Raw genomic sequence first — 126,064 nt, forward strand, 5'->3', positions numbered from 1 at the left:
CTATTAAAGATTAGATTAGATTTTATTAATAAAGAAAAAAAAATTAAATAGTATTGAACATTTTATGAAAAATTTTTTCGAACAAAAATAAAACACAAAAATTAACCATCTTTGAGCAGGCCATAAAAAATTGATTCGCGGGCCATATGCGACCCGCGAGCCGCGGGTCGTCGATCCCTGCCTTACACAATAACATTAATCTGTCGGAAAAAAAATCTATAATCTATAATTTTTAATTCAAAAACACCAAAAATGACTTAAAAATCCCTAAAATGCCCTAAAAAATGAGAAAAATGACCTTAAAATCAAAAATTGTCAGAAATGCAAAAAAATTTCAAAATAAAATATCTTATTCTAATTTAAAAATACCTAAAACATATTTGTAACAAAACGAGCATCGCAGAGAAAACTTCAGAAAAAAAATGCTAAATGTATCGAAATCCCAGCCTTAATCATAACATACTAGTTCGATCCAACCACTAAGACAATAAAACCTGTTACTCACAAGTATTGATACACTAGATAATATTAAAAAAATTAATAGATTGAGTTCGTAAAAGCTCTATCATTTAAATTTTTACCAATTGTGTTAAATTTTTAAATTATTTTATTTATTTATTTATTTACTATATACCAATTTTCTAATTTTGAATTAATAATTATATGACATATATTAGAAACTTAAAAAAAAAAATCGTACCTATGTTCTAATTTATAGGTAACTGACAGTCTTAAGTCTGCAGTCTACATATAAAGGAGAAGCGAATTTTTTTTTTTGTATGGAACCAACAAAAGTAGTATTTGTAAAATCTTGGGACCCGACTAGTGTACTATCTATTTAATTAAATATTTCCAATGGGGGCAGCATGGCCCTAAGTGACAACACCATTACATTTTTGGAATAACGTAGACGTTATTACACCACAAATTTATAACAGTAAATTCTCGTAAGACGCATGCTCAAATATATAAGCATACCTACCTACTATTTAACTACTGACGTTTTGACCTACAGATTTTCGTTGTCACGAGATGGATGTACGCTAATTTACATTATGTTGTTAACGATATTGAATAATTCATTTTTGTGCGTTTTCTACGAGGTATAGTATTTCGTGTTGGAAAAATTATCTGTTTATACTGCACACTTGTATAATTTTTGCTGCGATTAAAAAAATGTATGTAAATGCACTCATTTAATATTATGAGTATATCTGTACCGTTTCATATTTATATACACATACTCACTTCATACATACAAGTCAATATGTATATCAATATATAAATTTACCGTAACTATGAAAATTATTAATACTGTTTTTTCATTCAACAAATTTTTGCGTTCATGATGGGTCAAAAAATTACGAACGTGAAGTTACACACTGTATCTATTGCAATGAAATATTTTGAGAATAATATACTATCGTATAAAAATATGAATACTCGTGTGTACCTGTATTACGAATGTAATTGGTCGTAATTTCTCTAAACAATCGATATAATGCGGTGTACAGTGTTACATAACGACAACGTTAACGAGAAGCGCAATCAGCTGCCGCAATGGCGGCGAATACATTATAAAATTCAATATCATGTAATATAACAAAGCAAAATAAAGCCATCATAACAATATATGTTTGTAAAGTATGTTACTTAACAGTTATCCAATACGGTGTAAAGCACTTTGTAATCTTTAATCTATCATAATTTGAATGATTTCAACGTACGCGATGTTAATATAGTTTATTATTTTGCAATATTACACGGTATTCAGATCAACAACCGGATTTGATTACATAGGAGTGAGAAAAGACGTATGCAACTTCAAACAATAAAAACATTTAAACAATAAGTGTATTGCGTACATACTCGTATGTTGGAAATGGTCACTAATGAAAAAAGGTATACGACCATAAGAGTATTCATTATTATTACGTTAAGTGTACACCCATATTAATACATAATTTTATTAATAATTTCATATTTATGCAATTTGTGAATTTATACGAATAATATAATTTTTTAATTTAATAGCAGTTAGCCCACCGTAGTATTTATCGAATCATATTTTTCAGGGCGATGCCCGTTTCCACCAATACTCGTTTCCACCAAAAGTGTATCATTCCCTTTTCCACCAATATCCGTTTCCATCAAATGAGATATTGACCACGTTTATACCAAATAAATTGTATACTACGCTTAAATTAAAAGCTATAGCACAGAAATAACTTTATTTAACATATACTATTAATTCAATAAATGTAAAGGCATTATATAATATATACAATATAGGTTGGAAAATGTTAAATTTTATTTAAAAAAATGGTCAGATATAAAAAGATGAAAAAATATGAATTAAATAAAAAATTATGATATACGATACCTTAGTTATGTAAATTGTAACTATATATATAATTAGTTGATATTTGTTAACTGATCCAATAAAAAATTTAAAGTTATTTATTACTAGTGTTTTATTTCCACTGTTACTTTCGATAACTTTAGCCATCGTAGAATTATAAATTTTTAAAATTTATGTTTTATTTTAACACACACGCAGTTGTAATGCACTATTTAAACTATGTCATCTGTTCACTTGATATTATAATGGTTAATGGACATAAAAGTACATGCATAAGTACGATAACGGTTTAACATACAATTAAATACAATAAATATACAATATACATTGACTATATTGTGTGTATATTTATATATATTTTACATCAATCCGAAAAACCCACGAAAAGTATAGATATTTTATCTTATTTGGTGGAAACGGATATTGGTGGAAAAGGGAAAGATACACTTTTGGTGGAAACGAGTATTGGTAAAAAGGGAAAGGTTTACTTTTGGTGGAAACGTGTTACGCCCATTTGTCATTATTTGTACAATTTATATGATATGAATATAGATATATCCGGAATTTTTGATTAAATAAAATATTACGTTAAATCAATTTAAATATTAAAATATTTAAATCAATTCTTGTACAGTTCCTTAGCATTTATAAATTTAGGTACATTAATTGATAATTGGTTGAATAATTTAGTTGAAGCTGCTGAGAGCCTAAAAGGCTTTTAAAGTAAAATTAAAAAAAAAAAAATTAATAATTTTTAAAAACCGCATTCTTAATATTATCAAAATTGTAGTTATCTACTGAATATATTTTAATTTAAAGTTTCATCAATATTATAACAACCACGGAAATAATTACATGCGTGCGTGAACACTCGCAAGTATTAATAATCATTTTTGTAGAAAAAAACTTGTTTATTTGTGATGAGATATAACTTAGTGTGATACGGTTAATAACTTATTTCCGGAAAAATCTAAAAAAAAATAAAATATAGAATTAATAATGAACAACATGCAAATATCTATAAGAAACAATCAAGTTCAAACGAACCGACTTAAAAAATAACAGCATTTTATTGTGAATTGTATGACCTATGGGTTGAAATGTGTGAACTGTAAAAATAATAAATGTAAAAAGCAGTCATATGCAAACTATTTATGCTAAATAGTTATACATAGTGGCGTAGTTACGGGAAGGGGGTAAAAGGGTTTCCACCCCTCTAGATTTCTTTTTAATGATATTTAATTATTATTTATTAATAATTAATTTATTAAATAACAAATAATTTATATATTATAATAAAATGATATTTTCATTAAGTATATATTGAAAATTGAGTAACAAAATAATTTTCATTAAATACGAGAAATAATAATAATACCATTTTAAATGTAATAGTATTATATAGGACCTTGTATTAAGATATACTAAGAATATTATGAATAGACTTTTAAATATCCCCTCTAGAAAAAAATTGTATCTACGTCAATGATTATATCTATAAATATTTATATTGTTGCACGTTGAGTAATAATCGAATGATGCACATCATTACAATTGTATTGCGTATAATTACATGATAGATTGGAATAATTGTTCCAATTTAATCACGACGTAAATAACAAATTTAATTTACGTATGGCGTCGGCCAAGTTGATTAGCTACTGTTTTAATATTGAAAATAAGATCGCTATTTTCAATGGTTAGGTAGGTATATATAATTTTTCGAAACTTAAATTATACATCTAATGGGTAAAGTGAAAAACATCGTATAATATTCTAATATTATTTATGAAAATCAACAATCAACAGTGTACATTTTTAGTGTTAAATGTAAGTTTGAACTATAAACGTATGGTACAAGCACAAGACACTAAACGTGATTTTTATGATTCAGAATCGTTAACATGATTGATGCTTTACGCATTAGAACTGCGTGCAATAACAGTGACCTATTATGTCAATATGGATAGTGCAAGCGCGTGCAATAATATATTAAACCGTTAAGTTCTAGAAATATGCACTTCTAAAATATAGAAGTTATATTTATATTTAAGTTATGTTTATATTTATTTAATTCGTGTGCGTTTATATGTAATATGCTTGCCTACAATTTTGAGTACACCGATTATCTCATAGGATGTTCTGTATTCAATGAAATAGAAATACCGAAAACACGGCCGTGCACCGTTACACGTATAAATCGTGTGCTAGTATGTGTATACACAAAGTGTCCAATAGTCGTTCTCGCGCAGGTTCACCCGAGATTTTCAATAATGTGTTCTTTATGTCGAAAACGTCAATCCCGAAACTGTCTACACTCACGGCTATTCAATTACACATATTATAAACGTCCGGTGACACGGTCGGCGATACGTATAAATGTTCATATCCTCGAAACCGGGCGTGACAAATCGGTTATTGAAGCATCCCATTGTCACGCATATTGAACTTTCTTCGTGTGTCTCGAACTGCTGAGCAAATAAACCGATCGGAAAACGAACCATTAAATCTCATTGACATACTCATTATCACGTTACGCCGCGGAGGTGGAGGAGCTAAAGCTTTTGTCATGAATTAGTCAGAACCCCTCGGATGGATAGATATTGGTAGAAAAAAAAAAAACAAAAATTAAATACATAAAAAATAACGAAATGAAAAATACACGCGCGTTTTTTCTCATACTCGATAGTCTTAATGGTTGAGTGCCGTCGGTGGAAATGTTACTGGCAATGAGTTTTAACTTCGTATGATTACGTTTTCAAAACTCGATTGCCATTGCACGTTTATTCTATCCTGAAGTAACGTACTCCTATGTGCCAACTGTACATAATATGTTGGCACACTTATAAATTTGCAAATGCAAACAATTATCGTGGCTTTCAATCTTAGTAAACGGCCTATAAAAGATTTGTTCTTGACCGTTCATTAAATCTTATTAAACCGATGTGGTGATAAACTCTCCTGAGTCTACTTCAGAACTAACCTGAAGGGTTTATAAACTCTTCCAAGTTCTTAATAGCCGATTTTCTATATTATGATTATTTTGTAATCAATAAATAATACTTATATAAATTATATACAAACCAAAAAAATATTATAAAGACCCCTTGAGTCTTATATTCTGACTGAAACGAGGAATATATTGATTTTGTCCTATGTTTCTTTTTGTGTATCTGTGTATCCATACACGATTTCGACCAGATGGATGCCCGATAATCAGCTAATAAGAAGTATAAGATATGAAATATTGTCTCGTTGGAATTTACGAAAAACGAACAATAAATTATAAAAACTACATAATTTACGACACCGGTTTTTGAAAAAATTTAATTTTTGTTTTCATTGTATCTTTGAAAATTATAATTGTAGACACTCTGGGTGGCGATTAGAGATAAAAAAATTTCCTAAAGTAATATAAATGGTTTACCAACTGATTACCAACTGCAGATTAAAATTATAATTAAAAAAAACAAAATACACGTGAGCTTTTCGACACTTTATCTTTAACTCACCTATCAACTACAACTAACCTTACCTACTTGATGTCCACCCCGATATGATTATTTTACGTTATCTTGACCGTCTGGTCCATATTTTCTATATAGTTGACCCTTCTATTTCCATACTTGTCTTGTCCAATTAATTCACAGATTTTTTTGGAACTGATCAAAAATAAATTACTTGTTTGGGTTATACGAGTAGATTCATTTATGCTTAAAAATTAATTTTTGTCTGTATGACTCTTATGCCTACCTAAACCATTCATTCGATGGCGATAAAACTTTAGGGAATGGTTAAACACATACTCGCGAAGGTTTCTGAGTTACCCAGTAAAACTATATTTTAATCTAGTAAACGGCACAGCAAGGTGTAACGGGTTAACCCATTATTTCTGGTGACTTATATTTAAAAAGGCACATCTTCTACAGCGAGTTACATTCAAAAGTAGTTGAACGCTCATAGTTTTCTTACCGGGCAACGTCGGTGTTCAACTAAATTTAATAAAATCAGCTTTTAACATTTTCACGTTTAGCTCAAACAAAGGGTTTTTAATTACTTTCTACAAGTGTTCATGCAGAATTCCATATTTTTCCGAACATTTTTTTGGTTGTCCACACAAAATAACATAACATAGTGGTTTTATGCAACGAGCACGAACGTGGCACGGTCATTTATCATTTGTAGTATTGTTTCCGTGAGAATATTTTTGAAGTGGAGCGATGTTGTAAATAAAATGAATATATTTTTATACGTGCATTAATTATGGTATTTTCTAAGACCGGGAGTGGAATATAACAGTTATTTTTAAACGAATGTTGAACGATTTCAGTCGTAACAACCGCGCGGATTTAATGCATGACAAGCGAACACACACACGTTTTGCTTTTAAAATAAATGTTTATAGATTTATACACGTCATACTGGTATAATGTGTTGTATACTGTATGATGCACAGAACGGAGGCGGCGCAGGTCATAATCGAAACACATAGGACCCGATTTGGTAAATACCTACTGAATAATATACCTACGTGTGTGATTTGCGGCAATGTCTATCGATATTATACGGAGTGACAGCATTTATACGCATTAGACTTATGTACGTGTCTCGCGTATCCTTGCGTATAATTTTAAATAGTCATTGTATCGAAAATAATGATAATAATAATAAAAATAACGATACGCAATGTCCGGGTGGTTCTTGAAACTCACGGTGTGCTCACGGGGTTTAAGAGGAAAAAACGGTGGCGTTGATGGTCACGCAAACTTCTGATGTACGTTTACGTATACACACACACACACACACGTAATGCGTGCACTCCTGGGAACCCGTTCGTCGTCCGCCGATAGTGAATCATGTCGTCCTGTTGGAAGCCGCCGCAGCCGCCCTCGGGTTTGAATATTATCATGATATTTATATTTGTACGCGTGTACATGTGTGTACTTGTGTTTTCGTGTGAGTGTGTGTGTGTGTGTGTGTGTGCGTGCGCTATACCTCAGTTACCGCGGTATCCTGTCTGGGTGAATTAACGAACCTATATCGACTTTGTGCGCAGCAGACGTTTTTTTTTTACCACCACCGACGACGATTATTAATAATATTTTATGTAACGACGTTTGAACATGGTGTACAGCCGGCGTGCATGTGAGGTCTGACCCGCCGATATTGTGTGTACATTATAATAATTCAGTATACAATCGTATGTGTATATATATATAAGTACACCAAACACGTTTTTGAGACGTTATAAAATATATGTTTCTATACACAAATATTATAATATTCAGTGCTGCTACTAGTGCTGCCAAGCAATGCCGCACACGCTTCGCCGCTTGGTTACACGAAACAATGTTTCGATATCGAATATTCAATACATCGTCGTCCGCAGGAATAAATCTCTTATGTGAAATATTACCAAATTGAGGTTTTGATATCACTAAATTCAGAAAAAAAGTAATCTTTAATATTAATAAAACTCCTATGCGCTCTTTCTTCCATGTTCAGTGAAATATAAATTAAATAATCTTCCTTGTGTAGGGCTGATCATAAACGTTTCTGGAATACCTCCAATGTGAATACTTAAGTTCTTATGTGTATAATGTTTTAGAAAAATATATAAATACCTCCTATGTGAATAAAAATATGATTGGCAATCACATTGGAGGTATTGTCGTTTGTGTATAAGTTAGTGTCGTATGGAGATGGATAAATAACTATTTTGTCTCTACTGAAAATTAGCGTTTTTTTCACATAGGAGACATATTCCCAAGGACGATGATATAGACATGTAATAATAATATATCGGAACTTCTACATGTATCTACATACGAAGGAGAAAATAAAAAATAAATGCAATAAAAATAACGTGTCCGAATTCGTACGAACGCGACCTATTGTCAAGGGTGGACTGAGAGTACTTCGGCCCGGATGGAGAAGATTTGAGAGCTCACATTTTTTTTTGTATGATTAAAAAATTTGCAGCTCACTCATCATAGACTAAAATCTTCTAAAAGGGTGTTTAGCACCGCCAATATATTCTAGAAATAAGTAATACTTATCATAATTCACAATATTATATTATATCGTTTATAATACTTAAAATCTTTTATGACTATATTAAGATATTACTGAGACAACAATTTATCAGGTACTTATTTTTCAGATAACTAATGATATAGTCATCATTGTGCATTTGTGCTGTTTCGACCTACTATTATATAATAAAAGTCTTGATTATATTATGTACTTATTATTATTTTATAAGTAAATTTTTATTTGGATGAATTTGTTTCTGTTTATTTTAATATTTGTTTTAAAGATTTGGCAGAGTATTTGAGATTTATGATGAATGTGAGTATCAAAGCCCTCCCACAGGTTACTGATAAGTTAATTTTGGAGGGACTTGAGCACCCCCAGAGTACTAAGTGGATTTCCGCCTCTGTCGCTTATGATTGGCCAAGCCCGGATTATGATAATTTGAGGCCCGGGGCCAAATAATTTTAGGGGCCCATAACCACAATCAAAATATTGATGATCCACAGATAAATATATTTTAGAAACAAAAAAAAAATTTATTCTAATTTATAAATTTATTTCTTGCTTTTTTTAATACAAAAAAATAAAAATGTTGTTTATATAAATAATTTTTTCTTTCTTTTTGGGAAGCAAACCCTTTAATTATATCATCGGTATTAATTACATTTAAAATATTACTCTCTGAACACAAAACCATAAAACTATATACTATTTTATACTTTTTTTTTATACGAACTAAAAAAGAGTTAAAAAACGAAAAACCTACTATCCACCAGGGGCCTACTATTGTTTGATATTCGTTATGAGCCCTGGACCATGGCCCTCTCTGCCCTCTCCTTAATCCGGGCTTGTGATTGGCAAATTCAACAGCCTCTACGTACATTTATAACAATCCTAGATTGCTTGATTTAGTCTTTTTTTACGTTAAATATAATTGCAGCACAAAAATTCATCAAATACATTATTACCACAAAATAGTGTATTCCTTATTATCGCATAAATAGTTTATAATTATAGAGTATAATAGTTAATAAATAAATTAATGAAATATCAAATGCTCATTATTTAAATTTAAGTTTATAAATTCAACATTTGATGCATAATGGTGGATGATTCTTTTAAATAGTTAACGACTTACAACACATCTATTTCATCCAACAGCTCTTTTTTTACTGACATTAAAAGCAAAGACTACAAATTTTCCTGATTTTAATTTGATCTTAATCTAGTTATAATGAGTTTTAGCTTACTAAATGTACGTTCATAGATAACTTCTGTAACTAATAAAGTTAAAAAAAATGCATACGTTTCGCATAGTGTAGTATAAGCAGACATATGTAAATTTAAATTAAATATCAAACTTGGACACAATGCGAGCAATTTTTCTTTTCGTGGTTACTGTAAATTGCATTACCTGAAACCATAAACAACAATACTCGTATTATTGATCATGATTAAATAAACATTGTAAATAAAACGAATATTTACACTATCAATCTTACAAGGAAACATATTTTTTATAGATCCCATCAGCTTCTTTGTTTTCTAATTCGGTGCCCATGTCAATTTTCTCTTCGGTTTTGGACTCTGAGTATATTAATTTTGTTCTTTTCTCTACTGGATTAGATATGTTTGGGTAGACTTTAGAAAAATGTTGAAATTCTAGTTTTAATTGATCAAGATCCTATACTTGTTATAGATTATTAGGTATATTAGCAAAATGTAGATATATCTACGATATTACAAGTAATTAATAATATTATGTAGAAAAATTCGTGCCCCAGGATTGTGTATTATTATGTTATTATCCATTATTGTTAATTTAGTAACTATAGCATAGTTTAATATAAAATTATAATATAATATATTTTTATTTAAAGTGCACTATGACGAAGGGGCCTCTCACGACAGAGGCCCCGATGGATTTCTCCCACTGTCCACCTGGGCCAGTCCGCCACTGCCTATTGCGCGATAATTGCAGACGATGGTCGCGAATACGTTGCAGCGGATGTATATTTTCAAAACGGTGTAATATTCTGCATACGTTCCGTAAACCACTATGATAATCGTAAATGATCATTCTGAGGGTTCTATCACTGGGTGGCCTCCCTCCACTGTTATTCACGGTTTGAAAATTATTTTATATCATATCATTATCATATTGTGCTTGTAGCGTAGATAGTTCATTTTCTAAAAAAAAAAAAGAAAAAATGATCAATCAATTGCACGATTATGTTTGTTAAAATAAATATACATCTTTCAGTGAAATACCAACAATAATTGCCTGGGCGTGTGAGTCACGTGTTGAGTTTTGCACGGTATTTTTTTAAATTTATAAGTAGTGAAACGCATAAAAAGTGTACGTTGAAAAACGATTCCGAATTTAACTTAATGCTTAAGCGATAAATGAATAAAAATATGTTTACGATAACGTATACGTTTGATCGAACCACGTGTGTTGTTTAGTCTCTACTCAAAAAAACTATACATTGTGAAATTTTTGCTTTAATTTACTATTTGAAAAAATTATACCAAAAAATGTTCGCTCATAGATTCTAAAAGCAATAATAACAATAATATTTTCTCAGTATTTTTTATGTATCTAAATAGGTTACTTCTGCAGACTGTTCATAAAATGAAGAAGTTCGTTGGTTATAATAAATATATATATACCTATCACATAAGTTATGAGTACATATTTAAACATAGCACACACGGACGAGTCAGATTTATGTGTTTTGATAATTATTAGTTTTTCGCACGATCCAATTCTTACGATTGCAATAGTATAGATACATGTATTTTTGTTACACACCTACAAGCGTGTATACTGAGAAAATGAAAAACCATAGTGTTATAATTGTGTGTTCTATTCCCATAAACATATTAAATGACCAGTATTTTATCACTACACATGTTTCCCTATCCCTCATCACAAGTTTCGAAACTAAATTGTGTTGGAAATCATGCATACATACAAATTATAATCATTCCTTTGAAATATTTCATGCACAACGACTGAGTTACATAGAAAACCGAGTTATTTACCTTTACACTATGTACAATAAGCATCTTCATTTGTAGCATAATTGTAACCTGCAGCAGGGACGTACAATCATTTGTGGTATTGAATACCTTGTGGGTGAATACTTTATGGCAAGGCATCCACATACAAACTTTTTTTACGTGTCGTAACTTTCATAACTTAATCACCACCGACCAGACCTAGTAAGAGATATACGTGGTGTATGAATAAATGTATGTTTATGTATAAACGTACTAGGTACGTCGAGCAAAATCATTGAGCACTAAATTTGTGTGCAATGTGTACTCTTAGAACTATGAAAAATGGTAGACAATACTAAATAGAGAGGTACATATTTTTGATACAAAATAAATAATCGATCTATAAAATATGGTAATAATATTTTAGTATATAAATAAATAAATAAATACATTTTTAATTTCCTAATTTTGATTTAAATTAAATTTTTTATTATTTTATTTAAAATATTTTATTATTGTATGGTGAAATAACTGAAACAATAAACCAAAAGAGAATAAATCATAAAAATATTAAATAAAAATATATGTACGCATGTGTATACAGTTGTATAATTATCCATTTTTGTTAAACGATCTGTTATTTAGAATTACTTATAGTATCATATATATTCCTATATATATAATATCTAACAATTTATTAATGATTTTTGTTTATAGTTATAGCTATATAGCTAATCATATGGTTTTTCTTTGATCGAATAAACACAATTAATTTTTCCGTCAATTTAAAACATATCGTTTTCTATAATATTTGCACACTTATAAATGGAATTCACACAGTGAATACCGTTTGCAAAATCTTATATGCATTTCCCATTAATATTTTTAACCGTAAATGTTAAACGGAGACTTACTGAGATTTATAAAAAGCTAAATTACTATTAAACATTGTAAGATGTAAATGATTGATGTACGTGTTTTATAAAAATATTGAATGCTGTAGTATTTATTAGAAGTTCGTTTTGATAAGCTGAACTCATCACGATTTCCTTAATATTTGGGCAATTGTATACTCTGCTAGAATACGAGTTACATAAAAAAGTAATGAAAAATTCCAATTTAAATTCCACCAGTTTTATTTTCTCACCTGTAATAGATATATGGAAATTCCACCAGTCGTATTTTATTACCTGGCACTTACATTAAATACCCTGATATCCGTTGAAATGACATACGTCGAAATTGACAAATTTAAATCGAACTACAAAGCTTGTAAGTTCTTTCACAATCATTCAAAAAATTAATTTTATAAAAGATACCCCAATTTTCATATTATTTCTAATGTTCTTATCGAATTTCAAACCTAAACTTATATCAAACGTAATGGCATTTCTCAAATAAATAAACTGAACAATTCAAAATCAAAAAATATAAAATGCTATAAATAGAAACTCCAATGGATTAATATTAGACTTAGAGTATTTATTAATTGTGTCCCGTCATTATAGTTAGTATATTATGACATAACATAATTATATATTATATTATTATTATAATGATTATTTATTATGATTTAAATATTTATGTAAACGATTATTAATTATTATTATGAAAATAATTAATTTTTTTAATAATAATATACCTATTATAATTGTATACTGCTACCTACTTGATTTTCTTCATTGGTGGAGTATACATGTACTCAATGTTACCTGATTTTTTTCCTGTTTGAGTTTACGGTAGAAAAAATTACTTCTGGCGGAGTTCTCATACACCCCAATATTTATCTGTGAGATGAGCTGGTTTACCTTTCAATGATAAGCACATTTTAATAAAAATCATTATTTTAACTACTAGACTTTACATAGTTGCACTAATAGTTTTACCATAAACACCACCAAAATATAGTAATTTTTTAAATTTGTTAAAAATGACGGTATGTAAAACATATAATAACTATTTAATTGATATTAATTATTATATTAATTAGGCCGACTAAATTAAAATTACGTGTTAAATTTCAAAACAAAAATTAAAAAATTATAAATTTTTAATGATCAAAAATTTTTGAATGAGGGTTTTTATATTGCAGTCCCACCAAGACAAACATATTAAACATTTAAAACATGAATTTGTGTAAAATGTTTGTTTGATATAAATGTATGTTCATCTTTATAGTAATATGCTAGTTTATAATTCTTTAGAAAAAATTAGACCTGCCCATTCAAGCAATAACATAAATAAATATAAACATTAGCGTATATATTTGTTTATTTGGTAAAACGTTATTAAAAAGTCGTTATTTTAATTACAGTAGCTAATATCATTATATTATATGAACTAAATATTTATTTAAGAACAATATATTGTACATAGGTATCACGATAAATTATTCAATTTATATGTGAATGCTTTTTCGTTTTAGTTTCTAAGATTTTTACTCCGGTTATTATTTTTGCTTTACGCGAGTTGTTAATTAACTCTTATAAAAGATTTGTATGTAATTGATGTCGGGAACACTGATTATTTGTGGTAAAACTCTCAGTGCAAACCGGTTGAATGTACACGTCATGCATTGAAACCAAATGTGTATTACACGGCTTTGAAAACAATATATAAATGTTATACATAAAGAAAATGTACCCGTACGTACTAAAAAATAAAAGGTTAAATTATTATCGTCCTAAAAACTCGTTAAGCCCAATTGCCGTTTTGTATTCTCAAACAGCTTTCTAAACATCGAAAAGTGATTACCGGCTCATTGTTTTCAAATACAGCATAATAATATAATAATATAATTTTACTTCCGAAACCCACAACGGGTTGAACATTGTACCTACTATACACTTTTCTCTTTACAATAATATTCACTGATTTTAAAATTGTTTTTTTTTTTTTTTTCATTAAGCTCAATAGTATATGTGATGAACATGAGCGCAACTAGAGCCCAAATATTGGGGGTGCTGAAATTACCGAAATTAAAATAAAATTGTATTTAACTGCAATTATCATAGATTATATTGATCTCAAGAAAAAATATAGGAGTGCCAAAAACCCTATTGCGCCCCTCTAGTTGCGCATATGGTGATGTACTGGATAATAATTTAAACTATATTTATATGTTAACTCATATAAGTTGATACTTATAAATATGTTTAATTAATCAAGTAATTGACATAAGTATAATTTAAAAGAACATACGTAATATATTAAATTAAAAAAAAAAAAACATTAAACCCATATAAGTAAAATTTAAATTAATTGATAAATACTTGGAATCGAAAATGAAATCAATAAAACAGAAATTTATGATAAACCAAAGAAATACAATTTTAGGTTATTTAAATAAACAAAGAAACATTACAAATATAGTGTTCATAAAAATCGATAGTAACTTTGAAGATATCAGTACACTTAATATTATATTTTATCATCTTAGTTGGTCCACCACGCAAGTTGATTTATTATACCATAGAGCAATCATAGTTATTTTGCAATCTTAATTGATACATATTGTAATATTATAAAAATAAATGTAGACTATACAAAATATAAAGTGAATTTTTATTAAAGATAGGTAGATAAATATCAAACCTTGATTTTTTTACGATTTATTGCATTGTTGTTAATTTGTATCCAACATAGGGTAGTGTAAAGTTGTAAATGATTTTTAAAAGAAATTAAAAAGTAATAAATAGTCCAAGAAAATCTAAATTTTCTTATTAAAATATTAGGCATGGTAAAACATGTAAAACCTCAAAAATTAAGTACATTATCATAATATTTATGAATATAGAATAACCACAATTAAAAGGCAGTGCATTTAACGTATTATTACTGAAATAGAATTAGCCTTCTCGTTGAAAAAGTTGCGCTGCATAACAACTGATTAGTGCTTCAGAATCTAATCCAATTATTTAGTTTTCGTTGCTAGTCTTGAATAGTATTACTGTATACGCTCGGTGTGTTGCAAGAGTAGTTTATACGTATTGTATTGTATATAAACAATTTTCCCTTCACTCTTTTATGCGATCGAAAATGACTATGTTTTGTTGAACACGCGAGGGAAAACGTATTACTCACGTTATATTAATTGTAATTTGACTCACGAGGCATAGAATTCAATGATGAAAGTCCGTAATCAGTCGGATGGTAGTTATAGCCGCGGAAAATACACGAAGGTCAGGGCGATTTCTATCCGTGACACGCACTCAACGATCTCATAATAAAATATTGGTTAATTTCATTAATTGAAACTTATGCGTAGTTCAATTTTTTGAATATGTGTTAACGTATTCATCTAAATAATTATTTACGACTTTACATCGTAAATGAAATATTGATTATCCTATAGTATGCATTATCAATGTAAAATAGCACAGAAAAAGGTTTTTTATTAACATTTATTATTATTAGCACGATTAATCAGTTGAACAGAGCGATTTATGTACTTCTATGAGACAATTGAAAGTAATTTAGTGATTCACGAACGTTTATCGATTACAGATTATTTATACTCAAAATTGTTCTACGCATATACTACACTATTTTTTAAGTCCAAGCAAATGCATGAATTATTTGTAAAACTTGTAAATTGTATACAAGTTATAACTTAATATATGTATTTTTTCTTAGTAACAGAAATTGAAAATCTCGAAAGTAATTATTTTCATTTTCTGAGGTAAGTAAGTAATTTAGGTAAAGTACTACAAATGAATCTAAATATGGATATTTCTAAAAATATCCATTTGTTCAGAATAATTTATATTTTGTTGCTACTATTATTTGATATTAGTGACCTATAAAAATTTAGAATTTTGTAAGTGATAAAATAATCAAATTTCTGTATTTAATTAGGGGCCATTATCCATTCTGTCTTAAATTAGAAAAGGGGTTAAATAAGAAAGGGTTCACTTATTCCCCACTATGGTATGAATAGTCAAATTAATTTTTTAATTAATTAAAATATTTTTAATATCATACATTATATAATTATTACAGAAATATATAAAAAATAATGTACTTTTTTTCAGATATTTTCAAAAAATTTTGCAGAAATCGGTTTGTCGCGTTTCATTGAAACATTAAATAATCAATCGCAAAAAAAAAAAAAAAATAATAATAATATATTCATATTTTAAATACTAGACGATACCGAGTTTGAAATTTGATATTGGTTGGAGTTTTTTTATTATTTTTTCTACGTTTTTTACCAACTATTGGAAAAACTGATGAGGAATTAAATAAGTTATAAATTCAGTAAAATAATGTCCCTTACCAGCTTACATAATTTTTCGGAAATCTCCTGATGATCATAACAATAATTTTGATCAAAATTGTGTAGACAGATAAAAAAAAACACATATACATGAAGGCAAAACCAATCCTCGTTTCACTCAGAATCTAAAAACCAGAAAGAAGAAGGGATGGTTTACTAGTGACTTTTTCGCTAGTGTTTATATTAAAACTAGAATAATTTTGATAACAAAATTAATGAACAATTGGTGAAATGACTATCTTAATATTAATTACTTTATCGTTTTATAAATATCTGTTATAATTACCTTAGTTTTTATTTTTTTCAACTAATTATTTAGATACTGCAGGCAATTATTGTAATTTAGGATGTCGCCGAAATGTCCAAGAGCCCACGAGTGCTGGTTATTGTGGTAGATTTTGAGTTCTGATTCAATAACTAAACATAATATTATGAATTATGACATACATTTAGGGTAAGCTAATACGTTAATTTTCGTACAAGATTATTCATTATTTCACCTCTACGCATCTTATTGGCCAAAACAATTTTCTAAATAGTATATTGATTTGTCCTCTTTTTATGAATGAATTCCAATTACTTTTTTAATTATCAATATAAATTCATAAGTTTCTGGACTTGAAGTATTATTTTATTTCTAAGTACATTTTATTTATGATAATTTTATTAAGTTATATAGGTAATTGTTTATTGATAAACCAAATTTCAAATTTTTGTGTATCATATATAAATCAGTGCTTATTCTAAGGATTTTTACCTACTGCCTAAACACTCTGAAAAGTTTGTTTTATGAAATTTATTTGGATTATAATACTTACCCCCTCCCCCCCACATAAATTGTATATTGATATTTTAGAATTTTGACCATTGTGTGGTAAAATACTAAAAAAAAGTACGGATCTTTTTCATTATATGTATACCACTATTTAAATTTAAATGTTATAGATTCATAAATCATCGAAGTAGCAAAGTTTATAAACGTACATAATTATTAACTATTAGATACTAGGTTGGGTTTAGAAATTACACAAATTTCAAACACTCAGTAGAAATGCAATCATTCTATAAGGAAAATCATATTTTTGTAAGGTGCCCATATTCATAAAGTCAACTGAGTATAAATAAGATCACTATGGTTGTATGTTTTTTATTTATATATTGATACTTAAATTTGGTTACATGAGTTAATAGAAAATGTAATTCCAAACCAAAATAAAAACTTTAGTTTATTTCTTTAACTATAAATCGAACGTATAAATGGTTGTTGGGTGGTACATGTATATTATACATATGATTGAATTAGTTTTAGAAATATTTTCGATTTTCAGTGTACATAATAGCAACCACCAAGATGGTAAATGGATATATTGAACTGAATACACTTAACAATCAAACCTAATGCATCTGTAATTGTACGTTGTAAATGGTGGTAAATAATATACCTACGCGCGTATGATTACGATTACCGAGTTAAAACGTTCGGTTTACATAAAATATTGATGTGTACTGAAAATACGTACGATAAGCGTACGAATTATCATGTAGGAAGTGTATAGGATTGTATCGTATATTATTATAATGGACACGTGTATATCTTATCAAATTCGACGGGGACGACGGAAAAATAAAACGAAAAAGTTTATAACCCGACATATGCTCGGCAAAAAAAAAATTAATTAAAAATCCATAAAAAATGTATGTACGTAACCGGAAAACGCGATCGGTTGGCGTGCGCCTACCCGATACGTCCGATTGAGGTGTATACCGTTCGTGTGTGGATACTTGGCGCGTCGTGCGTACGCATGCAACACGCTGGACGTTGGACCGTGTACGCGGTAATTGGTATAGGTACACGTATAGCAACGGACGTTGTTGTGTACACGACTTTGGGCCGGTTCGAAAGCGCGCGCTCGCCCGGGTCGGCGGCGGAGGGTTTCCCGAAAGGGCGCGCCGGCGGTTTTTGGAGCGCGCGCGTCCTGCGGGGGGCGGTCGGTCGTGCGGAAGTGGCGGCGAAGTGGCCGCGCGCGTCGGTGGGCAGTCCGTGCGCGCGCGCCGCCGCCGACAACGTCTCTCGGGACCGGGAGGAGTGGCCGATGGGCGGTCGGCGGCCGATTAGCCCGGGCCGGAAGGAGGAGGACACCGGCGGGAGACGCCCGGGCGGCGAGTCCGTTCGCGCGTACCCGTCTCCCGCGGCCGGCCGACCGTACCCGTTCCGATCGGTACACGCACGCGCACTCGTTCCGGCCCGTCTGCCGCAGCCGCCGCCGCCGCCGCGCACTCCCCTTCTTCACGCCGCTGCGTCGCTCTCCGTCCGCGGTGCTCCGCGTGCCCGCGGCCGGTAGTCTATGTTTGACGAGCGGACGCGTTCGGTCGACCACGACCGAGTTCATCACGTCCACTTGCAACAAATCACATTCTTACCACGTCTCCCGGGAACGGCGTTCACAGCAGCACCAGCCACCGCCCGACCACCGTACGGTTCGATCTCGTCCTCGCGTGTCCTCCGCGCCGGGTCTCACACACGTGTCCTCCGCACCGCCCACGTACGGTGACCATCGCGACGTCGGTCCTTTTCTTTTATCCTTTTTTTGAAAATTGTTTTCGCCTCCCGTTCTCGCGATTCCAACAGCAGTCGAGTTCCTGACGCCAACGTGCTCGCGCGCGTCATGCTGCACTGCGACCGTCGATCGATCGGTCCACGCGGAAAACCCAAGTAGCCGTCGTCGTAAGCCACGTAAGTGTCAACAAGAAATCACATAACCCATAACGGTCTACGCCTACGATTCGCATTTTTTTCCCATTACCAACGCAAACGCTTGTCGTATAATCTGCTGCGTCCGAACACGAGCTTTTGATATCGGTACATTCCGAACATCGATTCAAATGCATCGTGGAAATGAAATAGTTTTTTTCCGTTCGCCGAAAGGCTACGATGTTTCCAATTTGTGAGTACATGTAATTTCTGATTTTACGAGTGGTCATGGGGGGTGGGGGTTAAGAAGAACTGGAATTCATTCATCAGCTAGAACAATGTTTCCCAAAATATTTCTCTGTCAGACCCCTTAGAGATAATAAAAATGATCGCGGACCCCTTAGTACAAGTAAAAATTAAAAAACAATAATAAATAATAATATTTTGTATATTTTAAATTTACGTTCGCGGACCCCCTCCGGTATATGTGCGGACCACAGTTTGGGAAATGCTGAGCTAAAATCGGGGATCGATTAGGCGGAATGATCACGTTGTCGTGATGCAACAACCACGATAGGCCAAGGAACTGTTCTAGACGTTTCTTTCGGATTCTTTCTTTAAATTTAATTATAGCTTCATTGTTCAAATTCTGATTAAACGTTTGAACAGTGTAAACAGATTTTTAATTAAAAAAATTCTTTAATATCAGCATTTTTTATCGACATAGTATTCGCATTTTGAACGAACTTTTATGTGTTACAGTGGTGTTACGGATTTGCATTGTGACGATTGTTGTTTGGTTTCTATCTCATAACCATAGACTTATGTTTCAGTTATTATATATTTAATAATCTCTGGATCATTCAGCGCTTATTATACTAAACTTTAACAAATTTCAAGTCAATGACCTTTTTTGATGTTGAGTTGACGATTTTGAAACCACTTTAGCACAGACTCCTCAAATGTATAAATTTTTTGTGAAAATATCTTGCAATAATTGACAGGAAGCGTTATACACACTAAAACGTTTTCTTATCGTTATTTGTTGATCTCATCGAATAATTTCAAGAGCTTTTGACACCATTTCAACATTTCTTCAAATGAAGGGTCGACCAGCATAGGATTCATCGCTAGTTACTTCACAACCCTCTTAAAAACCATTTATGCCATTCATATGTTTTAGATATGATCATTATTACCTCTTAAATTACCTTTTTAATTAAAAGTTTCAGTCATTAAACTTTCCGAGTCTCTTGGTTTATTCAATGTGGTAAAAACAACAGACACGAAAATAGTATAAGACTTTAACGAATTGACATTAGTTACTAAAATAAAATATTAACCCGCAACTTGAATAACGTATTGAGTATTATCACAATTTTTTTTCAATAATTTTTTTTACTATAGGTACCTTGTTTACTTTTGTAAAACCATGTTTAATGTTTTTTTGTTTAGGTAGTGTTTTACTATCGTGCAGTTTCTATGAGTTTGCGTCAATTATTAATAATTATGTTGTGCTAGACTACACGCCATGTTGTTACAATATATTTTTACTCGCTCGTACTCCGGTTAAGTATCGATAATATAGAAACAATTATTTCATTTCTCAAACGAAAATCGGAACCAATTTTATGAATAGAGTGAAAATAAGTTTTTGTTAATCGTTATTACATTATCACGAGTTAATATCGCTATTAATCGCAAACGTTCAATAAATTACCTGAAAATCGCCACGGTAAGCGGCGGCGATTCTTTTCAGCCTGACAAAATATAAAGGAGAATAACGTTATTTTTTTTACAAATCGAGCATATCGTTTGTACGTGTCTTTTCCTAAAACCTCAATATACATTTATGTGGTTGTGTACAGTTTTACATTCAATTTAAGTGGGCTTTCTTTCAGTGCACCGTTTATTCGTTAATAACAGAAATACAATGGAAATATAAAAACATCTTATCATTGTGTAGGACTGACACTAAATCATTTATATCTTTCATTGTCAGATTTTTATCTTTAACATTGTAATTGTAGACGTAAACGGTTTTGTCTTTAATTTTCATCATTTTATTTAATTAAATAAAACGATATTGAGTTTTATATTTTGCAGTTGATGTAGAATGCAATCAAATCAGGCATGCGCGTATATTAAATGTAGATAAATAGATTCACATTGTCTTTGAAAACTTCTCAGTTATAAATACAAAATAATATTTAGGACAAATAGTATAATTTTAACAATTGAATGAGTATATTTTGCATGCTTAATACTTATTATTATTGGCATAGATGCTTTATTGCTAAAATATAGTGCGTATAACTAATGTTTGACGTGTAAGATGGTAACTTTATTCACATGGTTTGTTGTATACAATCAATTATGATTGTAGCTACATAATATTATATTTCATACATATATTAATATATTATAATTTAAATTTGAGATGTTGTACTTATTATTTATACTATAATACTACATGGACGGATAGATTGATTTTCTTTTGGGGTGCTAAAACATTTACTTACATTTTAGTTTTTACATAATTTATTGAATAAAATAAATACATACCTTTATATATCTAATATTATTTGCCAGACGGGTAAATATTCAAGTTAAATATTCAATTTACTTCCCTCGTAAATTATAACGAGATTAGTTCGTTTACAAAAGCATAAGAATAAAGATGCTGTGGTATAATATTAAGTAAATTCCTACATTGGTTATTGGTACATACTATAGCAAAAAGGTATTTATTTATACACATTATAATCAAACTTAAGGATAATACAGTGTTATAGATACTATAAACATTTGCCAAATATTCGAGTGAGTGATATTATCGCTTTTGAAGTTGTCACCAATTTCATTTAAATAATTGGTACATATAATTTTATTTATAATTATATGAAATGTAGAATAAATTCGTTTTATCGGGACGTATTGAATGTGATATTCCATACTTATTCATTGCGAAAATGTTGTTCTGAAACGTACTAGAAATATAACAGTGCAGTGTGAGATACCACAATATATTAATACATGAGTAGGTACTTTAAAATAAATTAAATTGTTCAAAAACTATTACAATGTTTTTGTTAACTTTCTAGAAAAATGGTATTCATTACGAATATATGTTTTACACTATACTATTTGTACCAGACATCATTCACATTTTTGGATTTTGGCTAAATATAAAATTTATCTATATATATATATATATTTATATTTTTTTATAAATTAGTCAACATGTGTCTTTTAAATAGATAGAAAACAAACAAATGAGTGTCTCACTAGGATTTAAAACTATAGTATCTATCTTCTTATACATCAATTAACTTATTCAAATAATGTATTTTTATTTTAGAAAAAATATGGTGAACACTGAATAAATCCACATGGAAGCCTTTATCCTTACTTATATAAATATATTTTATTGAAATAAAAATAGTATAGACAGAAGTTTTGTAATTTATACTGTATTTTCTTGTAGTAAAAATAAAGTTAAATCAAATATTGAATTGAGCAAATAAATAATGATACTCGTTTTGTAAAAGAAATACAAGAATTAAGCTTTTTCAAGTTTTCATTAATTTAATTAAAATATAACCTAATCTTAAAAACGTATTTTATATATAAGTACATATTTTACTTTTGATTTTTATAAAATGGCTTTTTTTTCTAAGCTTTAACTTTTAATAAGGATTTAAAAGATTACAAATTAGATTTTCTAAAAAAAAATTAATCGTGTTTGAGTATTTAAAAATTATATTAACTTAAAAAAATATTCGATCAGGCACAATAACATACTAGAACCAATAATTCCCAAATTAGTGAACATCACTAAAAATAAAAAATTTCCATAGTAAATCTTCAAACCAAATCCACTAAAAAGATTCTTAACTTATTGATTGGTTCAATTACATTTATTATAGTTGTTTTATTTTTTAAAACTATGTAAATCTCGTATAAGTAATAGAATTTTTACACCTTTTTAACTTAAAATCCTTTCTTACTCCAATTTTAAAAATTGTATGATTTTAATTTCCTATAAATGGTTTACATTTTATTTTATTTAATACAATTTTAAAAGAAATTAGATAAAATTAAATAAAAAGTGGAAATAAACACTGGATTTGGATATAATCTTTGATTTTATATTATCTGAAGATATTCAAAAAATGATTCTGATTTAAGGGTTGATGAAAATAATAATAATATTAAAAATGATAATAAATGATCAAAAACTATAAATAAACATATATATATATATATATATAGTTATAAAATAATGTTTTTAAATAATATAAGATCATAAATTACTTATCGTTTTTATATATTTAATAAGGTGTATTTACCTACTAACAATATTACAAATATTAAAAAGTCTAAAAAAAGTTTATCTGTTATAAGAAATTATTTCAACAAAAATGTTTGATTCAATATTTGATTATAACTAACCTCAAGCACTGCAGAAAATAATATTTGGAAATATAATTGATCATATTAATTGCACGTTCCTAGTTTGGGGATATCCGAGTGCGTCCCAAAAAGTAATTTTTTTAATGCTGTAAGCATGTATACACAAAGGTATCGCCCGAGTGCGTCCCAAAAATAATTAATTTTTTTTTTGACCGCCCGAATGCGTCCCAGTTAATTTAAAATTACCATGGTTACCACGAAGAGTTGAACTGGCTTACACCTCAAAAATATTTTTTTTATTTATTCAATATTTATGTTAAAATTATACTATCTCGTTTATTTAACATACACCAAATAATGGTGAGTGTCTTAGTATTTTTTTTATAGTCATATAAATTACATTGTTATTTTTTATGTTGTGGTTGATATTTAAAAGCCATAGATTTTAAAAAATCTATCCTTGAAATTTGGTTGTTCTAAAATGTATTAATATTTTCTTCGATGAATGCAATTTTGTTATTAATTGTTCCTTTTTTCTTCGTAGTTTTTTTTTGTGGCTGCTTTGATTGCAATTTTAGTGTAAATTTGAATTTTTTTTTAATATTTCTAAAAATGTATAAATATCTGGATGTTGACAAAATAAACGAATTAAACTTGGAATGGAAACTCTCACAGGCGTTTGTTGTCCTTTCAGAACTACTTGTCATTTCTGCCCACATAGAAATTTGAAATTTTACTTCAGAAACAATATAATTTTCTGTCGAATAATTCATAAAATCATGAAGTTTTTCATGTTGAGGCATTATAAACATAAAGTGTTCAACAAAACATTTCTCAACATCATCTTAACGAAATTTCCGTTACAAAAAAAAAAAAAAAAATTGATGTCTTGGAGTTCATTGTAACGAAAACTAATGCAATTGAGTTTTTCAGTTAAAGTAGTTAATAAAACCTCCGACGCACTCGGGCTATACCATGAAAACTGCAAATAAAATCGCGGACGGACACTGAGGAAACCAGGAGGGATTTAAATACTATCACGTTTTATCATTGAATTTTGGTTAAAATTAAATGATTTCTTAACTTACATATACATACAGCGTTTGGTTATTGAATTGACTAATGATAAAATACTTTCTTAAGGTAAATCGTTTGTAATTATTTAATTTCAGAGAAAATATTTATCATCTGACTGATATAATACCAAGATAGTCTTCAGTGCAACGAAATTCTGTGTACTTCCAAAACGTTCTCGAGCAGTGAACTAATAACAAAAAATATTCTTCAAAATGGCCAACTCCACATCAGTAACTAAGTGCACAGATTTCTCCGTGTCCAGTCTTTGTCGAGATATGAAAACATCGCCTCCTGATCCAGCAATCGTTATCGGCGGTACCGGCAACAATATGAAATTGACCCTGCCTCTTGCCGCTTGCGCACCATTTTCATCCAATGGACCAATTGGTAAATAACATATTATTATTATCTAGTTCAATGGAGTCATATTTAATTATTCGATTTTGTATAAAATTATGAAATTCAAATGCAAATGCCTTTAAAAACTACCATATCGAATCATACATACAAAAATATTTAAGGTCTTATAAATAGTCTTAAAAGTTCAACTGATTAAATATAAATATTGTATACATAGTTTTGATATTATTAAAATGCAAAGTTTGGTGACTATAATATCTAAATATATATATATATATATATAGATTTTGAGAAACTAAATTAATTTGGATTATTCAAAAATTTAAAATTTCAAAACTGTATTTGTGCCAATATAAATTGTTGTTGGTTTGCAAACGCAAACATATAAATAAATTAATATGCACATATACTAAAAAGTATTTTCAAGATATTTTAGAACTTTTAATATTACATTTAAGGTAAAAATGGCGCATAAAAATAAATACTAAATTAGGTATGTATTAAATATAATAAAGTAAATTAATTTAATTAAATATAGTCATAAATTATGATAAAAAATATGTTTCTACCAATAATAAATATACAATTTTTTACAAATTATTATAAATGCAAAAATAATTATCATTTATTATTTATTAGTTAATTTTCATCAGTTATAAATAATAATCATTTGCACTATGTGAAGTTTAGATATGAAATATTTAAATTTAAAGATACCTAAGACTATTTATTTAAACATATAAATAATTAATATTATTGAAATTTACTTTAAAATCTAATTGTAAAAACTATACGAATTATTATTAAACGACTATAAATCAATATAATAATTTATTAATTTATAAACTGCCGAAAGCTTATAGCATAACAAGTATAAAAATAGTAATATAGTATAAATTAACAACAATAAAGTTAGAGTGATACTGAATTCATAGTTATAATTTGCATAAAGAATTCAAACTGTTGACGGTATTCTTAAACGTTTGTTTACTTATAAATTCAGTAGGAAAAATAAATAAATTTTATGAGTTTTTATAACAGAGCCAGAAATTACGTGATGTTTAATGTAGATTTAATAAAAAATAAACATTGATAGCAATGATATGTTATTCTATAAAGAAGATGAATCTAAACTGGTTTTTCTCGAAACTCCATTCGGTTAAAGTGACTATTACTACTCGATGCGATCCATTATAAATTATTGCTCCATAATAAAGCATGGCATTTAATTTTATTGAGAAAGTTTTAGTAAATATTTAAAAAAAACACATGTATTAAAAAATGAGTAATTATAAGAGTTTTATAGTGAAAAATAAAAGATTCATATACGCACTATATTATAAGAACTGTATACATAATTTTAAAATTCATAATAAAATACAGATATTAAATAATCGTGGAATACATTAAATTATCGCCGTCGAGCGTTTTTTAAGAATAACATCTAACTGTATTTGGATAATATTGGTGTCTATTTCATCTAAACCAAATAGACGTTAACGAATAGGTAGTTATCAAAAACTTAGTTTACACATAAGTTACACAAAATCCAAAATAGAAGAGTTGATATCTATTAAAAAAAAAAATAAATAAATAAATATATTAAATTGTAAATTTTAATTACAATTAAAATCTTGCAGTACTTTCGTACAACCGGTCTTGTAACTTTATCGTCGTTTACGTTATATAATATAATTATGGTACTCGGAAGTATTATTTGCGTGTTGGAACGTAAGTACATCAGGATTGATTCATGATACTTAAAAATCTGGATTTTTTTACTGCCCATCGCTAAAGTGTGTTTATTCAGCGTATCCATAGGCGCCACTGTCTGACAGTGCAGTTTTTTCTCGTTAGATGACTAAAGATATTACGGCTGCATGAAACATTGAATTGTACTTCGAACACTTGACCGTTAATGTAAGAAGAAACACAACGTTTTCAGAACATGTTATCTTGAAACATTATATGTTATTTATACCTACAGTTACATACGGTATATTTATATATATCAAAAATCATCTGTTATAATCTATTGAGACATAACGACAAGTTCAATACACGTGAGAAAACAGATATCGAAATCGATTAACCCCTTCAAAATGCCAAGATCCGTAAGATGGATGTAACATTTTAGTCACGAAAACTCTCGACAAAGTCGTGAGTATCTATTGAACCTTAACAACAGAGAGTGTGCTCTGAATTCACAATTATTAATTGCATCGAATCGTTCTCGTACGAGTTACATATTATCTACACGATCTGATTGCTTTTGCGCATACCATGGTTTCTCTGTTATCGGAACATGATTGTTCTTAATCCTTTGATCGAAGAAAAAGAAAAGTTATTTTTCCTCTCAATGTCCATATCACGCGCGGTGATCCGTGGAATTCATTACGCTTCCAGGCGTGCCAATTTTCCAACGTCCCTATACGCTGATTTATTTTTTTCACACATGCAGCATAATATGTACACGTTTGTGCAGTGCAACAATACTTGATGTTTGAAAACGGTCTGGAAGTCGCTCTCGAAATCCATTTAAAACTTTTAAATGCATTATACCGTAGTCGGGATGTGCGTTCCGTGGCGATTCAATCGGACACCGTGTACATTATATACCTATTTCGTTTTATCTCCCTCGTATACAGTACACACTCCGAACACGTACACACGCACTCGCGCATGCCACGGTTTATATAATATATTGACGTTGGATTTCAAGGCGTTTGGTGTGGAACATGCTCATGAAACTCGGCTAATATCTGTGCGAGCCGATCGATTTGGCGTGGTTAACGCAGACCATAAACATAATAAATATACATATGGATACGACCGCGCAGACCAATTGTATATATATATATATATATATGAGTTGGCGGCGAATGAACGTGTTTGTAGCGGTGGTGGCGAGGAGGACTAACATGCGCGACAGTGTCGGATTAAGACATTTTGTATTCAGGGGCAAAAATCATTTTCTGTCTTTCGTGTACCAAAACAAGGATTAACATAAACATTTTCGAATCCATCTATATAAATCCTCGTCTTCCTCGACGAAACAATACACTAAAAAAATTTTTGTTGCATTAGAGTTTATCCACCAAATTGCGATGAACTATTTAAATTCGTATTTTTCGTTTAAAAATACTGTTGATTTTAATGAAAATATGTTTCTTCCGTGGTTTATTTGTACAACCAACTACCAAAGTTTAAATAGGAAAAAAAAAACATAAGTTTATCATAAGACCATTTAGAAACCTCACGTTTTAAAATCCTATAACTTATGAATATAAAAACGAAATTAATTATTATTTAAAAAAAAAAAAAAAACAACGGAGAAAATAAAAATTGAGTTAATGTACTTACCTACTCAATTTTCTTGAATACGAAAAGTTATATTTTCGCGACGAAGATCTTTGCATTGTTAAGTAATGCCTTACTTTTAAACAACAATGGGATAAGTGTATCTTATTCGTAGGTTTACCGACGAACGGCGGTACGACATTCGATAAGATACTGATTTACCGTACGCGCCTTGGCTACGCGCTTCATTCCGCATAAACGTATTACAATATTCCGGACTTACCGGCGTAATATCTTCTCCAATCGAATAATTGTTTCTAACGCTGCGTATTAAATGGATACGCGAATGTCTGGTTCAATTTTATCATTGTTTATCAATGTTTCTTTCTCTCTTTCCCACTCGGTCGTTCTCCGTTCCTTCTGCTTGTCCGCGACTCACACACACACACACGTTTGATTTAATATATCATGTTATAATGGTGTATTGACGTTATTGTACGTACACGTATTGTAAAAAAAAAAAAAAAAACACTCCGCGGGCAAGGTCGATCCGCGATCGGCGGTGGTGTCCGTGCGTTTATACGTTACACTCCATCGGTGGGGTGACCCCCCCCATCACCACCTCCCCGCGCACCGTCCGACGCGGTCGAAGGAGTACAACGCATACCTGTTGTTGTTGCGACGACGACGGTGTCAATGAAATTTGTAGGCGACAACTGGTCTTGTCGGATAATGGTACAACAGCCCCTTTGTGTCCGCACACACCACATTATCGTACAGAGAGTGTTTACCATTTAATTTATTACCGTGTAACGTACAATCCAGTTAATGTTTGTTTCGACGCCGTCGTCGGTCCGTCGCGGATACGAACTCGCAGCAACCGCCGCCGCATTATAATATCGGCCGCGTGATTTGAATAGTTTTAAAAGAGTACATCGAAACCGACTCAATTAAATTATACGATTTTTAAATTGACCCATCAACACGTCTGCCCGCGCCGGTTCTTACGCGTACGTGTTGTATCGTGAACCGTACACCGTACATATATATATATATATAGGTACGTGGTTGCTTCGGCGGCGGCGACAAGAGGACGCGACAAGTCCATGTTAATACCTACGTAAAACATTTATCAAAAACAAAAACGTGGAAATTTGTTGTAGTTTATTTTGTTATTTACACTTTTTTTTCTTTAAACTCGAGATGACGATAATAATAATATAATGGGGCTTTAATCCCGTCTGCGTATTGTACGCGCATATATACACTCACGTGTGTGTGTGTGTGTGTACGAGTGAGCCGAATATTTAAATTTATATAATCGACGGACACGAGCGCCCGTGTACATGCATTTCGTTTTTCGCGGTTGATACCCGTTCGTGTCCGACCGATGGTTAGGTTATTATTATAGTATTCCTATCGTGTCCGGAGGCGCGGCCTGTGTTGACTTCACGCGTCTACCGATCACCGTTAAAAAACGATGTATCGCCGCCGTCTCGTATGGTGATTTACGTTCGGTTTCTATGCCTTATACACGCTTAAATAGTCTAATAAATACGTATGTGATATTTGCGCTTTTGTGATTCACGCACGTATGGATTTCAAGTACGTACGTATCGTGTTTAATGTTTTCAATAAGTCGATTATTACGTGCGCTGTGACGTGAGGTGATCGGGCGACAATGTCAAATCGATTTTATGCGTATTTAAAAAATAAATGTACGTTTTGATAGAAAAATATTACGTGACTTGTTATATATATATATATGTATATATTTTTTTTCCTATTATTTTTACGGAAAGTGTTTAATACGTTTTGTGTAACCGATGACATTTTCGTGAAACGTTGGTATCGTCCCCTACAACGATTGACATTATTAATCGACCACCAGACGTTGTTAGCATGTATGCCGTGATAATACTGATAAGTTTTTTTTATTATATGTTAAAATTTATTTTATCATTTTGACGATAATCCACAGATCCGCTGATATAAAAAAAAAAAAAAAAATGATTTCATTTCAACAGCGATTCGACATTTTCTTTCTTACACGTAGAGTGTATGTACATTTTTTTATCTGTGTAGAATTAATGTTGTACAAATTACATTTATTTTATTCACACTTATAACTCAATGGAATAATTTTCTCATTTCGATCATTATAATTATATTACGTTATCCTTACTAGTGAAGTAGTGAAAACGAAATTGTTTTTTTTCAACCACAATGATGTATGTTTATAATTCTTGTGTCATTATTTTATTTATAATTTACTCAGTTGAAAAATAAAATGTTGAAAATATTTTATGAATAGTTTTTCGTAATGAACGACGAACTGATTTTAAATGTTTAATTTTATACATAGTACTAAACTTATTGTTTGTTTACTTAATAGATTCCCATCTATGGGCAACGTATTTTACACACATCTGAGTTAGTATATTCTACATAATTACATAGATGATTACTATACATATGTATATATTATTATTATTAAAAAATTGTATATTATATTATGCGATGAGTTCAAATGGTTTTGATACTTATATACGTAATAATTATTATTGTATAGAAATATTATAGAAATAAAAAGGGTAATAATAGGGTAAATTGATAAATATTTCATATATAAGCTGTTAATTTGCTGTTATTTGCTTAATAAAGTGCATTGTGCAAACGCGTGTTATTAATAGATTTCTTACATATTGTGCTAAATTTATTTATCTTGAATAATTGTATTCTCTTAAAATGAATAAAAAATATTTGATATTAGGTATAAGTATGCTTGTAATTTTATAGTTCAGTTTTGCCACGAAAGTAATAGAATCGTAACTAATTTTTCATTAACTAGGTTTTATGGTTCAACTTCACTTTAGGATCATACAATTCTATAGTTAATTTAAAATGTAAGAAATTTTTGGGGGGAAATTTGGGATCACCTCAGAAAAAAAAAAGGTTACGGTTTAGCGATGTTATCAATGAATAAAAATTACTTAATAACAACTGAAGAAATTATTGATGACTGGCAAAAAAAATATGTTTATCTTTTTTATTATAAATAACTCTTAATTTGTATTTATAATTATAGTAGAATAATATAGTTATTAATTCATACCTTAAATGTATTTTATAATATATAAAATCACTTATTTTTTTAGAAAAATGTTAAACTCCTTCCCCCCTCCCCGAATAAAACATAAAAATATATGCCACTGACTATAATGAATCTCTATTTTAGATTAATATTTATAAAGGTAGGCACATCAATTTATTGGTATCCTAAATATATAAAACAACAAGAGTTTTATTTTATTTTAGAATAAATATTAAATACTAGTCGTATTCCGACACCGTCAGTGAAAGAAAAATTATTGTTTTTATTCGCGGTGCCGAACATACAGTAATTTAAAAAATACGACGCTACAGCATCAAAAAAAAAAATTCTTTCCCGTTGACGGTGGACTATATATACATATACTATTAAGTTTTTGAATGATTTTATTTAAGACATTATACAGAATTGTTAGAAAAATTTTTACTTTGACCGAATCATTCTGAAATTGATATATTAACAATTTATTAGCAATGTCTAACGATAATTTGACGTTATAATATACTCGTGAGACACCTCTCGCGTACGCGTTGAAATAAGGCTGTACCCCTTCAGTGATGTAATAAGTATTAAAATCGAATACCGACCATTCCCGTATACGTAAACACCAATTATGCAATGCTATACGGACAAACCTATCGGACTCATCGTATACGTTCTAAGTATTATTGTCGTAAAATTCTTTTATTTGGGTACAAGTATCGGGAGGGCATATTGGATAATACTTAATAAGATCTCCGATGTTTTGCGGATATCCTAGTTGTTGTTATGTTGTATTGCTTCCGCTTTTCAACCTTTGCTGTTTTTTTTACGGTAAATTATTTACGGTAGAAGCGTACCCAGGAATTTTTTATGGGAGGGGTCCAATATTTTTTATTTTATCTGTTCTCTAACTATAATTATAGTTTAACTCAATACCAACAAATTACTGTTAATATACTATAGTATGGTTTATACATTATAGGTATGTTATATAATCTATAAAATTTGTATATTGAATGATGGGGAAATTAAAAATACTATATACTATTGTTATACAATTTACTATTAAACCGTCGAGTATGTAGAAATTTCAATGTAGGGGGGTCCGGACCCAAACCCACCCTTTAGGTGCGCTCTTGTTACTGTATATTGATATACATCTGCATTATCTGTAGCCAGAGCAACAATAATTGCAATGCAAGCTTCTTCCGTTTTTCAGGAAAATTTGGATGTACAATTACTATATGGCACAGGCTACGATAGATTTAGTTGATGGTATTTGTTTTTATCTTTAACCTAAAAGTGAAGAATTTATTAAACAATTGTCATTCATGATTGATCATATATTTCTAACTATGACTGACCATGTATGTCATTCATAAGAGTGACAATCATAAAAACTGATATTCATAACTGACCGTGTATGGGCCCCATAACGTTCCGTTCAACTTTAAAACATCAATAACCTCGCTACTACGATTTCTCGATAGTCAATTGTATAATATTTTTTTTTTTTTTGTGGTATCACAATATGAAATAGAAGTTAAACAGATTTATTTGTAATTTAAATATTTTACTCATATACCTAACTCAATTTTACTTCCTTATCCCATCAAACACCTGCAGAAAATGCTTATTTTTTCCAAATTCACAACACATAATTATTATTATTTAAAACAATATAAACAATAATACACGTTTTTGTGAGACACAGTCATGTATATATAGCACATGTTGAAACAATAAAATTAATAAGTTTATTGTGTTTAAAAAAATACAAAATATTAAACATTATTAATAAAATACATAATATACGCTATTGGGATCTGAAGTTCTGCAACAAGAGGAGGTACAATCGAGTGCGACTTGATGAAGACGATGAGTCGCTCGCGATTGCACCTCCTCTCGTTGCAGAACTTCAGATCCCGCCCAGTAACGGTCATCATGTATTTCCAATCCATATTGTGAATGTCGGCTATCGCGCGGTCATTGTACGGGCACAAGATCAGCTGGCCCGCGATCGAGTCCCGTTCGACGTGGTGCAATATTACGGCGGAGCACAGACACGCCGCGAGCGCCATGCCACCAGCCAAGTCCTTGTAATCATTTATCTTCTTCACCTTCTCCCGGTAACAGCGCTTCTCTTCGTCGTTCTGCCTGGACCACTATTTCCGTATCACCCGTCCTGTTAGGCCCGATCCCTTTGACCACGGGCATCACTATAAATTTAGTTGAGTACGGTATCTCAGCGCCCGTCAACATTCCGCGGGCACAGGTCACGCGGTGGCTATACAGAAAGAAATAGTTCACGTGAAAAATTATTTACGCGACGAAACCGTTCGGAATGTATGCGAAAACCCATTTTTCGATTCCAAACAATACGAGTGCCTATGTATAGTGTTTAATACAGTAGCCTAGTTGTATCGTAAGAAAAAATCTCACCCGAAACTCGGTCGTTCAAGGTGGTGCTTTTGCTATTCCGACATTGGGTATCGTCTCCTGAATGCCGTTCGATGATCTCGGAGATTGTTCAACAATCTGAATTGCATGGTCAAAGGCATATTGTGTATGTATATATAGGCATATATGTCTGTTTAAGCACCTCCCGGGGTTGGGCCTATCACTTTTTAACTTCTAAACCATCCAGGGCGTCACCTAAATGCGTACGAAAAATTCATTCAAATCGGTCTGGCCGTTCTCGAGTTTTAGTGAGACTAACGAACAGCAATTTGTTTTTTAGTTAATAATAACAAATATTACCTACATTAATATTGACACCGTGATGTGAATGTTCTACACTATCATTTATAAAACGTGCCACAGTAAAATGTTCCCTTTTTTTTTTTTTAATTTCTTACATGCTAAAAGATATGATTGCTCAACATTTTCAGCTGATGAAATACCAACTATAAAATTAGCAAAATAACACCCATTAATATCGGTGGTTTCGTCAACCGAGAATCAGAATATTCTCCAAACAATTTTCTATTAGGTATCCGATATCTTCTGAATGCAACATGGTTCCAAATAATTCCTACATAAGGTACTCTCATCGGAGATGTGTCGGCCAGAGTACTTTTCCAAAAAATCTCGAAATAATGGTACTTGTAATTTATTCCAAATATTAATACTGGCTACAACTGAACTTCTGCAAAATTCTTCATTCAAAGAATCAACTTTGGGTTTACTTTCAACAAAAAATACTTGTTTTTTCAAAAATTTCCGAACATTTTAAAGAGTTTTTATGTAAAGCTGTTTCTACGTGTTTTGTTAATTATGATTCGGCACAAGGTATTGGTATTGGTATGTTACATACCAGGCAAAAAAAAAAAAAAATTTCGTCCGTTGTAAAAATATCGTTGACTTGATTTTTAGTAGAAATTTGTAAGTTGCTTATTTTTTTTTTTTTTGCATATTATAAATATAATATTTTTTATTAATAATAACTAATAGGTATGAATAGAATCATATAAATATTAATAACTGTTTATTAAAAACACAGATTTCACTAGGTACACGTCTACACGTAGACTGCAGCGGTGGTAAACGGTTAACTGAAACATTAAGACATAATCATTGCATCAGTAGGTACTTTGTATATAATAATCGGTGCGGCGTCATATCTTGTCTAATCTATTGTTTTTAATATTGGTATGTCGTGACTATGTGAGTATTTTAATATATCAGTATATAAATATATTTATTTATTACAAACAGTTTACTATAGAAATTTATCAGAAATTATCGATGACTATAAATTAAAACCAAGTTCAAAACTCAAAAAAAAAAAAAAAAAATGTCTATAATCCGGATATAGCGGAAATATGTTAAAATATTCTGAAATATTATTTTAAGTCGAAATATGCCCATATATTGTAATATATTTGATGTGTCCCATACATCTTTTTTATCTACAGTTTATCGTCAGAATAATCAAATACAGGTACTTGTTTTGTAATTTCGTGCAGATAATGAAAGGGATATATTTTAATGTTTACTAAAACTAACGTCAATAGATAAATCTCGTTTATTATGTTTATAACTGATAAATTATATCTGATTCAATGAACAAAAACTCGAAATTACGTCGAATTGAAATTATAGAGTATACAAAATGTACATAATACTGATTACTGACCAGTGATTAGTGTGAAAGCTACATAAAGCAATTCTTTTCACAGATTACCTGTTGGGTATTTGTTTGATTGGACTTAATGTCCGATTTTTCTGATTTTCATGGTTCTTATAAAATTACACGCATGTATATTATTACAAATTTCAAATTTTAATAATAAACGTTTTTAACAAATGACATAATGGAACCGGTTTTATTTTTATTTTTTAACATTTATAAAATAAATTTAACACACATGACATCACACTTGTATATTTAATATATTGTTTTGATTACTTATAATACAATGATTTACGTTTTTAATAATAAATATGCTTGAAGATTATTTAATAAATATTATCTTCCTCCAATTTAATTTGAAACCCTGGATACTATATTATAGTAAGACACGTATATGTTAGCATTCGAAATGAAGATACTTTCTACTTATTGGATAATATCATTGATATTGATAATAATTGAAACGGTAACACAAATATATATATTACCTATATGCTTGTATCTACTTAAGTAGTACCTATATTAAAATGTTATATACAATATTATATAAAATTATATTAATATGTATCAAAGTGACTCAGTTCATTTTTTCGGTTATGATGATCTACAGTCATTAATTTTATCTATCCACATTTAAATATTTTTATAATAAAAAATAAACATTTGATAAAATATTATATTTTTATGTTTTTACAGCCGGTGAATAAATTTAATTGTGTTCGAAACGCTATAATTTTTGGTGCAGTTAAAAAGGTACGATTGGAATAATTAATTTATGGCCCAATCGTCGGTGGGTACGGTTTTATTTATTTATTTTTTTAACCATCGTCGGTTGGTCCCAATTTCCAACCCCGTTTCCACGTTTTTAAAATGTACATTTATGAATACGTTGATTATATGTATGGTATATTCCGTGCACAAATTAAAACTTATTTCGTTCAAACAACCCGCATTCGTGCTACATGCAATGTGTGATATGATACACAATGTTTTGTATCATGCAATATTCACATTTATTATTTATTATCTTACGGTAGTATACATGTTTTATGTAACCCTCGAGAAACATGCTCACAATATGTAAGTAGGTAGTGCTTTTATTTTACTAAAATATTCAGGTGGAAATTCTATTAAAATTAAATGATATGCACGAATGAAATTTTGTGACTATCTGAGGTCACAGTTTTCATCGCGAGTTGGCAACTAAAATATTTAGGCTATTGATTTTTCCAGGTTAGTAACTTTAAATGTTATTGAATTGAAATTTTTAAAATAACAAAAAGACTGAATATTGATAGCTGAATAACGTTTCACAATAAGTTATTCAAAAAATATTATCTAATGTTTTAATGTTATTAAAATTTTTAAAAATCAATCTTTTAAGTAAATATTGTCAATTTGTTAATTGATTATTCGTAATATACTTAATTATGACTATAAACATTTAAAATGCTTAAATAATGCTATTGTAAATTAATACCAACACACGTAATACGATAAGGTAATATACGAGTACAAAAGAATAAATATCAAGTAAACCAATTGTTGGAATATTTTATTGTGTGGATAGGTTCTAAAAGTTCTTTGGACATTTATAATTAAATTGCGATATAAATTTTTAAATATTTAAGTTTAAAATAATAATAATATAATAAAAAAATAAAAGTTGTGTTTCATTCCTATTTCATATTGTATTATTCAATGTACTGATACTACCTGTATAACTTTAAATGTAGAGTTATTATAACATTAACATTAGCTCGAAATGGTAATACACTTAAATATCTCGAGTCGAATGCTTGTAATCTGAATAGTTTAATACGCCAACAATTTAAATCAAAGGACTTGAACTTAACTACTTAGATTCAAAATCTTGAGGTTTTAAGCTCAAAGAATCTGCATATTGTTCATACATATTTTATATATCTAGAGTGAAATTATTTATCTATAGGTTTTAAATTGTAAATTACTTATACAATTTGACGGATCTTATAGCATTAACCAGCAATTTATATTTGTCACATGCATTTGTAACATATTTGTTGATTTACACAGCTTTATTAATTTGAAAAGCGTACGACATACATCCATCCCGCAGTACAACTGTATGTCAATAGCACTATAAATAGCAATATTTTCAAATGCATATACAATAAATAACTGTTGTACAATAAGGAATATTATATAGTTGCTATTACTGCATTCTCAAAATAATATAGTTATATTTTATTCTATTGACCTCGGTACACGCATTAGAGTTATTACCATCGTTCCTCTTACAATTGAATTCGGTTTATTCCAATTAAGGGTATATGCTCATAAAACTCGATTATTCAAAATATAATATCATAAGGCTGCGTGAAGTTCATCAATATGATTATAACACAGGGTGTCTTGACAAAAACTTCCCGCTGAGTGTGAAATCATTGACTTCCTACTTGGATTTCGTGCGGATGAAAACCCCGCGGAGCGATGTTTAGCCCCGAGCTGACATGTATTCGACGATACACTTGTACTCATTTCCTGGGTTTGATTTATTGTGGTTTTTATTGTTTCCGTTTAATTTTTCTTCAACGACTGTTTCAAATTAGCGGTTAAATGTTTGGACGTGGCCATTAAAAAATGTAACCATTGATAGTTGAGGATGAAGCAAAATCCAAGGGATAAGACAAGTTCTGAAATAAACATAAACTATAAAGAAATTCAGATAGCGGAACTAATTGCTTTGAATAAAATATTTCAAGTAATAATTATGAGTAGAAGATTTAAATAAAACTATAGTACTAACGATAAAAAAAAAAATTAAGAGTATTGTATTGTTTAAATTTATGAAGTAATGAAGGCTTAATGCAACATAAATGACCGAAAAAAAAAGAGATGATATAAAATAATTGATATTTTATTAATTATTATATTTCTTTCATTGAATATAGTACGTAGTAATTTCAATATATTTTACTTTGTTATAATTATTAAAATGTAGAATAAAGGTAGTAATTGAAATCATATAATGGAATAAAATTGTATTACTCGTATAGTTATTCGTTTAGTGTATCAATTTTCATTATTATTTAGACTACTTTAAAATCAATGAAAAATTAATCTGAAAATTCTAAATCCTATATCTCGCAATAAATGGAAATTCAGTTAATATTTTATATTAAATTATTGTAACTCTAGCGTTTCGTGTAACAATAAAATCGCATGTAGGTATATTAAACACACATAGGTAAAAATATTTACTCGAAACTTTTAAGGATCAAATTTTTGTTATTGATCACAAATACAAAAAAAAAAAAAAAATATAAAATAATGAAACATTCCATTATGTATATTTATATCCAAATAATGAATATTAATTTTAGTAGTGTTTACAAATAACTTTACTTTCATTTTATATTTCAAAATCATATTTCCAATAGTTACACAAAATAAATTAGGTATTGAATAAATTATTCTATCATAAACTTTTATGTATTAATTAAAAATTATATTTTGGAACATTTAAACTTTAAAATGTGAAGAATTTAAAAAATCCAAATATAACTCATTTTTTTATATGTTAGAAAATCGTTTTATCAAACTTTATTTCTCTATAGCAGAAGTATTCAACCTTTTTTTAAGGTGGGCCAAATTTAAGATACACTTTGTCATCGAGGACCAATTTTTTTTAAAGGGACAGAAAGGTAATAAAATCGAAGAATAGATTTATTTAGATTTTGAAAAATATATGTATATATATTTTTATTTTTAATTTTTTTTGTTTTTATAATTCAAAATTAGTTTTATCGAGATACATGATAGTTGCTCATTTGAAGATGTCTGTTCACATTATTAAGTGGAGCTAAAAATTGAAATTATTTCACGTGCACATTTTTTTCAGATTCGGAATAATATTGACAAAATATGAGTAAACTTGGGGGGCCAATTTGAAAAGCTGACGGGTCGGAACCGGTCCTCGTTCCTTAGGTTGGAGACCTCTGCTCTGTAGTATACCAAAACTGTATTATTTATAATGAAAATACGAGTATAAAAGGAACTGTTTAGTTTGATATCTAAAATAGCTAATGACGTATTTCAATCGTAAAACCGTAGTATAGCATAACGTAATACAGTCATAATTATTGTATGTATGAATACATTGACTCGTTTAAATGTGTATAAATAAAAAATCGGGTTTTTTATTCGTACCGTTATGCAAACGTGTTAACGGTTATTGATTATTGATTCACTTTAAATCTATAATCGGGTACTCTAAAACGAAATATCGTTATAAATTATATGTAAACACAATTGTAACACGATAGTTTTCACGCGTAGGTACGAGCGAAAAATGTACACGCGCATGACTATAATGTATAATATGATACTCGACGCATGGTCGTCTTAGTTGGTTGAATTAGTCCCTCTGTACATGAATTACGAATACAGGTCATTCAACACCGACAATGGTTATTACGTATTTCGCATATAATTTTACGTGCTGGTGTACACGACGAAAATCGAGTGATAAAATGTGAAGAAATAAAAAAAAAAAACCTTTAATTTTCCGTACACTCGTACGTGTTAAGAAATCACCGTAATTTCAGAATCCGTATTGTATTTTCCGTTCCATAATTCGTCAACCCTTTCGACAAAGTGGACCATTTGAGATCGTATAATGTGGTCCTCGGACGCATTTTTAACGAATCAAAAATAACGAATATAATGACGGTAATAGTAAATATGTATTCGCTAGATATATATATATATACCTCCAAGAACGGTGTAGCTGAATCTCAACACATTATTACTATTATTATTATCATTATTCAAGTGTATTATTAAAGGTACATTATTATTGTGGAAATAGCGTTGACGAATAGTATAATAATATTTACAGCTGCAGTACAATATAATATAATACGGTAGTCACACACGTCTTTATAGGTACAGTAACTATATGGTTTATTACAATCATTTATATTACTTTATATTATATATTCCATTATGTGTCACGCAGATAAGAAATTTACGTGAAAATTATCGTGAAATATCGCAAAAACGAACGCATAATAATGATATTGTACGATTCTAGGATCCGCGTGTTTATCCCATTGTGTTTTCCGTCGTCTTATTATTATGTATCGCGCGTACTTGAATTCGTGTTGATGTATAACACGGGAGAGAGAGAACAAAAACGATTATTGCGATGACACACACACACACACACACACACACCTATTGGACAAATATTTCTACGTACAAAACGTGTGTATCTATATGTATATGTAGTATTATGGCGTGCACATTTGTTACCCACGGGGGCCATCATCATATTACGATAAATACCAAATCGAATTGCGCGCGAATGATATCTATTCCGCTACAATTTTCTACCCACACCTCCCTAGGACGTTTTCAATAGAACAGAAATACATACACCTGCACGGTCGCTTATGGAGAGAGGAGAAAAAAAAACCCGCTCGTATCTGTTTCGTATATGGAAAATCGATAATTGCGCGCGGCGATGGATACGACGACCGCTGCGTGGAGTGTATATACACGTATTATACGTATGCGGTTGCCATTTCCTGTGTAATGGGCGAATCCGCGTTTGACGTTCCGTGTATTAAACAATAATAATAATAGTATATTTATATGTATAAATATCCACGTCGATTGGTCACCGGTCGGCGACTAGGACATTTTCAGAGGAGAAGAATAAAAAAAATCAAAAAAAAAAAAATCATAAACACGCCGCTAAGGTAATATACAAGAGAGTAGCACATAATAGTATTAAAATATATATACGATTGTACGCACATTATATTCGACACTGCTTACTACGTACGTCATATATATATATATTTACAACTAAATGTATTATGGTATTCGATCGCTCATCATATTTTGTGTGCATGTGAAAAATGCGAGGCGTTTCTAACAAGCAGTGGGCTGAGTAAACACGGACGCTGCGGAAGACGGACGAAAATTAACTAGATGTTTACGAAAAAAAAAGTACTCAGAAAAATATATGTAAAGACGTGAATACTAGAGAATGGAGAATTCGGAAAAATAGAGGACTAAAAGTGCAAAAAAGTGTAAAATTGTGCAAGACATCACCGTGAACCACTCATATGGGCAGGACACGCATGGCGTATGGAAGGATCTCTGTTGAGAACATTGCTAGAAAATACTCCACGAGGAAAAAGACCGCTGGGACGCTCGAGATTACGATGGGAAGACAGGGTAAGAGAAGATGTGGAAAAAGTGAGACCAGGAGAAGACTGGAAAACAATATTATTAAATAAGGAAAACTGGAGGCAATTAAGTTGGATGATAAAAGTCTTGAAGACCAAATATCACCGAGAAGAAAAAGAAGTGGACTGAATAAAACAACAAAAAGATCATAAAAATATGAATACGGGACTGTACGATAATAATAGGAGGCGAAAAAAACGTCTGAAGTACTACAACGGTTTATGATATTCATATAATGAAACATACGAAATGTATTAACTACCGGATTATCGGACTACAGTATATTATATTTGTACCTTCTTTTTTTTCAAAGGGCAAATGTGGCATCACTTCCTCCAGGTGCAGGGTTTTGGTTAAGGTTGATTTTTAGTTGGGTGTTGTGAGACACTTTGTGTTGAGTACATGAAGGGGTGTTTTCCGATAATAATGGATTTATAATGCATATCGAATTATTATTATCGTCACGTAAAATTGCAATAACACACACACACACACATGAACGCGTAAGTAGGCATAGGTACCACGCGTCACTGCCCCGCCATCGATACCGGTATATTCACAGCCGTGTAATGTTCTGTGTATACCGGTTACGCGGTATATGGTGATGCTGCTGCGATTATTATTATTATTATTATTATATGCGACAACTCTCCTCGTCTGCGTATTAGCCGCGTAGTCCGCGTTTAAATCTCGAACGAGACGTTCGCTCCGGCAGGGCTCATCGTGCAGGTCGATACACTGCAGTGTTATGTACGACGACGGTTTACCTAATACGGGGTCGTATACGTGTAGGGACGCGGCCACGATGTGATGAAAATCGTACAGTAGTTTGCATCGACTTCACTCTGTTATAACTATAATATTTATAGACGCGTGTGCTGAACAACACAATAATAGTATCAACATAAAACATGAGTTCGTAAAGCATGTGTGATATTTCATTTAATTGTTCGTGCACGTATAACTCGCGAGTACTATTTGACTAGGTATCGTAATATTTCGTCCGTGGTTAAAACAATCGTTGCCGGTTCGGAATTACAATAAGACTTTTTTCATCGTATTTGCATTAATCGGAAACGGAATTTAGGTAAACATACAGTATTTTTTAAAATTTAATCTATTTATTTTTATCATTCGATAAAACAAATAATTTATTCGATTACATTTTATCCACGTGAATCCATGTTAATATTTTAAGTGGTAACAAAATTCTTGCAACGTCCGTGCTGTAATCATTGCGTATTGGTAAATGTTGGCGCCGCAAAATACTTTTACATATCCATTGTAAATATATAATTTAAAAAATATAAAATTTATAAAATAATCTAAAATAAATTCATGTCGATCAGTAGATAAAGTAATATCAACATTTTTTAACATATGAATATTTTACATTTGCTCCTTTTATGCATTTTTATTTTTTCAAGTGATCTTACATATAATGTTTTGAGGAAATTGCTTCCAAAAGTGTTTAATACTTTTTGATGGCTCTAATCCTAAAATTAACTTGATCCAAATCTGATGATATTTTCTGAAGCATATAAAAATTTATTTTTCGCATTATTGTATGACTATTTAATTTTAAACCGTAAACACTGTTTAGTTTTGTGTTTCACAAATGTAATATTAAAACATTTATATGTCTACGAATTTCAGTGAGTTTTATTTTATATATCTTACAATTTTATCCCCGAAGATCTGATACTCTAGTCATGATTAACTTGAGGTATAGTTAAATTGTAAATAACTTGAAGGATTTCTCTCTAATTAAAACTGCTATCGTTAAATAAATATTAACAATATTTACAATCCTGAAAAGTATACGATTTAGCCTGTATCTAATCTGTAAGACCGAACAAAACGATACGAGTTCCGAACACTGTCGATGACCGTGTCTGGACTGTACAAAAGTACACTGATGAATTGATTACGTTTTTTTAAATCGTATAGCAACATTTTTAAACGCTGTTAGTTAATTTTGCGGTATTAAAGACAAATCGAAAACATACAAAGCGCGCGTTTAGCGGTTACAATATAAACGACGATGTAAAGGTCGTGTAGTTTTATATGTTTGAAATCGAATACTGTAATGTAAAACATTGTGTACACGAATAAAAAAGTTGAGTAGTTTTCTGATCGGAGGTGGGGGGGGAGGAAAAAAAAGTTGTCCAGATAGAGGCCATTGTATTTTTTTTTCTATTATACAATACCGCCAATCGGGGAAGCACATCGCCCCGGCGACAGAGGCAAATAAAGGATCGAATGACATTTATAATTACGTGCACACGCGATCAAAAACGTATGCGCACACTGCACCTATACGTATCAGAGGTGTGTGTGTGTGTGTGTGTGTGTGTGTGTGTGTGTGTGTGCGTGCGTGCGCGCGTACAAGGGGTGTACTAACCTAACCACGGTCGTACTTCCGCCCGGGGCGACATTTCCTATTTTTTTTATTTTCAATTTTTTCCATCACAAAAAAATGCATAGCGGTCGGACGATAAAAGATATTTCGCTGTCAATTTTTTTTTTTTTTTATCAGTAGTTTGTTAATTTTTTTTTTCTCTCCGTGCAGCGACCACAGCCACCGGTAGACCGCAGTCGTCCGCGTCGCCGTCGTCGTCTCCATCACCGGCCACTCTACGTGAATTGTACGCCATGGCGGCCAGCCAACAGCACCAACAGCACTCGCGGCTGCTCGAGCTGTCCAACAGGTACCGCGGGTATCCAGATATCGCTCATCACGTTTTCAATCAACAAGGAGCCGTCACCAAGCTGCTGGGTAAGAATACATTTCGCACGACGCGGTATTTCACGTGACATAATAAACGTGCATCGCTGACACCATCGTCCTTCGGGTGCGACGATAAGCCACATAGCAGGACTTGACTTGGAAAAATTAAAGAAGGGGGACTCGGTTTACTTTGAAAAATAATACTGTCCCCAAGACTTGTGAAGTGTTACAATTATAACGTAATAATAGTTGGGGGGCACTAACATTTCTGAATATTAGTTAGGGTACTCCGTCCCCCTGCGTTCTCCCTCAAGTCAAGCACTTATTGCCCATAAGCCATCCTCCGCGCGCGACATTTTCCGATGTTATGAAATCAATAATAGTTCGATACGATTCCGATCGGTACGTCTAAAAACATGTTTAGTTTCAGAGCTGTAACATGGGTGAGGTAAGCGAGGCAATTGATTTGGGTGCCTGAAGCTGGGGGGTGCAAAAATATTAAATAATTAACTTATTTTAAAAAATATTATTTCTTGTTTTGCTAGAAACCTAAATCCATTTTTTCAGATTTTTCCGAATCGTATTATACGTATTAAAATCTGTGAGTGTGACAACCCTACAACCTAGGGGGCGTATTGCTTCAGTTTTGCCTCGGGATAAAAAAATGGCTCGGTACGGCTCTGTTTGGTTTATGTTATATTATAATTTATACAACTGTCGCATGTATTCGCCTTTATCGGTTGCGAATTGCGATGTACGTACTTGAATAACCGACATCAAATATTTTATCTTTCTCGTGGTCTTTTTTTTTTTTTAAACATCTGTTGAATAGGTTTTTATACCATTTCAAATTCACATTTACTTGGAAATGTATTTCTAATATATAATCTATTCGAAAGTCAATTCCTAACGTTTTGTTAGACATTAAAAGTACGATATTATTTTTTTAGCACATACATTTAGCTGTTTTTAAGATATGCATGTTACATTCGCTTATTATAATTGCGTATAAATATATTTTTCTCTGCGTTAAATTAATTTTTTAAAACTCTAATGGAAAAATTATACATTCTCTGTCATAAAAATAAATCTGTAAACATGTAATAGAGTTTTGCCCTCACCTTATCCGTTAATTAATTTATACATGAATATTGAATAATATAATTTAATATTGTTAATTATTCCAATAATTATTTATTTTCTAAAACTGAATTCAATTAATTTAAAATTTAAGTGGAAAATTATTGATGTCAATAGTATACATTTTACTATATGCTTATTTATTTCATTATCTGATATAATTTGCACGAAGATACATTACGATGTTTATCATCAAAACATCGATTAGTTTAAAATTTTTAAGATCATTGTTTTATTCGAGTAAGTAGTACGTGTTGTGTAAATATTTCAATATACGTTTTTTCTATAATAATATTTTTAAATTTGGCTTTCAAATATTGAAAGTAGTTACTATAGTAAATTATTTCACATACTGCATAAGGGACGTTCATATAGAAATAATATGAAATAACTTGTACGCTCTTACTTGTTGTATAATTGAAATTTTATATTAAACTAATGAAGGATACAGTACATTTATCATGATATATTATTATACAAAAATAGTAATTTATTTTATTCGAGTGATTAACAAAAAAAAAAAAAAAAATATATGTGTATATTTACTTTTTAATAAATATACCATAATCTTTTTTTTTTTCTACATAGTATTTAATATTATCTATTACATGTTTAATGTTACACATTTTATGTATTATCAGTTTGGCTAAGTCATGTAATCTTATACCCATGTTGTAGAAAAATACGATTATTAAAACTATAGTATTCTTGATCTTAGATCTAATTATTATTTTTAATTGTTTTTAAATTAAATACCACTTATCAATATAGTAAGAAGTGTATGCAATGAAGTAGCTGGTCGTAGTATTAAATTATATATTAAAGTTATATTTTAGAACGACCGCCACATTCACATGCACAAAAATATAGACTTTTTATTTTCACAAACAATCAATTATTGTTTGATAGAATTATCAAGATATTTTTAGTTTTAAAATTGATAATTTAAGTTCATACGAAATAACATTTTGGTTTTAAAAAATTAGTTCTGTGATAATTATTTAGATAATATGCATACGATAATACAACATTAACGCAATTCTGTTAAGTCGAAGTCTCGAAATAAACTAAAATTATTGCACGGTAGCGGAGAATCATATTTTTTTATTTATTTTTTCTAAGAAATACTGTTTTGTCATTTTTTTATTCTTAATGTTCCGATTTCATAAAGTATTTCCATTTATCTTAATATTTCGACAAGTAGGCGACCAGTTACGGCGTATTATTGAATTTAGTATGTAGGCATACTGAAAATATGCTAATATTCACATACACGGTAGAGCTCAATTATTATTCGCCGAGTATTCGTAACATGATATTACGTCGAGATTCTTTATTGCCGGTATACTACTATTTGTTACGCTGTTGGGCGCACACGTCCGTGAACGGTACAGCCATATCAGGGTACAAAAGAAGCGAATAACAGAACGTGAGAAGTGTATAACACAAGATTTAATTATTTCGTGAAATCGAATTATTTTATTTTATTTTTTTTTTTTTTTTTGTTTAATTCGGAACGACCTGGTATTTTTTCCATAGTGACGCGGAGACGACTATAACTGTCGATAATTAATTAATTGAACGCACAAAAAAATGAAAAATAGCTAAAAATTATACCTATTAATAATAATAATCAATAATTTGTACACCCATGACCACATCTATTGTAGTTTCATTTTGTACATTTCATTTGATCATGCCCATTTATTCTTTTTATACGTCTTCAGTGGGCTTTAGTAATTATTCGTGAATGGATACGACTCATACGACTTGTTCGGTATTTAATGTCGTGCTGTTTTGCATAATGAATACACATGACAGTGATACCTTACAGTGTTTAATTTCTGAAGGGGATGTAACGAGCTTGTTAAAACAAAAATTAGTTACGTTTATACTTATGATGTACATCCATACATTGAGAGCTGAACGGTGAGGGACAAAAGTATTTTTTTATAAAAAAAATGAGTTTAACAATCAAATCATTAACGATTATAATTTCCCGGAAATTCATACATTTGTTTTTAAACAATGTTGTGTAGGAAAACGATAATATTTATTTTTTCGTTCCCGTCTCATAATAAACCTACTTGTTTAGATATATATTAAATAACGCGCTATGATATGAAGTAATATTAATTTTTTTTTCATACGTAAATTTTAACTTTCATTTAAACAAAAATATTGAAATTATTTCTATTTGTTCGTAACTTACTGTTCATTCTTCATAAACACATAATTTAAAATAAAATAGTGTCATCATATTATAAAACAAAATATTTTTTATTGTAAATTATCATTACGATAATTTTATAGTAATTGTTTATGTTTATTTCGCAATTTTTCCTCGAGATTATTCGTCAATTTCTTCCTTAAACACTTAATTTTTCAATTGTATAAATAACAATTGGTGCAGCGTAGTGTTTAATAATTAGATACAAGTACAAAACATTTAGGTTTTTTTCATATGTCAATTATTATACCGCAATCACCCATTTACCTGGACGCGAACGGTTAAACAAGCTCGATAAGATGTCGAAGCCTATGATTATAGTAATTTGCGAGGGTAAAATTATAATTACGACAATTGGCAAAAACCAATTGGCTCGCAGTTATCAAATTGTGTGTGTGTGTGTGTGTGTGTGTGTGTATTATAGGCGCAAAGCCAAAATGTCGCACAACATTTATACTATTATTTTTTTTATATAAACTCGTGTTTTTGATGACATTGTATAGGTACGAGTGTGTTTAATTAGCCGTTGACACGAATTCGAATTAACAAGAGTTTTTGAGTTTCATCAGACTTCTCGGGGACCGGCTGCGTTCGTCTACGAACATGAAAAAAAAAATGATAATAATAAAAATAATGTATCAGAAGTCATTCGGAACAGATTATATATGTACAGGAAGTGCAGGTGGACGTCGGCCGTTGATTTTTTTTTTTTTTTTTACTATTAAACTCCAAACGACCTCTACGAAATTAAAAAAAAAAAACTTTACTCGATACTGTACATTACGCATCCATTGCGAATAAACTTATAATAATAACATATTATTCTTTTACGTTTAATTTTTTTCTATATGAAATAATTTAATGACCGCATACGGGACCCTGTACGCATAGTATTTATAGTGTAGCACATTGTTTTACTTCGGTTCTTTTTTTTCTTTATATATATATAATGGACACAATACACGTGCGTATGTAACTCGATGTATTTTTTCAAATGCAATACAAATATTGTATTATGTAAATTTCATGTCCACTTTGAGTTTGATGATACCATCTGTCGGTGTTCTCGTATTAAACGTTGCAAGCCGGAACTATGTATAAAAGAAAATAATCTTTTAAAAAAAAAAAAAAAAAAAAATACAACTTTATTCTTACAATATAATCACTCTGTTTAAACTGACAAACAAGAATTCTTGAATTATTTCAAGACGGTTGTTATTACAGGGAATTAAAATAATTACTAATTGTTGCCTAATTGTTTTAAGGCAGTATTTAAAAAAAATTATTTTAGGTCTACCGGACGATAATAAAACGGTATTCGCTTTTTATAACCTTCTTCTTTCCCTGTCATTTTAAACCGGACGTGCGTACCTATATTTATATGAACTCATGAACAACTTTAATATAACATAAAAAACACTGCTTAAATCACGAAAATTTTTAAATTTATTTAAAATTGATTATTGCTTGTAATAATAATTATTTAGTTTAAAAACACATGTGAAATTACTCTATAGTAATTTTTTACGGGTTTTCCTTTTTAACAAACTGAATAATTTTTGTAAAATATTTTGATTTTTTTTTTCATACTCAATAGAACAAACCATTCATTTTATAAATAATTTTATGTTCATATAGTTTTATAAAATTATGATCACATGAAACGCCTCAACAAACTGAAGTTGGTAGGAAGCACATTATGTTTCATATATATCTGAATATGTTCTTTGTTTTCATTCCCACACACTTTTTTAATATAAATATATATATATATATATACACATAAGTAATAATTATAAATATGATATGAGATATAAAAAAAAAATCTTATCGAACTAATTTAAAACGAAATAAATTTGCTTTACTTGAAATCTAGAAGTTATTAAATTATTTACACGTACCCATTTATATATTATTCATAACAATTACTCACGCTGAATTATCGATATGTAGGTATTTACCCGTGAATTTGTTTAGACATTTAAATATCTGTATTAAAAATTATTTATATGTTATTATTTAAAACTCAAGTTATCCCTTTATTTTATTATTAATTTTTATTATTATTAATAATATTATTTATTATTGTGCTGTTATGAATATTTCTAACATTTTTAGTTTCTAGAGTTCAATTAATAAAATATTTATTATTTTAACAGATTTTTATAGGTAAATACATACAGTAAATGAAAGGACTTAATAAAAAAAACCCTATCATAAAAAATGTAAATTTAAATGTATACCTAAATGAGTTCTAAATGTTCACAGAATCTAAAATATGCACGCACATTTTATGCAAATTAGTGTACTAAAACTTATCGATTTCTTGATAAAAGCATGTCGTATTTTTTTAATGGAATCAAAGCAAAGCCATTCAACATAAAACAGAATATTTCCATATGAATAATAGTTTAATTATTAAATAAAATTCGTAATTTTTGGAAACTATATTTTAACTTATTTACAACAATTTGTTTTTATGTTCATAGTTGTAATAGTAATATTTCAATAAATCAGTTTTTACTTAATTTTAAAACAAATACATTTTTTATATTCAATCCATTAACTTCCTTAATTTATCAAAATAATATTTTCGCGTAGAAATGGTTTTAAAACAATTATCAAAATTATAATTTATGTAATTAAATTTTTCAATGGTAATAGCAAAATTCGTATTAAAAAATAAGTAAACGAATTTGTGAATCTGTTGACGCTTTTCTTACCGTTAATATCTATTACTACTAATGATAAGTTTTATTTCCAATATATTTTATTTTAAAACTTTTATTTTTAATACATTATTAAATATTTCTTCTATGTAACTGGATCAATTTAAACTTTTTTTTCACCGTAAATGCCTTCAATTAGTGCTTATTTATAACAATTCATATCCTGCAAAAAATTGTAATGATATTTTTCTTCTAAAATATGCATTTTTCTAGAAATATAATATTACATCATTTTAAGGCCTATAAAATGTATTTTACTATATTTTTTTATCAACTACCTAGTATAGTTAACGGGCAGACTAAAAACTTTTTTCACCATCGATACCGAAGTATAGTATATTTGTGTGTATTATTTGTCTTCTATAAATCACTCTTGACGTATCCTTATAATATAAGACGTGTATATATATATATACTGTCCAGCGATTTGACTAACAAACGATATTTGTTTTCCCCGGAAATATACGTTACACCATGTTTCATTCAATGGTCAACCTCTAATGAGACACTTGGTCATTATACTACACAAACATAAACATAAATATATAAAAAAAGAAACCGTTATTATATAGAACCAGATGCTTCTATTGTCGTGATGACCGTACCTATTGAGTATTGACTGTCTGCCGCTTATTAAGTTTCATAATATTTAAATAGTACTTCTGCGGTATATTTAAGTGTATTACGAAACAATATAATGTCGTTATGTATACATATGTATACGCGGCGATTGGACCATCCCTTCCAGGTGTATGTTGATTTTTGAATGGACAAGTAGTTGTTCGAAGAATAATAAAAAATAAATTGTTCTCCGGTAATACGATATCGGGTGACGTTGTAATCCATTATTTATGATTTTTTTTTTTTATTTCATAAGACAAAAGACTGTAACACGTAACATGTGAAACCTGTTCACGTGCACTGGAAAGCCACCACCGATGAGCTACAGTTTGGTGAAACTGTCAAAAGCTAGTTCGATAGCTACATACCTCGTTGTATTGAATGTTATTAAACGTGTAATTAACCTTCAACTCTATGTACTATAATGTACTATAATCATTATTGTTCATTATGCGTGATTCTAGTTGTATACTTTACGTCAATATCGTGATCTAAACTTCGCAAATGCGAACGTTTAAAACAAATTTAAAAATGTATTTTCAATCATTGAGAAATATAATGTTGGCCAAATTACATTGATCGATACGAAAACAATTATAAAATAGCTATAGATTTTACATTTTATTTTCAACAACTGAAGTACAAATTGTGTTGATCATATATGAACTATATATCATAGTATGAATACATTCAATTAAAAAAAAAGAAAAAATGTGTTGATTCCATTTTATTCTACGTTCGCTTATATTTTTGAAGTATACACAATATATTATAGGTATCAACATGAAAATAAAACAGATTCATGAGACAACTGAACCTTCATTGTCGTTAAACAGGTCGGATAGTAGTTCGACATCGAGTTCAACATGGACACAAAAAACAGGCAACCGTCAGACATCGAGCAAAAAAACAAGTTTCGTTTTGGAAGGCAGCTTAATTTCCTCTGAGATTGCAAAAGAGCAAATCATATACCACAATCACAAATTAGTTAACAACCATCGGCTATTATTACCGAAAAACCGACGAGAACCCGAAATTAAAACAGTAAACGTTTCAAAAGTCAATGATGTGAAAGACCATGGAGATATCATCGATGATAACATAAATGGCAAATTATATTTATTAGACAAGCTGTTCGAATCCGAGGGATTTCAAAGGAAACAATTGAATGTACAAGGTGACGAATCAAAACATTTTTATCGTGATGAAATAACAGACGAAAGTCTTTCGTTAGGCTCGATAGCCGATTATGCGTGCAAGACAAAAGTTATACATAAAAATCCAGATTTTACATGTGACGATAACACTGAATCGTCTTGGATGTTGAGGACCAACAAGATCGTAAACAGTAATCAGAGTGCACGAAAAATAATTCGGGTCGTAAAACCAACAAATAAACGTGTCAAGAAACGAACTGCAGCGAAAAAATTGAACAATCCCAAACCAGAATGGAACAGCAATATCTCAAATGAAAATAAATTCACAATGGTTTTGCCGATTATAAACACTAAAAATGTAATCAGAGATGTGTATGCAATGAATAAAAATACGCCAGAAGTGAAGATAAAAAATAACGTAAAACGGAATCACGTTGCTTCTTCTCTAATAAATCGAAAAAAAAACGGCGAAGAAATCGAGCGAACAAATAAAATAATATCCAATAACATAATAAATGTCCGATCAACCATTCCAAAAATGAAAAGGTAATCGATTATACAAAACTGTGAACGAATAATAACGTATACTCTCATAATATATATTTAATTTTATAATTGATTCAATGAATATTGATAATTTTAACCTATAGAAAAACAAAATTCTGGTTTTATAAATCGTTAGTATAACATAACTGACCTATACGTACGATATACCGCAGAAACACATTTTAAGAAGCTTTAAGTATAAACTGACAAATTTTATTCGTGTTCAATTTCAACTCGATTATGTTATACTACATGCATTGTGCATTTCTTTTCTTTTTTTTTTTGTTATCCTAATGTTTGAATTTGTTATGAGTAATATTTTTGATGCACACAAAGAACAATATAAATATTATAACTTTTGTGTACATCGATAATTTGAATTATGTTTTTATGTTTTTGTTTCTCTAGGACCAACTTATCATGAATTAATCTTAACTACTTTTACGTAAATATTTTTTTACATTTTTTCTTTGAAAATTATCAAAAGTGATTGCAATTTTAACCACTTAAATACCATTCATATATAATATATTATTATATTATAAATTATATATATACATATATTTCATATATATAGAATTTCTACTAACCAAAGTAGTACAATTCCAACGTATAATCGTATATTCTATATTTATTTTACGTTGCCCCTCTAAAATATAAACACGCTAATGCAATTATGGAATGAGATATATAAAAGTGCGTTTATGTGTAGGTAATATTATTATTACCCTCTTCGAAAGCGTGTTTGGAGCTCACTAGTTTTTGAACTTACTGGGGGTGAGTGTGCACGCATGCGTGCGTAAATCATTAAAGTTTTCCGTTTCGCTTTTTCTCGTCCAGACAAGGCCATTCATTTGCGACGATGGTAATCAATGATAGGTTTGGGTAAAGTGGCTCCAGTAAAGTTTAGGAAAAGCCAACCAAATATTGGCCTTATCACGCGCATGTGCGTGCAGTGCATGATTCGCAAGACTATATCGCATGTCCATAAATTGTTTTATCGTGTCATTTTTTTAGATTCCCAATAAAGCAAGTCTTCTATTGGTTCTATGGTTTTTATTTTTTTTTTTTCGTTCGTTGAGTTGAATTTTTCGAGTGGTAAATCAGCACGAAAATGTGACTGCGATAATTATTTAATAAGAAATTTGACACAGACGGTTTCTAATATTGATTTATTTGGTGAAAATTTTACGATTACCGATTTTCTTGGTAGTTTTTCCGATATAAATGAAGGAGAAATTAAAAAAAAAAAAAACTGGAAAATCATATTAAGATACGTTCTATATTTTTTGATAAAATGATAATAGAGTACATAAAATTTAGCTGGAATAGGTTAAATTATTCAAATCAAACTAGGATTACAAATGTAATTACACGTCAATCAAAATGTAGACTAAGGAATATTACCAATAGCCTAGTCGGTACATATATAATAACATACGACATAGACGTATACTCACAAATATTGTGCGCATACGCCCAACGAATTGTTTTTAATTTTCGTACCGGACGTCATCTTCATGGTAACACAATATATCACATTATTTCACAAGTCACGAGGTAAGAAATATATGTACTACTCTCTGCGTACCAGCTAATAACTCGTATAATATTATTATGATGTAATATGACGGTGAAACAATTAAAGTATTCCAACGCGCGTGTCTAATGTTTTGTGAAACAAATAAAACTGCGATGTCGAGTTGGTACGCAAGGCTCTGGTTTCGACAACGATTGCATAACGAGTGAAAAACACGGGCTCGAATATCGAGATGGAAGTAGTGTGGCGACGGTTTAAGGCGTGAAACATTATAACTATTGGTGGACCCTGCAAACGAGCTTTCGAGGATTATGAAAATAATTATTACGATTCCTGGCGAAAACCGAAAAACGTAGCCACTGCAGGATCATCAAGTGCCTTACTTTACATAAGACGTGCATAAGAATCAGATGACTGACTACGTATGCGTATTTGACTAACGACTAAGAATTCATCAATTCGAAATTATAACGGTATAAAAATGATAGAAATCTGTAAACATTGACGAATGATACCACGGTTAGGTATGCGATACGCAGACAGCTATCCTAGTAATTATAAAAATCTGTGAAACTTTGACCAACTGCACTTTTTATGGGTACACGCAGTGGCGTGGTGAAAGGATTTTTGAGAGGCCAATGGCCTCTTCATTCTTGTCGATAGATGGATGGGTGGTTCATGCGAGATCTGTAACACAAACATTGTACAATGTACGTGCAACGTACATAAACTGTAATAATAAATGCCAATCATTCAGGTACATTAAAATCGGATGTACGATACTCGATCCAATGATTCTTTGAATGTTTAGAACCTCCTCCCTCTTAACGCTGTTCCTGGTGGTGGTTACCTCGAATGTTGTTTGCCCTCATAGGTGTAGAAAGTTCACCACGCCACTGGGTGCACGCGTTGCACAATGGCGTACTGATTGTGCCGGCACCTGTGTACGTAAATACATACGCGGTTTGATATATTTTCAAATACGCGCGGGCACACCACGGCCACACACCGTAGGCGGGACGCGGCCGAACGGGTTAAAACAGTCGGTGACCGCAAAGCAACACGGTCGTAAAACAACACGAAAACCCGGTCGCCATGGATACGCCGTCCACGAGCACGGCAATAACAATGTAATACAAACGCGCGCGCGTGCATTCACGTACATGTTATATTATTCTAATACGTACGACCCCCTAGTGTACACCCACACCGTTCGGACGGTCGCGCACGCAGACTTGCACAAGAGCGGTCGCGCTCGCACATCCCCTCCGCGCGTCACGTTCGCATGCTTTCCTGCATGGCTGCCCACCCCCCCCCCCCCCCACCCCCACCCCCCCCCCCGGGCACCGAAGGCCACTGGTTATTATATCCTTTTGAATTATAAATACTTTGAACGGTAGCCGCCGCCGCGTTTACCCGCAATTATCCCCTCCGCATTCGCCGGCCAAACGTCCCGAGCGCGCGTACACGTCACGTATTCCTGTACCGTACGCGCCCGTTCGGCCCGGTGCTGCTGGAACGGTTTCATCGCGACCAGGAAGGACTGGAAATCCCTACTCGGTCGGTTCGATATGAAAATCATTAGTACCTAGCCTGCGATTGAAACGTATTGCACTGTTATTACTGTTGGTAAGTTTAAAAATGTCTCCGTGTACCCGACCCTGTGGTTCGCCTAAATTTTCATTCGTAAATCAGGAACACGGTTCATATCTTTATGATTTCGTGTAAATATGGTAAAATATAATGTTCTAATATCGGCTATCGTGACAGCGTTTGTTGCGCAGTGTAATCGGAGGCCCTAAGGAACTGCTAAGTATATTCACGCGGACGTAGTCGTCGAATACGTACAGCATATATCATGTACACGAAACGCTCGTTAGCTCCCACGTTGAACATTACAAGTTTTTTTCCCTCTCGTTTCGCTTGTCTTCGTCTCACGGAAATTGTACATTCAGCGAGTGATCAGGTGCACGTCATCGAATAAACGGGAAGGCAGAAAAAAAAAAGTCCGTTTACCGAATTATAAATCGGAATTCTATACTTCATCATGTTCATGCGGAACACCGCGTGGGTATTATTACCTATTATTACCCTTTCGGCAAACGATGCCGAATTTTAAAAGCTCATTGAGGAATTTGATGCTGAAAACAGTCAAGCACAGCGCAAGCACATATATAAATATAAACAAAAATTAAATTGGTTTTTTATCAAATTTCTTACGTAAAATGAGTACATATTTGTACCTACATCGCATGTTTTAATAACCATGTATATTATTCATTGTCTACTATAAAGAGCGATTAAACGTTCAACGTTTGTGTTTTCTCTAAATTTAAAGTAAATTTCAGTGTTGGATTAAATTTTATTCATTTTTTTTTTTTTTTTTTGACGTGCTTTGATTTCATGTAGAACAACCTTAATTTGTCGTAGTACCGATTTTTAACTATACGATTATGACTGGCATACAGTACAGACATTGTTTCATGGAACATCTATGGCTTCGTGTACATTTGTGTAATGTAAATGTAAAATGATGCGCACGCATCGACGCCAAGCAGTCAGTTAAACTGTTAATAAAAAAATTTTAAATTTAAAAAAATGATAACAACTAATTAAACTAATAAACTCGTTAACTCCTTTAAAAAACAAAGGACCAAGGAGTATATGATTTTAAAAAATATCTCTTGATCAGTTTCCATACAACGTATTTTGCTTACAATTAATAATAATAAATGTACATTTTTTTCCACATATTTGCTCAATATTATTATTGTACATTTTTAAATAATTATCCTTGAATATAATATATTCAATCATTATAATATTATGATAAATATTTTTGTATTTTCATTGAATAAAAATTATTTCCCTCGTTTAATATTTGTAAAATAATTTCAACTTGATTTTTTCATGATTGTTATCGAATGACCAGACATCTACGCATCTAACCTGCAGACAGTTCTAAGTTTAAAGCTAAACTATGTGTTCGTATAATGCATTTTAGATGTAGAAAATTAAGACAAGCGAAGGTTTAGGACAATGGTGGCCGACCCGAAAGAGTTGGGAGAAAAGCGAAAGAGAAGAAGAAGGTGTCCGTATAACGATAAAATTTCAATTTTTGATTCGGAATGTTTCACATATACTTACTCGTATACGTAGATGGTCAACGATAACGTTATCATAACTATAGTATGTGTTTCGTTTACATAACACTATGTAATTGTATTATCAAATAAATAATTTAATATATTCGTAATCGAAGTTCTATTGGAAATGAGTACGGAAACCATTTTTAAATAACAAGTACCCACTATTGGAGGAATAGAACGTACACCTTTGTTGTTTCGAACATATATTTCGATTAAATGCTTTTTATAATGAACTATCCGTTGTTGGAATACCCATGAGAGGAAATTGATCTGTACCTATTTTTTTATATTTATGTTCTATGACAAATTATTTTGAGATTGTCATATGAATGAATAATATACGTATACATTTATGAACAAAAACCATAACGTACTCGTATGATATTTTGCCGGATAACTGGGCAATTTTTAACCGTCAGTTATCATTTTTTCATAGGAACCTTAAGACCACCTGGGCTGATCGGTGGAAGTAAGCCCAAGGTAGCTACGCCGGCGGTGGTGTCGAAAATCGAATTCTACAAACGCGAAAATCCAACAATATTCGCTTGGGAGATACGCGAAAAGCTCATATCCGAAGGTAAATATAATATAAATTTTCATAGCAACTAGTATTGAGTTTATTATTTAATTTCTTCGCTAACCGAAACATTTTTATAGTTATATTCATAATCGACAATTTCATCCATGTTTTATGAAACAAACGCATAGCGAACAATTAAGCATTTCTGATAAGCGTAACTTAAACAGTAATTGATTATCGTTAAGAATTTAAGATTAATTTCAATCTTTGGGAACATATATAGTGCTTTATTCATTATAGATAAATTTATCCAGTTCATTTGGTAAAGGTTAGGGAATGGAAGCCATAAAAACTATCAGTATAATATCCATTTACTAACCTTACATTTCGTGACCGTGATTCCGTGAGAATTACGAAGATTAAAATTTGATACCTATTCTTGTTGTATTATTTTTTAATTGATGATGTATTGTTATTACCTATCAACATTTCCAGTCACGTTAAAGACATGGAGTTTGAAATACATAAATATTTATATGGGTTTATTTACATGAACGTCATACAAATTGTTAGTATTTACGGCTTTCTTTAACCGAGTTAAACTCGGACACGAAAATATTGTCGTTCTTCTATTACAATTACACCTCCGAACCGAACAAGTAAAAAGAAGAGCACACGTCTGAAAATAAACCATCCTATTGTTAATAATCTAATGGTGTCCCTATTCACTTACTTAATTTGAACCTTTTGTTGATAACATTGTTAGCTCGCACAATATATGTATAACTACCGATGCGGTTAATACGTTTCATAAGACCAATGGTTACAAAATACAATCATTGAAACTTAGCTGCAAGTACTTATTTCAATAATTATATAACCATTGATTAAATAGTTGACGTTGGATCATCTTTATACACACATTTCATGCGTAACTGGTTTGTGTTCGAATAACCAATAATACAACTTGAAATGTTAGGGCATGCGCGAGCATGTAAAATCGTTTATATTTACTGGTTTCTGGGTAGGCAATTTAAAACGGTTGAATCCATAATTCATCATAATCGATAATTCTGCATTATGTAAAACACATTCTGATCGCACGTCGTCTGATAGTTAAAAAATCAAATTACTAAAGAACTTCAAATGAAAACAGTTTTACTCGCGCTTAAACGAGATTATCGAAGTGTTTTAAATGTATTGAATCTAAAGCGGTGGTATTCCAATAAATGACGCAAATCAAAACAGACATGTACCGTAGGGAACATAAGAAATTTATTAAAAATATCAGTACGATGATTCGTATTTTCGAGAACAATTTGCATTCGGCGGACCGCAATGTCAGTTTTCGTTCGATAATATTGTAGATGTTTAGGCGTACTACGTGACTAGTCAAGTCTACGTTTATCCAACGTTCACATTGTTTCGTAACGAATCATTGAAACACATTATCGCTTTTAAAAACTACTTCACACAGACGCAGGTTCGTAATTAAATTGGTCATGGGGATCATTGGTGTTCGGCGTGTGTAGCAAGTACGTTACAATGTACGCCTTCGACGGTAATTCGACGTGGGCTTGAAGGCGCATTTCAATGTCCTTTTCATCGTAATATTTTCTTTTACACATCGACATATCGTGTACTCGGCAACAGTAATGTGGAACTGTGTGTGTCATTTACACACAGAACACTTGTGTAGTGGTCGTTCAACATTTATATTGTATTATTATTATTGTTGTTGTTATTATTATTATTATTATTACTACTACTATTATTGTCGTCATCATTATCGCAGTCGTCAAATCGATCGACGACAACAAATATAACAACGGGTAACGAATTTATCTTTTCCATTTTACCAATTATATGACGGCATAAAAGGATTATATTTTTCGTGTGAACCGAACAGAATGAAAATTATTATATTGTGCCGTGCCGTGTGTCAGTCACGTCAGCGAACAAGCTACTTCTTGGGCGCTGCCAGTTGGAAAACGTTCACTTGAACGGACTTGAATCGTCAAAATGCTCTCTCTCTCTCTCTCTCTCTCCGTCTCCGTCTCTCTGGCTATGTCTCACTCGTACTCATTCTGTCCGTTTCTTAACGACCGGGGCATTACGAAAATTTAATATTACATAGTATAATATATATATATATATATATAATAACGTTTACATAAAAACTTGATGTCCCACAGCTCGCAATGAGCGATAGTGGAAGAGGGGAAGTGGAGGAAAATTCAATCGATTTGGCTACCGTCAATGACATCTTTTATCTCTTTCTCTCCGGACAAGTCAATTTCCGCACGACGACCGGTCGTTTGTTTGTCACACACAACTCGGTATTATAGTTTAGTAGTATGTGTGAATTTACAATTATATGCTATTGATCATAAAACCGAAGAAATACGGTAATCTTGTTTGGCAAAAAACACCGCTCTCATTCTTCACGTATGTTCCGAAAAGTTTTTAGCCAATGATATTTTAAAGCAAAATTGATGTAAGATATATACTGACATATTTTGTATAAGAAATTTGTTCGATTTCAATCATTATTCGACATGTATTTATTTAAATCTCAAACATCATATTCAAATAATATAAAATATTAACATTTACATTTAAAGTTGTTAATAATTGAATTAACAGTAAAATGGTAATTGATAATGCTAATAGTAATATTATACAGAAATATTTTACATTTATGTTTTTTCAACTTTTTTTTTCTGTAAATAATTTTTATTAATTCAAAAAGTTAATACGAGGTATAGTTAGAATTATAACTCGTTACTTAAGGTTGCCGTAGTAAAATGAATAATTTATGCTTAACCACATTTCAAATATTTTTAAATTTTAATTAATTTTTTATGTAAATTATAGAAATTTATGAATTTGAAAAGCAAACACTTCTTTAATTTAATATATGATTCAAAAAAATAGAAAAACAATAATTTTATTCAAATTCGATTTAATGTTTTATTGTTTAAAAATATTTTTTTAAAAACTAACTATTCAACAATACACTTTTATGTTTAGGCAGTACCTATAGTACTGTCATTCGATTTTTTTTCACGCCTTTTCTGTCAATACAAATCTATGTTTTAGTTGAATAAACTTACGTTTTCAAGTGATACGTTTTTTATTCAAAATCAGGTAAAATTATTATTTTATATAGTTTATAAGATTATTATTTTTTATATATATATACTACCGTCGCAATTTAACTTGAATCGTTTGAAAAACAAGAAATTCTACTCTACTAATTAATGGGGATAAATAAATAATTGTTGTTTCTTGTTGGACATACCTATATCCAAATATATAAACGATCAAATATGCTAATTAAATGTTTATTTTTTTTCTTAAATATGATATTATTACCCGTCGAATGTTTCTCTCGGAATTGGATAAACCGTTAGTGAACGTAACGCATAAAATCTAAAAAAAAAGGACAAAAAGGTATTATTCGATTTCAATAAATATAATCATTTGTAACTCTTATATTCATTGATCGTTACCGTTTGGTAACACTTTATATAATCAGAATATCGTATGAAATCGTTTAGGTCGTGTGTGGGCTCGATGCGGTGGCACATGTCAACCTAAACAATAGAACTGCGTTCCGTCGTATACACCTGCAATGAGCCCGATAGAAGGGCAGACGAATATAGACAGTTGTTAAAGCAGAATAGATACTCAAGTTGCACGACTGTCGGTTCCAAACATCCAAGTTCAAGTGTTCTTTTGTGAGACCGTTTGAAACATATATACACACACACACACACACACACACACACACATATATGCACGCACTGCAGTGTACTTATAATTGTCTGAACTTAATTTCGTATATTTAAAAAAAAAAACAGAAAAACAGTAAAAATATATTACAAAGTATCCAAAAATTTATATTAATGTCTTAAAAAAATTAATACTGTCAAATTTCAAGAGACGGATATTTATTGGTAAACAATGCTGAATATTTAATTTTAAAAACAATAAATTGAAATACTAATCAAAGCGATTTGATCAATAACGGTAATTTAATTAATTTCATTTCAAATGTGTTGAGTTTAAATAGAAAAATAAAATGTATACAATGATTTATATACGAATAATATACATAAAATTGTATAAAATTGCAAGTACAATTATTATATGTACATGATTTATTCGTTAATAGTTTTGTACCGACTGCTTTATGGTTATAACCTTTATTACCTAAGTTATGACCTTAATAAAAATAATAATAAATCAATAAATAAACAAGTGATCAAAATTTTTTTTATAATTTTAAATGTTCAAAACGAAACAATAAATTCAACTAATATAGTTTTATACAAATTAACACAATTTTTTTCTAATCTAACCGTATGTACCTGCTTCTCTCCTATTTTGAACTGGTTGAACAAAAAATGGTTTTGGTGAATTGAGATCAAAGCCATCCCAACGCTCGACAAACAAGTTTGTCGGCAAAATAAAAGAATATTTCTTTGAACAGTATTGTTCAAACATATTCCGAGTACAGAAACGCCGGCAGCGTTCGAAAGCCGGATTGGCGGCCGTGTGTCGACCGAAAAACTTTGATAAACGAACACTAGAACCCCTGTCTTTTCGAGACGTTGACGTGTTCGTGTAAATCGAACAACTCAAGTTTTCGAAAATCGAATTATCTTTCATTCCTTCGAAAACGTGAAATACATAATAACGACCTGTGTGTGTGTTCGCAGGAGTGTGCACCAACGGCACGGCACCATCGGTGAGCAGCATCAACCGGATATTGCGGAACAGGGCGGCCGAGAGGGCTGCAGCCGAGTTCGCCCGGGCCGCCGGTTATGGGCTGTACCAGGTGTCACACCCGTACGCGTCCTTCCCATGGCCACCGCATCCGCACGGGCTGTGGCCGGGCGTGACGGCCGCGGATGGATCGACCACCGCCGCCGCGTCGTCCGCGGCCGGACTTCCGCACCACGGGCCGGCCGGCGCGTCCAACAAGAACGCGACGCTGCAAATGATCGCCGCCCATCAACCATGCGGCGTCATGTCGCCTAGGGATCTGATGCCCAGGCTCTTAGGTGAGTGCATTAACGTTACGATATCGGTTGGTTAGGTACGTATTATGTTGATTACGCGCGGTGTTCCAGTCGAACGTACACACGAACGTTATCCTCCTTTGTCTTTTTTTTTTTTTTTTCGTTTTTCACCTAAAATAGAGGCTACGACACCGATTCGGAGTTCCGACGCCGGTAGCTACGCGCCGTTTTACGCTCGCGAGATCGTTACGAATTATTTCGCGGAAAGGAGCTCGCGCGTTAATAATACTCGGATTTTCGTTTTAACATTTGCGCACGCTATTATATCGGGTTTGCACGTGCGTCCGTGACGGGTCGTTGAGCGCACGGAACAACGCGGTAATTTTCGGTGAAAAGAAAAGGAAAAAAAAAATGTTTAAAAAAGTAACGTTTCACGGGTAGTAGTCACCACCGCTCGGTCGTCCGCGCAACTGGAATCCGTAGCGCACGCGAGGCACATCTCACTGCACAAGACTGCGGCAAATCGTGCGTGTAGAACGTGTCGACGAGTGGTTCTTTGGACGCGGATCGCGCGACCGGTTATCGACAAATCCATCGACTACGTTCGAGATCGCCTTTGAAAAACCACGTTTTTGTCTCCCCGAGTTGACGTTTCGGCCATTATCAATGGCAGTATGACCGCGCGCCAACTTGTAAATATCCATGAGATTCAATCCGTTTAGTTTTGCACTGTCGCACCATACTGTATGGGCGGTAAAAATTGTTCACAGACACTAGCGCGATTGTTTTTTTCTTCAGATAAAATTGATACATTTTTACAAGAGACATGCGGACATGCTCGAATTAAATGTAAAGCCTTTACGCGTACGGTTTACTCTTGCGGGTCTTGGATTATATCAGTGCGAAGGACAAATGTCAGATTTGTGCAAACACTCGATGCAAATACACTACCCTAGTTTGTCGTACACTCGTAAATAGTAACATAACGATTTTTTGGATGGCTAAAATAAAAATACGGTAGCCGACTTTTAATTCGAGGTATTGAGCGCGACGAAATCGTTTTATGAATAATGAAATCTGAATACACCGGGTATGTTTGAATAACTTTACAGAAAAAAAAAAAACAATATTAATTAAATGCATGAATGATCAAGAAAGAATCGTTCGCCGTCTAGAAGACCATCTGGATTTTAAACCAGTTTTCGACTCAACATAATTCAAACTATTTAAATCTTTTTCTCTCCATAAAATAAATCCTCGGCCGATTTGAAATTAAAACCACGCGATTTTAAAAACCGTAATTCCATTAAAAACGAATTAGCCCACAAATTTATTACGTATTTAAACATGCATAATTCAACCAAACTGGTTTCGAATTCAGAACCGTATTCAATTTACTATGAGCACCTCCATATAGTCATTCATCGTGACAACAAATTATTATCTATTCATTAGAATCACGTTAAATTAACATATGCGTAAACACGGGATGGTTTTTTTGTAAAAAAAATAAAAATACTAATTACCCAGCACCTACCTATTTCAGATTGGTTATTTGTTTTATTATACGTAGTAATATTTTATACACTCAAAATTCTACGTGTAGTCTTGAATATTTTAAGTACGTTATTAAATCAAAGATTTTTTCAAATTTTATTACATTATATTAATTAGCTTCCGTTGCATAACCGTATATGTTTTCTAAACGGGCATAATTACCCGTCAAACATGTTCTATTATTTACTGCTAAATGTTAAAACACCGTGGCATTTGTAGTCATCGTAATACTATTCGAAACCAAATATTTTTTAGACGTAAACTCTGGTTCTGGTTCCGCTGGATTTCCGTTGTACTACATCTAAATCAAATTTAATTTTTATAAAGCATATGTCGCGTTTCGAATGCACCGGGAAACCTTTATTACACTACTAGCCGTGCATTCAAATCTCACGTAACACCATATCAATCTTCGTAAAATATTTAGACTACGAAAAATGACCAGCACGAGTTATCGAACGCATTGGCGTATTCGTGGTTTGTTTAATTTTCCCCGAACAAAACGGGAACGTTTATCACGCATATTATGTTGAACAACGAATGCCCGCTAAACATTATTATTCGTGAACTAACCCACGGACGACCGTCGGATTTGACGTTTTAACATATTATTGTTGTTGTTAGATTGACTCTTTCGCGTTATCGCCGCCTTGAACGTTATGCTATTATATTGTACGTTAAACGTTTGAAGCATACGTAACAACAGTACGTCGGAATGATACTATACCTCAGTAATTTGATCGTCGTACGCGTTACGGTATGCTGTATTGTAATACATCGTGTTGGAAACGGTTGTATTATAATTTCCCAAAGTACACATGCCGTATGGGGCAGCACATGATCAATTAATTAAGCGTATAAAACGCAAATAAAACAAGTACGTCGTACGCGCATCGATCGCGTGTGCAGCGATCAACTGTGAACGTACCGTTGTACACAATTATACACAATAGCGATAGGTATTCATTATAATCGTATAATAATACATTATAATACATACCTACCACTATTTCGCTGTTGAACATATTTTCTCACGGGCGATTAATTGTCATCATTACAGCAGATTCTAGATAATCCGACACACATGGGACCGCGGCACTGCCGGACCATCGAAAAAACTAAACACTTAAATAAAATACCGTTAAAAATTAAAATTAATTGATTTTCATTACACGTTTATTAAATTATTCGTATATAAATTTATTGAATGTATTTCCATACATATTAATTTTATACGCATATGGCAGTGGTTCTCAACCGGGATGACATGGACCCTGGGTAGGGGGGGGGACACGAAATCTCCACGGGAAGAATAAAAAAATATAATTTATTTTAATGAGATTATATTTTATGCCCAAATTGTCATGTAAATAGTATACCCTTAAGTTTAGATCTTTATATTATTTATATTTACTCTTAATATCCGAAAAACACGTGCAGTATATTGATTTGCGAAATCGCTGCATTATCGATTATTTTATCGACTTAACCGGGGTCGTTAGTCAGTTATTCTGCTGTTGCTATGTAGTATTATAGCTTTACAACTCTAGAAGACAATATACCATTCGGGTTATCCACCATCAACTCTTGATTTTCTTAACTTTGTAAAAACCACCAGGATCAAATTTCTCATTAGTATTTATACAAATGTATATATACTATTATTTTTTTTATTTTTATTTGCAGATTTGAACTTTAAAGTATCAATGTTTATCGAACCCTGCAACTCAAATAAATTGTAGGTGTATTTATTATTTTTCTGCGTACTGAATTTTTTTTTTTTTTTTTTGTTATTTCAAGAATAATTCCAAAATATATAGTTAAGATTGTTTATTATTTTGATGTTAGGACGACGCGGTGTTTGATATTCTAGTGGCTAAAGGCGACATAAACGAAAAAAAGATGAGAATCACTGCCATATGGGTTTGAAATAATTGTTGATCGTTTTTTTTTCCTATATAATAATAATATTGGTTAATATTCATATTCTCAAGACACTAGAGTATTTTCCTTGTTCTTGCTCATGCCTTCATTTCATTAATGCTTTCCAAAACTTGTACGGATTTCACATAATTTCAACGATACCGTACGTTTTCGCACGCGGCGGCGACCCTGTTTTAATTTATGATTTGTTTTTCCTGCGCCTTTCTACCCGCAGAACGGAAAACTTCATCGTACTCTTAATATTGATATTACACCTACTAAATCGTGTACTGCAGTATATTATTGAGCGTAATGCTTACGTGCGCATCATGTGTATTGCAATCGATTGGGCACGAAACGTGTAAATAAATAATATTTATTATTACGCATACGAGTATACACATCGATAAACGGCCGTGTGCGGAAAACACATAAATGAACGTATATTACGCTGAATGACCATTACTTATTTGCTCTTATGTATTATAACGCGATCGGTTCGTTCACACGCGCATTTATAATAATAATAATACGTAGGTACATCGGGTTTTGTATTATGCTACGTGTACGCTGTGTACACGTTAAACGCGTATAAATAATAATATTTCTTAGCCATTGCTTCCACGATATTCTCTTATTATCGATACGATTTGCATTCGCGTTTCCAATTACGCGTGCGCGCACACATACATGCCCAATCCACCGATTATTATAATACTGTGAGCAGGTTCGCGTCTGTAAAATTACATTAATACGGTACACGTCGTCTGCGTAGCCACCGCGTTAATGTGCGTGCCGCAAGCATCTCATCGTGTATAAGTAGACGTATCATGTTTATGATACTCATATGCATACGCTGTTTAAATACACTTTTACTAACTACACATACGTATTAGATGAATTTGAATTGAAAAAAAAAATAAATAAAAAATGTCCACGAGTATAAAAATATTACCACGGTTATTATTGAAGACCGGATATAATTGCGTTTAAAACTATCCTAGAGTTACGCTGTAAAAATGCCGAAATCGCCATGAAAATGTATCGAAATCGCAATGAAATATACATTAAAATTACATAGTAAAATCATATCAAATATATAATCATTAATTACTTACTTAAATAATATTACGGACATTAATATAATATTTATAAAATATATCATTTTTCCGAATTAAAATTTGTAATTACCTATGTACATCTCTGAATTGTGTTCTTGAAAATTGTACCGTCTGTTACTTAAAATATGTTTATATAGTAAAAAAGTACGTTCAACGACGACATTTGTTAAAAATAATTTAAAAAATTTGGTGTTATATCTAAATAATAATTTTATTTTCCTGTCATAATCTCAGAATAAGTCTTAGTAGTTTTATATCCTTCATTTATTTCTAAGACATATTTTAATTTATTTTTATATAGTTTTTCCATTGGGACCGGGAATATTTTTAGAAATATTTTCCATTTCACTAAATATGTTTAAACTATTAAGTAATTGACTATTTGATTCTTCTAAACTTGTGAATTTTGTGAATAACTCAGATAAATATAATTTTAAAAATCCTAAACTACATTTAACTACATGTAAAAATGTACGTCGTAATTATATTTTTTTTTGTAAAATCAGTTTGGAAATAATAATTTCTATATTTTAGCGCGTTAAGTATACAAAAATTGCAATAATTGCAAGAAATTGCATTATTAAATTAAATAGGAGGACTGTAATTAATTAATTTCTTATACATATTTGATCCGATTTGATTTACCGGGTATCAATAAAAAATTGCAATATCAATTAAATCAGTAAGTTTAAACTCGGAGTATAACTTTATCGGTCCGGTTAGAATGTCCAAGCGTATAGTTTAATTCGGATTTATCGTTAAGCGCCGATGGACGATAGAGTCATTATAGCAAATAGGATTTTATTACTACAATTATTTTTTAATACAATATATTTACTGATATTTATATGATTATAAAATACCAAACTACTATAATGTATATGTTTCGCAAAAATATAAATAATAATCATCTCGTATTCGTATTAAGTCACCGTAATGGTTAAAAATAAAAAATGTAATAAAGTGAATTAAATATTTTCTCTTAAATTTATCCACCATTTATTCCATGTAAAGTTTACAGTCCGTAATGGTGAATATCTTTGTTTAAGGAGGAAATATGTATAAAAAAAAAAATTGTATCGAAAAAATGATGAGCAGTTAGCGAAATTCTACGTTTGGTTTTTAACCATATATCTGAATATTACCATATCGCGGGAAAAACGCAATTATTATCAGATTGATATGCGATCGGCGAGGTTAAAAACGCTGTAATAGTCTATGAATGATTTAACATGCACACCGCGTTTTACCGTTCTCCAAAAAAAGGACAAGGTAAAACGGGAAAAAAAGAACTTTATAAATTACAGTAAAACATATGATGAATCGATAAAATGTCATTTGGCGTATATAACGTATATAACGACGCGCGTTGTAGACCGTGATATTTTTTTATCGCCTCGATGGTGCTAACGAGTTGGTTGTGTGTGATTTCAGGCGACGGAGCCGGCGGCGTGGACGGCTGCAAAGACGACTTGGAAAGCGTAGGCAGTGGCAGCGGGTCTGAGCAACCGAAGTTTAGGCGCAACCGGACCACGTTCAGCCCAGACCAACTGGATGAGTTGGAAAAGGAGTTCGACAAGAGCCACTATCCGTGCGTGAGCACTCGCGAACGGCTGGCCGCCAAAACCAGTTTGTCTGAAGCAAGAGTCCAAGTAAGTCATAAACCTTGATGTACACCAAAGTTAGCTAAAAAAAACCACGTAACACCTTTGAAAACCACGAAAAAACCGCTATGATTACGCTCATCGATCACATCTCGTACTTGCGTGCGCGATAACTAAACTTCCGAAACGATTTCCACAATTTCGCAGCGATATCGATACTGCGGTTGCGGAACCAATCTGTTGGGTTATCGGGTTTTCGAAAATCTGCGCCCGTACGGTTGGGCCGCGGGAACGGCCTCGAGATTTCCATCCGAGAACGAATGGCCCCCGCAGAAAAATCGTGTTTTTGGACGGAAATGATCTTATTAATCTATTTCGCCCGATTCGTTTTGAAAACGTGTCTCGGGAAACGTTGAACGATTTCACCAACGCCGTATTGCCGCGTCGAACGGAGCTTGTAGCGACAAAAATTATATTATTTACGCGTACACATAACGCGTGCAGAGTGGACTTTTGTACATAAACATTACTTGTGAACGCATTTGCAGGTGTGGTTCTCGAACCGGAGGGCAAAGTGGCGGCGGCACCAACGCATGAACAAATCGCGTCGGTCGGGCGTGGCGGCCGCGTCAACCGTGTCGGGCGGCAGCAGCGGTTCGGCGGCGGGTACGCCCACGCCACCGGTCCCGGGGTCTACCGGTGGTGCGTCCACGGGGGGAACGGACGGTGGCGCGGGCGTACCGCCTTGCCCGGTCGCGGTGGCCAGGTGTCTGCTGGGCGGTGGCGAGAACAGCGCTTTCCGATCGCTGATGCCGCAGCAGCAGCACCACCACCTCCAACGACAGGTCGAGCACCAGCAACAGCAGCAGCAGCAGCAGGGATATGCGGCGTCCGATACGTCCGAAGAGATAAACGTGACGACGGACGACGAAGGCGACGACTGCGGTGGCGGCGGTGGCGGTAGTGGTGACGCGGACAGGGACGAACAGGCCACCGCCGGACACGTGGTCGACGATCCGATGGACGACGTGGACGGGTCGGACGAATCGTCGTCATACAACAACAACAACAACAACAACAATAACAACAATAACAACAACAACGAAAACGACAGTGGCAGCGGAAAAACAGTGGGCTCGGCGTCGCGCCGCGCCCCGTCGCCGGCCACACATTTCGCCGCCGACCGACCGCCGTTCTTCGGACATCACCTGCAACTACCAGCCGACCCGAAGCGGCCCGTCGACCATGTCCAGCAGCAGCATCACCACCAGCACCACAACAACGTGCTGTCCACGATAGCCTCGTGGCGCGAAATGGCCGCTTTCACAGCTTTGCATCACCGGGCCCTGGAACAGGGAGCGATCAAAGCAGCGGCAGCGGCCGCGGCCGCCGCGACCCAGCCGTTGCAACTGACCAAGTACGACAAGGACCGAGCGTAGGTCGCCGTGACACAGGTGCTACGCTCACGGGCGTGGTCGAGAGGAGAACGAGAAACGTTTTCGTATTGTAATTTTTTTTTTTTTTTTATCTTCTTTTTTATCAAACAGGATTATCAACAGGTGGTAGAAAAACGTAATGTTATTTATGTGTATGTACATTTATATGTTGTAGCCTTTTCAGATAATCTTTCGAGTACGTTTCGGAAATATTTTACGCGTGTATATATAAAAATGATTGTACATATTATGCACCAGTCGGAGAAACGGTCCTAAATTATTACCCTTAAGGAGCAATTAGATACTATGCCCATACGCCCATCGCGATCTACTATCGTTCAATACGAGTTTTTATACCTTTTGTAGTTTCGCGTCTTAAAACGATCAATGTTAATTTTCCTTGCGAATGCCTCAAAACGGTAAAATAATAGAATCGTTGCAACACGAAAAGGAGAAATTCCAAAAAAAAAAAAAAAAAAGCGTAAATAAATAGCGAAAGTCAGCCGATGGGATCGTTCCCCGTACAATTTATATATCTGCTCCTGGTTACTTGTGACTGAGTACACCGTAGTACAATTTTGGGAACGCGATGGGCACACATGTACTCGGCTCAGACCTGAATCGGAGGATAAGGGTAGTCGTTCTAAGTATGGGATTTTAGGGTGCGACGATTCGATAGCGTCTCCGTTATCATGACGCGTTTGTACCGTTTAAAATTTAGTGTCCAAGTATTTTATTCGAGTAAACAGAATGTCAGAAAGGCTGCTGTTCACGTTTGTTGAGTTAGCCACATCCATCCAAGTGATTGATCTTAGTATAAGCGAATATTCATCTGCGAAACGATTATTCGACTGCAGTATCACGTGAACGCGCATGTGTAGTCGTCGCAGCTATAATACCATACAAATAAGACGTAGGTACTTAACTTTACGGTTTTGTTTTTCGTACAAAAATCTGTGTTTAGCATTGTTTGTATTATAAGAACTTTGAATCGAAAAGTGCGATCGACGTACATGCGCTACACACACAACTAGCATTCAATTGCAGTGATTGTTAGCAGCCACGATTTTTTTTCTCTCTCCCCCTCTCTGTCTCTTTCTCTGAGGAGGGTAAGTGTTTTCCTATATAGTATGTAAGGAGATATTTTATACATCACATTCATGATCCATATGTTATTAGAAGAAGTGAAAAAAATAAAATTTATTCATTAAAAATTATTGTTTTTGGAACCTCTTCCGGGTGCATTCCGGGCAAGTACTTGCGCATTATTTTTATTGTTTTTCGACTAAAGGTATAATTTTTTTTTTTTTTTATCGCGCTAAAACACCTATTATTATTAATATGATTATTACTATCCTAATCGAATAATTCTTATGTATATAATATTATATAATAAGTGTAGTTTTAGTACGTGTAATTATAAATATTAAATTGTTTTTGATTGGTCGGTTTAATGATCAGTAATACGTAGAGTAATAATTTTACCTATGTAATAAAAACGCATGCAGTTCATGTTTTAGGACATACATGTAAATAAATGTAAAATAATATAACAATAAAAATTTTCGAGTCTAACGGTGGTCGTCTTTTTTATTTACATACGTTATTTTTTATCGTTTAAATATCATAGGAGTACACTTAAGTTTCGATTAAACAACTATTATTATTATTATTAAATAATATTCGTAAATATATCTGTAAGCGTGCATTTTTTCATTTTATATTTTTAATCTCATGAATGGCTTGTGGATTTTCCAGACGAGTATCTGAAACGAAAGTGATTTCGAAAATCGACGTCCATTGACACGAATGTTACTCGTTAATAACCCACACGTATTATATACATGAATATAGTATTTTAACAGATCGATGTCGTTGGTCGGCGCGATCATCAACCTCGTGGTTTTATACGTATATCAAAGGACCCACCGTACGCGGTCGATATCATTTTCGCGGTTGCCCATCCTTCCATACAAGCCATCATAACGTTTTTCGGTTGATCCTGTTCACTTGCACGTGTGAATAAATGCACCGACTTTTTTATTTTTCCCCTAATATAATTATAGTATTTTTTTTTTAAACAAATGTTTACTCGACATTTTATGTATTTAAATAATATTTTTATGTAGGTATAATTTATGTGTCGACACATTACACAGTTGGTGGCCGTGCCGAAAGCGGCCGATTTCCAGGTGAGAATGCAAACTTCATCAGATAAAATTTCTGTGGGGGTGTTAAAACGTTTTTTTAAATCGTACATATCCGTTATGTAAAATGCACCCTCCACCCCACTAAACAATTTGAAATATATAACATGCAAAACAAAATTAGAAAATTTAAAACAAATATGATTTCTGTTCAATAATCAACTACGTGATTAACCTTTAATTTGAAAGCTCTTTCGGTCAATTTACCGTGAATGGTTGATAAAATGTAATCGGTACAATTTTCCGGTACATAATGCATATACGTGTAATAATATAAAACAATTACGTACAGTGTAGAAAACGTGATGTTACCACACTCGCACACATAAATCGAGAACGATTCAAATTCATTAAGAACGAATGGGTACATCGAACCATTTCGCTAGACCGTCGAGGGCGTTAGTCTTAAAACCATGAACGATAAAGCCGATCATTGTCGTTCCCGCGAAGTCCTTTTCGGGGGTCGTTTTTGAGTGAGTTCGGGTGGAAAATGCAAACCGTCTCGTATTTCTCGAATAATTGACCGCACGCATATAAAACGATTATTTTAATCGAAACATCGCATTCAGTCAAAAAATGATTTCCGTGTACACCGTGTGCATAACATTGTGTCAGCGTTGTGTTGTTAATATTCTTAGGATATTCTTTATGAGTTTCAAATAATGTTGTAAACGTTTAGCGTGTAAGGGATAAGGGAAAAAAACTAAGTAAACAGTTGTAGAAAGTAAAAGACGAGCAACACTGTTGACTTGAACAAATTATATTGTAATACGTATATTTATATTATATTATATTATAATTATTATTATTATTATTATTATTATTATATAGGTAGTTTCGTTCGCTTGTGTAATTATTTTCATAGAGTTATTATTTTTTAAATATTTTATAATGATTTATCTGTGATATAGCCTAATTATTTAATTTTTTTTCAATTTTTTTTTTAAATTTACATAATCTCGTATTTATAAACTATTACTGAATTTATACACTTTTTAGCATTATTTAAAGCGTGTAAAATTGTATTTATTAATTGCACAATAAATTATTTCGAACAACTATACAGTTATTGCATTTTATTCAATATTTAAATATTAAACGTCTTTGAAAACGTGAACATTACACCGAAATCCTCGTTAATATCAACGGGTGCATTGCACGTCGTATGTACAGCGCCAAGTGTATAAGTGTTTACAATACGAAATAATATTATTGTTCCTGAGTGCCACAGAGAGTATATATTATAATTTTGTATGTACATTTTACTCGAATACTCAAATAACTCTCACATATGATAAACTCTTAAAAGCACGTGAATCAAGATTCAAATAAAAAAATGTACAAAAAATTGAAACAAAAATAAAAATTAAATTGTTTTGTAGTAAATACCTATAGAACAATAATACAATAATAAAGCATCATTGAGTATTATAACATTAGTTTAATAACTGTTAAATATTAATCACAAATTAAAAAAATAAATAAATCAAATTAAAGCTCTAATATTATCGTATAATAAAATACGTGCAAAAATGTAAGACCAGCTTCGAGTTGAAAAACGAACTGTGTAAAATATTATTGTGGCTTCGAGTGGACAACTTGTTGGAATCATAACTTCATGGAAGTACATTAATATAATGTTAATGTTAAAAGCGTTTTTCGCCTTCTAATATATTTTAATTATAGTAGCAAACAATAAGTTAGGTGTTCCCTGAAGGAATTTAAGATATAGACAAAATCAAGAATCGTCGGCCAAGTGGTCTGAGTACACTATTAGGAGGGTGCCGTGTTTTTACCACATACGATTTATTCAATGGAATCGCACACTCCTGTCGAGGACGATACGTGTATAGTGTCGGATAAAGAGCCGATACCGCCCTGGAGCAAATCATTTTTGCCCCCTCCCCACCCCAAAAATAAGGTATTAATGGGATCAAAATGAAAAAATTCTTGGTTTCAATTTATAGATTAAAATAATTAAATACTACTATAAAATATACCTAATATAATTAATAATATAATTAATACAATATAATTAATCTACTTGCACTAAAAAGTATAAATATATATTTAATATCACAAAATAGTTTTCCAAAGAATTATTTTAAATAAATGGAAAACAGTCAAAAAATACTATTATATTATTAATAAATTGGTTCAAAAATATACATATAATAATTAAAGTGATTTTTAATATTAACATTAGTTAAAAAAAAAAAAAGTTAATATTATTTATTTTTCTTTAAATATATTTTTTCTAGGTTTAATAGTTGCAAATTTTTTATCAGCTCTTCCCACTTCCTTCCTTCAACCAAATCAGATTCTATGCATAAAATGGATAAATTGGTAATTTTCCTTGTGACTATCTAAAATAATTTTTTACACGTTTTAAAACAGAAAACAACTTCTTGCCACTTGCATTTGAAGAAGGTAAGTGCAAATAATTCTGAAAAAATTTCGATATTAGAAAACGATGCCTATGAAGACGATATTTTCAGTATTCTCAGTAGTGATGTAAAAGTATTTTTGACTTCCAACGGAAAATTTTGAAAAATAGTTTTGAACCGTACCAACTCTTCTACAAAGTCGGTTTCTATGTATAAATTGTACAATTCAACAATTAAGAAACTACAACTAATTTCGATGAAAATCAAATCGGAGTCATAGAAAATTCTATAAAAGACAATCAGAAGCTTTGTTGAAGTTGTTCTGTAAATATTAGACGCAATATATCCGGGGTCGATTTGGTTTTGTAGACTTTTTACCGGACTCGGTGAATCAATAAGGAACTTGGAGCGGACTTCGTGATTTATAATCTCAATAGCCATTAGGATCACGCGCGCGGCCCACCCACGCAACATGTTCGTAAATATACGACAACGTTATTCGTGTGTACCCGACGTGTCCGCCCTAAAAATCCTACCGAAATCCGTTGCCTGATGCTGTGTTGTCGCCTTTAAGTAATATTATTATTGTGTAGATACCGATGTGACATTTTGTTTTCAAACAGACCAACTGCTATTGGATAATATGGATAATACTTTGTTTATCTAGACGGCGGTGTTTTCGCGACGTACTTCCACTGTCTGTCTATGACAAGGACCGTCGTACTACTCCGCGTGTATCATAAACAACATTGAAAACATTTTTTCTTATTCACATAATCCTCGTCTGCATCGTGTTCACGTACGACCCGGGTCTGTTTGTACGTACAACGAAACCTTAGCCAGATCATATACATTGCGTTCTGGATGACATTTTGCGATGACTTTTTATGCGTTTTCAACAACCTATAATTCATAATAGCAATTGGGAGAACTGCATCAGGGCTTACGAGGAACATGTTAATATTGCAAACGTTAGACAAGTCAATTTCAAAACGGTAATCTGTTGTTGACGAACTCTTTCAAAACCCTTCGCGTACACCGCACCGTGCGTCGCGCGCCACGTGTACGAGATAAACGGGGAAAATCGGATCGCTGCAAAGGTTGTCGGACCGACTAAGGCCGGCCGCGGTGTCCTGAACGTGCATGCCGATATATGTCAGCCGTCGACAACCGGCGTATCGCGTTCCGAATCCGGACCGCGAAACGACGGATAACCCATTGGCGCAATTTCAGTTTTTAACTTGGAGGGGCTTAACATGTTTAAATGAAAAAAACCCCGGGGGGCTCTGCCCTGTACCCCCCTCCCATTCACTACCGATATAGCGATATCATATTTTTCTCACCCACTTACCTATATTTAATATATTATAATGCATTTATTAATAAAACTAAAAATATTTGTATGAAAAAAACAACAAAATTTAGGTAAATAAATTTAATATAGTACATTTTTTTATTAAGTATATTATTATAATTGGAACCTTTGGTTAGAAATTGCAAATTTATTTAATATTTTTTCGTTAGACAATTCATTCGATAAATCTCTTTCTATATAAATTAATGACAAATCTGTAAATCTATCTTGATTCATAGATGTTCGAAGCCAATTTTTAATCTTTTTCATTGCTGAAAATAATCTTTCACGTGTTGCAGAGCTAATGGGAATTGTTAAAGATAATGATAACAGTTTATATAAATTATGATAAAGCTCTGCATCCATGATTGATTTGATATTTTCGAAAGTAAAACTGGGGTTTCTACGGGTCACACAGTTTTTTACCACAAGCATTTCTGATTGAAGTGTATTTACATCCACATTTAATAGGTCCTAAAAATTATATCATAAAAATTGATTGATCTCGTTTTCTGTATTATGTAGATTAGATAACTAATGAAGGATTTAATACTTTAATTTAAACATAAATTTTTGGAGGGGCTAATTTTAATATTGGAGGGACTAAGCCCCTCAAAGTCCTCCCCAAATTGCGCCTATGGGATGACCGGACCGTCAACACGTCTTACTCGAACGCATATCGTTTCGTGTTTACGTAATGGTTTTCGGGATGACGAAAAAAAAATAAATGTGTCATTCGACTTCGGGATCACTCGAGTATCGCGAAAAAACGATTATTTTCCTCCGGAACTCGTTTCGTCACTATTCCGACGGAAATCGCTTGCCTGTGTGCACGTTGCACGCGCCGCGACGTTCGCGCGTACCCGTTCGTATTTTTCGTGCTGACGCGGAAACCCGTACCTGATTTTCGGAACGATCAACTGTCGGCCGGACGGAAAAGGAGACGGGGGGGGGGGGAAATCGAAAAACGTCTCCCCCCCCACCCACACGATGGGTGCGTGCTACAGGTGCGCGCGCGAAGAGATCGTCCCGACGCGACGCGTTACAATAATTCATATTTATATAATTAATGTTTCCCGTTTCGGGGGAGGAGGGGTGTGTGTGTGTGTGTGTGTGTGTGTGCGCGCGGAGGTGAAATAATTGTACTTTTAGTGCCGTGCGTACGCGGGTGGCGCGGGTGAGGCGTCCGAGGCGGAAAACAGCGAGACGAAACGGACGATTGATGTCGGACGGATGACTCGTCACTACGGAGCGGCGACGGACGCCGTCGCGCCGAAAACCGCGTTTGTTTCCGAGGTTTCGTTGTTCCCCGCTGCGATCGAAAACGAAACGCTGATCGTTCTCGCACCTTGCGGCCGCGGCTAAACGGGCGCACAATGCCACCTACTACCTGTTTTACCCTCGATTTCACAGGTGCACGGTAATTCGCTCTTTCCGACACCGTGTTCCACCGGCTGCGCAGTTCGGTGGAACGCGTCGCGCCCCCTAGCCGCCACTGCGCTCTGCAACACCGCGCGTCCACCAACTGTACACCGTATCGAACCACCGTACGGCCAGCACTTATTTTCATTATTATCCGTCTTATTGTATTGATTTTAACGATCGCCACATTATTTACTTAGCATAATGGTAGCAGGGGAAAATTATATCGAACGATTTACGGCCCTTTGTGGGACTCCGTTGGAATGTTCAAGCACTTATAGACATTGAACCTAATCGCGAGATTAGTAACGGCAGTAGAAGTATAATATGACAATGGTTATTATTGTTTGTTAAAGTCCGTTAAAAAATTTAATTTTGTGTATAAGGAGGTCGCATTCAAATACACTAAGCCGAGTTCGTGGTAACGCTGAACATCGTGGAATCGTATTTTCGCGTTTGTTAAACATTACAAAATTAAAGACGAGTTGTAAAAAATATGTGTTACCACCGCGGTCATACGTATCGGAGAAAACAATGATGATCGTGAGACCTTGTTGCAATAACCTTGTAGGCGGTGTTTTGACAAATTGATTAATGGAATCCCAAAACTGTTGTACGATTTTCGGTGAGAATATCGAGGCGATCGTTGCTATGTGATAATGTATAGTTTAAAAATTGCAAAAAAAAAAAAAAATACACATAAATCGACCGCTTTTATGATGTCCGGAGGGAAAAGTGAAAATAAATTGTTAATCAAGCGTTCTTTTTCTCGTCATTATTTTTCGGGGCAAAAAATCCAAAAGTTGCACGTCCAGATATTGATGACCGATCGGGAATAACTGCTGATCAATCATATAAATACCAATAACGGAGGAATGGAAACTGCAACACGTTTCCGTAAAATCGGAAGCAATTTTTGTCGTTATTTAAATTCGTTAACCGTTACGATTGAAAACAGTAGCAAATCTAGGGAGAGATCAGACGATATAGTACACATACAGTAGAACTTGAACTATCCGTGTATACGCATTTACATACGTACAATGTTTTGTTGATAATCGAGATGCGATGGATTTATGTAAACGACTTTTTCATGCTCAACTTATCAGTTTAGTTTGGTTGTCTACCGCGTACACATCTTCATGCGTACTACGAGTGTCGAATATCTACCATGACTAATGTACGTGTACGTTATGTTCTTCCGACGGAACAATAAATGGATTTCATGAATGTATCTACGATGACGCTGTTGATTGGCTAGCAACCGATGTAAACGATCAAGGATATTATTGAATATTATTAAAATAATTTACAATATTCGAACTTTCACGTGTCCGAACTACGTACGATCCCAATTAGTTTGGATAATCAAGGTTCTACTGTATATACCTAAATATAAATATTATATATACTGGAACATCTCGACGTCCTGCTAAATACCTCACGTAATTTTGGCTTATTCTTTTTTTAATCGGTTATCATATTTCAATAATCAGCTGCGTGCATTTTCGGATAATTGCACTTATTTTTCTATGTTTGTTTTACGTGCACGTTTTTTCCATTGCATTATTTCCTTCGAAAAATGAAAACCCCTAAAATAATACTCGTTACTGTTTAATATTATTATTTTACATTCATGATTTTTGAGTGGATGAGCGCGCTCGCGTTTCACATTATCTATCCGCTTGCGCGAATCCCATAATAACTGTGCGCGCCCGGTGAGTGCGTGCATAGTAGGCGGTAGTCACAAACGATTTTCGTACATTAAACATTACATCATAATATACCACTGCATAATAATCATTATAATAATAATAATAATAATAACAATAATAATAACACGATTGTCGTTATTATGACGTACCTACTACCGTTGCGGAGGTCGAAATGCTTAACGGGGCCAACGAATGTGAAAATATATTATAATATGGTATTCGTTCGATGTATGTACACGTTTTACCTGATGTACACGTGTTGTACATCTCGCGTGTTACGTGTGTCCACTGATGTTTATTTGTTGTCCGGCGGCGGAATACTGTTCAGCGACTTGAACGCGCTGCATCATCATTGTGGAGCGCGGATTTTTATACGATTATATATTTTTTCTCTGTCGTGTTTTTTTTTTTTTTTCATTTTTGTCACTCATCTTTACGAATCTCGTCGTAATAGCTTAAACGATAACAGACTTTTTTTGCTGCATAAGTAATGATTGTTGTATATTTGTGCATATTTCAGATGTTTCGTGCATTAATTCATAATTTATCTAAGGGAAATTTTTTTTTTTTTTTTTAAAAAAAAAAGGTGTAAAACAATTTTTCTAGAGAATTTATAAATCCATTTTTCGGACGAGTCCGTACCAGCTCTGAGTGTATCACCTTGCCATTAATTATGTGGCCGTATTGCGTCCCATTAACGAAAACGAATTGAGGTTCCCACTAAAACTCACTGAATTTTTGCGCCAATTATTTAGATAACTTAAGCTTCTCCCGGATTTGTGGTCTGATATGTTGAGTATAAAAAATTGCACCACGAACTGCTGCGAATATTTCCATGCAAAATTTAATGCTGAGTTCACGGCTGCTCATCTTTGCATTTTCAATTTTATGGAGATTTTGAAGCTGATACAATCTGTTGGGTGTATAAATCTCAGTAGAATACTTGGAAAAAAAAACTAAAAATCAGCGAAATATTATTAAAGTTATTTAGAAATATATTGATCAATTTATACAATGAAAAATCATTCGAGAGGAGTGTTTAAAAAATGTTTCTTTCAAGTTCAAATCACAAGTTTTATAGTATAGTGTTTTATAGCTTGATAAATTGAATTTTTTTTTTTTTAGATTTATTCCATTTATTTATTATATTCGTCAACAATATTTTTAATCGTACCTACAGAGAATTTTCTCTCGCTGTAACCAGTAGCCCCTAACCTGTAAATAGGAAGCAAAATGTTGTTGATTGGGAGTCAATATCTCCATACCACAGGTGAAAGAAGGGAGGTGAAACGAAAAAACGGAAGTCGATACAGATACATTGCATTTTTCAGGCACAATATACCAATTAAAATAAAGATAAATGTAATCGACTTCGATTATTATGTATCGTTTATGACATTATAAGAAACTTTTCAATAATTGCGATGAAATATAAGAAAACATTCATTCTATTCAGGGATCGAGGAAAAAAACATTTAAAACAGAATTACATGAACCATCAAGTAAAAACAAAAGTTTGAAAATAATACAACAAATAAATCCAGTACTATTGGGTGAAAACATTCAGCTTAATGACACTTACCAAGACCCGATCATATTTTAAGCTCTACCAAACATTTTAATATATAGACGTCACGGTAGAAAAACTGAAAATGTATAATATGATTATTCATTTTAAAAATAAATATAATACTTAATACTATAATACTATAATACTTAAAAAAAATATTATTCATTAAACGATTTAATTTGTTTTAAATTACTTTAATACCAAATAAATTAATAAAATAATAATTATCATTGAATAAATTTTTTTTTGCACATTTGTAGTGCATTTCGTCAATTTAGACTACATTTTTATAGCGTATTTTGATTTTTAAAATCCGTACTCTAATTATCATATAGTTGTGTTATTAGTTAGCGCAGAATTTCTCAACTTGGAAGTTGTGACTCCTAGGGAGATCAAGAACCTTTAGATGAAGGGTCGCACTCGTCAGAGTCAATGAAATGCTGATGTAGAAAAACAAACTTTTGTTTACATAAAAAATGAAAAAATAATACATAACCATAATGAAAATAATGAAAAAGTTGGTTTATAGTATAAATATACTATTATATTATGTAACTGGTAGAACAGATAAGAGCTTAAATTAGTTTTTATTATAAGGAAGGGAGGGGGAATGAGGTTACTGATTATATTTTTTACCTATTTTGTGGGTCGCGGCCAGTGTTGGCCTGGCCAAGGCAGCTAGGCAGCAATCGCTGCCTGGGCCCCCGCTCTTTTTTTTTTTATATGTATATTTAAATGTAACGAAACGTTTGGATATAATAATTACGAGGAACACGTAGTCGTTAAGTATTTTAACTTTTAATTTTTAAATTTATAGTTAGAATAAGTAAATCGTACTTCTTATTATCTTAGTCAGGTTTTATAATTGCGCTGTAGTTCGATAAATATAAATTATAATTATTATGGATGAATGATCTTGATATTAAATAGTATTAAAAAACGATTACTTCCAAATAAAAATATATTAAAGGATGTAAATGGTAAGATCCAAAAATATACGAATACATCAAAAAGTTTGAAGAATATGCTATGGATATCTTGATAACTGTAACAAAGTGATCTGATGTTAATAGAGATACTGTATTACTTAAATAGAAACAATTTGCCTCTTATTATTTTAATATTATTCCAAAAAAACATGGCATAATGAACGATAATGATGGTGAAGGTTATATTATAGATGAAGTAGTGACATCTGATTCAGAAGATGAACTTGATTCGATAAATTGTAACACCTGTTGGAAATGTATAGCATGTGCTTTTAAAATTATTACCCAACTATGTTGTCATAATGGTATATACAATAATTTGAATTAGGTTTTTAAATACATAATGTTATTGACATCAACTCAATTCACTTGTGAAAGAGTATTTTCTAAGCTTAAAGTAATAAAAACAAAATTAAGATCGTCACTTGATCAGCAAAATTTAGAACCACTAATGCTTATGGCTATAGAAAAAGATATTACTTTAAATGTAAATAAAATAAAACTAATAGATGACATAGAAAAATCGTCAAAAGAAACGACAAGACTTTTCATATGATATAATATATATTATTAAATGTATTTATTTTACGCATGCATAATTTTTTTTTTTTTTTATAAAAGTTGAATACTTAACGGTAAATTTAAATTAAGAGAATTTTTAACTTTATTCTTTTTTATTTAAAATAACAAATATAGAATCTATATGTATTACATTTTAATGACCATTTTACATATTTTAGATATATTTAATTTCAATATACGAGTAATAAATGAATGTTGTAGTATGGGGGTTAGTCCAGGTTAATCCTGCCTGGGCCCTTTAGAGCCAGGCCGACACGGGTCGCGGCGTTAAGAAGGTTGATAATCACTGGGTAAGCGGTAATAAGTGCAGCGCCGACGCGGTTTGAGCTTTAGACCTTAAGAAATCGAATGCAACTGTCGGTATATTTCGTGTTTTATTTTTATCATCTTGTGACCGAGACTTTTTCAAAATCGTACTCGCCAACGAAAATCTCACGTTTTATTATACGCGCGTGTGCAATATTACCGATGCAATATCCGAATCGGATTTGACGAAATCGAGAATAATTATTTTTATTATTATTGTTAATACTATTATTATATTTTCGTAGAAAACATATTTACAAAATGAATGCGAACAACGTACGGTTAGTGGCGCACGGGGAAAACGGGATGATAATAAAACAATTATCGATAGGGCGAAACATCCCGTTATTCGATCTGGTTGTTGGGCGATGTAGGTCTGGTTCACGAATCATCCAGACAGCGGCAGATTTTCACGTTCTACTCATTGATATACGAGAACATAAAAATATTCGTTAAAATAACGTATTTCTATCGCATGATTGAAATCGATAAAATTATAAGCTTTTCACTTTACACAGTCGCGTAATACAGTAACGGAATCAAATAAAAAATTGTAATAGATTAGTACCGTGTTATGTTAACATGCCGTGCTACAGTATATTCTAGTCATATTCTAACCATATTCGCTTATACATTTTGAATTAGTATTCCGTGTGCCTGAATATACGTAAAAATCCGTCTATTGTAACGGATAGATTTCGTACGACAGTTGCATGAGCGCGTACCGCATATATATTTCTATTTATTCATAGATTGTCGTACATAGATGTATACGAAATAATAATAATAATAATAATAATAATCATCTCGCCAAACCGAAATGGTGTCTTATTATATTGTACACCTCGTGTGAATGACTTGTATTCAAAACATTTTATGGACACGTATGTTATTATAATTTAATACGACAAAACAAACAAATCCCGTTAAATATATCCGTCCGGATTCTACTAAAAACTATTTTCAGTTGGGCGTATTCTATAATATTATAGTCGGTGCCTAACAAAGTCTTGAATTATCACGACGCTCATGCACGCGTAGTTATTATTGAAAAAAACTACTCGTACGGGCAAATTAATAATGTATTTACCCATCGTATGCCGTGTTTTTTGAACACTTCCGTTTCATTCCGTTCAGTGAGATAATTGAATAACCAGTTGATATATATATATATATATATATATATATTAATTATAATTCATGGAATACTAAACTATTTATGAGTGTGTGTTTATTAAAACTAGGTAAACGTCTTTCAACGGAAGTACATAATTATTTCTTAGCAAATTTTCCAATTTGATCAACGTGATCGCGATATTATTACATTGGCGCATAATAACATTTTTAAATTAATACATTTTTACTTAATACTTTGTCTACCTAGCCGTTTAGTCCATAAATTATATGATTGAGTACGAGTAAGACCATTCATTTTGGATGAATTGGGTTCGTCTAATTAATTTTGCACTGTTACAATTGTATATAATGTATTAATACAAGTGTGCACAATGACTTTCATTCGAATATTAATTGTTTCAAACATATTGATACCAAACAGCAATTACACGTGTCATAATATAAAGTATACCAACGACAACATTGATATTGAATATTATAATTTTACCAGTATATGGGTTTAATATTTGAAAAAAAAAGTATCGTAAACGGTATAAATTATTATACTTAAGCTACCAATGTAACTGTTATTATAACCAACTAATGATCTATTAAATAGCCCGAACGCTCGCAGAAATTAATCCAATGGGAGGGGGGCAAGCAAATTTTAAGTAAATATAAGTCATTGGAAGATTTACCACTGCATCTTTTATCTACCGAAAAAAAAAAATTTAATTTTGATATCGAGATGAAAAATATCAAGGGATCCTATTGCCCTCTTACAGGCACCCCTGAGTATATATTGTATTTTATAATATTATCTTTGATCACTAACCGAATTTATGACTCTTATCGTGTGTTTAAAGTACTGAATATATCCATGCTAGTCGCTAATTTATTTTAGTCATTTAAAACTGCATGTGGAAATTTCCTGATGATTCTTCAAAAATATATAAATACATAAATTTAGTTTAGGCCTAAGCGATATTTTCATTCTTTCTCAGTTTTTCTTGTATTGCACTTTAACGTTCACGATGTTAAGAAAAACTCGAGAAATTTATTTAAATTGTTTAATTTATAAAACTAATTAATTATAATCCTAAAAATAATCAACGGTAATCGAAAAAATCAAATAATGCAAAAAATAGACGATTTAAAAAAAATTAACCAAATAATATGCTTCCGGAATATGCGAGTATGTGAACATAATATAGTATAAGCACAATAAAAACATAATATAGAATACCTAGCGTACACCTATACCTATAATGTATAAACGCTGGACCTAATAAAAATGTGAAATAATTATTGTTATTATTTTGACGAATTTATTTTTCTAACTTTATTCATCCCTATTACGTTCAAATTATCAGCTTACATCTTATGTCGTCTCTGATTCCTGTTTCGATTTCTTAAAATACATTTTGTAAATCATTTAAATTATTTTTAAATGTCATTTAATCAAATTAAAAAACTTATGAAATGTTAAAAAAGTGAACAATTTATTGTTACGTTTATATAATATACAATTATTCTGATTTAATTTTTAATTTGACGATACAATCGTCTTCTTCGTGCGATTCGTCTTAAGTGTATACTAGAGGGTTTTCGGTAACTATTACATTTTATATTATTTCCACTTACAGTTGAAATATATAGTCATTCTTTACAGCCATTATGATATAGAATACCCAAAAGGTTAGAACACAGACTTTTGAAACGGATTTGTTTATCCTTTGAAAGCATTCGACACCCAAAAACACGGAGGTATTTTTTTTTTCGTTATTGAAGTGCAGAGTGAACCATGAGTGTATAATATTATGTACGTGTGAATTGATCAGAAATTATTATTTTTTCAAAACCCGCATAAATATGTGTTGGTACAACAATTATTATAATGTCGTTACATCTAATAACATTAATTGTATGGTATTAAAAAACGTGTAATATAGAAATTATCGTGTCCGCATACTTCCGGTCTTCGATTTTTCACTGATTATATTACATCTTAACACGTAAAGGCTTATTTAACTCCGTTCCGTATTATAATGGGCCATTCGTTTTGCGATGTATATAATTATCGTTGCATGATAATGTGCAAATATTCTATTTTTTTCTCACTTCCTTTACATCGACGACGACGACGACGATGGTTTAACATATTCAAACAACGATAACAGTAACAATAACAATTACAATAATAATAATAATAATAATAATAATAATAATAATAATAATAATAGGTATCGCATTATGCGGTCATTTTATTTAATATAATATTATACATTTATATTATATATATATTGTTACTAAATCATTAGTTTCTAGTACGATTCGTAATATCAATATTTTTCACTTCGATACAAATCGTAAACAATGTCCTTATAATAAAATATTGTGCCGGCCGTCCACATCCGTCGATTAAAAACCAAGATAATCTTAATATATATATATATAATATAGTTTTAAAAATCATGTGTCATGGTCGTACCGAACATATTTCCAACAGGTTGTTAAAAAAAAAGTTCCGCGATCGTAAAAGGGATTTAGAATATTTTAATCGAAAACGGATTACCACAGAACTTGAAGATTTCTATATTGTAATACCTAGTGATAATATATCGTATTAAATGATACTAATCTGTTGACTAATTATCGAAAAAATAATCACTTTATTAAACAAGTCAACATAAAGTATAATAAAAGAAAACGATCCTCGCACGATGCGTTGACTATTCGTATTCTAATGCTTTTGTTATACACTAATACTATTGACCGTATATAAAATCAGCGTTGGCAACATAATACATATAAAACAACACTAATAACTTGTAGTGAAAATTATTTTCGAAACTTGCGGTTGTGAAGCAATGTGATTATACTCGTATTGTATCGTTTAATTAAACCAGTTTGAAACAAGTGCTGGAAAGAACGATTATGTTTAATTGACTTTTGCTTTAAAATATACGTTTGATTTTAATATAATAAATCATTCGGAATCCAATGTAGATAATATACTTGTTCCTATTCTGCTATGATCAGAAAAAAATTCTCAAAAATAAAAAAAATACTAATTTCCGAAATTCGAACATAGGCACTGTGCTGTTATACGATATGATATAGTTCACACGTTTTAATGTAGATCGTATTTTCCATAATATTACAATGTTGAGTATGATAATAAAAAAATAAAAAATATTTTTAATACGACTGTTCAATTCGGATTTACAACCTATCACTTGCTATAGATCTTACGAAGAAAACAATTGTTGATGCACAATATAGTGCATACGTCATAACATGTTATAAGTGTTTTGAAGAAAAAAAAAACGATTATATCATGATTTTCAATTGGTTTTATTTATTACAATATTAATCATTTGAAATAATTAATCAAATGTCAATTAATTGATTAAATCGGTTATTATATAATGCGTCTAAACAATGATCGTCGTACATAATAGATTTAATAATATAATAACTAATTATTGAAGTTCGTCGGAAAACAAAGTATACCTATAACATAATGTGGTATGACATAACAGTTTTTATTTGATTTTGGGAAATGTATTTAGTCTTCCAGTCCATTAAATCGCTGCACCAGCAGAATACATCATTCTAATTGTACAATAAGTGCGTTATTTCGTTTGATCCGCAAGAACTAGAGAAAATTTAAAACTGAACCGGTATTTACTTATTTATTTATTTATGAAATAAATTAATTTTCAATAGTAACATATAGTATTGTAGCGTATAACATATAATGGACATTAGTTCAGTAATAACATATTATTTAAAACATAGCTATAGTACAAGTGGAATTCACAAAAAATAAAATGTAACGATAATTTAACTGAATTAACAGCGAACAGTTGAAGTGTTTATACAAATAAAATACAGTAGGTATAATGACTTATACTAATGTAGCTTTAAATATAATATATAAGAAAGAAGAAAAAAAAAATTAAATAGAAGTATATTTTAAATAACTTTTACACTAAATGTTAACTTAAAATCATATATATTGCAAAAAAAAAACCAATCTAATTTTACTGAATTATTAATGGACATGAGTGAATTTACTGGGGAGAGGAAGAAGAACAATTAGTACGTATATTTTTTAATTTATAATGGTAAATACTGCAAATATAACAAAGTTTTGTAGGGGAAGTAATTCAACGTTAATCCAATGTTATTCTACTACAGTTTAAATGCTATGCTTATTAACTATAAATTTATTAACTTATTAAATAATTATTAACTCAGATTTTGAATTGTAAAAAATCAGTTGTATATATATATATATAAATCCAACTAAAATCAAACTTGATAATATAGTCTGATCATTATGTATCATAAGTAATTGCATCAATGATTTGTATATAAAAAAAATAATATCTAAAAAAAATAAATATTTTTTTAATTAAAGATAATCAATCAGGGGCGGATCCAAACCAATATAATGGAGGGGGGCAATTTTTAACGGACACACATGATATAGATATTTATAAAGATAAAATTAAAAACATTAATTTTGATATAGGTTATTTATTTAAATAAAAAAAAGTCTCAAAAAAAACATTATATAGTAATAATAATAATATTTTTTTTTATTTATACCAATATGTGTCATAACAATAGGGTTTATAATTACAAATTTGTTGATTATGGAGGTACCGAATGATTTTTACGTTGGTCGTTATCAGTTATCACGTTTCAGAAACACCAACAATCACAAAACTTGGATACGAATATTTAACATCATGATAGTAGTATATAACTGTGATATCAGTATATCACCAAATAATAAATATAAGTGATAACATAGTACCAGCATAAGTTAGGTATAATAAAAATAGCTTAAGATTTCTCTATTTACCCTTGAAGTAATTACGTCAAAAACTTAAGTCTGCTACGGTGAACGAAGGGGGGCGATCGCCCCATTCACCCCCCTCTGGATCTGCCCCTGTAATCAATTATCTTTCAATAGTATTGTTCATACTTAAATTATATATAATATTTTATAAATTAAGGTCCATTTTAGGATTTAAAAAATATAAATCGACGTTAAATACGAGAGTAGAACGAAAATGTATATTTATATATATATGAAAAAATTCAACGGATCCATTTAAACTTTTAGGTCTATACTCCATTAACATTATAGGTACGTCAAGTGTACCAAAGGTGATCATATATTTTTCTAGTCAAAACGAGGTATGAAAAAAAAAATTGATTAAAAGCAAATTTGTTTATTAGATAATTATTAATAAAATAATATACTATTGGCTTTATATCAATTGCGCCAAAAATCGCAGGTAAAGAAAGAAAAATTATGTGATGGAAAAAAGGTTTACATCTATTGCGTTGATCGATATTCGAGTTAATACATTTTTCGATTACCTCATTGATACATAATTGATTAAACATTGATGAAAATGCAACTTTTCCTCAGTATCCCTTGGTCATTGTGTAACATATCAGGCGAAAGAACAACAAATGCCTATGAAGCATTTCACTTAGCGTATGGAAAATATTTTTATTCACCCCATTCAAATATTTTTGTTTGTTCATAAAGTTTTAAAAATAATATAACACAACAATCATAATTCGTGTTCTCTTAGTTATCATAAAAGTACAAAACTTTAAATTTATGACAAAAAAAATAAATAAAAAATAGACATAACAAATTTAATAACCAATTAGACCTAAGAACTTTTCAAAATTTTTAGGATTAGTATAAATATATATAATAAGTATGTAGAATGATAAGTTTGATTTTAATTTTAATTTTTGTTTTTAGCCTTATTATTTTTACTTGTACTGTATAGTTGTTATACCGGCGCAATAGATGTATACTATATAGGTAGTGTCCAAATTTGACGTAATTGACGAATATTGATACTATTATGGTTATGAGAGACAAAAATATTAAATTTTATTAAAAACTACTTTTTTTTATAAAAAAGAAAAAACGTCGTAAAGAAAACGGTCTATGATTACTGCAATACCGAAATAATGAACCATGAAAGATCATTTTTTGTTAGCGCTGATCTTGCGGTATTAAAACATATTAGGTTAATACATCCATATTGATACATCGTTCTCCACAATAGGTTTTTTTATATTTTATTAGTGTAGTTATTTTCCGTTAAACGTTATCCATGCAGTAATACAGTATATACACATTCATGCACACATAATAGTTAAATATAATACTCGTAGAAACAATAACTCATCAACAGATTAAAATTGATTATCGCTATTTTTACTATTTTCTGAAAACGGAACATTTTAGTGTCCCAAAAATGGGGACAACGGGACGTATGGTCATCTTAAGCATACCAAACACGCGGTCCACAGTTAATATTTTGTAACCTACAACTAAAATTGAATAAAATTAAGTTAATTAAATCGATAGTTTTGTAAGATTATTTTTAATTTATTTGTTATTTAAAGTATAGATTATACATCTGTGAAACAAACGAATATTGAGAATTAAATCATAAAGGTAGTACGTTATTTCGGATAAGGTATTTGTGGCAAACATAAAAATGAAATTATGAATGAAAACAAAATAAAGCATTTTGAATTCGACATAGCAGCGGTATTACACGCATAACGCGTGCACCTGAACCTCGGTGTATACAACTTTATCACATGTGTATCGTAACTTACACACGGGCAATCAACGTGAATAAAGCGTTGACGAAAATTTAATAGCGCTCACACACACGCGCGCGTGCTCGCGTAGACACGATGTTTGCACCGCACGTGTTTTTTTTATTCATTATTTATTTTTTTTATTTTTTTTTTTACTATTTTTCTCATTAATGGGTGGACAATTTTTAAATCGTTATCCTCGCGCGACCGTAATCAATGTTACACAGGTATCATATCGTATTATGCGTTCACCGTGTTACTGGTGCACAAGTCGAAATATTACTTATACGATATTGTACGTATAATGTGTACACCTCCACCGGACGGGCGTGATAATAATAATAATAATTATATATAAATAAATCACTAATTACCGGGCGCGTTCTCGCGGTGTAATTATTTTTCACCGTGGCAAGGTTGAACTCGTCCGTGTGTGCCTGCAGCGCGTGTCGTTTTCGGTGCGCGTATGTGATCTAATAACGCCGATCCGTTTTATCCGTATGTGTTAAATAGGTTACGAAATGTATATTTTATTGTACGACGAACATTACACACATCGTATTCGTACGACGGACTATTATCGCGACCGACCGGAGTACAGTAGTCACCTTGCACGATGATGCGCGTGGCTATAATGCGTGCGCGATGAAAAGAAAACGAATGTCAAATCACCCTGTATACTAATTATTATTACACCTACAAATTCGGATTACGTTTGGGCCCAGCGGTAAACCGTTTTTAATCATTTTCGCGTGAATACCGCGATAGCGTACAATGTCCAAGAACGCAGTCCGTCTCCGCAACGTGTACGTGTCTCTGCAACCTCGAACGCACGATCAACGTGCAAATACATAAAACCGGCTGTTGGTCCACTGGTGATCTGGATCCGGCGACGGATCGACCGACGTGAGATGTGTAATAATGGACGCGACGTACTCGCCGTTGCATCTTTAGCCGATTTAGGGAAAAGATTTTACGCTCGTGTTTCGCTTTTCATCAACTCAATTTATCTTCTTATTTTTTTCCAACACGAAATCGAACGAAACCCGATTTCGTTTGTACTTCTTATTCCATACACATCTGTACACTTGGTTAAAAATATTTATAACGCTATCGGTAAACGTATTCAATAATGATATGGTATTTCATAGTTCTGAACTACAAATAGTTATTAGTTATACTTGCAAAACTCATATTCAGTGTTCAAATTAGAAGAATAAAAATAAGTTTACGTTTTTAAAAAGAAGACTTGAGGTCATGCACAATTAGTATTTTTGAAAAAATAGTTGGGTTACTCATTCCTCCTGCCACTCTTCACCCCCCTCCCTGATTTTAGCTCAGCGGTCATAAGTTAAAACAATATTCATAATTATATATATAACGATAAATTAAGTATGCAGACTTATTAAAGTGTTATATTATAAATTACCGGCAATATGAATAATTTATGTATTATGCGTAATTTCCAGGCATCATGAATAATGCCGTCTGGTTTTAGGCAATGTGAACACTACAAATACAAAACTTTATTTCAGATATTATCCAGACACTACAGAATACATAGGCGTTTATAATATCTATTATACAAATGGTTATAAAATCGCGATGAAAAATTTGTTTATGAAATGAACATTGTATGTGACTTGTGCATACATGTTCACACTTAAATGCCGATAAATGGAGAAAATTATTATTATTAATCGTAGATTCCGTGTATTTATCCGATAAGTTTTATTATATGCTCAATTTTTATACCTTTTTTCTGCTCACTTTTTGGTATATCTATGGTGTCTACCACATTTCAGTGTCGAAAATACGTGACACGTATACGTTTTTGAGAATTATTTTCATATATTTATTATATTCAGTTTGATTTATTAGCATGCCGATGAAATAAAATACTGTCAATTCATATAGCTTCTTAAAATTCAAAATAATAACATAAATATGGCTCTTTGTGAATACTTTTGTTACACTAAATGAAGTATGCTTAAAAAAAATTCCGACAGATGCAGGCATTGATACGAATGGGGCTATGGGGGATTAACACCCTCCCCTTAAACATTAGACAGAACCATATCGGACGTAGATACTTAAAATATATAAAAAATAAGATGTACGAAAGACTTCGTACAAATCGACATGCGCAACGAATTATGGCAGTAACTCACTTCACTAGCCCCCCCCCCCCCTTTCATTTTTAGATCCGTACCTGAATGAATGTATATTAAAATATTAACAATAAAATAAATTTGAGGTTTATAATACTTATAACATTGGTTACGTGTGCTTAATAAATGCTAGTAGGTAGTACAAACAATTGGATATGTTTTGCGTATGAGTGCCAAATAATTTAAAAATGAAATCAATTCAATTGATTTGGCAAAAATACTTGGTTGTAACTTGCATTGAAAAATGCTTATAAGATATATATATATATATATAGACTTTAAGTATCATATTATTTATGTATTGTTTTAAAAATTACTCAAATACGGGACATATCGCGTCGATGCTCATTGAGCCAAGACGTGGGACAAATCGAATAAAAACAGGACTTAAGAATGTGAATATGTAAATTTACTGGTTTGATTTTAGACCTTTTTTATATGATCTAGATATTTTGCATAATGACGAATGATCCATATTGTCCGTAACATATACATATAGGACATGAAAACAATTTACATTTTTACTGTTTTATTTTATTTCTATACTCGACGTAGTGGTTTATGTAGTGAAATCATAAGAGTACGGGAAACTTTTAAGCCATTTTTTTATACAGCACAAAATATGAGTGTGCTGTAATGAACTGTTATTCTGTTATCCTGTTATTCTGCAATGCGTTGCTGAAGGCAATACAGGTACTCAATATTAGCGTATTATGATTTCTAGTTATTATATTATTATTTTTATTTTATTTTTATTCTGTAAGATAATTGAACCGGAAAAGTAGTTACATCCATGCATGTAGTGTGTTTTGATCGAAAAAGACGTTCCGAACGATCATATAATATTCATCTCGTTGTGTGCGTATCAATTAATAAAATTAAATGTCTCTCCGAGAGTTAAAAATAAAACAAATATACTACACAAGAGATTGTTTTCTCAATCCGCGCAATTTCCAAACATACATTTATGAATAGGCGGTACTTACATCACCTATACGTACCATGGTATATAATTATAATGTACAGGTGCGTTTCCGCTGGGGAATTGAAAACTGTCCATCACGAAGAATTTGCAGGATGTGTCCCGGAAATAGAGGTATCGTTGCATGTATAAATTGCATTGAAATAATAATAATAATATGTGTACCTTTTTTTCTTCTATTTTTTGGACAGAATATTACTTTGTGATAGGTGCCTAACTACATGTATACATACATAGGTATATAAAATAGTTTTATACAACGAATCGCATACAGAAATAACAGTCGTTTTACAAAGACTTCACACGTCGCGCACGCGTTCGTTTGTTCTTGTTTATATCCAATATCACAATCGTATTAATTAATAAGTGCTCGTCGACGACCTATACGATCGAAACACGAATGCTGTGCACGGGAAACTTCATTGGCCAAACAGTGAATATTGAAAATGTAAAATATTAAAAGTTCAAAAATAGAATAACCGGAAACAATTTGAAAAACGACATAACGACGCTATTATAGCGCGATTACTAAATTGCACTATTAAGTAACACTAAATTTCGGTGAGAAATGCAAAACTACGATAGTTAATATGTATTTCTTTCAGGAGGCTTTAAAAACGGTCAGTTTTAAACTTCTTAGCATTTGATTTGAATACGTGAAACCGATAAAATTTCAAATTAAGCTCGTAAGACGCTCCGCGGAAAGCTTCGTACGGTGGCTTCTCTCATCAATTTTTCGTTGTTTCCTCCTCCCCAAAAAAAAAAAAAAAATGTTTTTTTTTCGTCATTTCGTAAGCGATTATTTTAACCAACGAAATAATTGTAAAAAGTTAAAATAATTAAATAATTGCATAAATCTCTCCGAAAAAAAAATTAATAAAAAAAAAAGCGAAAAAAATTAAAAAAAAAAACGGTTGCGCTCCCGGCTTTCGCTTGTGAACGTGTGCTGCAGTCGGAACCGGTGTGCGAACAATAACAATACGCTCGAATGCAACGGTTGCTCGAACGGTCGATGATAACGCACTGCGTACACGAATCGAGACGTATCGCCCGTACGTGACTTCTACGCGAAACTGTTCATTGCCCGGCTCCATAAGCGGTTCGACATTTTTCATTCGATGGTTCAAGCATAGTTAATACCACCCATCCATCTACCAAGATGTCATATTAGGTTCAACAATTTACCTAATTTCTATCAAATCACCAATTTTAAATTACCTACCGCTGTCAGTTGCCAAGACCGAGTACCCATCTATTAAAATGACACCCACCCCAAACTTTTTGGCGGTTCAGTGAACCACAAAATTCATGATTGCTTTTTCACGTTTGAAAAACGTGTAATTCCGACATTTTTTATTCCGATGGACGACGCAATACATTTTCTATCGTCGTACGGTTTTCGAACAACGCCGACTGTTTTTCATTCCAACGCCGAAATCGATCACACTCTTCATTCGGTTTTCCTACGGACGCACTTCTAGTTTCCGGAATTACGCGCATTATGGTTCCTGTTTCGTGCACCACCGTGGCGTCGGTCGCACACCATCGATGTACTTTGTTCCGTACACCGTTCAACAGTGGTGCCCGACTCGCGAAGGTATTCAATTTGGCCCGTTATAATTTTTTTTTTTTTTTTTAATGAAATAAAATATTAAAAACAAGTGAAATTATTATAAAATACGATTTTTTTTTCAATTTATTAATTTCATTTTTGAGCATTTTCAAATAAAAATTTCACGATATAATCCATGGACTTATTAAATAGCGTACTTATCAAATTAATGTGTACCCCTACAGAGCGTGTACCTCAACCTGTAATCTTTTCAGTAGTCAATAAAATATTTGAAAACAAATTCAACTTACATGTATATTGTATACCTACTACGTGTAACAAAATAACATTATTATATTAATATTATTCGGTGGACCGCTCTAGGATAATCGTAGTGTGTGGGCCCACCTTATGACACGTGCATTTGCCCGCGTCCGATCGCTCATCAACACGTGCCAGTACGTATTCGACGCTCGCGAAACCCGGTTATCGTCGTTGTGGCGTACCGGTTGAACCAGAACATATTTCAAGTAATTTTCACTGTCAGGTGGTACTTCAACAGGTTGATTGGTTTGAGCATTATATTTAACTCTCACTAGTCAAACACGAGAACTTCGATAATTTTATATAATTCTGACCGTTTTTGCTTTGAGAACTTAATTTTCGTCAACAACAGTACTCAAGCCACATAATGGTAAACCATAATGTTTCACATGGCCCAGACAGAGAAATATATCAGCATTAAATTTATCTCTCAAAGCGTCTGGAACAATTTCACTCCAAATGGCTTGCCAGTCAACTTGTCAATACAATTTTCTATCATCGTAGTACATAGACGTGGTGTTCTTCTGCAAAGGAACATACAAGGAAAATCAACTGCTGTCGCTACGGTCGTTATGAGGATGTGTTGGTTAGTGGCACGATTACCCATCATTGGGTAGCATTCAATTATCACTGAGATGGTGCTAGTGCCAAGTACTTCGTATGTTAAAATATGCACTGGGTTGAACGGTAACGCTGGACTCTCGCGCAAGTCGCTCCGAGCGCGCGTGTCAGTACTACCTAGCCGTTGCGGTTCGACGATATCGTACGCGAGCGCAAAATAACGGTTTAAGGTCCGCTCAAACCGAAGCGGTAGCGGTGGCGGTATCTAACCTGATATCTAAGCTGATCTAACCTAACCGGAGAGCGAAATGTTTCGCCAAAAATTACTAGTCGACATTTTGACACCCATGCGCGTGTCACAAAACAACAAATTACTATTTTAAATATAATCTTAAATATAATCCCAAACATAATTTTTTTTTCTCGTATCCTTGAATTCTGGAAGTGTCATATTATACATGATGGGATATTCTTTAACAAAAGCTATTGACTGTTCAATTTTATTGGTCATTTTTATTATAAATAATACATTTTAAACAAAAGAATCATACATTCAAACACCACGACGTTGGATTCAACTGCAAGGTGTACGATTACGATGAATAGATATGTGTTTGAATATAAAGTCAAAATATATCATACAATGTAATGATAAGCTTTCTATAGATATAATATATTAATAATAAAATATAGATAACTCATAGTTGGGAATTTACAGCTGATTATCGCAGCGGTAAACGAAAAATATAGTGTCTGCAGCGAAAAATAAAAATATCGCGCTCAATCTTGCGGTAACATTTTCGCCGTGGTATTGATTTCGCGATAGTGAGTGCGCTCGTATTAAAACGTATGGACATTAAATTTCGCTGCCGCTACCGCTTCGGTTTGAGCGTACCTTAAAGGTCGCATTATTTACGTCGAAATCGCGAAAACTGCGAATCTCCGTGCGTGATATTGTTCGCTATTCATTTACTCGCACGGTGTACGGTAGTAAGCTTACGCCGAAGATATTTCAATAATAACAGTAGTTAATCGTGGGCCGCGCTATGACCGATAATATTTTAAAAATTGTTCAAAACGTAACGTGCGTACAAACCTCGAGGAAAAAATACAAGAGACCCGTTTAACATACTTTTAAATGTCGAAAATATTGTAAGTTGTTATTAAGAATGCACGTACATTACACTAAATCTGTAATTTTAATAGTATTTATAATGAAGCGTGATTTGTTTAGAAAAAAAAAAAAACTGTAATGTGTAGCGGTGAAGCAAGCAATGACCAAACTCACCGAGGAACGATAATTAGTTAACATAATTTACCTTTCGTGTTATGACTTCATACGAACTCGCACGGAAAAGTAAAAATTGTAATTATCGTGTGAAAAAAAAAACCGAAATATCCCTTAGGGTACACATTTATTATTAGTCCATTATCATTACTGTGTAAACTATAGAATTAATTTTACAAAAACGTAACATTTTCATCACTTTTCACTATCACAGCGAACGTTTTTAAACATTTACAACGTGTGCATAACACTTTTTTCAAGAATGTCCGTTATACGTTTTAAATATTATTGTACTTTGCCAAAATTATATGTTCTCAACTGAAGTGAAAACTTAGAAAATATAAAATTACCTTCAAGAAAATTTCTTTTCGATATGAATAATATTCTTTGTCACTACATTGATGACATAAGTGTATCTGAAAAAAAGAAATATTATAATTAAATCGATTGATGAAAGCATCAAATCAATTTACCCTTCACTACATATTTTTTTATTACATAACTACATAACATTTCCAATAGATTAAAACCCATAAAATCCAATAAAACTATTAAAATAATTCAGTTTTATAATCTAAGTACTAAATTCGACTCAATTTGAAAAATGCATGTATGCACTTCCACGCAGTGTTGACGTATAATTCTTATGACTCAATTTTTAAAAATGTATAACGTACTTCGATGCGTTATTAATATTTTTAATAAGCTTATATGTTCATAATTTATATAATATTTATTAATAACAAGACAGTTATAGAATCTAATTATAAATACATACTAATGATTATGAAACAAACTAAATTTATTTAATTTTCTGAAACTTATAAAAAAACAACAAAAATAATCCATTAGGTATAATGAAATACATTTTAGAAATAATTTTTCTAAATTCTATTTAATCATTAATTTATAAATATTAAAATATGTACTGAATTTACGTTTTAAACATGCATCCTTAATTCTAGAAATCTATTGCATTTTTAACAGAATCATTCGGTGAATACAATAATTAATACAAAATGTTCGAAATTTTCTGCTCTTTATTAATCAACGCATTATGAATAGCTGTTGTAAAAACGCCACTGACTTTTCGCACAGGTGGATACATCACTATTCTTTTCAATTTATTCGAAAATGTATTCAAGATGATTGGTTAATTATTAATTATTAATTATTAATTCAAATTTGCTATTGTAATATTATAATAAGACAGTGTCCGATGTGAACAATTGAACTTAGATTGTCGATCATTAATTAATGAACTGAGTATTTTAATATTAATCTCGCTATATTTCTATACATAATATATATATATATATATAAATTCACCATGGTGATATCGATTACGTCATATCGATATCGGGCTTCAGGTGTTCACCATCCCCTGAAAAAAACTAACCTGACTACTTCGAAAATTCTGATACGTTTTTGCACACCTTGAATCCTATCGAATGACACCTCATTACCTCAACCATCAAAATCTACACGGCAAGTTAGTTTTCAAAAAAGTTACACGCACGGAAAAAAACGATCAGGCCTGTCGAACATTATATATATATATATACAATCGTATAACATATAAAATATTCTATATTATAATACATATTATTAAACTTGCGTTTCAATAATACATTTTTCTTGAACATTACGATTGAAATTTGAAAAAATATTCCGACTTTTAACCGAACTACATATACGTTTAATATATATAAAATTATATGTTTCTTGGCTTAAATGCTAGATAATAATAAAATAAATGAACTTCGCGATTTTTCAGTGACAAATTACATAAAGGAAAATAGAACTTTCTCTCCCAGTATTTGGGTTACTGCTAAATCATGTAGATGCTAAATCATCTCTTACTAAAAATGCTGAAAGTTTTCAATCACAATTCAACTCAAATTTTTATCATCATCATTCTAATATATTCAAAATAGTAGAAGTCTAAAAAATGTTTTAAACATATATATGTATATATTTATTATAGTAAGAACACCAGTTATCAATAGACCTCAAGAAATAAGCAAAATAAACAAGATTATAGAAATAATTAAATATTATAATACAACTTAAATTACGCAATATTATGATGATAAAATGTTGAGCTTTCGTAATAAGCCATATCAAATTTAATTTACATTATTATTATTATTATTATTAATATTGCCATTATAATTATATATATATATTATTATTTTATTAAATACGTATAATATGTGGATGACCATGTATTATTATACATGAATAAGATTCAATTAAAAATTGAATTATATTTTTTCATTAAACACAAAACAAACAAATTTTAATCACACGAACTATATTGTCAGTTCTAAGTCTGAATAAAATGGGAAGACAATTTGTATTCGTTATAATATAAATTTGTTTAGGAACTTACGTAGACATATTCAAAAGTAATTTTTACCAACTATATCTCGTGTGAGAACTACATTCGCTCGTACAAAATGTATTAAAAAATAGTGTCATTTAATTATCGATTTTTGGTGTTTGCCCAATTAAACTGCGGTCTAGCGTATATTATAACGGATATAATTACGATATTTTTGGTCAATTGGAAGAAAAATATTCTAAACAGTAATTATACGTTTGTACGTAATACAGTGTGTCTGCGTGTCATTATTTTATTATTTCTTTGGAGGTGGACGTGTGAAAGATATTTTAGATATTTGTGGCGCCAGACTCAAGAGTTCCGACTTGTAGCGGTAATTGCTCTGGTCTAATTTAAGTACAAATAGTGTGTGTACTTGTTTAAGTATATTATATACTGAATTGGACTAAAAATTAATTTTCAAATAGCAATAAAAAATAATTACTCGTAACGATAGTACGTCGTGATTAGAACCTCGTATGATAATGGAAAATTAATTATTACCTAAATTTACGATTGTTACGTGTCAAGGAAAAAAATATTATTTTACATAACAATTATCATTTTATATTTTTACAACACTGCATTTCGCTCACAATACCTATATATTATATTTATACCTACACTTATTAAACTACACTTATATTAATTATATTATGTCCTTGGCAGTAGCGTACGAAAACTTCTGATTTATAGGATTAATGTTCTTTTCCACGTAGTTCTGTGTTTGATTTTTTTATAAGATCTAAATAGTATTTGATAAGTGATTACCTATTTTTTATATTTATATTATTATCTGACTGTGTATGTATCGCTTGTTTTATGTCATAAACATGTGTAAGACATGTATTCTTACGTAACGTGTTGATCTAAATTTGCAAAACCTAACTTATTGAAATATTTTAACTGATATTAATATAATGAATAATCATCATAATCTCTATTGTTTTTTGATTATTAACTTCGATATTTAAAACCTAGTAACAATTGATATTCGATGTATTTATATTGTGTTTCGTATACATGCCAATAATTGTTGACTAGAAACCAGTAGATTTTAAATGGTAGTCATTTAGACAATTAATAGAATCAATTTGTTCAATCTAATTGTTCAGTATTGATGAGTTGATGAACTACGTATAACAATTATATTCGTATATAAAACTAGTATAACAAATTGTATACTTTAATGCCTCTAATTAATATACTTTTTTATTTTCGTTAAGTATAAGATAATAAATAACGGATCCAGATGTCCTGTCCGTCTATATCTGATACACTGAACAGCGACTAAAATGTATCCTTAGCTATCTTTCTCGGGTTGCTGGTTCGCGTTTGACAATAGTCATCATAATTGAACGGTTTGAATTATTTGAGAATTTCATAATATTATACATATATTAGTCACCTGCAGTATAATATTGTATTTATTTATATTTATTTATTTATAATAATTACACGGACGGAGTCCTTATATAAAATGGTTAAATTTACAGCAGTAAGAGATTAATTGATAATTAAGTAGGTCTACACAATGAGAAATATACAAAAATTGTTATGAATATTAATTATAAAACTTAAGTTAATTAAAAATACAATAGAATAATCTGGTGTAAGACAATATAAAAATAAATATAACTAGTTAAAAAAAAAGTATAACTATTACCTGCAATCATTAATATATTAGCAGATTAATAGATTATTTAACATATAGGTTTTGTCAGAATAAATAAGACAAAAAAGCTCAAGATTTCTGGTGTTAAAGGAATTAATTTTAAAATTAATTAAACAAAGTAAATTTGGACAATCAATCAAGCCAGAAATCAATTTATGGATAAATGTAGAGAGCAACTGTAAGTGCTTAGTTTTAAGGGGAATAAGATTTAAATAATTTAAATTGTTAAATTTAAATAATTCATATGAACCCTGCAGTGGCCTATTACATTTAAAAGACATAAATCGTAAAAAGTTATTTTGTATAGATTCAATACTATAATTTTGTTTTGACGTATCGTTTATCCAAATTAGTATACAATATTTAAGGTTCGAACGAACTAAGGAACAATTTTAAAGTAAAAGGATCACAAAAATGTTTACATGCTCGTTTAATAAAACCAAGAATACGCATTGCTTTATTCTTAATTAATTCAGTGTGAAAAGAAAAATTTAGTTTCGAATCAAATATTATTCCAAGATCATTAAAATTAGAGACAAGTTCAAGATTAGAATTTAAAACGGAATAGTTGAAAATAATTGGGTTCTTGATTAAATTAAAACGCATAACTTTACATTTTTCAATATTTAAAAGCCGATCGTTTATTTGACACCAATTTTGTAAGTTGTTTAAATTTTTTTATAAATCAGTAGTATCATGATTAGTTTTTATTATTTTTAAGAGTTCAGCATCATCGACAAATAAAAAAATTTCAGATTTTTTAATGGCATTAGGTAAATCATTAAATCATTTATGAAAATATTAAAAAGGAGAGTTGACAAGTGGTCGCCCTGGGGAACACCAGACGGAACACTAAATTTAGGAGAGCAAAAATTTAGATATTTAACTATTTGAAAATGGTCAAACAGAAAGGACCGAAACCAGAAATTAAATTAGAAATAATTTAGAAATAGCATATAGTTTAAAGATAGGCCGAAATTTTGGAATTTATGATGGGTCACCTTTCTTAAAGACTGGGGAAACAAAAGAAGTTTTCCAGAATTCAGAAAAAATACCATAAATAAGAGAGGTATTCAAAATATTAGTTAAAATCGGTGTTAAAACAAAACTACGATTGTAAAGAAAAAGAGATGGAATACCATCAGGTCCATTACTTGATATAAAACTAGAAATTATATTAAATATATATATAATTTAGTGAATGTTAATTTATTAAAAGAAAATGTTGAATTTATTCAATTATCATTTAAGTTATTATTTCGATAAATAGTATGAGTAGAATAAAAATAGGCATTAGAAAAATAAAATACAAAAAGATTAACAATATCTTAGCCATTATTGGCAGAGACAGAATCAAATTAATAATTTTCGATAAGGGATTTTAAACTCTTTTTACATTTTTAAGTCTTTTGTTAATATCTATAATATAAATATCAATATTTATAAAAATAATAACTTAAAAACAATTTCAAGTTTCTACGACTTATATTTTTTGAAAAACAATAAATACCTTAAATCGTTTTAGGACGTATCATTATTTTATGCAATTTTTTAAAAATTTTAATTTCACACGCTCATAACTGTTTTTCTATAAAAACGTTCAAGTTTTTTTTACAGCTAGTTTAAAGAAAACTTATAGAAAACCTTGTGTTAAAGTTTTTAACCTTAGATATAAATTATAAAAATTTTATGAATTTTCATCTACTAAATTACTTGCAAATGTTCACGATTTTGACATATTTCGTAAACATTTGAACTTTAAAAGCTGATAAAGAAAATGGTGACTATCGATTTTTGTTTTTTTTTAACCGCAAGAAGTACAACTTATAAGAGACCTTATATTAAATGTTAAAGATTTTATGGACAGCCAAATTTTTTTTATTGACATTTAAAAAAATGTAACAAACATAAATTGTATACGCGATTAAACCAAGCGTGCCCGTAGGATAAAATCCCACCCGGGGCAAAATTAAAATTCTAAGGGTCACAACGTGTATTTAAAAATATATGAGAACAAAATCAAATACCATAGAAATCGGTACTCGAGAGAATTCAGTCTTAAGCAATATGCAGTCATGTGTAAACATTGTAAACAAATAAATACGTTCAAGATTATACATTTTAGATTATCTAAAAATATAATAAATTTTACTTAACTTCATAAATGGATCTCAATAAAATTATGATATAATTAATATGCGTGGTATTAAATTAACAATAGTTTTGAAACAAAAATTCCCAGTAGGGGCAATGGCCCCTTTGTCCCCACCCTGCGGACGCGCATGGATCAAACCAAAGTTTCCGATGAGAAAAAAAAATGTACTCATACATAAGCTATATACTTTCATTATAAAAATATATTCATAAACGTAATTTGTACGTAAGTTCGAAGAATTATTTTTAGACATGAAAAAAATAAAAAAATTTATCCCGTACGACATTGAAATGTCTATACGTACGAAGCGATCCGTTTAATCAAAAATACGGTGTGCATGCCGGCAAAGGTTATTGGTATTATATCATGTAAGTAGACCGTTTTTCGCGCCAATGTTTTTTCGAAAATAAAATGCGCAAACAAACAAATAATAAGAAACAATACGGCGTGCACTTCTACACGTATAATACGCGTGTATACAACGCGTATATCATTGTTATTATATTGTTAACGGCGCGCGCGTTTAAAAGGTGTTTCGGTGTGACGCGTAAAATTCGTTTTTACACAACAAAGTCGACTCTCCTATATACACACACACTCGCGCACGCGATTTACAAGCGCACGTTAACGCGTACACTCGCATGTATACGTACAAGTAAACTAAAAGTGTGCGTGTGTGTGTATAATAAAATGATAACAATGAGGTGTGTGCGGTATTAATGAATAGTATAGATACAGGTATATAGGTGCATCTAAATGGGTGTCTCGGTCGTACACGAAGCGGACCAGAAGATATAATATTGTATTACAAACACACACACACACACACACACACACAGGTGAGTTTGCGCGCGTGTGCGTATATCTGCTTCCATCGATCGATTTTAGACAAAACCAATGTTGCGTGGGGGCTCCGCCAGACAATCGATAACTGTTGATTAATAATTTTTAAACGCACCGAAAAAACTACAAGTCACTGCCTAACCGATTACACCGGCACAATGCGTATAACGCGCTAACAAGCCATCGACGGACTACGCAAGACGACGTGTGGCCCATCATCGTCGCGCAGTCTTTTTTTTATTTAATATCGAGTGTGTGTGCGCGTACAGTTACGTAGATATATAACACACACCATATCATTACATTGTTGTAATACCATCTCGTCTCGTACGTATTGGTATAAATAATAATAATTATTATTACTATGATTCTTATGTACAGGTAACGTACACGCGGCCGTTCGTGTACACTCATTGTACGGTCCGTCCGCGGATTAGTAACGCAGCAACGCAACACGGTAATCCGATCTACGGCGACTTTGTCCACCTAATGAAATAATATTCTTAACTGTTATCCAGTAACTGTTATACATTACGGAGTATCTGCGTTAAATGTAATGTACTTTTTCGTTTATCTTCCCCAAAAACTCTTGTTTGTATTCAACTTATTTGTACCATTACCTGATAGTAATACCTATTGTGTAGGTGTGTATTTAGTTTTCAGTTGTCGTCACATTGTTTATTTTGTTTTGTTTACAACTAAAGACCAGATATAATTGCATTAAAAACTATCTTAAAATTGCACTAAAAAAATGCCGAAATTGCAATGAAAATTCATCAAAATTGCAGTATAAATATGTTAAAATTTCAATGAAATATACATTAAAATTACATAGTAAAATCATATCAAATATATAATCATTAATAACTTACTTAAATAATATTATGGACATCAATATAATATTTACAAAATATATCATTTTTCTGAATTAAAATTTATAATTATATACATCTCTAAATCGTGTTCTTGAAAATTCTATCGTCTGTTACTTAAAATATGTTTATATATTGAAAAAGTACGTTCAACATCTACACTTGTTATCAATGCATATTTAAAAATGTTCATGTTATATCTAAATTAAAATTTTGATTTCCAGTCATAACCTTAGAGTAAGTTTTAATAGTTTTATATCCTTAATTTTTTTCTAAGACATATTTTAATTTGTCTTTAACTATTTTATCATTGGGACCTGGAATATTTATTGAAATATTTTCAATTTCACTAAATATGTTTAAACTATTAAGTAATTGATTATTTGATTCTTCTAAACGTGTGAGTTTTGTGGATAACTCTGATAAATATAATTCAAAAAATCCTAAACTACATTTAACTACATGTAAAAATTTACGTCGTAGTTATATTTTATTGTAAAATTACTTTAGAAATAATAATATGTATATTTTATCTCATGAAGTATGCAAAAATTGCAATAATTGCAAAAATTGCAAAAAATTGCATTATTAAATTAAATAGGAAGACTGTAATTAATCCGATTCGTATACATATTTGATCAGATTTGATTTACCTGGTATCAATAAAAAGTTGCAATATCTATTAAATCCGGTCTTTATTTATAACGATCACGTCAGCTCAAAGATATTTTCACCGTTAGTAATTATTGAACGAGAAAACAACCACATGGACCTAGAGGTGATTAGAAACATTTAATTATCGACATCGCATATGTGCATCATGTGTGTATAATATACATATACACTGCATATATATATTAAAAATTTACAATCGAACAATGACATTTTATAGTTAAAAGATAGTTATTTTATACGTAAATTAAATATCGCTTTTAGATATTCAATGTCAGATGGTTAAGATCGTCTAGAAGCGCTAAAGATGGTGCACACTTGCACATCCACCCTCTTTCGACGTAGGATAACAAAACGTGTTTATTTTTATAAAAAATTTGTTTTTACGTGAAAATAATTAAAAATATCAGTAAATCTTCAATATATGCATTTATAGGGAGAAATTTTAACATAGGCGAACTCACGCGATTGCATAAACGTATATAAACGTAGATGCAACGATCTAAATAAACTATTTTTATCAAGTAAACATCGAGTTCTTTAAATATAATATATTATAATACCTATATATATATATATATATATATATATATATATATATATATATAATAGTTATTATAGTGTCACTTTATTCCATGGGTGATTATTTTTTCGTGTTATTCGCAAGTCACATAAATTCCTTATTTCAGAATAACTAATTATGTTGTACGCTTGAAACGATTTGACGAATTATTTACTTAAAACTAAAATTAATTAAAACGTCGCTAGCAAACTTGAAAAATAACTAATTAGGAGGTATGTCAAGATGTATACATAATACTTAATTCGTATGTATACAACCGAAAATCTAACCTAGTGGTATAGTATAATTATAAATTGTACACACGATATACTTACATATATATGTATATATTGTCTTTTCTTGTTATATTTTTTTAGCTATTATTATATTTATATTATATAAACGCAAGTACTGTATGTATGTATTTATATATGAGATACACTCTCCCGAGACTTGACTTATATCGGATTGGGCGCAGCCCCAAGAAAAAAAAAACGTTAAGGAAACAATTAATCAAACAAAGACCGGACCCGCTGTTTTAACAATTGGAAATTAATCAAGCTCTTGTCCCTGTGAATGGATAAAAGTTGCAAATCATGGTCCTGTGGTTACAGAGGAAAGACTCTTATACATGCAACGTGGGAGGCGAACACCTTTTCGTCACGAGATTATCGTCGCTGTACAACAGGTATAAACTGATACTATGTTATATATTATTATTATTATTGTTATTGTTATTGTTGTTATTACTGTACACGTCGCCTAATTGTTCCGAGTGTGTATAACCAATATAATGCGTATGTGTAAACAAGTGTTGGACGCACGATTAAACATGTACTGCAGTGTTTCCGATTTCTATTACAATAAATACATGCTGTACGTATTATATTGTTGCAGGTAAATATCGTAAATATTGAAGTACACAATTAAATCGAATACTTGAGCATAATTAATAGAAACAATAATTACAATAGGTAATGAGTTTTGACGTCAATAATGATTTGGTCGACCATATTAGTAATACAATAACGGATTCGAAATCTAGCGCAAGATCATAAAATGCTGAAAATACAAAAATTGAAAAATATACACTTTTAACTAACAATTGAATGAACCAAAAATATAATCACCCAAACGACAATATATGTATATAACCTTTTTTTTTACTGTACATCTACTCGGAAATACCTTTTTATTTTTATTCCTATTTTTTCCATGCTATAATAATATAAATGGAATAATTGATACCGAAAAGTAAATGCTTTCCTATTAATAATATATATATATATATCTAAATATCCCGAACAGCTTTGCCTATGCACAGTATTTAACAGAAATATTCAAAGTGACGTGTGAAATGTATTGGTTATTTTTTATGATTTACGCTTTTAAATGTTGTTTGATTTCAAACATATATTTTTAAATTTTAAATTTAATTTTGTGTTGAACATTAACTATATCTGAATACATAATGTTAAGTATCTAACCATCTAGGCCAGCAAAAATAGATTTTTTTGTGGGTATCACGTGACAAAGCCATACAATTTGCAATGGGAAAAATATTGGGCGGTTACATCTAAGTCTAAGCCTGCAATATATAATGTACCTTATTGATGGTCATTGAAAAGCATAGTTATACGGGAAATCGGAACCGTTTAAATTGAAATGGTAGATCGATTGTCATTGGTATTTTAGGAACCAACACCCGTTTCCCCAGCTCCACAACCAATAAAAATGGTACAGTAAAACAGACAGTTTTTTAAAGATTTTATTTCTTATCTTGTGGTAGAACTCCCGAAGGGTTTAATGAATTTTAAAATTCAGTATGATAATGTACCGCCTCCTCTATCAAAAACAGTATCGATTGAATGATGAGCTTTTATTGGTGCATTGAAACTTAACAGTACAATAATATTTATTACATTGACTAACCAATCGTTAGTTGATGATAATATTGCTCTTTCATGAAACCAACTCAAAGTCTTTGTAGAGATGTTAAATATTTCAGGGTAAACATTTTCAATTAGGTCCTTCGAGTTAAACATCAAAAAACAGTTATCAGTCAAATATGTTTAACCATTTATGGTTGGCGACTGACCATTATCAACATGGAGCAAAGCATCAACAAAAAGCCCATAAGTTTATCCAAACAGTGATAATAATAATAAATAATCTTGATTCACTGTATATAAACTATATGAACTTAAATCAGCAATTTCAACTGAGAATCTGAATTAGCTAATAATGAACCAAATGCTGCATTAAATAAATTAATATAAATTTCTAGATAATAATGAATTTTTTAGTAATGATCAGTATGGATTTAAAAAAGGATTATCTGCCGATCATGCTTTGTTTAATATCACTAAGTGTATACACAAGAATATTTATAATAGTAACAATGTCTTAGACATTTTTATCGATACTAAGTAAACTTTTGATTCCATAGACAAAATAATATGTTGAAAAAAAACTTGAATATTCTGGTATACGAGGTATATATTTAGATCCATATAAATCAAATTTTTCGAGTATAATTCTAGTGGTTAAAATAGAAAACTGTATTAAGATAAAAATTTCTTTTTGAGTCTCACAAAGCACAGTATTAGGTCTTATATTACTTTTTTATTAAATTAAATTTATATCAATGGATTATTGAAACTCAACATGATGGTAAAATTATCTGCTTTGCGGATTATACTGTTATATTATTAAATGATAAATCCTTTGATACATTTTATCACAGAATTTGAGGGGGGGGGGGCTTAAATATTTTCCTATTTTCTTTACACACAAGTAAACAATTACCACTAATTTTAAATAGAAATTTATTTATTATTATTACCACATAGTACATAATATGTTATATTATTGTGTTAAATATTTATAATTATTGTATTTATAACTAAAAATTATGATAAATCAACTTAAAATTTAAGTTTTCTGGGTCCCTTTCTGGAAATAACAATTAATATTTCGTATTCTTTAATTTGTATTTCTCAATGTATGCGAAGATTTGCCAGTCCATTTAAATGTGACTGTCCCATTGTGTTTCGAAGGTAGGTTTTGATTCACCATAACGTGGAAAACGATTCCTCAACCATACTTGTACTTACTAGGTAGTAATGTTGCAAATATTTCAAAAATATAAATACTGTTTTTGAATTTTTCATACCACAATTCAAATTCGGCTTTTGCGACAGAAAAACTATTTTGTTACATGTCTTTTTAATAAAATTCGAAAAGATTATTAAAATTTGAAAGTTGTTCATCTGTTGGATTTTGTTCGTTAAAAATTAAGTTTATAGTTGTACTAAAACTATAAACAAATATGACCTAACTGACCAGTAATAAACCTGATGAAATTGAATGGCCATTGGACTCAAAAAAAATTTAATCATTTGAATTTATTTTGTTATTAACAATATGAGAAAATATTTTAAGGAATTTCTATGTTGTGTCTAAAAAATTGCAAGGAACAGATACTCATTTTCATGATGCATGTATATTTTTAAATCAAGCTACAATTTCCTTTCATCTGCAACTGACCAATGCAATGTATGGGCCATACCAATCCAACCAACTATTCGCCGTCGTATTTACTCTAAAAGATTTTTCAGTGATATAGATGGAGATAGGAAACTTGATGTAAATGAAGAAAATCTTCGTGTTGAGATATTTTTATCACTTATTGATACAGCCATCTTTCAACTCAAAAAAAGGTTCAAAAATCTATACGAAGTAACCAATAAATTTGATTTTCTTATACCTCAAAATATTTTCAAGTATAGTGAAAATTATATTGTTAAGGCAACTTATGATTTTCAAATGTTTTATAAAAATGACATAAGTACAGATATAACTAGGCAAATGCATTAAAGTTGTACTAAAAGATCCCCTAAAAACAATTCACAGCATAAAAAAATCTCTTGCAGTATTTATTAGATAATGATATGGCCTGTATGGACAAATACGTCTTTAAACGGGGCTGGGAGGGATTGATGAGCTAGGGCAAATGGGAGGGGGGCATTTATCTAAATTCATCAATTCATCAATGACATTTTAACACCACTAATGATAGGGGCCTCTAAAATTAGCTTACGACCTGGGCCTTAAAATCTTAGTTATGGAACTGTTTACACATAAGAATTCATAATTGAACTTTGAATAATATTAAAGATAATATTGTTACAAATAAGAAATTTATTTTAGAAAGAGTGAATTCTAAAAAAAATATCTTGGAGCTTACATTGATAATCAACTCAAATGGAACATTAATATTAACTACATAAATAATGCTATTTGACAATTTTTTTATATTTTTAGTATTCTGAAGAGTATCGTATCACCTAATTTGAGAATCATAACATATATTAGCTTAGCAAAGTCTATTATTACTTATGATTAATCCTTTTGGGGAGGTTCTTATAATATTCATAAAAAAAACCTAAATTCCACTATAAATTCTATATTAATATTTATATTTTTCAAGCCAAGACCATACTCTAGTCATAATAACTACAAAGATCAAAATTTTATAGTTTAAATTCTTAACATTTTAAAAATCTATGCCTATTTATGTTTAATTACAGAGATATTATTGAAACACCTGCACATAATCATAATACAAGACTTAATAATTCTATTGGTAATATTATCTCAAAAACTAAAACTAATTTTTATAGATTTTTATATAATATTTGTGTTTTGTAAAATTTGTACTACTTCAAAAATTAATTTACATTATTTTGAAAATAATTATATACTATTTAAACGATATATTAACACTATAGATTTTGAAAATATCTTCTTAAACTATAATAAACTTCATCATAAAGTACATCAGTTATAAGTTTAGATGAACTACTCATTTAAATGTATAATATTAATTTGTTATTCACATTTTACTATATAATTATTTCTCTGTTAAATATTAAAATATAGCCATAGCTAAACTGAGTAGACCGATACTTTTATTATTTTATCTACTAATTGTAATCATTACTGTTATTGGTGAAATAAATATATTATAATCTCTTATATTTGAAAATTATGCCAGAACACCTATATAATTTATTGAAAGTATTTTTACAGGTAAATAACTATTAAGTTTCACAAATACTGAGAATAACACTAGCAAAGAGTTAAAAATAATGAATAGGTCCATTATTTGTAGGTATATTTACAAAATGTACATTTAAGAAAACTTACCTTAATATTGTTGAAGTAAAATTATTGATAAAGAAACCATATTAAGGAGTTTTATATAGGCAATTTTAATATTTATTCAAGGATTATGAATAAAGTATTAAACATTTTAAAATATAATTGCGAAATAATTTACAAGTGAATTCCATAATAACATCATTTTTATTGTCATATGATAATGAAATTTGTTCAAAATGATGATGTTAATTTTAATTTTAATTGTATTCATAATTGATTAAATATTTACACATTGCTCACAATAAATTCACAAAATATTTTAGCAGCCATGAAAATTAAAAACAATAAAAGTTTCACTTTAAGTACCTGTTTTTCAAAAGAATAAAACATTACTATAGAGTAATTATTCAAATCATAAAATATAAAATACTCTATAAGAAAAGTATTGCTCAAAAAACAAATTCAGAAGAATAGTATTTTAGTTTTTAAATGTTTTTCATATATTTTTTAGCATGATTAAAAACATCTCAATGCTCATCAAAAGTGATATGTGAATAACTGTACCTTAATGTGATTAAGTTTACTGTATACTGTATTAAATTACAAAAAATAAGTTCTTTGTATAAATACCACTATAAAAAAAACATTATTGTGAATGATAATATTAAGTATTATTGAAGTATTATAAATTTAAAACATACCTAAGAAAACAAAAATAAAATAATATAAATAAGAAAATATTCATATATATTAATAATAATAAAATTTGATATTATGGTATTATTTTAACATATATTACAATTTTTATAACATAGGTATAAATAAATATAAATTATATTATATTTAATTTTTAAAAATGTTATGTTCCAAAATATGTGATTTTTCTGACTAATTATCTAAAATAATGATTGAATTAAACTATAATTTCTTATTTTATGTATTTAAGGACCGGTTCTATCACCTATGGATAAGTTATAATTAAAGTTATTTATTTATTTATTCATAATAACAGACTTAAAGTCTAAACAATATACAGCAATTTATATAATGGAAGTTTAATCAAAAATGAAAATATTATATAAAAGGAGATAAATAAACTAAGAGAAAAAATTTTAACAAATTATTACACGGGGAACTTTATAGTATCCTTAAAAGAGTTACCTTGGGTTAATAACAAATTTATGGAGGATATATGTATATATTTAAGTGAAAAATTTGGAATATGAAATAACTTTTGATTTCTAAAATTATGGGTATTTTTATTAAAATTAATTTGGCTCAATAGAAAGGGTCATCAATCTTATTGTTTAGAATTTTAATTAAAAATTTTAAATATGAGACATTTCTTCTTTCTTGAAGAGAATTTAGGTTTAATAAGTTTAAAACATTTTTGTAACCAGAATGAGAGGGCCTTAAAATATTACACTTGAAACAGATAAAACGGAGGACTATATTTTGTACAGATTCTATTTTATTAATGAAACATATATTTTGAGTGTCCCAGATTATTAAGGCATATTCTAAGTGAGATATTACGAGAGAGGTATAAAGACATTTAAGAGTGAAGGGGTCATTAAAATTTGAACAATAACACATTATAAAGCCTAACATAGAGAGGGCTTTATTTTTCGTAGATTTTATATAGTCAGTAAATAAGAGTTTGAAATCAAAAGAGATCCTAAGATTTTTTACTAGGGAACAGCAAAATAGGACATGGTTGCTTAATTTATAGTTAAATGTTAAAATATTGATTGGTTTTTTTTTTTTTTTTGAGAATGAAATAGTTTGACACTTTTTAAATTTAATGACATTTTATTGAAATTACACCATTTATTAAAGTTAAATAAGTTTTTTTGTAAATTTTCAGCATCGGTTAGTGATTTAATATTTTTAAAAATTTTTGTATCATCAACGAGTAGTAATATATTTGAGTATTTAATGGAAAGAACAATATCATTAATAAACAAATTAAATAAGAGTCGAGAGAGGTGGTCGCCCTGAGGAACTCCAGAAGTGACTATTAAAGAATTAGATATGTAGTTTTTTATTTTTACTAGTTGAGTTCTTTGAGATAAAAATGAATTGATCCAGGATAATAGAGGGTCTTAAAACCAATTTTATTGAGTTTGAGGGTAAGTAGATTATGATTTATCCTATTGAAGGCTTTCTCAAAGTCGGTATAAATAACATCAATCTGTTCACTCATTGAAAAAGACTCTAGAATAAATTATTTTATAGCAATTAAATTAGTTAGTGTGGATTTATTATTGCGAAATTCGTGTCGTTGTGTAGTAAGAATATTCTTAAATAAGGAGGTTAGTTTTGAATTTATGATTTTTGAAAAAAATTTGGGAACAATAGAAATTATGGAAATGGGACGATAATTAGATATAGATGATTTGTTGTCTTTTTTAAAAATGGGATTAATATAGATGGTTTTCCATTTTAACGGAAAATAACCATGTTTAAAGATAAAGTAAAAAGTTGATAAATAATAGGAGTAAGATTAAATTTACAATTATATAAAAATAAAGAGGATAATCTAACTGGACCACTAGAGGATTTAGAATTCAAAATGTCTAATTCATGGAAAACATCAATATAATTTATCACACAACTATTTATAGAATTGAAAGATTTAAAAATGGGAAAAGGATATTCTGTACAGGAAAAATTTGTTTTATTATAAGCCGAGGAAAAATAGGTGCTAAATAGATTTACTATGCTTTGACCATTTTCAGCTATTTTACTATTTTAGCTATTTTTAAGTTCTAGCGTGCTTTATGTATAATAAATCTTAACAAATATCTCCATCTATGTAGATATTCATTAACCCGTTAATGAAATTATAGGTAACTTTTTAAATAATTTTTTTGCTGAATAAGTATTTAAACTGAAGCTTATGAATGTTTATCAGATAATTATTATATTCATAAATTAATTTGTCAAATGAATAGTGGCATTACAAATTTTATTATTTAACAAAAAATTATTTATTATTAGTTTATTCAAATTAAGAGCACTACAAATTTTATAATTTTGATTTCATATTGGTGGAGTATATTATTGAATATTTGGGAATATGGGATGATGAAGAGTTATTCATAATATTTATAATATCCATAATATTTAGATTAAAATAACAACTAAAAAAAACTTCACCAAATACAAATTATGAGTTATTTAAAAAATTATTGTACAGTAAGTCCCTGATAAGAACTAGAAATAAGAATATACAATAAGATATTATCAATTTGATCATTTGGTATAAGAACATCTTATACATTATTATAATTATTATAACATTTCATTTTGTTTTAAATTCTGTATTATTATTTTGAATATCGTTAAATATTTAGCTTGGTTAATTGATATTTTTTTTAAGACAAATGGATATTTCAGTTTGCTTTAAATTCTGTATTATTATTTAAATATAGTTAAATATTTAGCATGTTTAATTCATATTTTACTAAAATAAAAGTAGTTCATATTATATAATTCATGTTTAATTTTTTCAATACAATTATATTATTTTCAAAACAGTTTTTAATATTTTAATCTGTTTAATTCATAGAAAATTATAATGTTTCAATGTTTAATATTATCTATATAGTCCATTCATTATTATCTGTACAATTCATATTTCTTCAATATAAAATTAGTTTGTATCATACACATAGTTTATGTTTAATTTTAACATAATATTTTTCACAAGAAATAAAAATAAAATATAAATAAACAAAGTACAAATTATATATTATTATGACATATTTTATCAATTTCAGATATTAGCATAAATATTTTAATATACACTATAATTTTTATACATTGATTCTCACGATTTTATTTTTTATATGATGAAATAGTCTTATTCAGATCATTCATGAATTTATTCACCACTAGCTCCATCACTTTATCCACTGCAATTGATATATCCTTATCTTTATTGGTATTTAAATTACATTTTTCATAAAAATGTGCATTCTTTCCATCTACAAAAAAATTGTATTTCATTTTTTTGAATATATAAGAATTATTGGACTATCTAACATATGAACTATTTCATTGATTACACATATCTATACTAAGGAAAATGTTTATTTATTACTTTTCACTCGTCGTCTTTTTCTCCATGTCCACCGTCCGGAATTTTTGTAAAATAAAATATTGATTTCCACTATAAGAAGGGATTTTAATATCCCACATGATTTTTTTATTCGAACGACGTTATCCTTGTCGACACAAGTATTATTTTCTTCGTACTTCTTTTCTAATTCTGTTGAGTATGACTGTATCTGAAAAAATATTTATTAGTTATAGCTATCCTATTTATAATAATTATAAATAATAAACACACACCGGTTATTTTATTTTTTGGCTTCTCAACTTTAGTCTTTTATTTGATAAGTTTAAATTATCAGGATCAGCTGTCGTGCTTATCATGCCGCGGCTCGTTATTGTCAAGTAGATGCCGTTGATCTATGTTGTACAATAACACTTCAATTAACCTAATAATTATTGAATTACGATTCATTTCCTGTCAACAATTAGTAACAATTACATACGCCCGACGATTTGCCTTTTTTCAATTTCTCGGTTCTCATTTATTTGTATCGTTTCATGTACGTAAGTCTGCTGCAACACCATCGCATCGTTTCGCAGTCTATTAATCGGTAAGTATTTCGGTGTACATAGAAACCAACAATAAATACTTTTAAGGGAACAAAACGTGAATACAGTTGGTTGACACATTCTGTTAGTTTGCTAATTTCCCGTAGATGAGATTTCTTTGTCTGTGTTTAATCATTTTCACGTTTTCTAAATGGGTACTAAATACGTAAACACGTCTCAGTGCTACCTTAATTTTATGCAATGAGCATCAATTTCTGTCATTAAAATATTTCTAATGTTGAACTATCGGGAATGTTTATAAGACGAAATCGTTTCCAGAATGTATTTGATTCAATAGTTTATATTCGGTGTTTTTTTTTCATTATCAGTTGTTAAGAAAAATACAATTATTCAGTAATTCAGATATTAGCTACAATGTGCAATGTACTTGTTTAACAGAGCAATTAATATACAGCTTTTTTTACTTCGGTTTTGGTTGATCAATTATATTACCCAGGGGCGGATTGACCTAAATCGAGAATCTTCTCAATGGGCCGGTCCTTGTTTGGGCTGCTCTATGTTATATATAATTCCTAAAAAAAAGTTTTATTTTGTAAAATAAATAAAAATCATAAAAAAATAAATATGTATTTAAAGATGCATTAAGATCAAACTTCAAGTTCAAGTTGGAACTGATAAATCATGTGATTTACCCAAAACTATTATAGCTATAATTATAGTAAAGTTATTGTAGATTTTACTAATTTAGTGGTGAAACTAAACAAATTTTGAAATTGATGCAACATAAAGCATTTTTTTGGGAGGGGGGAGAGGTAAAATAGTTAAATTTGCAGTTCATGGGCTGGTTTGTTTCAAATTTCCTGGGCCGAAAATAATTGCCAATCCGTCCCTGATATTACCTATGTATATATATACATAGATACATGGGCGTAGCTAAAATTTGAATCAGGGAGGGGCAAAAACATAAAATGATAAGTGTTAAACTCGTAATTCAAATAATCTACTGATAGACCATTGGATAACACATAAAATGTCAAAACGATTATACTTATAGATATCACTCGGTCTCACTAAACTATTTTTAGAATTATATCTTATTTAATTTTTGATTTTAATGTAAAACTTACATGTTTGGTATAAACAAATATAATTGAGTTTGAGGCGCACGGGTGGGCAAGTGCTCCCCTGCCCCACCCTCGCTACATCCATGCATAGATACTATTTGTATAATGTTTGAAGCAATTTTTATCTGTACATGCAGGGCATTTTTAGATTTTTGTTTTGAAGAGAGGGGAGGCTGGTGAATTTCCTCTAAACAAAATTTCACGATTCGATCAATTAAAAATAAAAATTAGAATTTTAATAAACAATTTTAATTTTTGTTGTATAAGCATAGGTAATTCCTTTTTACAATTTAATGAAATGAAATGAAATACATACATATTTAAAATTATTATTTAAAAAATTAATGAAATAAAATAATATATAATAGAAACATAATAATAATGTAATAATTTATATTAAATTTAAATGTAATCATAACGACCTAAGTTGTTGGATACATAATATCCAATATGGAAAATGAATGACATGAATAATTTGAAATTAATAATTTATAAAACAATGATAGTATGAACTTCTAATATTTACATTTTTTAGGAATTATTGACTTAACATTTTTTTCTGAAATTCAAAGGGCTAGGGTATCTCAGCCCCCTCCTGCCAAAAATATGCCCCTAAGTATATGTATTTCCATAGATAACACTATTTTTTTTTTTTTTAATATTTCAGAATACAAAATCCAAAATAATGGTTTGTGTTCCATGTGTACTTGTGCCATTGTTACTCTTTTTATGGGGCATAATCAAACCTATGTTGAATTGGTTCAGGACACCAGTCAAAAATGCTGAAAATCAAAGTAAAACTGATGAAGATCAAATCTGCTCCATGTTATCATCCTGCCCTTGTTATTATAAGAACAAGTCAGTACCTGATGACAAAATAGATGAATCAAAAGATGGTGAAACCTTACAAAAAACACCACTTGAAGTATTGGAAATTGATAAAAAGAATATTTAAATATATACTAAAGACATCATTAATTTTAAGACACCAAATGGTACACAAATATTATATCTCACCATAGCTAGTATTATTAAATTCCTATATTATTAAATCTGTGAATAAAATGTTACTTCAGTAAATAATATTCTTTATATTCAGAGTAATGGTAATTAAAATTTTAAGGACTGTTGTTTGTGTACCACTTTAATATCTTTATTGTGTTAATTTTTTTTTTTCACTTTTTTTATGTACCTTTATTTATAATAGAACATTACTACACAACATTTTATTAAATAATTGGGTTAACTCTGAGTTGGAAAGATAGTTACCAATGGTATTGAATTTGTTATTAAATATAAATGTTAGGTTGTGGTCACAAACGATTAAAACTTAATATTTATTTTTCAAATTTATTCAATCATAATGAATTACTGAATAATATTTTGTAGTATTTAACTGTAGTAAACTTGTTTTTTTTCTTTTTTGAAAATACGCAAGAAAATTACTACAAATAAATTTTCATTTATCATCTTAAGTATAAGTATGTCTTTTCTGGAATTATTTCATATTTAACTATTGATCTATGTACTAATAACATTATTTATTTTGAACTGGAATTCTAAATTAATTTTAATATAACCGAAACTAAAATTAAATTTACTAAATAAGTCGACTCAACATTATAAAAGTATTATTTTTTCGGTATTTAAACAGTGAAAACTACCACATAGTAGCAAACTCAATAAAACATTTGTCTGCAATGTTAAATTAATTTTGTTGTATCTTAAATTTCATTAATAATATTTTACTAAAAAATCTGGAACCTTATGTAAAATAAAATGTAATATTTTTTTAGTTTTGAAATTATATCCAAGAAAGTTTTCATATATGTTCATAATAAGTAAATCTATGTGTATCTTTATTCGGATGTGCCTCGATTATTTGCCGTCATTAGTTCGTGCAAAAGTTGCTCGCGTGTATTATGTTAACCTGGAAATTGTTCTAATACGAAAATTGTTCGTGCATACAAAGTATTATTACTTTCTTTTTTTGGGGTGCATGTATAAATCTCTAAATTGATGGATGTTTGGATGAATTAAGTATAGACGAAAAACAGTTGTGCCATCCTTCAACTGAATTATTAGTTCGTGGAAGGTCTGCTGCTACTAAATCATAATAATTCCATACACTATTGGGGATGATCTTAATATTATATGTTATAGATTACAAAATATATTATATGATAACTAAGTCTTATTTTTTTCTTACGAACAATCTATGCGTGAATAATTTTTCTACGAATAATTCTCACGCGAGCAACTGTTGCACGAACTACTTTCGTCGAATAATGACGTGTGTCCTTTATTGTGATTAATGTTAAAAATGGTTTTTTAATTTATAGAAAAGAAAAAAATAGCTTTTTATTAATGGATGATAATGAAAGCTATTCAATATTTTGAGTTTTTCTATACTGAGAGAATAAAATATTCAAATTTTTTTAATTCAAATATATTTAAAATCTATAGTTCAAAAGTTATCTCGGTATTTTTATAAATTTTTTTCTATCATTGTTAATTTTGTGACTCATTCTGGGTGTGTATGATTTATAATGCGTTAAATGTTAATAAAAATAGAATAATTTATTTCAATTAAATTTTTTTTTTTTGTTACCTTATTGTTCAACTGAAAATTATTTGTGTATACATTTTTACAAATAGTACCCTATTTTGGTATTAACAAAATTCTAATTTAAATTACTGGAACAAATACTTTTGAACATTATAGATTTTTTAAAACAAAAAATTGCAATAAATGTTTTCTGTTATTGTTAATAGTTTCAGAGTTAACTTAAAAATAATCAAATTTATTTTTAAATATAACATGAAAAATTATATTGTCAAAATTTAATACATTCTTGTCGAAAAATATATTTATTGTAATTGTATTATAATTAATTGTTGACATGTGTATTATTTTATAAATAATTATTATTCTAAAAATTGTGTTCTAATGTTGTAACAATAAACATTCCATTGATTAAAAAACATTTTAAATATTACACTTTGTTTAAAATAAATTATTATTATCATAACTATTGTTTTTATAACTGTTATAATATCATAAAAACTAAATTTTGAGTATTTTACTATGTAACCACTCACAAAATATTGTTATTTTTATGAATTTACATAAATTCATTAGTATTAAACCAAAGCTAACCAGTTTTTTTTTAATTTCATGACCAACAGTATAAATTGTTAATCTAAAAAGTAATATTATTCAAACAAATCTTAGTCTATTAAAATAAAATAAAATAAAATACTACTAAATAATAAACTTATTTAATACTAAATAATACATTTGTCTTTATGCAAATTCTTTTATAAATCTACTCATATATATCTGTCATATAATTATTACCTAGAAAATATTGAAAACACATTTTACATGTAACGATATAATATATAGTTATTAATATGTTAATATTTAATTAATTAACTTTAATAGTTGATTAAATTAATGTTTGCTAATGTAATTTTGAGTAGTTTTAATTTGCATATATTAATTTGTGTTCAAACATAATGAAATTGTTTAAAGTTATGATTACATATCACTATCGATTAAGAAAATATAACTGGTTCATTATTATCTACAACAAAACATAGTTTTTCCATATTTTCTACAATGTGAATATAATATAAACAATTAAACACAACTATATACTGCTTATACATACCTACTGTCTATATTATATTTCTGTTGGTATACTTTAAACCTGAGATTGGCAACCTTTTTAACCACATGGACATAATTTTTTTTCAAATTTTCATCGAGGTCCATAATTATAAAAAAATGTATTTAACATATGATATTATATTAATAATTTTATTATTATTATTAAATTAATTTATTTTAAGTGGTAAATATGAGTAGACCAATGTAAAACTGTAAAATATACGATTTTTGTACTTGCAATTTATTGGTTGATTTTTCGATATAGACTTACAAAATTATCGTTGAGACTAGCAATACATTGTACAAATGTTCATCACTAAGACGCGAAGAGTGTTTATTTTTTCTGTACTTCTCAATTGGAAATATCTACTCATATACATGTGAATTCCCAAACGTCACTATAAGTTTTTGTGGAAATTATAGGGTTCTGAGGAATATGGATAAAGGAAGACAACTATAAAATTGAGATAGTATAGTATAGTGTTTGTACCATGAAAATATAAACAATTGTTTTATATTTTATTTATTAAGCAAAAAAAAATAAATAAAACTAAGTTACGAATATTAAAATTCATATGAAAAATATAATTGAAATACACTAAAATTTAACATTTTTTTGTGGGCCGTAAGAAATTGCAGTCACGAATTGACGACTGCTTTAAACGCATTAGGTAGGTACTTGTTTCGCATCCTAGATATTTATCAATTCTGGTGCGTGTAAACCTTTTAGAACAATGTAATTAGTAAAATAGTAAATGTGAATAGTTTAATTTTTAAACTTTTCACGTTTACGGTTTAGTTAAAATATATTACATATAGTACCTATATATGATAATAATGATCTTGGTGTTATTTTTGATTCCAAAATTAATTTTAAACATTTTAAGAATAATATTATTGAAAAACATCAGATAATTTAGGTTTTATTAAACGCACTTGCAAAAACTTTCACGATGCTTACGATGCTCTTAAGTTATTGTATTTTTCATTAGTACGTTCTCCACTGAAATATACGAATATGATATGGAGCACCAATTCTATAACTCATAATCGAGACCTCTCAAATTCAGCATTGGTTATTTAAGAATCTTAAGCTTCTTATATAAAATGTATAGATCTCCTCATTATGATGACGATATTATAAATTAAATTTTTCTATGTTACTCCCAGTTAAACTATTAAGTTTAAAATTTCTTTACAAATTATTAAACAGTTAGTCTGTCCAGAACTGATCGAACAACATAACTTCAAAACAAACTATCTAAACTCTAGACATAAATATAGATAATTCTGTAAACCAAATAAATTGATCAAATATCTATATTATCCTTCCCATCTAATATTTTAATGTATTTAAAAAATTTTGTAAAGAATATAGATTTATCACTTTGATCTTTCTGTGTGTATTCATTAATAATTATTTATATTGTTGGTATTTTTTTTCATTATATATGATATACTTACACATTGTACATACGTAAACCTTGATTTTTATTTTTAAATATTTTCTAATTGTTTTGTATATTTAAATGCAGTTGGAAATTATTCCATAAGAAACGATATTATTATTATGTGTACATGTTTACATGGTAATTTGTTTACACGAATAATTTTGTACTGACTATAAAATGTATTCTGATCTGTAGTTCAAAGTATAACATATATCTTTCAAAACATTTGTAAAACTTAATTTATACATCGTCTGATAATTAAATTCATATCGTCTTCAATGTCTGGACATATTTACCTAAATAAATCTAGATATATTTAAATTGTTAACACTGGGTCGCAACAATATATTAATTTATAAGGCGCATAGTACTTAAATCATAGATAATATAATATATTATATTATATTATATTATCTATGACTTAAGAAGACGTTACACAACCATTTTTGAAGTTTAAAAACATGTTTTGGGAGAAACACTCTCATTTGGGCTACAGTAATCGTACAAAAACCAAACTTTGCCAAGATAAAGATAGTAATATTATCCGTGTTTGTATGTGGGCTTTTTGGGATATCGTTGAAACTCTCGTGTATATACTCTGTTGAAATATTAAGTTTTTTTTATAGTTTTTTGAAGCTCATAAAATACAATTGAATAGACGTACACGTTAAAACCCACATATAAACATAGAAAATATTCTCATCTTAACGTTGTCGAAATTTGATTACTATACGAATAGTGCAGCCCAAATGAAAGTGTTTACCTATGTGTTTCCTGAGACATGTTTTCAAAAAAAAAATTATTCTCATTTGTAACCGTATGGTGCTGCTATAGTGAGTATAGCTGTAGCGCGTTTCGACATCATACACCGCGCGCATAAGCAGCATACCGCACCATAGGTCAAAACTGGTTATTATCGCAAATCGCAACCGCGTATGATCTATAAATAACCAAATAATATACGAAAATAATGCTCATAAATATTTATTTTTTTCCGATTTTATAATTCTAATAATAATAATTAATATTTAACTTTTAATATATAACTTCAGTGCTACACAAATTGAAACCGCGGTATCGTAAAGTTATCGGAAATCAGTTGGATAATGTACGATTCATACAATTTTTTTTTTTAAATTGCTGTACATTTTGAGATGAACTTAGTGGTTTGATTTTCAAGATAAACATTTTTTAATTTAATTCAATATAAATTCATAACAAAAAAATATATACATACCATTAAATCGTGTGTTCTAAATAAAATCAACGTCTATTGATAACTTACTATAGACTGTACAGACTTGCATTTTCCACCAAACAGATACTAATATTAGCACTTTCTTGACAAAATATTATTTTAGAAATATCTTAGTTTTTTTTGTGCTTTTTGGAGAACTTCAAATTTAATTATTTATTATTATTCTAAATTGTATGTATACGTATACTATACAATATGGTCTATTCAATAAACATATATAATTATTTATTATTTTTAATAAAAAAGAAAAGAAAACTAAAATGGTTAAAATAGTTTGTTAATAAATACCTATATTTTATAGTATATTAAAACTATTTATTAATAACTAATATTTTGTATTGTATTAGTACCTACAACAAACAAAGCTTTTACAAAAAAATTGCATTATGAAGTTTTAATAATTGTTATTCCTAACTTATTGTTCCTACATTTAGTATTCACTGTAGATTACTAAAAATGATTTGTAAGTCCTAATATTTATTAACCATTATACCGTCCAAAATATAATTTTACTTCAATACAATTTTTAACGATAGCATACTATGTATACTAGTATACTACATATTTTATTATTTATTAATTAAAAAATATACACATTTTATTAGATGCGCACGTGAATCATATCTTTAAAATTCGTAAATTGAAGGTATAATTGGTATAAAAGTATGAAGTAAAATAGATAGCAGTAGAAAGATAAAATATTATAAATAATTCCATAAAAACAAAAAAAATTATGTGGTAACAGGTACACATACAAGATTATAACGTAAATTATACGTAATAATGCATTTATTAAATACGGAAAAAATAGGGAAAGGGAAAATATACGAAGTTGAAATAGCGAAAAAATCACACAAAAAATTTGGTAGATACCTCACTAATTACAATTTAAAATAAGAATTTATTTTATAAAATATTATATTCTAGACAAAGAAATTAAAAAAAAATCAAAAAAACATATAATTAAAGTTCACTGTAATTTTTTTTAATTTCACAGTGAATTTTAACTTGTTTTTTTTTAATGAAATACTATTTGACTAATTTTCAAAAATAATTATACGAATGATTTCTTTGTATATTTGAGTAAATAAGTATCATAAGTTAGGAGCGTGCGCGTGGATATTATAAAATAATATAATATTTCAGTGTAATTTATATTTAACTTTATATTTGTTACGTTATCGTCAATAACCCTACACTAAGACCGTTCATGTGATAATAAAATGCGCTCCCGCATGGAATATTCGTCGGACTGGTTGTACCGTTCGTGAGCGGCGCGCGAAAACACCTAATAGCGCGTTCTATCGGTCGTTGTTTACGTTTCATTTTTGGTGTGGCGTCCTCTTAAATATAGTAAATTAAAATTGTGT

General features: G+C 30.5%; 2 protein-coding genes and 1 long non-coding RNA gene across 3 annotated transcripts; 2 read left to right on the forward strand and 1 right to left on the reverse strand.

Moving 5' to 3' along the window:
* The first annotated feature begins 19,041 nt into the window (after positions 1 to 19,041).
* On the forward strand, positions 19,042 to 71,512 carry LOC112689017 (paired box protein Pax-6-like). The gene is made up of 7 exons (XM_025562509.1): positions 19,042 to 19,416; positions 24,963 to 25,254; positions 44,572 to 44,778; positions 58,279 to 58,419; positions 63,090 to 63,434; positions 69,428 to 69,645; positions 70,146 to 71,512. The coding sequence occupies exons 2-7, from the start codon at positions 25,080 to 25,082 to the stop codon at positions 71,034 to 71,036; spliced, it is 1,977 nt and encodes a 658-aa protein (XP_025418294.1). The 5' UTR covers positions 19,042 to 19,416; positions 24,963 to 25,079; the 3' UTR covers positions 71,037 to 71,512.
* Positions 71,513 to 116,340: 44,828 nt separating this feature from the next.
* On the reverse strand, positions 116,341 to 117,011 carry LOC112688958. The gene is made up of 3 exons (XR_003149093.1): positions 116,913 to 117,011; positions 116,662 to 116,848; positions 116,341 to 116,545 (listed from the first exon to the last, which is right to left on the reverse strand). It is a non-coding gene; the product is annotated as an uncharacterized LOC112688958 (long non-coding RNA).
* Positions 117,012 to 117,082: 71 nt separating this feature from the next.
* On the forward strand, positions 117,083 to 119,323 carry LOC112688956. The gene is made up of 2 exons (XM_025562406.1): positions 117,083 to 117,226; positions 118,977 to 119,323. Exon 2 carries the CDS (start codon positions 118,995 to 118,997, stop codon positions 119,262 to 119,264), a length of 270 nt encoding a protein of 89 aa, XP_025418191.1. The 5' UTR covers positions 117,083 to 117,226; positions 118,977 to 118,994; the 3' UTR covers positions 119,265 to 119,323.
* The last annotated feature ends 6,741 nt before the right edge of the window (positions 119,324 to 126,064 follow it).

Source organism: Sipha flava, unplaced genomic scaffold (assembly GCF_003268045.1).
Source record: "Sipha flava isolate LNK unplaced genomic scaffold, YSA_version1 41_pilon_pilon, whole genome shotgun sequence".
NCBI lineage: Eukaryota > Metazoa > Arthropoda > Insecta > Hemiptera > Aphididae > Sipha > Sipha flava.

Excerpts from the sequence above, each read along its gene's own strand:
- LOC112689017 (XM_025562509.1), top strand. The coding sequence starts at position 25,080 with ATGGCCAACTCCACATCAGTAACTAAGTGCACAGATTTCTCCGTGTCC. Across the intron at positions 58,420-63,089 it reads CGAAAAGCTCATATCCGAAG|GAGTGTGCACCAACGGCACG; the intron begins GTAAATATAATA and ends GTGTGTTCGCAG. Across the intron at positions 63,435-69,427 it reads TCTGATGCCCAGGCTCTTAG|GCGACGGAGCCGGCGGCGTG; the intron begins GTGAGTGCATTA and ends GTGTGATTTCAG.
- LOC112688956 (XM_025562406.1), top strand. The coding sequence starts at position 118,995 with ATGGTTTGTGTTCCATGTGTACTTGTGCCATTGTTACTCTTTTTATGG.